Source organism: Pristis pectinata, chromosome 2 (assembly GCF_009764475.1).
Source record: "Pristis pectinata isolate sPriPec2 chromosome 2, sPriPec2.1.pri, whole genome shotgun sequence".
NCBI classification, from domain to species: domain Eukaryota; kingdom Metazoa; phylum Chordata; class Chondrichthyes; order Rhinopristiformes; family Pristidae; genus Pristis; species Pristis pectinata.
This window is the reverse complement of record NC_067406.1, coordinates 51,178,461-51,322,639: the sequence shown is the minus strand read 5'-3', so window position 1 is coordinate 51,322,639 and position 144,179 is coordinate 51,178,461. Positions and strand designations below refer to the sequence as shown.

The following is a 144,179-nucleotide window of genomic DNA, read 5'->3' as shown; positions in this document are numbered from 1 at the left end:
CTCCTAATTTTGTGCCATCTGCAAACTTACTGATCAAGCCTTATGCATTTGCATCCAAATCATTTATATAAATAACGAATAACAAGGGTCCCAACACTAACCCCTGCAGCACACCATGAGTCACCAACCTCTATTCCGAGAAACAACGTCCAACCTCCACCCTCTGCTTCCTACCTCCGAGCCAATTTTGAATCCACCTAACTAGCTCTCTGGATTCCATGGGACCTAACCTTCCAGACCAGCCTACCATGCGGAACCTTGTCGAATGCCTTGCTAAAGTCTAAATAGACAACATCCACTACCCTACCCTTATCTACCTTTCTAGTTAACTCTTCAAAAAACCCTAAAAGATTCATCAAGCACAACTTTCCATGCACAAACCCATGCTGACTCCTCCTAATCTATCCAAATGCTGGTAGATCCTCAGAATTCCAGTATCAGAGGACATCATTTTAAGGTCAGAGGAGGAAAGTTCAGGGGAGATGTCAGAGGTAGTTTTTTTTTTACACACAGGGAGAGGTGGGTGCCTGGAACGCACTGTTGGGGTTGGTGGTATAGGCTGATACAGTAGGGACATTTAAAAGACTCTTAGATAGGCACCTGGAAGCAAGTAAAATGGAAGGTTATGAGCTATGTAGGAAGGAATCTGTGCAGATTGATCAGGAAGTAGGTGTTTATATAGGTCGGTACAACATTGTGGGCCAAAGGGCCCATACTGTGCTTTACTGTTCTATGTCCTATGTTCTAATTCCCTCCAGTAACTTCCCCAATCCTGATGTCTGGCTGACAGGGCTGTAGTTCCCTGGCTTGTCCTAACTGCCCTTCTCAAACAACGTAACAACAAAAGCCACCTTCCAAGTCTTCAGGAACTTTGCCAGTGGCTAACGAGGAAGTAAGTATCTCCACAAGGGCCTCTGCAAGTCACTACCCACAGAGTCCAACTGTAGATTGGTGTTGATTAAGTTAAAAACCCTCACAGCAGCTCAGTGCTCTATTCTGACTCAAGATGCCCCAACCCTTCACTCTCTCCTTCCTGGCTCCTGTTTCTCGATCCAGTGCAGCTACCCCACAATGCATGATACCATGGGTCTTGTGTGCAATGGAATTTTGTGATACTGGCCCTTGCACTAAACATGCATTGAAAAAAAACACAACAAGGTGCTGGAGGAATTCAGCAGGCCAGGCAGCATCCGTGGAGAAAAGCAGGCGGTCAGCGTTCCGGGTCAGGACCCTTCTTCAGGACTGAAGATAGGAAAAGGAGAAGTTCAACATATAGGGAGGAAAGCAGTGCAGTGATCGGTGGACAAAAGAGGGGACAAGGTAGTGAAAGGTAGATGCAGGTAAGAGATAGTGATAGGCAGGTGTGCTCCCACCCTGGGGACCTTCCACTACCCCTGCCATAGGTGTAACACCTGCCCCTACACCACCTCCATCCAGGGACCCAAACAGTCCTTTCAGGTGAGACAAAGATTTACCTGCACCTCCCCTAATATCATCTACTGCATTCGGTGCTCCAAGTGTGGCATCCTCTACATTGGTGAGACCAAACACAGACGACATGACCGTTTCGCAGAACACCTGCGCTCCATCCGTAACCGCGATCTGTATCTCCCTGTTGCCAGTCACTTCAACCCCCCCTCCGACTCCATCACGGACATGTCAGTCCTCGGCCTCCTCCATTGCCAGGAGAAGTCCAAACGCAAACTGGAGGACCAGCACCTCATTTTCCGTATTGGGACCTTACAGCCTAAAGGGATGAACATCAAACTCTCCCACTTTAAGTAGAGTGACCGCACGCCCCACCCCACCCACCTTGCCTCTTCTTCCCTTTCCTAGCCTCGCTTTCTTTTTTCTCCTTGCCATTTTTTTCTCTCTCCTTTTCCTCTCCTCCCCTGCCGCCTGCCTCCGTACCTTTGACCCACCCCCTGGTAGATCTACTCTCCCCTCATCTCCCGCACCTGCCTATCATTACCTCTTACCTGCATCTACCTATCATCACCTTGTGCCCACCCCACCTCCCCTCTTTTGTCTACCTATCACTGCTCTTTCTCCCCCACCCCCCACCTTTATATTGGGCTTCTCCTTTTCCTATCTTCAGTCCTGAAGAAGGGTCCTGACCCGAAACATTGACCATCTGCTTTTCTCCACCGACACTGACTGGCCTACTAAGTTCCTCCAGCATCTTGTTATTTTTTCATCTAGATTCCAGCATCTGCAGTCCTTTATTTCTCGACTAAACATGCATTGGTCTGCCTCACATTTTCTACTTAACTTACTTTTCTTGACACAGAACAATTTCATTGCTATAAGTTTCAACCCAACATGAGAATTGTCTGGTACAATTTTACTGCATTTTAAATGCTGTTGCCAGTTGCATAGTGTGAGTGGAAAAAAAACTGCAGTTGTTGGACATCTGAAATAAAAACAGAAAATGCTGGAAACACTCAACAGAAGGGTTTCTCACCTGAAGCATTTACTCTGTTTCTCTTTCCACAGATGCTGCATAACTTGCTGAGTATTTCCAGCACTTTGCTTTTATTTGTAGTGCAAGTGGTTTTATAAAATGCCTCAAACACTCCTGTTGGAAATTTCCTTTTGATATACTTTGAAATTAATTTCTCAGACTTAGGGTTTCTTTTCCTGTATTCACGTGGGTCTATATTCCTTGGAATTTAGAAGAATGAGGAGTGACATCATTCAAACATATAAGATCCTAATGGGCTTGAGAGGGTAAATGTTGTGATGTTTTCACTTGCGGGAGAGTTACAAACAAGGGGACATCACTACAAAATAAGTGGCCGGATATATAAAGCTAAAATTTAAAGTGTTAAAATTTCTTCTCTCAACAGTTATAGTAAATTTCTGGAATTTTCTGCTCCCAAGGTTGGCAGAAGCCAGATCATTAAATATATTTAAGCTGAAGATAGATAAATATTTGAAAGATCGAAGAATTGAGGATTATAAGATATCTTTATTAGTCACATGTACATCGAGACACATAGTGAAATGCATCATTTGCGTAGAGTGTTCTGGGGGCAGACCACAAGTGTCATCATGCTTCCAGCGCCAACATAACATGTCCACAACTTCCTGTGTCTTTGGAATGCGAGAGGATACCAGAGGACCCAGAGGAAACCCAGGCAGACATGGGGAAAACGTACAAACTCCTTACAGACAGCGGCTGGAATTGAACCCGGGTTGCTGGTGCTGTAATATCATTGCACTAACCACTACACTACCATGCCACCTTCTACACTACTATGCCTGCCATGTGGAGAGCTGAGACAGAAGAGGAGTTGAGGCCCGCAGAGTTCAGCCATGATTATATTGAATGGTGGGGGCAGGCTTGTGGGGGTCCTGTGTTCTCATGTTCCTTTGCAGGCTTTTTTACGAAGGAACAAGTTGGCAGTTTTGAGCAGTTATTAAATTAATGAAACAGAGACACAAGAGGCTGCAGATGCTGTATTTGGAGCAAATTGCTGGAGGAACTCAGGGGATCAGGCAGCATCTGTGGAGGCAGAGGGATGGTTGACGTTTCAGGTCAAGCCCCTGCATCAGGAATGGATGAATGAAGCAGAATTCCAAGTAGGACAATAAGAGCTGTTTTGCATTTCTGATAGACTTTGCGGTGTGGCAGTAGGCGAGACATGCCTCAACACAGCCGACAGCTTCCAAGGTAACGGAGAGGAATTTTAACACGAATAAACAGATTGGGGGTTTAATTAGGAAGCATCCAGAGTGTGTCTGGTAGCCGAATCCAAGCCACCAGTATCCACAAGAGGGAACAAGAGGTTGGGGTGGCCAACCCACTCCAATGAGGTGGGTGGACAAAATTCAATATACCAATAAGACCAACAGATCCTATTTGACAGACCTGCAAGGTTTACGATGAGTGCCTATTCTCCCAGACCTCTGGAAGCCCGGAAGCTGCAGGAAGGCAAGGGAGAAGTGTTTTACTCTGCTGCAAGGATTGGAGGCAATGAATCAAGTCTGGAACCAACAAATTAACATCACGTTGTCCACCCGTGTTATTTTCTAGGATCCATTGCAGTGGTGCATCAAATCTAGTTGTTTCATTGAATTTATTCAGAGGACCACTTTGAAAAGAACAATTTAGTACCTTTCACAACCCAAGGGTCACCAGAAACATTTGGAGATGTACTTTTGAAGCGTTGGCACTGTCGCACTGCCAGAAATATGGCAGGTAATCAGTGCAAAGCAAGATCGCACAAACAGCAACATGGTAATAACCAGATGAAAAGCACGATGATGCTAGAGGAACTCAGCAGGCCAGACAGCATGATGTTGTCTGGCCTGCTGAGTTCCTCCAGCAGCATAATGCTTTTCATCTAGATTCCTGCATCTACAGTCCCTTGTTTCTCTGGTAATAACCCGATATTCTGTTTCTTTCAGTGATTGGGATTGACTGTTACGTACTGCCGAGATCATTTAGGATAGGTTCATTGCTCACCTTCAAGATACTGCATGAAATTGTTTGCATCCACCCGAGAGAACAATGTTGCCATAAAAACAGAAAATGCTGGAAATGCACAGCAAGTCAGACAGCATCTGCGGAGAGAGAGAAACAGAATTTAAGTTCAGGTCAATAATCTTTCACTGGAACTCTTGGAGTTGTGCACAAGTCTCTTACAATGTGAAGCTACAACTATATGACAGAGTCTAAAGTGCCACCACTGAGTCACAGCTGGCTCACAAAATTCCTGCGGCTTTAGCAATATCAAAAAGAAACTAATACACACAAGTAGCATTTACCTAGTCTCCGCCTTCACCACAGCAGCATACTAAAAATAAAACGAGAGGAAAAACAGAGTTCAAATTACAGAAAGCAGCTTGCATGTTACTTATACACCATGGACAACATTTAAGGATGGTATTGAACTAATCAAAATTTGCATTTTGTGGGTTGAAATATATCTATTTGCACAGATTCCATTGACTCCTTTCATTCAACTCATGGCTTTTAGTCTTAATGCATGGTAAACTACATTTTTTTCTCTATTGCCGATTAGCCTCAGTGGAGTTAGGCTTCATCACGTTACTGGCTGCTATCCAAGAAATTCAGCAAACACCACATCCTTAGATGGAAGTGTATTACATATATATAGATTAGTTAGGCAAAGTGAAGTGTTTAGTTATCCACTGGAAATAAATACTGTTCAATTTTCTCTTGAAGAAGTTTTAATTTTGCAAGGTATTCAAGCAATTGCCTATTGAAGTCATATTGCCTGATCCATGGCTAAAAAACAACTTTAATCAAAACGCTTAAAAGCATTAATAAAAATGATTTTCTATGTTCTTTTTATTTGCCCCTGAGAATAGAACAGAACATACCATTTATGGTCTCTCCTGTATTGCCTGCTTATCTTCTTACATCAGAAAGAAGTCAAGAATCATCTGGACCCATTCGCCACTGTGGCTTCCATGAGTAACGTGCCATCATTAGATAGGAAGAGACAAGACCAAGTTCTGAGGAAGGTTGAGGTTTCAAACACGAGTCATTTTATTTTTCTAAATTTAGTAAGAATTTACCCTATGTAAACTTACATTGTTATTGGAATGATTAAACTCACATTTGATAAACAAATCACAGGAATTACAAAGCAGCTTTCTGATCAATTGATCACTTTTTCACAGAATCACCCCATGATTACAGCACAAAAGGAGGGCATTTGGCATGTTGATTTTATGTAGGTTCTATTATGAGACCAATCCCTGCCCTCTCCCCATAGACCTGTAAATTCTTTCCTTCTAGGTATTTGTCCAGCTCTCTTTAGAACACAAATATTGTATCTGCCTCTATTACTATGCTAGGCAGTGCAATCTAGACACCAACCACTAACTGTGCAAAAAAAGTTTTCCTCATGCCCTATTTTGAATATGTGTTTGTTTAAATATTTAAACAGGATATTCCAAATTGTAATGAAAGGAATGTTTACAAACATCCTTCTGTTCCAAGAACTGTTAAATTACTAAAATATTTTATTTATTAAACATTTTTTTAATTAATTCTTTGAAGTTGCTGCTATTAGTAAGACTGATATATATTGTTCATCCCTAGTTGCTTTGAAATGTAAGCAATGGGCTCTTCCCAAATGGAGTTTATTAGGGTGTTCTGAAGTTTTCACACAGAGTTGTATGATTCAGTAGGTTCCTGCCTTCAGAATACTTCTCCAATCATCTGATACTACTCTCCAGCCTATGAGCAAATAAATTTATGTCAGCAGGATTCAATCTAGAAAATTCAGATACCAACCATTTAAGACTCTAGGGACTGGTGGAAGTGCTAATAGTGTCCTTTGCAAAGCAGACGCTTGATGATTTTTGGAGACACAAGAGACTGCAGTTGCTGGAATTTGGAGCAACAAACAAAATGTTGGGGGAACTCAGCAGGTCAGGCAGCATCTGTGGAGAGAAGTGGACATTGGATGTTTCAGATCGAAACCCTTCATCTGGGCTTGATATCTTTATTAGTCATATGCACATTGAAACACACAGTGAAATGCATCTTTTGCGTAGAGTGTTCTGGGGGCAGCCCACAAGTGTCGCCACGCTTCCGGCGCCAACATAGCATGTCCACAACTTCCTAACCCGTATGCCTTTGGAATATGGGAGGAAACCCACGTAGACACGGGGAGAATGTACAAACGCCTTACAGATGGTGGCCGGAATTGAACCCGGGTCGCTGGCACTGTAAACTAACCGCTACACTACCGTGCCTGCCCCAGTTTTGATAGGCCGAATGGCCTACTTCTGCTCCCTTGTCTTGTGATACACTCTCGTATCTACAAAAATGAAATTTTCTGAATTTAAATGCTGTGAAATAGAGCAGACACACGATTAAAAAATAGTTGAGTTAACTGCAGTTTGAATCACACTGTCAATACTAGAATAGCATTAATTATCATTTTTGAAAGAATTAAATGCTTTTTATTTTAAGCTTGTAACTTATAACAACTTCTAATGGTGTCAATACAATTAAATTATATCTGATTGCTTCTGAACATTGGTAACATTCATTGTATTTTTAATATTCTATAAGCTGAAGCTATGGCTTCAAAACTTGTCAAGGTCTATTCCCAGCAATCTTGTGGGTAGGACATCTGCAGCCTCCTTCTGCCCCTTGCTGCCCTTCCTGAGGTGGGAAGTTCCCATTGGTCAATCCTCACAAGTGCAGAAAGTGCTAAAGTTTTCTGCTGACCAGAAAATCCAGGTCAAATGTGCTTTATTTTTAACCAAAGCACAGAATTAATATATATATTTTTTTTAATTTGGCTTTGCATTAATCACATGTATTTACTGCAATTAATTAACAACTCTGGAAATAATATGTTGGCAATGATAGCAATTTTTTGTGGACTGTAGATTTTAACAATAGGTTTGCTAAAATACAAAATAACACACCACATTTAAATTTCTAACCGTTATGCATGGATCAATTTTCAGAATGATTTATACCCAAAAAATGATGTGAATTCTGGTTATAATAGCCTTATATATGCATAAATCAATGTGATTATATTATTCTGACTCTAACTGCAGCCTCTCCATATGCCAAGGGAATTGACTAATGAAGGTAGCTCAGGGCATTCACAAAACAACAGCACAAGATTGTTTTGTTTTGATTGCAGTATGCCATCATTAAATAATGTATGATAGTTAATCCAGAGTCACTGAGGTAAAAAAGCTGAACATTCGGAAACTCATTATCTCAAATGAGTGCACAAGGTGAATAGTGGTTAACCTGTACCTCATGCACAATCATGAGTCTCAAAACATAACAAGGTGTTTAGTTTATCAATATAGTGAGGGAAAATTGTTTCCTTATTATGTACTCAGCTTCCAATATGAATTTACATCAATAAATCAGAGTCACAGTCATAACGACAGAAACAGGCCCTTCAACCCACTGAGTCCACGTCAACCATCAAACATCCCCCCAAATTAATCTTACATTTTCTTTGTGTTTACTGAAAACAATCATCTCTAGTTTATCAGTTGAAGAGCAAGAAATTGTAGATGCTGGAAGTCTGAAATATCCCCAGAAATTTCTGGTTTTATTCCACTCTAATGAATTGTCTGTTTTAAACAACAAATAAGAGTGTAGATATAAAGCACTTGGACTTCAGAACACCCTAATAAACACCCTAAAACTTCAGAACACCCTAATAAACTTGGACTTATAAATACAAATTTCCTTGCATAATTCAGACCAACTGATGAGCATTCCATACAATACTGCAGTATAATAATACAAATTACACATCAGTCTTTGAAACATTGTTTCCAAAGTCTACTTTTATGGAGTCAGCACAGCTGTGACAGTGGGTTTCTGCATTTATTAGAGTCCTTTACATAAAGTAAAAGATGCACTTGTAGAAACTATAGATTATGATTCAGCTTCTTGCCGTAGTTTATGTTCAAGCCATAGAAGCACATACACAGAAAATCATTTCAGTTCCCTCAGTGGAAGATTTTACTTCACATTTGAGGTATTAAGTAATTAAAACTGAAGCATTCATTTCATAATTCATTCTCAGACATGGCTGGCATTTATTGTCCATGTCTGGTTGCCCTGCAATACAGCTGGATGACATGCGAGGCCACTTCAAAGGTGAAATGAATGTCAATCACATTATGTGGGACTGCAGTAAAATGTGTGCCAGACCAGAAGGGGATAGTAAATTTCCTTTCCCTTAAGTTGTTTGTGAATCAGCTGGTTCTTATGATAATTTGACTATTTGTTTTCCTGCTAACATTCTTTTAACTAAATTTAAATTCTCAAACTGCTATGGTGAGCATTAACAAAGAATTTCATAGGTTTGCAATTACAATTGTTCAAGCATTTATCTAATTCTCTTAAATGCATCCAATCTATTCTCTTCAGCTGGTCCTTTTGATAGCAAGCTCTGAAGGGTAAAATCATTTCTCCCAAATTCCCTATTATATTTTATGGTGCTGGGTATGGGCTTTTAGTAACCCTATCTACCTTATTATTGTTTCGCAACTGCCTGGTTGGGGAAGTGGCTTGAGTGGGGGTCGTGGAGGCTGCCAGATACAAATGTCAGGTGAACTGTGTCAAGTGGACTATGACCACTTACCTTTTCAAGCAGGTTTTTGAAGTGTCTCAAATGGGACTCCTGTGCCATTGAGGGAACCTGTTTATAATTATGAAGTGCATATAGATGAAGTATGAAAAAAGACCAATGACGACCAGGCCACACAGATTTATCTTTCATCTCCACAGGACCACCACTGAGCAACTGGCCAGCTAGGTGAGGAAAGTTGCACTTCTCCAATAGCAGTGGAGCTCCATCTAGTGCTTGCAGCTCATGGCAATGAACAAAGAAACAAGATTTGGATTTTCCAGTCCTGCTCCGGGAGGATGGTGTAACCGTTCCATCGCTCTCATACCTGTTTTCGGTGGAAGTCAAAGATTCCTCCCTCCACTTCTGCAATGTGCAATTATAATGAAATTTTATGCTATATTTCATGAAAATTCGTAGAGTGTGCTGACATAAATACAAAGTGGAAAAGTAAGGGATGCCAAAGACTAAACAATTGCTTACTGAGAGAAAAACATTAATGCAACCACAGAACTAGAGCCAAGAAAAGCATAACTGGGCAAATAAATATTATAGCTTGGTTATGGTTATTTGCCTGCTCTATGCTGATGCTCAGTGCTTTTGGTTTGTTCCACTGCCAAAATCATTCTTCATTTCTACTACCATGTATAAAATGATCTCATTCAACTTCACTTTGTCATCACTATTGCATAAAATGGAAGTTCATTTTACAAGTGGGTCTATGACTCACAGAAATCATCCCAGCGAGGCCTCATTTGTGTGTTCCAGTTGGAACACTGGCAGCTTATGTTGTAATAAAGCGATATCAACTTGAGGAAGCCCAAGCAACCTTTCATTAGAACTGGGGAAAATTAGAGCAAAACAAGTTTTAAAATGCAAAAAAGGGATGGGAGAAAAGAACAACAGTGGAGGTCTATGATAGGGTTGAGGCAGGGGAGACTCATTGTCGACAAGGATAATGGAGCTAGTGTAGGATTTGCCCATTCCTAGTTTGTTTTACTTTCTAGATTTGATTTAAGCTATCCCTAGAGACTTGCTTTGGACAACTCTAAACCACCATGGGTAATAAATTTTTGTGCTTATATTAGTTATAAGCACAACAGATTTATTAAATAAGTTTTTCTGTGCAAAGGAGCCATATTTGACAAAAGAGTAGCCACAGTCTGCTCCTCAAAACATTACCCTCTGTGAGACTGTGGCACAGATCTCTTTACAACCCTTCTCTTCCATCTGGTTACACTTGCCCTCTCTGACCCATATTTTATAAATGTTTTCTCTTTGACCTTATGTTCTGCCAATTTCCTGGGCCTGTGAGCAATGCACACAAAATGCTGGAGGAACTCAGCAGGTCAGGCAGCATCTTTGGAGGGAAATAAACAGTGGGTGCTTCAGGTTGAATGAAGGATCTCAACCCGAAATGCTGTTTGTTTATTTCCCTCCATAGGTGCTACCTGACCTGCTGAGTTTCTCCAGCATTTTGCGTGCGTTGCTCCAGATTCCAGCATCTGCGGAATCCCTTGTGCCACCACATCCCGATCCTTCTTTTACAGACTGAGCTATTCCCCATCATCCTCCTTTGCTTTCACACAAAAAAAGCCTGTTTTGAATGATACCTTTATACTAATCACCTTGAATCCTGTCACCAAAGTTACTTGCTTATGTAACATTGGCCATTTGGACATTTCATCCCTTCCCTTCTTTTCCCTCTTAATCAGTGTTCTGGTCTCATTTCCAGGACCATACTACTTTCACACTTTCTAGGCAGATTTAATACACCAAGTTATCTGCCTGCTTCAAACAGCACCATAGTCTAAATCAGTACCCTGAATTTCACATTCTGCAAGTTTTAAACGTTATTCTGTTTCAGCACATTCTTTGCTCTAAGCATTGTTTTTTTACAACTGACTATCATATTTTGCTTTTCAATTTACACCATTTTAGTGGCATTAATTCATTTGTATTTGTTTTATAATTTACTCAATAGCATCCCATTGCATTCATATAGCTGCCTTTCATATCCTCTGGACTTCCCAAAACACTTTGTAATCGAAATACTTCATAGCTCTCAAAGCACTTTTGAAATGCAGTCACCATTGTAATATAGAGTGTGGTAGCTAATTAGCACACAGCAAGCTCCCAGAAACACCAATTTGATAATGACCAACCGATCTTTTTGAGTCCTACCATATTAGCCAAGATAGGCTTGATCAACCAGTTAGTGTTTTCCTGGGATTTTCATACTTTCATTTTCCTTTATTCTAAGATTATATATGCCCAGGTTTTAAATTCTAACCCAAGTAAACTTGAGAGAGGCACACAGTTTCGATGTTTTAGAAAAGATAGAGAGGGGGGTAAAAGATTGGCGGTGGGGGGGTGGTGGGTGGGAGGAGTTGCACTACTAATCAGGGACAATATCACAGCTGCAATCAGAGGGGACAGACATAGAGGGCTCATCCACTGAGTCCATTTGGGTAGAACTCAAAAGTAAGAAAGGTGCAATCACTTTGATGGGATTATACCACAGACCACCCCCCCCACCCTCCCCAATAGCCACCAGGACATTGAGGAACAGATATGTAGGCAGATTCAGGAAAGGTGTGAAACTAATAGGGTTGTTGTCATGGGGGACTTCAACTTCCCTAATATAAACTGGGACCTCCTTAGTGTTAGAGGTTTAGACAGGACAGAATTTGTTAGGTGCATCCAGGAGGGTTTATTAAATCAATATGTCGATAGTCCAATGAGATGGGGGGCCGTACTGGACCTGCTGTTTGGTAATGAGCCTGGCCAGGTGACCAACCCTTCAGTGGGAGAACAGTTAGGGAACAGTGACCACAACTCCTTAAGCTTTAAGATAGCTGTAGATAAGGATAAGTATGAACCTTGTGGGAGAGTATTAAATTGGAGCAGGGCAAATTATGGGAGCATTAGGCAGGAATGAGGGAGAATTAATTGGAACAGCTGTTTTCAGGCAAGTGCACATCTGACGTGGAGGGTGTTTAAAGACCAACTGTACAGAGTACAGGACAGGTATGTTCCAGTAAGGACAAGGATGGTAAGGTAAGAGAACCTTGGATATCAAGAGAGGTGGTGAATTTAGTCAAGAAGAAAAAGGAAAAGTATGTAAAGCTTAGGAAGCGAGGATCAAACAGAGCACTTGAGGATTATAAAGAAGCCAGAAAGGAACTCAGGAAGGGAATTAGGAAAGCCAGGAGGGTCCATGAAAAGTCCTTGGCAATTAGGATTAAAGGGAATCCCAAGGCATTCTATACATACGTCAAGAGCAAGAGGATAACCAGGGAGAAGGTAGGACCACTCAAGGATAAAGGAGGCAATGTGTGCTTAGAAGCAGAGGAGGGAGGTGAGGTCCTTAATGAATACTTTGCATCAGTATTTACCAAGAAGGACATGGAGGATAGGGAGATCAGTGTGGAGTGTGCTAATATGCTAGGGCATTTTGAGATAAAGGAGGAGTTAGTGCTGGGTCTCTTAAAGAGCATTAAGATAGATAAGTCCCCAGGGCCTAATGGGATATACCCCAGGTTATTGAGAGGGGCAAGAGATGAGATTGCTGGGGCCTTGACCAATATCTTCATGTCCTCTCCAGCCACAGGTGAGGTTCCATTATTCAAGAAAGGAAACAGGGATAATCCTGGCAAATATAGTCTTACATCAGTGGTAGGAAATTTACTGGAGAGGATCCTTGAGGATAGGTGTCACGAACCAACAACAAAAGAAACACACTGAGCATGATTCAGTGTTAAAAACTATTTTATTAATTACTACTTATGATAATACGCAAAATAAAAGTAAAAATGTTAGTATGTTAGAATTCAAAAATGTTAAACCTCGAACGTTAACCCCAAAACTAAACTCGTCGTGTGTGTGTGTGACAAAGTCCCAAACTCCAAGTTCCGGAATGGTTCTTAAAGTTCAGTTCCGCAAGCCATAAGGTGAAACATGAGCAAGGGCTTCTTCAACAACCACTGTTGTCAGAAGATAAGACGTAGATGTAGAGAACCTAGAGAGAGTAAATACGAAATCCAAATGTTCCACGATGGAACCCAAACGACACTTCAGGGTTTACTCGGTAGTGACTTCCTCACCCGGAAAAGCATCCGAATCGTGGTCGTCCACACACAAATACCTGTTTCCCTCTACAGGTCAGCAACAAAGTGAACTTCACCGGATTACTTCCAACTTCCGTACATGGATTTCTGTGGCAAACACAGTTATTGTTTCTCATCCATCGATAGAGAAAACTAGCAGGCTGGTGTCTCTCTCCCTTCTCTCTCTCTCCTTCTTCTTCTTCTTCTTCTTCAACAACGTCATTACGTCCTTTATCTTCTATTGACGTAAGCACGCCCCCCACACACACACACACTCTCTATCTTAAAGGGACTTTCACTGAGTCCGTAACACCTCCCACCTAAAAAAAAATTTTCCCAAGAAAAATTTAACCGCGCATACAGTTAATGTTAATAATTATCATGCTACACCACTACAGACTATCAGATTAGTACAGATACATGTTTCCCATTTAACATCGAGAAAGACAATCAGCAATCACATTATCTTTGCCTTTAATGTGAGTTATCATGAGATCAAACCCTTGCAAAATTAAACTCCAGTTTAACAGCCTTCTGTTCTTGTTTTTGACTTGGCTCAGAAACACTAATGGGTTATGATCTGTATATACAGTCAATGGTTTCTGAGTGGTGCAAACATATACACTGAAATGTTGCAAGGCTAAAACAAGTGACAGTAATTCTTTCTCTGTGGTGGAATAATTCTTTTGATGCTCATTAAATTTCTTTGAAAAGTAAGCTACCGGATGGTCAATATCATCAAGGTCACCATTCTGCAACAACACAGCTCCTGCAGCTTCATCACTGGCATCTACTGCTAATGAAAATGGCTTTTCAAGGTCAGGTGTTTTGAGCACAGGATGGTAGCATAAAATGGCTTTCAGTTTCTCAAATGCTTCTTGACAAGAATCTGTCCAAACAAACTTTACTCCCTTCTTCAGAAGATTAGTTAGGGGAAGAGCAATATCAGCAAAATTTTAACAAAATTTTCGGTAATATCCAACCATTCCCAAAAATCTTCTAACAGTCCTCGTACCTGTGGGAATAGGGAACTCAGATATTGCTTGAACTTTTGCCTGAACAGGAGCTTGCTTGCCTTGACCTACAACATAACCAAGATACGTCACAGTGGCATGGCCAAATTCACTTTTAGCCAAGTTAACTGTAAGGTTAGCCTTGGAAAGTCTTTCAAACAACCTTTCTAACGCAGAGATGTGATCTTCCCAAGTATCATTCCCAGTCACTCAGTCGTCAATGTAGGCATCTGTATGTTTTAACCCATGAATCACTGAATTAATCATTCTTTGAAATGTTGCCAGAGCATTTTTCATTCCAAATGGCAAAACATTGTATTCATACAATCCAGAAGGGGTTACAAAGGCTGAAATCTCCCATCCTCTATCTGTTAATGGAACACACCAGTACCCTTTTAATAGGTCAATCTTTGTAAGAAATTTTGCCTTTCCCACTCTATCTATGCAATCATCCACCCTAGGAATCGGGTAAGCATCTGACTTTGTTACAGCATTCACTTTCCTGTAATCTGTGCAAAATCTAACAGTTCCATCAGGTTTAGGTACAATAACACAGGGCGAACTCCAATTTGAAGTAGAATGTCTAATAATATCATTTTCCAACATGTATTTGATTTCCTGATCAACAAGTTTACTTTTTTCCACATTCATTCGATAGGGGTGTTGTTTGATTGGTTTTGCATCCCCAACATCAACATCATGGGTAATTATCGATGTTCTGTTTGGAACATCTGGGAACAGGTTTTTAAATTTTAAAATTAATTCTCTCATCTGTTGTTTTTGTGAAACTTGTAAATGGTCCAACTTCGTTTCAAGGTTCTCCAGGATATTTTGGTTTTTTAGTTTCGATGGAACAATATTTGGTCTAAATTGGCCTTCCTCAACATCAACATCAGGCATTCTAGAAACAACCTTTACATCATCCACCAAGGCCACCATTGAATCCCTCTCATAATAAGGCTTTAGCATGTTTACATGACAGAGTTGTGTTTTCTTGCGTCTATCTGGTGTTTTGATTATATATGTTAGATCAGTCACTCGAGATTCAACAACATAGGGTCCAGAAAAACGAGATTGCAAGGGATTATTTTGGCTAGGGAAAAATACCAACACCTTTTGCCCCACTGCGAATGTCCTAGGCCGAGCACGTCTATCAAAATATGTCTTCATTCTTATCTGGCTAGTTTTCAAATTCTCTCTCGCTAGCTGGCAGACTCTCTCCAACCGAGTTTTAAATTTTTGGACATAGTCCAACAGACTCAAGTGCACTTCTTCATTAACCCATTGCTCTCTTAACAACTCCAAAGGTCCTCTCACCCTATGTCCAAATACAAGCTCAAACGGACTAAATCCTATTGACTCCTGGATTGATTCTCTAACGGCAAACAAAAGTAAATGAATACCTTCGTCCCAATCCTTTGTGTTTTCAAAGCAGTAAGTCTTCAGCATATTTTTGAGAGTAGAATGAAATCTCTCCAGAGCTCCTTGAGATTCTGGGTGATATGCAGATGATATAATCTGCTTTGCTTCCAGCTCATAGACTATTTGTTGAAAAAAAATTTGACATAAAATTACTACCTTGATCAGATTGGATTTCTTTTGGCAAACCAAACAAGGTAAAAAATTTTAAAAGAGCCTTTGACACCGTCTTGGCCTTAATATTTCTAAGGGGTATTGCCTCTGGAAATATAGAAGTGGCACACATGATGGTTAACAAATACTGATTTCCAGTCTTAGACTTTGGTAATGGGCCGACACAGTCCACAATCACCTTCGGAAAGGGCTCACCAAAAGCAGGAATTGGTTTCAACAGAGCCACAGGGGGTTTTTGATTTGGTTTACCTACCATCTGACATGTGTGGCAGGTTCAACAAAACATCACAACATCTTTTCTCAAACCAGGCCAATAGAATTGTTTCAAGATCTTCCCTACAGTTTGATTCACACCAAAATGACCACCCAAAGGCATACTATGGGCCAGGTTTAAAATCTTATCCCTATAAACTTTTGGAACAACAACCTGATGAATAACTTCCCATTCCTCAGTAACAGGAACATGAGGAGGTCTCCATTTCCTCATTAACATTCCATTTTTGATATAATATCCAATTGGCACTTTTTCCAATCTCCTCACATGAGAGTGCTTTTTCTTTCAATTCTGTCAACTCAGGGTCCTTTGTCTGTTCCACCATAAAATCCTTCCTCGACAAAGACAAATCTTTAAATTCAGGCTCACTATAAGGATGTTGATCCTCCACTGAAGACAGAAAAGTCTCAGATAAGGCATCATAATTTTCTTCCTGTTTAGGACTGTCACAAGGAACCACATCAGACTGCACCGGACTGTCTGTCTTGGCTAATTCTTTAGCTCTAGCTCGAGTCACCGCACATGATGGGTAAACATCTGGATCATTCTCAGACTCATCAATCCTTGGTTTGGTCGTTAACCGTACCACAGGAACAATTTCTCCATCTGCAAGGTCATTTCCCAATAACAAAGAAACTCCTTCCACTGGCAACCTAGGTCTTATCCCTATCTTGACTGGTCCTTCTACGAACTTTGACTTTAAAATCACCCTGTGTAAAGGGACAGACATGGTGTCATCTGTAACGCCTCGTATTAGATTTACCTCACCAGTGTCACTTCCTTCACCAAAATTTAAAACACTGTCCAGCAAGAGAGATTGACTAGCCTCAGTATCTCTAAGAATTTTCACTGGCACCTGGGGTGACTCATCATTCAGTGAAACAAAACCCTCTGATACATAAGAACGGAATTCCTTTCTCACCTCCTCCAACTTTTCCGCTTTTCCCTCTTGCAAGGACTGATCTTTAACAGCATCTCCTAAACCTTTTTGATTTTTAATTGCCTGAAAGCAAGCATTGGGCACAGCTTCCTTCCTTTTCTTCAAAAGGGCACAATTAGATATCACATGGCCAGGTTTCTTACAGTAATAACAAGTACGCTCAACCGGTTTCTCCAGCCCTGGCTTCTTTTCATCTTTTCCTTTTTGATTACCTCCCAATTTAATCTCCGGTTTACCTGGATTGTCCTTGTAACTCTTTTGAAAGGTTTTAGGTTGTCCCCATTTGGATTTATGGGTTAAAGCATAATCATCTGCCAACCTAGCAGTTTCTTGTAAAGTTTCCACTGCCTTTTCATTTAAATATGTTGTTAATTCAGCTGGAACACATCTTTTAAAGTCTTCCACTAGTATCAATTCTTTCAATTTATCAAAATCCCCATCTACATTTTTAGCCATGTACCATCGTTCAAAACGTATTCTCTTTCCATTGGCAAATTCCATATAAGTCTGATCTGCAGATTTCCTCAAGTCTCTAAATTTTTGTCTATAAGCTTCAGCTACCAATTCATAGGCCTTCAATATAGCTTGTTTTACCTTGGTATAATCAGCTGCATCCTCAGCAGACAAAGCAGAATAAGCTTTTTGAGCTTTACCTTTAATCACACTCTGTACCATAAGAGCCCATCCTTTCCTTGGCCAGTTTGAACTCACAGCAACCTTTTCAAAATGTTGGAAATACTGATCAACCTGATCTTCTTCAAAAGGAGGGACTAATCGAACCTCCCTGCTGGCTGAAAAACCATCATCAGAATCAGATTCCAAACTCTTATGCTTCATTTGTAACTCATGCTGCCTCTGTTTCTCCTTCTCCTCACTATCCAGCTCCATCCTCTTCAATTCCATCTGCTTCATTGCTAGATCAGCCTCTATCTTCATCTGAGTTATCTTTTGTTCGGCCTCTAATTTCTCTCGTTCGGCCTCTATCTTTAACTGGGTCTGTTCTCGTTCAGCCTCTATCTTTGCCAGCTGCACCTGTGCCTCAGAAATTGCTATTTCACTGCCAAGAAACTGTTTTAACACTTCCTTCTCAAACACCTTCTTTTCCACATAATGGCCAGCTATCAGTCTCTGAATATCTGCCTTTCTCATAGACTGCTTTACTTCTGTAAGGTTTAACCTTGTAGCAATCTTTATCAGATCATCCTTTTTCGCCACCTCCAATCCCTTTTGGGTTGGTGACTCCAAAAATGCCTTAATATCCATTGCTGCTGGTTTCCACACACACAAGCCAATTAAAAAGAATTTATCAGACCTCCCTCAAAAATCTTTGGATTGAATCCTGAACAAATCTCGTCAATCTGGGGAACGATCCCAGACGACACGCGTTAATCTTTGGATTGGATCCCGGACGAATCTCGTCAATCTTGGGAACTATCCTGGACGAGCCCCCAATTTTGTCACGAACCAGCAACAAAAGAAACACACTGAGTATGATTCAGTGTTAAAAAATATTTTATTAATTACTACTTATGATAATACGTAAAATAAAAGTAAAAATGTTAGTATGTTAGAATTCAAAAATGTTAAACCTCAAACGTTAACCCCAAAACTAAACTCGTCGTGCGTGTGTGTGACAAAGTCCCAAACTCCAAGTTCCGGAATGGTTCTTAAAGTTCAGTTCCGCAAGCCATAAGGTGAAACATGAGCAAGGGCTTCTTCAACAACCACTGTTGTCAGAAGATAAGACGTAGATGTAGAGAACCTAGAGAGAGTAAATACGAAATCCAAATGTTCCACGATGGAACCCAAATGACACTTCAGGGTTTACTCGGTAGTGACTTCCTCACCCTGAAAAGCATCCGAATCGTGGTCGTCCACACACAAATACCTGTTTCCCTCTACAGGTCAGCAACAAAGTGAACTCCACCGGATTACTTCCAACTTCCGTACATGGATTTCTGTGGCAAACACAGTTATTGTTTCTCATCCATCGATAGAGAAAACTAGGTCTTCTTCTTCTTCTTCAACGTCATTACGTCCTTTATCTTCTATTGACGTAAGCACGCCCCACACACACATACACACACACTCTCTATCTTAAAGGGACTTTCACCGAGTCCATAACATAGGATTTATGAGCATTTGGAAAACCATAGGCTAATTAGGGACAGTCAACATGGCTTTGTGTGGGGCAAGTCATACCTTACTAACTTGATTGAGTTTTTTTGATGAGGGTGCTTGATGAAGGTAGAGCTGTGGATGTTGTCTACATGGATTTTAGTCAGGTGTTTGGCAAGGTCCCTCATGGGAGGCTCCTCCAGAAGATTAAGATGCATGGGATCCACGGTGAATTGGCTGTTTAGATTCAGAAGTGGCTTGCCCATAGAAGACAGAGGGTAGTGGTTGATGGGACTTTCTCTAGCTGGACATCTGTGACTAGTGGTGTTCCTCAGGGATCCGTACTGGGACCTCTGCTGTTTGTGATGTATATAAATGATCTGGATGAAAATGCACTTGTATGGGTTAGTAAATCTGTAAAAGATATGGTGGTGTTGTGGATAGCATAGAAGACTTGGGGTCCAAATTCATAGCTCCCTGAAAGTGGCCAAACAGGTTAATAGGGTGGTAAAGGCAGCATATGGCATGCTTCCTTTCATTAGTTGAGGCACTGAGTTTAAAAGTCAGGAAGTTATGCTGCAGCTTTATAAAACTTTAGTTAGGCCACATCTGGAGTATTGCATTCAGTTCTGGTCACCCCATTACAGGAAGGATGTTGAGGCTTTGGAGAGGGTTCAGAAGAGGTTTACCAAGATGCTGCCTGGATTAGAGGGCACGTGCTATGAGGATAGATTGGACAAACTTGGGTTGTTTTCCCTGGAGCAGCGGAGGCCTAGGGGAGACCTGATGGAGGCTTATAAGATTATGAGAGGCATTGATAGAATAGACAGCCTGGTATTAGATATTGAACTTTTCCCCCAAGGCTGAAATGTCTAATACCAGAGGACATGCATTAAAGGTGAGAGAGGAAAAGTTCAAAGGAGATGTGCGTGGCAAGTTTTTTGTTTTACAGAGAGTGGTGGGTGCCTGGAATGCTCTGTCTGGGGTGGTGGTAGGGGCATTCAAGCAGCTCTTAGATAGGCACATGAATGTGAGGGAAATGGTAGGATATGGACTTTGTGTAGGCAGAAGGGATTAGTAATAAAATGCCCAACTAAATTAATGTAATTGGTTCAACACAACATTGTGGGCCAAAAGGCCTGTTCCTCTGCTGTACTGCTCTATGTTCTAAACTTCTGACTTTAAAACTTCTGAAAAAAACATGTAACATGCTCTCTCCACTTCCTACCCAGTGAAACAAGAGTATAAAACACATCTATTTGTAACATTGACATTGTCCCAGATGCACTTACATGAAACTGCACAGACTGGTTGCCAAATGCATGTACATTTCAGAAAGGGGGACAAAAAGGGTAAACGTGGAGATTCATACAAAAGTAAATTGAACAGAAAATGGGATATTATTTCAAGGCTGACAACCAACATCGACTGTTTATTTCCCTCCATAGATGCTGCCTGACCTGCTGAGTTCCTCCAGCACTTTTTGTGTATTGCAACAGAGAGTACTCCTGGGACCAATGAGTAAAAGGCAAGTTCAGAACTGGATACCTGAAGTACACCAGACAACAAAATACTATTGTAGTCCCTTTGACTGGTCCCAGCAAACACAACAAGAATCCCATTATTGCTGAAGGAGTGACCACCAACTGGAATAGTTTTCTGGAAAGGGGATTGCAGACAAAAAACACAGGAGTCATTCAAGTTGATCCAGATGGATCTACTGGTTTCTATGAAGGGGTTTATTGGATGATCTGAATGATGAACTTGCCTCTTACTCATTGGTCCCAGGAGTACTCTCTGTTGCAATACACAGAAAGTGCTGGAGGAACTCATCAGGCATGAGCTATGATAGGCCATTAGCAGTAATAGGAACAAATAAAAAAGAATATGGCCATTAATGACAAACAAGCACCTATATGGCTAAAAATATTTTGTAGCCTTTACAAAAACCAAATATTTTCATGTCTATTTTAGTCTTTGGAAAGGCTATTTAAGTAGTAAGTGACTGCCAAAATCCGGTTACTACCAAAATAAATAAGGAGACAGGAAAGGATGAAGTGATAGAGTGGCATAATTGTCTGTTTAATAGCTGGCAAAACGGATGCGCTACTGCAAGACGTAAAAGTAGAGGTGGCCTTGTTTATTGATCCAAGGCACCTTCCCTTTAAGACAACATTGCAGCTTGCCAGAAAGGTGGTAGCAGCAGAAGCCACAGCTGAAATTACCGGCAGTTCTAGCCTTAAAGTACACATCAGCTGTCTCTTTTCCTGCAGGAACTGGCCCACCTCAGTCATGGTCTCCCTGAATATTCAGAGCTTCTAAGGGAAAACCTTCTGACAAAACCCATCTGTAAGTGAGTGCAAGAGCACAAGTGATGGGTTGTGACACTGGTACATCCCAAAACATCTGGCATCTCTCTAATTTGCTCTTCTTCTAAGGAAGAAAAGTAAAGAAAATCTATTTTCCCACTATTGTCCACATCCATATAAAATTAGAAAACAAGTTTTTTAATAATATAAAAAATTCAAAGACTTAACTTCATGATTAACAGCAAAACACGGTGCTCATTTTATACAGCTGGGACAACAATGTTATTCCTGCAGGAAAATTTATGGGTGTCCAAATATTCTAGCTTCATTCACATACATATTTTTAGAAGCCAACTGCATTTCTTGAGCCACTTGGAAATGAGAATGCAATATTAAATTGTGTGTTAAATAGACATAAGCAATATGATACTAGAGAAAAGAAGGACTGCAGATACTGAAATCTAGATGAAAAACACTCTGATGCTGGAGGAACTCAGCAGGCCAGGCAGCATCGGTGGAGAAAAGCAGGCAGTCAATGTTTTGGGTCAGGACCCTTCTTCAGGACTGAAGATAGGAAAAGGGGAAGCCCAATATATAGGATGGAAAAAGCAGAGCAGTGATAGGTGGACAAAAGAGGGGAGGCGGGGTGGGCACAAGGTGGTGATAGGTAGATACAGGTAAGAGATAGTGATAGGCAGGTGCAGGGGAGGAGGGGAGAGCAGATCCAGTTGGGGGGGGGGGTGGGGGACAGGGGGTGTCTTGGTGGTCATTTCACAGGATAACTCGGATTTACAGTTCAAATTGGTAGTAGCCCACTGTTGTCTTGTGCAGCCAGACAGAGCTCTCTCGTTGCTCTCCTCTACTCAACTAGAGACAACATTTGGAAATTTTGATGCCTGCTTTTAACTGGCCTTGATTTTATCTCCATCTTCTTCACAAGTTCCAGCACTGTCCTTCCCAAACAAGAAAAATGTTACCCAATATTCCATAAGTTATTCCAAAACACTGCACAATCGTAAGTTAAAGCAGCAACATTATGAAAGGAAATATTTTAAGATTCAAGTTGAAGCAAATAGCACACTACATCGGCACTTCGATAAACCCCTTTTTGAAACTCATTTTTGACATTTATGCATTTCAACTGAAATGTTTTGAGCTCATTGGCATGCAAGGGCTCTGAACCTAATTGAGCTTTCTACTTGCCGTCACTTATCTCCAACTTGCCGTCACTTATCTCCAACAACTCTACATTCCATTAATAGATGATCAAACTGATATTATACAGACTAACTGGTACACTGGCTATTTGAGAAGTGTTAAAGGATCATAATTGCAAAGTGACTTGTGGCTAATTTTTCACAGTCGTGAACTCAAATTTTGACATGTCACACATTTGAGAGCTACATGTTTCTGAGATCTTGCCTTGTTAGACTTTTAGACGATGCTTTTCTCTGGTGACTGGACTTGAAGCTGTCAGAAGCAGGTAGAGTTTGTAGGAGGAGGCTATGTTCCTTTTTATATTTCACATTCATCTTCTTTCCAGTTCCCTGCTTCAGTTGAGAGTGTGAAGACAGCAAAAGCTTTCAGCCTTTGTGAAAAACACGACGATGCTGGAGGAACTCAGCAGGCCAGGCAGCATCCTTGGAGGAAAGCAGGAAGGCAACGTTTCAGGTCAGGACCCTTCTCCAGTCCTGAACCAAAACATTGACTGCCTGCTTTTCTCCACAGATGCTGCCTGGCCTGCTGGAGTTCTTCCAGCATCATAGTGTTTTTCATCACCTTCCAGCATCTGCAGTCCTTTATTTCTCTACCTTTCAGCCTTTGGTGTTGGAGCAACTTTTACATGTTTAATCAGTGGGTGTTTCACATTTTATTTAATTCACCAACTGGTTTAAAGTTGCCACATCTGTAATGCAGTATTCACTGTTGTCTTAAAAGCTTTTAACAAAAATATTAGGTCTTAGCAGTTTTAAACCAAATAGTGAACACCTCTGGTCTGTTGGACTTTACACTTTAGGACATATGCAAGCACTGCCCTCTGTGGCTGGATGCTACCCAATATTCCACAAGTTATTCCAAGACACAGCACAGTCGTAAATGGTAAAGCAGCAACATTATGAAAAGCAGTATTTTAAGATGCAAGTTGCAAAGCAAAACACACACTACATTGGAACTTCAATAAACCCCTTTTTGAAATCCATTTTTGACATTTATGTGTTTCTATTGAAATGTTTTGAAAGTCCCTATGAAATGCCAGTGTTCAAGTAAATACATGAATGGGTTAAGGAAGAACAGCTCATTTTCTAACGTTATTTCTGATGTGATTGTAGCATGTACTGTGTCTTAATATCTTTTAACAATGAAATCTATCACTTTAAAATGTTAAATTTCAAGAACTATGTTTTTCAGAAAGTTGACCTCCAGGGGGTTCTTTAAAAAGCAATTACCCTTAAAACCTCAGAATTTTCAAACTCCCCACCCAACTAGTCACTCACCCACTTGCAGGTCCATTCCAGGCCTCCTACTAACAGGCTTCTATAGACATGCTGCCATTCCACAAAGCCCACAGGCTGGAAGGTGTCCAAGCCCCCTTTCCTGTCTCCATTTTTAAGGAATGGAACTTCTAGTCTGGGACAGAAAAATCCTCTCAGAAAATTCATCAATCCTTGATACTGGCTTTAACTTCCTGACTGCAATCACTCATTTTCAAGTGCAGGAATGTTTCTCTATGTGCACCTTTTATTTTAAAGACCACTACTAAGTAGCAATCAGGATCAAAATTCTCAGCTATTTTCCCTTGTTCTAGGGAACTTGGGTCAATTGCAACATCCCTGTTTTCACCTAGTCAAATGCTAACATCAAGATATCTGACAGGAGCTAAAGCTGAAACCTTCCTGACGACTGAGCGACTGGAGACTCCACTTATCCTGCCAGGTAAAACTTCTTTAACTTAGCAGAAAATATTATGGAAACTCAGAAATACTAATGTTAGATAAAACCAACTAAATAAAACCAACACTTCTCAGCCCGAGACCCAATCAGCACACTGTTGCAGTCCATGTGACATTCTATTTATAAATGTAACAGTTAATATACTTTCATTTAGTTTGATTATTTAAAAGTGCTTACAGAATATATAACTGTGTAGAAATGCATTGAATTACTGTCAAATAATTGAAACAAAACACATTTTGAATGGATAGAGGAAGTTTTGTGGGTGTGATTGAGAGCTGTAAATGTGGCTCATGATGGCTGTTCTAATTCTTAACAGAAAGAAACTTTCTATTTAAAGAAAAGGTGAAAATTTTCAGTGCAAAACTTATCAATTATGAATTGAATGAAATCAGTATTCAAAAGGTTATGTTAGATGATAACCGATTCACTAACACTCAGACAAATAGATAGGCACTTCATTTATTTTCTGATATGTGCAGATCTGAAAAACAGGATTGCACTATTAAGAAAAGTTAATAATCCAAAAATCTGATATGTGCAAATAAGGCATTAAAGTTATTATGTGCATTACTCTCTTCAGGATGATTGATGGTTCACCCAACATTTTCTTCATTCACGCCAAAAATAAAGTAAGGGGCAACTTCTGCATTTCGATGGAGTCTAGGTAAGAAAAAGAACCACAATGTCAGTCTCCATATTTAACATTTGCTTTACTAATGCAATGAATTCCTTAAAATTAGCAACAAATCATATTACCAATATGACATACTATTTGCATCAGGAAAGCATATATTTATTGAGTCCTACTGAAAATGAAACCCTAAAAGTGCTTAAGTTAAGCTGGTTATATATTGCCTTTAAAAGAATACCTTGTGTATTTAGAAATGGTAACTGTAAGATTTAACAATGCAATAAGAAATAAGTGTAATACCTTTACTGTATGGATACCAAGTCCACTATCTTTGAGGAAGTAAATTTAAAATCACTGAAAAAGACTTTAAAAAGAACTGCACTGAAGCATTGCAGAGTTTTGCCAGAGGCCACAAGTCTGCTTTTGGCCCAACTAAGTGTTAAAATATGACCACTAGAGTTAGTACAGCTAACAAAATGAGCACAATTTAAATACCCTGACTGATTCAGTGCAATAAACTTCAATTGGAGTATGGCAAGAGTTTGTAGACTAGAACTTCAATGTCAAAGATTATGGAAAACACAGACACACCTATTTTTGGGCTCAGATCTCAGTTCATGTTTCCAATTCACAGATCTGTTGTATTGGTTTGATCAGTTACAGTTGAATCTGGCACAAAACTAACAGAAACTAGAAGAAACATTTGTGCCGCACAAGTCCCAGCCAATAACGATATCCAACAAGAGAAAATCCAGCTATCCCCCCCTGAAATTCAACGGCATTACCATCAAGTAGCCATATATACAATGTGGCTACAAGAGTAGGTCAGAGACTAGGAATCCAACAGCGAGTAACTCACCTCCTAACTCCTCAAAGCCTGTCCACCGTCTACAACAATCAAGTCAGGAGTGTGATGGAATACTCTTCACTTGCCTGGATGAGTGCAGCTTCAAAAACACACTCAAGAAGTTCAATATCACACCCGACGTAGCAGGCCACTTGACAGATACCCCATCCACAACCACTCACTTCACCATCGACACACAGTAGCAGCAGTTTGCACTGCAGAAACTCACCAAGACTCCTTAGACAGCACCTTCCAAACCCACAACCTATACTAGCTAGAAGGACAAGGGGAGCAAAAGTATGGGAACACCACCACCTGGAAGTTGCCCTCCAAGCCACACACCATCCTGACTTGGAAGTACATTGCCGTTCCTTCACTTTCGCTGGGACAAAATTCTGGAACTCCCTCCCCAATAGCATTGTGGGTAGACCCACACCACAAGGACTACAGTGATTCAGTAAGGCAGCTCATCACCACCTTCTCAAGGGCAATTAAAATGCTGGCCCAGCCTGCGAGGCCCACATCTTTTGAATTAATTTTTAAATCTGTATATTTCATCGAATAAAACTAATTCACATTATTTCAGCTGCTGTGCTTATAAAAGGCATGACGACAATCGAATTGAAAAAGAATGGCTCTACCCTCTAAATATACTTTTGGGAAGTTGCAGTAGATACTACTGCACTTGCACCCGAGGACTGAACTACTGATTGGGAAACACGAGTTTGAATCCTGCCACTGTAGCTGGGAAATTTAAATTAAGAAATTATGTACATTTGGAATGAAAAGTCAGTTTCAGTAATGGTGATCTTGAAAGAATCAGATCTTCATTAAAAACCCAATCAGACTCACGAATGACATTCAGGATGGGAAACCTGCCATTCTTACCTTATTCTGGCCTATATGTGACTCCACATCAACCAACATGGTTGACTCTTCTGAAAAGAACAAATAGCTACTTAGTTGAAGTGATAATTAGGGCAGGATAATCAATGTCTGCTCTACCAGCAAAGTCCCGTCTCCTGAACAAAACAGATCACTTTCTATGGTCCACTTAAAAAGTAGAAAAAAAAACTGGATTTTCATTTCTCACACATATGCTGCAACCACTCAATAAGATGTTTTAAAACAACCAAGCATTTGACCACTGTTGACTTGGGTAACAATAATAATCATAGAGAACTACAGAGGGAAAATCCATCAAGTTCCTAAATTAAATGTAATTCTTCATTAAATTGCTAAAACAAACTGCTAAAGAACAATTACTCCATATAGGCACAGAAATTCAAGTGCACTCTAATGGGTGCATTAAATGGCCAGATTAGAAGCTTGCCAACTAGAATTTCAGGCAGGGGCCTGACATTATAAATTTCAGTGCTAAAGAGGCTGCAGCACCTTCTTGGGGCCAAAAATGGGCCACCTGGGACCAAGGCCAGGTCTGGAGGAGATGAAGCATCAATGATCACAAACCCAATTCAGGCATAGGCAGATTAGGGGTAGTGGGAGACGAGTGAGTGAAAAGGGTCAGGGCTCAAGAGATCAGCAGTGGGTGGGGGGTAGGGGTAGGAGAAGATTGTCATCATGGTGCTAAGGATCCATCCAGCCCAATGCTGCAATATGAACAGCTGGTTCTCTTGGGAGTGCTGAATGATGGTCATTGTCAGGATAACTAGTCTAACTTCCCTTGCATTGATCTGAAAGGAGCATTTCACCAGATGCACATCTGTTGCTGAAATCATCTCAGACCTGCAAGTGTGACTCATGCCGTGAAGTTTCTGATTGAATTTCCCAACAGAATTGAAAGCACATGGGTATGTCAACACTGCATTTTGCTCTATGCTAAGTACACTCACAGCCACATAGCAGCGAAGCAAACAGCACTATATATTCTAATTCCTAGGCCATCCTGTTTTATGTGACAGTATCTATAAATTGTTTTAACATTCAGTGAACACCCAAACCTGACAAATAAGCAACTAAAAGCTAACTTGATGTGAAATCGCAATGGAATTTAAATGATAATACTTGAAGTATAAATCACTGGTTGGGAAATGGGAAAATGTCACAGTCATCTATAGAGAAAGTTGAAGAGATTGACCAGCAAGTACTGTGTAATAGTTAAATTTGGCACAAAAAATGCACATCTGTCCCTGAAATCAATTTTTTTTAAAAAACATTGTACTGATGAATACTTGACCTTCCATCAAAATGAAAGATCAGGTAATATAGCTGGAATCAGCTGAGTTAATAGATTAAACCGCTACAATTTACCTTTTGTTCAAAACCTCCATAGAAATACAAATAGAGATTTAACCTGCATCCTGACAGATAAGGCTATACTTTAGATGCTGGAAATCTAAAACAACTCTGGTGAAGGATCATCAACCTGAAATGCTGTGTCCCTGCTTGACTTGCTAAGTATTTGCAGCATTTTCTGTTTGATTCAGATTTCTATTTATTTTGCTTTTATACTTGGTGTGGTCAAATGAAATTTATCCTTTCATTTTAAAACAAGCATATCAACATTGGTAAATTGGTTTATTATAGTCACATGTACCGAGGTACAGTTGAAAAACTGCATTGTATACCATCCATACAAATCTTTTCATCACATCAGTGCATTGAGGTAGTACAAAGGAAAACAACAACAGAATGCAGTATAAGTGTTGCAATTAAAGAGAAAGTGCAGTGCAGGCAGACAATAAGGTGCAAGGCCATAACAAGGCAGACTGCGAAGTCAAGAGTCCACCTCATCATACTCAGGGGACTGTTCAATAGTCTTATAACAGTAAGATAGAAGCTGTCATTGAGCCTGGTGGTATGTGCTTTCAGGCTTTTGTACCTTCTGCCCAATGGGAGGGGGGAGAAGAGAAAATGTCCGGGGTGGGTGGGGTCTTTGATTATGCTGGCTGCTTTACCGAGGCAGTGAGAAGTGTGGACAGAGTCCATGGAGGGAGGCAGGTTTCCGTGATGTGCTGAGCTGTGTAAATAACTCCGTAGTTTCTTGTGGTAGAGCAGTTGTCATACCAAGCTGTGATGCATCCAGATAGGATGCTTTCTATAGTGCATCTATAAAAATTGGTGAGGGTCAAAGGGGACATGCCAAATTTCTTTAGCCTCCTGAGGAAGTAGAGGATCTGTTGCACTTTCTTGGCCGTGGCATCTACGTGGTTGGCCAGGACAGGCTTTTGGTGATGTGAACTTGAACATGTCTGGCAAAATTGTGTTTCAAAGAGTTTAATGACTGCTGTAACCAGTCTTACTTTAGAATCCAAAGTTCAGGATTCACCTTTATTATTGAAGAGAAAGCTCACAGCCTACAGGCAGAATACCTGCTGTTTTTCTTTTTCTTTTTACTAAGCACACAAGTAGAAACCAAAATCTGATATTCCCTGGTTAATAGAGGCAAAGCAGTTTAGGAAATAAAGTAGTATCTTTACTTGCCAATAACAATGACTGGATGACGCTAACACACAACTTCATAAATAAACTGGGTATTTGAAATGTTTACCCATATATTGCCTTAATTACCATAAATGTGACGTATCACTGCTGGTAATCCACACTTCTTGGTCAGACCGAAACCCATCAACATGCGCAAGAGTCCAAACCGAAACCATTAGCAATTTATTGCGTAACTACATAAACGTATAGCAGGAAATGCAAAACTTGGACTAATCATAACTTTGCCCAAAGTACACAAAAACTTTTTTTTCCAGTAAATTATATTTGAAATCGCAAAGCAGAAATTCACACAAATAGCCAAAGATTTCATAAGCTTCTTCAAATATACATGCTATTTTAAATCCTTCTTTGTAAAATGATTGAGTACAGGTCAGTTTTCTGAAGTTATAGCACAGGAAACATCACTCAATTCTTGCTAGATTTCTATCTGTAGCTAACAATTCTAATCCCAGCTCTCTGGCCCTTCTCCATATCTTTCTTCATATTTTCTTTCCAAGTACTTTTCTTTTCCAAATACTTTTAAATTATGTTATAGTCTCTACCGGAATAATGTTAAAGAACTCCATGTTTCAAGGAGAAATTTTTCTCTAACTGCCTTGTCTTCCAGCAACGATGTTTAGTCCTCTCCCCAAGTCACTGATTAATGTAAATTCACCATCATTTTATATTTAATTTTGCTTTAAACCAGGAAAACCCTTGCTCTCTTTTAAGAGTGAGAATTCAGGTAAAAGCAGTGATTAAGCTAAATGGAGGATTGTTTTAAATTTAATCCAACCTTCATAGGTTGGGGCATAGAATACAAAAGGTGGGACGTTATGTTGCAACTTTACAAAACACTGGTTAGACTGCGCTTAGAATATTGTGTACAGTCCTGGTCAGCACACTATAGGAAGAATGTGGTTGTGCTGGAGTGCAGAAAGATTCACCAGGATGTTGCCTGGATTGGAGGACTTTAGTCGTAGGGCGAGATTGGGTAGGCTGGGCTTGTTTTCCCTGCAGTGAAGAAAGCAGAGGGGTGATAGAGACACACAAAATTATAATACGTACAAATAGGTACAGAGTCAGAATCTTTTTCCTATGGTATGGATATAAAAAACAATAGGGTAGAGGATTAAGGTGAGAGGAAGGAGTTCTAAGTGTGATTGAGGGGAAAGTTTGGTTGATATCTGGAACGTGCTGTCAGAGAAGCTGGTGGAATCAAATACAATCACTTTGTTTAAGACACATATAGACAGGCACTTGACTAGGCAAGGCACAGAAGGGCACAGACATAATGCAGGCAACTGTGACTAACGTAGATGGGCAAAAATGTCAGTTGACATGGTGGGCTGAAGAACCCATTTCTGTCTTGTACGACTATATCCTTATGATGCCATAACCATCAAGAAACCAAAAGAATTCAATTAGCCAGCCATTTCACAACTCTTCCAATCTTACGACTTTCAATTGACTTCCATGAAGTTCCTGCCCAGCAATGCTAGAATACCACCAGCTTTCCTGCATCTCTGGATTAGTAAATTCTGGCTTTGGATCCTAATCTCTGGGGTATATTTCTGTTCCATTTTCTTTCACTCCCTCCTCCCAACCTACCCAACAAAATGTAGTATTCTATCCTCCTACAGCATTAAACACCATTTGTCATCTATCTCCCCAATCCACCATCCTGCCTACAGATTCATGTAATCTGATAAGTTTCCTAAATGCCTAGAAATTATATCACCACTGAAATCAAAATCAGTTATTTGTTCCTGTCTAACACATACATGAACAAGAGCCTAAGGCACACCTCTTCTCCAATCCTACCGACCTCAAGATATTTACCTGTCTCCACTGTGTCCTGAAGTCATCGATCCATCTATATAGTCACAGCATTAGTACCATCTGCTTTCATTTTCATAACTATTCTGACGTGATGCTTAGCAAGATTCAACTTAATACACACGACATTCATAGGATACTCACTTTTTAGATGCTGTCATTTTTTTCCCAAAAAAATGAAGCATGACCTTCACTTTCCAGATGCATGCCAGCTGTCCCAGATTAACTTATGCCCTTCCAAATGTTCACAAACGTCATCCGTACATTGAGTCTTCAGGCAAAGCTAATTGATTCGTTATTTTCCAATAGATACATGTCTCTTTTTTTTTGAAGAGGAGAGAACATTTTCCACCCTGCAGTGCTTTGGCTGAATTCCCATTGCTAAGGCTCGTTTTTAAATCATTAATGGCTCACTTATTTCTTCCCCAACCTATTTGGAGGTCCACACCATCAAGACTGACTTGACTTCATGCCCATTAACATTTTGATTACATCATTTTTGAATACTTACTTCAACTACCCTACATCCTGCTCAGATTCTCCGACAGTTCTGGTGTTTTATTAGAATGAGCATCATCTACATTGTATTCAACCATTCTTTTCTAGTCGATTCACTGCTTCATTCACCATTTTATCCCCTAACAATTAAGGAAGGTTTTACCCCCACACATTTACAGAACTCAAGGGAATGTTTTGCACAAAAATCTCAAATTTATGACAAAACTAAGTACATTGAAATTATATAAATTCTGCTATATGTATTTGATTCATATAAAGTTACATTAACTATTTCACTAAAGTAGCAGACAGAAGATATTTATACAAGCATTTTAACTATTTATTCAAGATAAAAAGGATGCATTTTCAAGATTGAAATGTAAAATAAGCCAGAAAGATGAAAAATGCTTAAAACCGCCTCATCTTAAAATTTGTGGGGTAAATACTGAGCAAGTGATTGGTACCAACGTCAGTGAATAAAAACAATATCAGAAAACTTAAGTAGCTGGACTGAATTTATCAAAGTTTTGTCACAAATGTAGATCTTTGCTACACATATGTTTAACTATGCTTTTTTGTTATCTTAATAGCTAACTTGTAAAACATGAACAAAAACAAAATTGATGTAACAATAATGCAATGCATTTCAATAATAAACTGCTCTGCATGTTTATTTCCTAAAATAAAGCCGTAAAGACATAATCTGACAGAACCTTTGACTCTTGTTTCAAGTCAAGCCTCCTTCTGCCCAATAAGCAGATGTACAATACTTATTGCTTCCTGTCCCTAATAGGCATTCATTATCACCAGCCTATAATTTTTAACAGCTGCTTGAAGCAGATATCCAATAAGCAAAGAATACTTCTTAGCTACTGCATTTAAATGAATTTCCATTCAAAATGATATTAGTTGGCAGAAACAGCTACTGAAAGGCAATTTGTAAGTTTTTTTTATATGGACAAGTCTAATGCCTTCTATCTTTAAACATTTCCGTCTGTACCAATCACTGAAATTCCTTTCCTACATTTTAGTAGCTGAAGCAGGATAGCTGATTTGGCCCTTGGGACATTTGCTGCATTACATTTCATCATACAACAGCCAATTCGTATACCAGCTTGCTATGGAAACACTTGGCAATGCGGCTTTTGTCCCCAGTCACCAGTTCTTTGTAAGAAAATCGATATCCAACAACAAAATTGTTATAAATCATGTCCATAATGAAAAATTCAACACCGACATATTTACGAACAAAATTGCCTAAAAATTCACCTGCTCCTTTTGTAGTGTTGTTGCATAGCACTCCAATAACCACTTCAGTTGTGAGTCCACCACAGCCAAGTCCAGTAGCACCCAAGATGCAAGGTGTCAGAACTTTGTTTACCAGCTTTCTTCACACCCTAATGAAAATGAGGAAAACCTGGAACCATGTCCGGATTGGTTGAAGGGGAGAAGGGAACTGATCAGAGCCTTGTAAGATGGGTGGCTGGAGTTGGAGCTGGTGAGGTTGCCCAGATTTCATCCCAACCCTAAACATGTTACTGTCTTGTAGTGAACTATTTTGATTATTTTGTATTCTATAACTTTATTACTCTTTAATGCATTATATATTGCAAGATGGAAAGGTAAGCAGCAGAAAGGTAGGTACATTTAGTAAAAAAAAAGTACCAGCTCTCCCAAACTTAGGCACATTTTGACATCAAGTGGACCAAATCAATTAAAGTATAATAGTTTGAAAATTTTGGAACTTATGACATTTTATTTATTTAATAAATAATTGCTTCTCCAAGATTCAAAGACTGAATTGATTTTCTTTGAAACTATAGGCTGCAATGATAAATGAAAACCTCATTATGTTGTAAATGTTTTGTGCCATTATGGTGGATAACCCTTGGACAGAAAGCATATTTAGGTAGAGTAACCACACTTAAGTAATGTTAAGCCCAGATAACTAGCAAGAAACCATGGTCCATAATTTTCTAAAACAAAATAAGATTCAAATAAGCCATGACACCTTAGTAGATGCACCTTACCTTAGAAATGCTCGTAGTCTTTCATCTCGTCTCCACTTTTTATAAAATGAATAGGACAGGTACATCAGGATTACTGCACCAATGCAACCAAACACAGCTCCAGTCAGCACATCGCTACTCAGAAAAGAAAACAAAATATCCATTGAAGAAATGAAGTGATGCTTAAACATTGCCAATACTATACAGAAATATCTGCATGACAAAATTCCCACTCAGACTTTGGACTTGCAAAGAAAACCTTTCAAAAATAAACTGTGTTAAATCAAATTATAATCAACATCTTCCTAAAAAGGTGCTTCAACTTTTTTGATGGTTGATTTTGTTTTAAAAGGAGTAGCAGAACATTTATTTAAAAATAGCTATTCAAATATTTGCCTGGTAGTTTACAATAACCTATTGCACCAAATAGAAGAGAGTATTTGAGATCTCTCCTACATCATGTCCATGAAGGGAATACATTTATGCATCCATATTTTGAATTTCAATTGCATATTGAAAATTTTCAATTGCAAAACTATCCATAAAATATTCTTTTATTAAAACATTTATCTTATCCAATTGACTGTTTAAAATGGAGCTTTATCAGGTTCCCGTACAGGAATATATCCTGAGTTTGCCCTAGAGCTGAGTCTTAAGCAATATACAATAATGCCATGGAGAAGCAGTCTGTTCCAACTTTTATCCAAGCATTTGCCTAGTCATTAAAAAAAACTTTTTTTTGAAAATTAATGCAGGATTGTATGGACAGACTCATTATTTCAGTCACTTCAAACTGCTCACCCTTTCTCCCAACTCCAGAATTCCCAATCCACATGGACCCCTCTCTCTAGTCTCTTACTTTCTTTTGATTACCATGATGGATAACTATCAACAGGACATTGACTGCCTTGATTTTTCCATTCTTCTCGCTCATTCTAACCTGCTCCCTCTGAACTTGCAGCACTCTGCTCACTAAGAATCAACGCTTAAGTCATTGGCAAACTTGCCAACAAAGGTTATGATGTTGCGGTGAGGCAAACCGACCTCCACCTCGCAGATCATCAGCTCTCAGACATCTTGTCATACCTCCATTACTCCACCAGTGAATATCAGGCCATCATCCCCCAGACAATCGCATCCTCATTTCTACAAGTGTTCTTCCTGCCACAGCATCCAGTGTGGTAGTCTGCCTGCCCCACTCAGTCTGCTTCTATCTCCTGCCAAGATTCACAAGTAGGACTGTCCAGGCAAAAGTATGATCAAGCCATCTGCAATAGTACCATATCTTGAGTACTGTGTACTCAGGGTACATATTTGATGTAGGATAAATAGTCATTGGAGAGAAAAGCCACACAGCTAATATCCAACAATAATCCTTCAAAAAAAAAGGTTTTCTGTCCTTGAGAACCAGCAGTCAAATGGTGGCATTAGAGAAGAATTTAAATAGTATGGATGTAATGAACCTGGAAAATTATTACATTAAATTGTTGGTATGGTATAAAGAGAATATGGCTTTAAACTCAAAGGGGAAATTTAGATTTGAGAGCAAGAAAGAATAATCTGGCCATACTCCTGGATAGAATTGTGAAAGAAAGAAACATTTAAAAAGAACAATTGGCTGCTGCAGGATGGGAGTCAATCTGGGATCTTTTTGGAAGTTTGAATCTGTATCATTTTAATTATTTTGAGATGGTCTTTAGAGGAACTCTGCTGAAAATTTCTGATGACACCAAGATAACAGTCAAGAGAATGATGGGTGAGGAACAAGAGAGGAGGACAGATGCATGGTAGTGGAGTTTGCAAATAAGTGACTGGTAGACATCAAACCAAGCACTGGGCTCAGCTAGGATTTGTAGTGTAATGTGCAACCAGGAACAGAGAATTAATGGATACGTTTGTAAATAAATCGCAATGATTTCCACTAGTAACCTTTGTGTCTCTTGAAAGCCCTAAATACATTTCATTGTAAATTCATAAAGTGGCTCCATTTTCATGTTGAATTTTATAAACAGTGCTTTAACAACTTAAGGCCTTTACTGATGGGTCAGTACTACAGCACTATTTTTGCCACTGTAATCAAACAATGTACAGATACATAGAAAGGGGATATCTGTCTTTCATGGCTGGTGTTAATCCCATGGGGGAGTTTCAGCTACAGGTTGTACACCCCTCCTAAGCAGGTAGTTCTACCCTGAAACAAATGTGTGAAGGTGATTACATTCAACAGCCAGTATCCTTGCACATGTTTAGTTCCAGCTACTGAAGACTAAGTTCATCACCACATTGTTTAAAGCACACAGCACTATTAATCTTAATGCCAACGGAATACTGTATAGCTCTACTCAGCTGACTCAAACACAAACTGTACAATCTAAAGATATCAACACACCCTCATTGTTGAACTTAATGCGTCACACTTAGTCTAAACTGAAGCAGATGTGGTTCCAAATGCACTTTATAAACAAATTTTCAATTTACAGGAAGCATACTCAAAATTTTAACGAAGAAGCACAACTCAACTTTGATGACTGGTTTTGCAATTTAACCACAAGAAAGAATTTCAGGGAAAAAAAATCAGTAAGATCATTCCATGTCATTCATATAATGACTTGCTGTTTACACGTGGCTATGCTGCCGAAAAATGACTCCTCTTGTATTTTGTTTGTGCCACCATAAAGAAGCTGAAAACAAATAATGAAACTTTAAAATTACATTTGTTAATGTGGATTAAATAAATGTGAAATAGATTTTTTATGCAAAAGGAATTCTGTTTTATGATTGCTAAAATTAGTCAAATCAATCCTGAAATACCTTTACCATACCACATTTTCCTGAAGAACAGAAATCATAGCAAGCATTTGTCAGATCTGCCTCTCCTTTTGTATGATAATCCATGATATAGTTATGTACAATTTTAAAATATTAGGAAATCATGAGAAGGGATATTGTAGGTTGTGTCAAACTATGTAGCTATAAAACATAAGATGCAGTGACTTTTAAGCTGATCTTTAAGACTGTTCTAAGAATCTGCATGACACACACCAAAAGCAACAGTTAATCTATTCAACCAAGATAAATATGTATAAATGAACATATGCACATCTTAAAATAAGCCTCAACCATCACTATCAGCAATATTTTACCCTTCATATTTATTTTGGTTTGAATCTATTATTCTAATCAGCCTCCAGGGAATCTTTGCAACTGATTTTTTTCAAATCTCAACACTTTCCTCAATGCTGATCTGCTCTTCACTTTCCTCCTCTTCAAATACTAACTTTAAACTTTTCATACGTGGAGGTATTCCGGCTGTCACTAAATACAATATACAAACTAAATATACAAAAGCATATTGACCCCTATCCAATACTAACAGACTATATACATTGTCCTAATTGGCTGTCATACAAGCTCAAATCAACTCATTTACTATGGTGTCACATTCTCTCAATTCAGAAAACAGGCTAATTATTCCATCATTCCTTTCAGTCATATTCTATTCTAATTAAGTAAATTCAGTTTGAACTGGGTTGGGTTGTTTATCCAATGACAATATTGCTTGAATATATTTAGTGTGTAATTCACTCATATCAATAAGCATCGCATGGTTGTGATGATAATGAATTGGAGGATTCCTACAGGTTGGAAGCTGAATAAGATGGCACTTGGAGAGTCCTAACTTGATTTAAGGAAACAGGATTCAATCGTATGGGTTGGAACAAAACAGTTTTCCATTTTTTGATGTTAATATGGATTGAGGTTTCAAAGGTAATGATTTGCTGTCCTCTACTGGTGAAAGTTAAAAGGAATTGTAGGTTGTCAGTGTTATTTAACAGCCAATTAAAAATAGCAGAGAAAACTAAAAAAATGAAGGTGGTTTTAAACTGTCTGAATATAAAAAGAGGCTATTGAGGTTAGATCGACTTCAGTGCAGTAGGACCTGAATGGCAGTGACTTTTCTCGTTATCTCATGCCCGAGCTTGGACCACAACTTGAAATAGTTCCTGCAGGCAGCAAATTATTTACTGCAATTTTTTTTGAGGGAGAAAGTTTCTGAACTGTTTCCTGAACTTTCTTCTGGATAGTTTTTAAGGTTAGATTTCACACCTGTAGAAAAAGGATTCTACAACCCTGCATTACATTATTACGACACATAACCTTACCCTTGGAGTTCTAATAATATTCTGCTGAATCTGCATTGTCTCTCCAAGGCCAATTATCCTTTGTTCAGAGCACTAACAGTATAAATACTCCAAATGTGATCTAACCAGGGATATTGTTCAGCTGTACTGCATCATTCCATCCTTAAAGCAAATGATATTTCTGCTTGAATACTTTTGCATCTGACTGCAATGTTTTAGTAAATTGACTACATAGACCCCTAAATTTTGAGCTTCATTGCTCTACTTCAGTTTAAGAAAAATGCTTAGATCCAGCCAATTTTTAGATTGAAGTAAATGCCTATCTTCATGGAAATTAATCTGTCACGGATATGCCCACTCACTTACTCCATCAATGCCTCCTCGTAATTTAAATGCTCATTATATACTAACAATGCCATCAATTTCTATGCCATGAGTAAACTTGAATATATGGCACTCTATTAACAACTCATTAATTAATATAGATAAGGCCACAGCCCACTTCACTGTGAAACACCACTTGTCACCTTCTGCTATTCAATTACACTTCTATTATCACTTCCCCCCACCCTCCACCTTACACCAGAACCAATCTCCTAACCAACTCATTGATTTTCCTTCACATCCATGAGTTTTCATTTTAGTTAATGGTTTCTATAATAGTACCTTATTAAATTCCTTCTGGAAATCTATTTATTTCACAGGACTTAAATATCTTCTATCCTTTATAAATCCACAGTAGTTCCATCCAGTCAGCACAATTTCTTTAAGTGCATAGTTACTCTGTCCTTAATTACACATTCCAATCACTTCCCCAGAATAGATGTCGGACTAAAGGAATTCAAGACTTCTATCTGTTTCATTCTTGCTTTTAAGCAGTGGCATTACATTTACAGTTTATTTTATATAATTAATAAATGTCTTTCTTTAGCCACCAGATTAATTTTAGCATTTATCCTGCTACCATAACATTACATAAAAATTGTTTTTTTAAGTATTTTGACAAAAAATTTGATGCATAGTTGGAAGTGGTCACTTATACATAATGGTACTTTGAAACCAATATGCAAGTTATACATACGAGCTGAGTAACTTGGCATGGTTCCAGTGGCCATCTGAATTGGACTGTGCTTTTGTTCTTGACGTGGATCGTGATGTTAAAGATTGAGTACTTGGTTCTATTCCTGAAATGCAAAAAAAATGCAATTTAACGAAAGGTACCAACGCCTTTTTGTAACTTTAAACCTAGAATCAAGGCACTCTTTTCCATGTTGGTTTGATATAGTTCCTAAAAGTCTGACAGAGTATCTTATTCTGTGTAAAATCTGGATTTTTTTTAATTTCAAAGTGAAGAATGGAATATAAAACTGATATGGAGTTGACAAGGAGATTTAAATGGTTCTCATCAACTTGTGAAGTTTTCATTTGCTTCTAAACTGTAATATTTCCTAAAAATTGTGACTGCTCACTATAAGATATTGAATGAAGGTGGCCCAGGAGAAAAAGTCCAAACAGGATTTTAGTGGTAGCCAAGTTAAGAGATGACATTAATTTTAACAAATCCCATTCCTGGGATTTGTTAAAGTGATGGCAGTTGTACGCTCAATGCGAACAGTCCCATTCGATGTTGGCTCATTTGGTCTATGAGTGGTTACAAACAGAATGCACAATGAACAGAGTAAAGCTAAGAATTTGATCAATGTTGGAGGGGGGAGAAGTGTTGCTACGCGTTTCTAATACATGCAGTAATTTGTGTAACCTTGAGATAATAATTAACTCAAATTTGACAAGAGCTGCAATGTTTAATACAAGTCTGTATGTAGAGCAAAAGAACTTGCAATAGAATAAAAAGTGGTTATAAATAAAACAAGTTAAGATACAGTAGAGTGGGTTGAGAATCGAGATTATAAATCATGAGCCACAAAACTTAATCAGACTGCAGCTGGAAGGCAGTTCTGGATATCTTGGGAAGCTTTGGTGTTGGGAGTTCTGCATTGACTTGCCAGAATGATACCTAGACTTCAAATGTTAAATTAAAGAGGGATCCTCTGGTACTTAGTTGGTTTAGAGATGAGATCAAGCAAAGTTTACAAAGTATTAATAGAAAACAAGATAAGTGGAAAAGAACCATTTCTGCCAGCAGAGGAGTCTAAACACACATTGGTGGAACTCTTCCTCAAACAGCTCATAATCTTAGGTCAATTTTATATTTTAAACTGATAAATTCTTGTTAACCAAATCTGTTCAGGGATGTAGGCTAAAATTATCATCTCATTGGGCCAACATATTTTAGGAGCTAAAAGCTGAGTCTTGGTCCTATACAGTAATAGAGTAACATAGCATGGAAACAGGCTTTTAAGCCCAAGTCGTCCATGCTGACCATGGTGCCTACCAAGCTAGTCCCATATCCCTCTAAACTCCTCCTATCCATGTACTTATCCAAATGTCTTTTAATGTTTTTATTGTACCTGCCTCAACCACTTCCTCTAGCAACTATCTTCCAATCTCTTCTATTGCTCCAGGCAGCAAGGATAAGAATACCTCCTATACAGACTCAGATAAATGTGCACAAATCACCACCAATGGCAGCTGGGTTACTTGTTACTGAATGGTTGCATGTATATTATCAGCTCACAATGGCCTAGGGACCACTAGGCATATTCCCACCTGATTATCAGATAAACCACACAAAAAAACAGGGTACACTGGGAAATGCTAAATATTGCCCCAGGGGAAATTAAAGGTTACAAGCAAAGAAACATGAGAAAGTACAGTTATAAATCAAAAAACTGCTTATGCTAATAAAAACAGAAGGTACTAGAAATAGTCAGCAAGTCAGGCTACATCTTTGGAGATGATTACATTAAAAAAAATCAGTTTACTTTTTTTTAAACCCCTAATTTTGTGGCAGATTCTGGCAAAGTTGATGTACTATAATCACAAAAGATCCTCGATTCAAATAAAACAACTAAAATATTTTAAGAGCAGTTAAATAGAGGTGACCCATTACTGCTATCATTAAATAAAGATGCCCACAGAAATCACTAGTACAAAATCACACCAGTAATATACAGCTCCCATGTTAACCAGCTTTTGGGTTTATTCCTTCTTTACATTTAATGAACAAATTATTCTAATACATTTTGACCTATTTATAGTGATAGCCAAACAAGATACAGCTATTACCAGGAAACATGACTACCAAACTACATGCAAAAGAAAAACACTGGATCTTGGAAATCTGAAACTAAAGCAGAAAAATCAGATACGGCAGCATCTGTTGAGAGATACACAGGAGATGATGTTTAACGTTCTAAATAAATTTTAACTGTTTTTCTTTCCACAAATACTGATTGTTTCCAGCATTTTATTGCAGAAAGCAGATCTTTCTAAATAGTTGTAAAAAGCTACAGTATGATACCTGTATCAATGCTGACATTTGAAGACTTGAGAACTGTTTCTCCATTAAAACAGGTCAAGCTGATGGTGTAAAGAGTTCCAGGTTTTCGATCTGTTAGCTTCAAACTTCCATTTCTGAAATTGAGGTTAAATAAATATACGGACATTCTACCAAACACCTGCAAAGTACTGCAAACATAGATTTTAATGTGAAACACAAACATCATGGTATGGTGTTCTGGTCATTCATCGTGCAGAAGGTGATAAATCAAGTTTTCTTAAATCTATGTATTATTGTTTTAAATTGTAGCAAATTACAAACTGGGGTCTCAGCATCAACAAGTTCCAACTAGAATTGACTGCAATTATGAAAATACACCAGACAATAAATTGATAATACAAATTTGTTGAAAGAGAGATATTGTTTCAGGAGAACCTGTTCTTATTCAGGATATTGCCATGAATTTTGTTGTGACTATTTGGTAAAGGTTTCAGTTCAATTTCCCATGCAAAAAAATGGTGGCACAACATTTGGCACAATTTATATCCAGGTATTGGTGCAATCTAGCCAGAATGAAATTAAATAGTGCATGGACAAAACTCAACAAAACTCAGTGCCCAGCATTTTCTGGTTACATTTTGTTGATGGAGCCCAGGTCAGAACCTCATGCCATCATTTCCAGCAACTTACTCAACGTTACAGGAATGTAACAGGCTGGAATCCACCACCTTTTGCCAAAAAATAAATGCTTATAACACTCACCTTAATTCTTTTGAATACATTAGCCACAAGAGCTATATATTCTCCTCAAAAAACAGATAGCATAGGTGAAGGTCATAATTCAACACAATCAAGGAATCTAAACTGATAGATAATGTTTTAACCTTTGGAACATGACCACTTTAAATCCTTTTCTGTCAATCTTTCCTAATGATTTACATTTTGCTTCCTTTTCCTAAACCCACATTTGTAACGTTGTGTGTTTTAAAATACTAATGTATCTCGGTTATTCTGCCTTTTTCAGTATTTTATTCTTTCTAGTTAAATGGAATGACATCATTTGACAGAGACAGCAAAGTCCAACAAGCTAGGAGAACACCTCAGAAAGAAGTCTGAAACTCTAAGCACCTGGGCTACTAGCACCAGTAGCTTATTCTTTTGGTTTAACTTACTTATAAATTATTTTGTTTTGACTAATTTACCTTACATACATTTCAACAAATTTGCTTCATTTATTTCTTAAAGGGGGCATAGCTTAGAATCTATTCTTCAAGAGGGTTCACATCAGATCCAGGATACACATTCGATTATTTCCTACTGATTCTGGGAGTCTACAGGCTGCTGCCAAGAAATCCACGCTCTAGTTTTTCCACTTACTTCAGCAAGCAGCAGAAAGGGTGACAGCACCATCTAGTGATCACCTAAAGGAAGCAACAGTATCCTTGGGGCTTTTGTAATGGACATTGCTCCTAATACCAACCCAACGCACATATTTGATTTTATTTACTTATTACAGAGTAATATAATAAATTTTCCAGTGAACTTAAAAGGGAGCATGAAATGCATAAGCATCCTGTAGACACCCAGGTGCTGGCTGCACATCCTACTCACATTCTTGACCTCGGTTTACACTTTGAACTAATGAGCGAGCCAGGTGCCAAGATACCAGGATTGATGAACAATTGGATGCTGGACGATCAGTGTTTTACTGTACTTTAAAGCCTTTTCTGAAAGGTGAAACTAAAAAGTAATTCATGCATGAACCAAAATATTGGAACAATGCTTAGTATATTTCAGGTATATATCAAAAAGTTAATAACTGGACTACATAGAACTTTTTGTGAAGCTGGAGTGTCTAAAAATGTACAATAATAGCTCAGAGAAGATGACATCAAAACTATGGGCCCCTATGATATGGAAGTAAACTGATTTTTGTTTAGAAAGAGGAAGAGAATGACATGGGAGCTTGTTTACATCTGCTGTTTGTTATTCTTCATTGTGATAGTGGTTTAAACATTGTTGAGACTCGCGTCCCAATGAGATCTCCCAGGCAACCTGCGAGTGCTGACTTCAGGAAGACTCTGATGGAGACATGCTTGCTCTCAGCCAGATTAGGTTTCCACATCAGTGGTAGACCCTGACACAATTGTTGTGGACCAATGATTAGATATGTACAATGCACCTTCTACCATTGGTCCCCATCATGGGACAACAGCCTAGAGGAAGAGAAAAGGGAAAGTAAATCTCTCAGTTTTTTGGGACTGAAGAACAAAAATATTACAGCCAACTGTTGGTCCTTGAACGCCTTCTCCCGGTTGCTTCTGCTCAAGTCCATACTGTCAGCTGATTGGCATGGGAGTCAGTACTTTACTACACTTCCCACTGGAACACTGAGCCAGCACTGGCAGTTCACAGGCCCCGAGCTATTTAAAATCAGTCTCCGAAGATAGAGGCTCTTTCTGCTACAACAGGCAATGGGAGAGTGGGGCCAAGTGGAGTAGTTGTCACTGAAAACCATATTCAGCCCCATAAACTCAAACAGAAGAATGAGGGGGGGGATTTTAAAGTATACAGGATTCTGAAGTGAATTGACAGAGTAAATACAGAGAGGAATTTTCCCCTTGAGGGGGTATCTGGATAGAGGGAACATTGATTCAGAATAATGGATCACCCATTTAAGGTAGATGAAAAGAAATTTCTTCTTTCAGTGGATCATGAATCTTTGTAATTCCCTCTAATATAAGAGAGCAGAAAGTACATTTCCTTCTCCACCATTTTTCATGAAGAAATTAATTTCTTTAAGTGGAAAACCTCTCATCTCTTTTCCAAATGGATAATTCTGTGCATGTGCATAGGCAGAAACAGGTTACTGAAGGGTTCAAGGAGATATAATTACTTCTATACCAACTAAATCCTGCTTTTTTAATTAAACACAAAACTTACTTCCTAAACTGTAAAAAAAAATTTAAGAATAATACTGTCTAAATCTACTTGAAATGCATTGAATTGTTATGAAAAGCATAAATGGAAACTAATGTGCAATTCCCAAAACAACATTTCACTTTTGTAAGTTCAAGGGCAAGCAAAGACGACAGACCCATGGGCATTTTATTTAGTGCACAACTCAAAAACAGAATCACCAACCTTGATGCACCTGTGTTTTCAGCTTCATTTGAACAAGTAGGGACGTGGTCGTTAAAAGAAAACCACAGAACAGTTTTAAAACAATCGCAAAGCTTATAACTTTCCCTCTCCTCCCCTTTCAGCATTCTGATGGGACCATTCCCTTCACAGCTCTTCCATCTCTACCTTCTCAAGGCACTTTCCCTTGCAACTGCAGGAGGTGCAACACTTGTCCTCTTACCTCTTCCCTTCCCACCGTCCTGGATCTCAAACAGTTCTTCCAGGTGAAATAGCAATTCATTTGCCTTTCTTCCAATCTCATTTACTGTACATTCAGTACTCAATGTGGTTTTCTCTGCATTGGAGAAACCCAGGGTAGACTGGGTGATTGTTATGTGCAGCATCTGCATTCATTGAGGGCAGCCATGAGCTTCCTGTTGCCTGCTACTTTATTTCTTCATCCCACTCTTACCCTGAACTATCCAACTTGTTTTCTCCCCCAGTTTTGACAAAGGGCCATTGACGTGAAACGTTAACTCTTTCTTCTTCCACAGATGCTGCCCGACTTACTGAGTGCTTCCACCATTTTCTATTTTTATTTCAGATTTCCAGCATCTGCAATTTTTCGATTTTTAAAGCAGAAGGATGGATTAACGCAGGTTGCACTCAGTGCATCTCTCTGCATGGAGAACATACTAGTTCTATGACAGACAGTGCTGGAAATTCAGAGCAGGTCAAGCAATCTCTGTTGCAAGAGAAAAAGAGTTAAGGTTCCAGGTCAATGACCTTTCTGCATAACTGTTGTATATTAGTGTCATTGATTTTGGTAATATTGCCCCCATTAAGATCTGAAGGGTAAAATATATGGCCAAATTCATCCTTCATGTTCAGTGCTCTATACTACAGTAGCATACTTTTTTTTTTAGTTAATTCATGATTTCTTTTGGTGGGGAGGGGGGGGGGGGTGCGTGGCAACGCAACTGGGCACCTATGAATAATAGAACCTAGTTTCAGCATTCCAAGAAAGGTGTGAGCCAATTTCTAGGCCATTCATTTTCCTCTCCATTAATAACCAATTCCTCACATAATGGTTATTACTATTCTGATGATTTTTCTGATGCATGTCATTGTAGAAAACTAGACCCAACTTCATTCTTTTTAGACAGGAAATATACTTGTATTATTGTACTTAATCTTAATAAATCCAGTTTTACCCATTTCAAAGTCACTTAGCCTTAAAACTACCACTATTGCCTTCTATACAATCTATGTGTGTGCTGTTCACTAATTTAAGAATGCTTTTCTGATCGATATTTTAATAAAAGTGAAATACTGAAGAAAAACTATAAACATTCATAAGAACCTGAGCAATAAAAAAAGAAATGCTGGAGATATTCAGGAAGCCCGCCAATATCTGTGGAGGGAGAAAGGAGATGGCCCTTTCAGCAGATCATTTTGTATAAAATCTTGATGATTCCTTTCCTCTCCCAAGCCCTGGAATATATCATCTTACCTTGGCAATAGGAATATTTCATCTTCCTTCCTTCCTTTTACAAAGATAAGGAGGACACATTCAAATATGGAAAAAAGGTGTGAATCCCACTCAATTTGGAGGGTAGTAGAGTTTTCCACTTCCAACTGGACATCAACACGTTGTTCCCTGATGCCTGTAACATACAACATTAATAACTGAACTTAGTTTGACATTTCCAATTGTCAAGTCTATAAAGCAGATATGGAGCTGATCAATTTTTTTTAAATGTTTCTTTTAAATGTGATAAATTTGCCAAATCCCCAGGGCCTGCAAGCACACAAACAGATTTAATGACCCAAGGCAAGAATTCTCTCACACTGAAAACCATTGTACACTATCACATCTTTCCGCTTAATACCACCATTTAATCTTGCTTCCATTGCATTAACTTCTCCTCCAATTGGTAATCACTTCACTTCAACCTCCTTTGCCTATGCTTTCAGGCTCAATGTCAGCAGCTGAGCTTAAAACTGATATGAACACCATTCTCCATTTACAAAGGTCCTGTGTTAATTCTCAAATTTTTCGTAATTCTGTTATCTCACAGTACGCCAACTTCCCATCACCACACATCAAAAGCCAAACACAGTAGATGCTGGGAATTGCTAATGACAACAAATTACTGGAAGTACTTAACAAATCAGGTAGCAATCTCAAGAGAGAAATAGAACTAACATTTTATTGCACTTGCTGCTTCCTGCTCCTGTGCCAAAGTACTTACTCCTCCTGTTGTAGATTTACACTCTAATCACTGGGGATAGAATTGAGGAAGTGCCACAGTGAGTATAGCATTAGACTCAGCACATTATGACCTTGGGATAATTTTTTTAAAATATTAATCATTGATTTCTCCAGAAACTTTCATCTAATTTATTTCTTTGTTCGAATCAAGGAAAAAATAGTAATTATTTCCTAAATATTGACACGAGGGAAAATGTTTGGAAAATAATAATTTTTCTGTGATCCTCATATTATAATCACAAGAACTTGACTGACATCTATGGATATTCACAATAATGTTGGGTCTCTGATTAATATCAGAAAGAAACGTCTACAAGGTTCACCAACTGCATAGAGAGAACAAGAGTGGATCACTGGCTTCAAAAGGTTCAATCCCTTTCAAAATAGAGCTTCAAATAGAATAAAATTGGAGGTCTATGGGGAGGCAGCAGGTGAGTGGGATTAATTACATCTCTTATGAATACCCAGTAAAGAGGTAATGTGCTAAAAACCTTCTTTCGTGCTGCATGATTCTATATAAAGCAAATTTAGAAAGAATGTGGAAAACAGTTGGCCCAAGAGGCAATTTCATAATGCTTCAAAAATTACCATAGTTTTTGCTTTGATTACAATACCTAAACTTGCATTTATATAGCATCTATAACCATTAAGCATCCCAAGCTGCCTCACAGGAGCAATTATCAGATAAAAATCAAATCGCTAGCCAGTAAATAAATAATCTGGTAGGTGACCAACTGTTTAGTCATAGCAGTAGGAGAACTAGATACGAATGATTATGTGGGCAGTTTATTAATAATCAAAAACTTGAGTTTTTCCAGATATAGGTATTTCTGATATGATTCTTGGAAACCTGTGCTCTCACCAGACCTCAAAAATATTATGAATAGAACTAGCATTCAGCATTCTCAAATACGATCTGACCAAGATTCAATGCAGGTTTAGCACAACATTCCTTTCTTTCCCCAATCTTTTTTCCTTCGAGAAATAAAGTCTACTGCTTGGTTTGCTTTTTTTTTAAAAAGAATAAATAGTCTCAGTAACCTGAGATGCAACATTTAGTGATCAGTGTATTTGTACTCAGATTCATTTATTCTTCCATCCACCTAAATTTGCAACTTTCATGTAATAAAACACCTTACAAAATATACAATTTCACATGCATTTCTATTGAACTTCATTAGCAACTTTCACAATAAGCAAAAAAATTAGCAAATGTCCTCCTGTACATTATTGGTGACTGTCCCACTCCCACCCCACATCCCCCAACTTGTATTTTCTGTAAATTCAGAATCAACCAGTCTTCTGACTAGAGGCAAGAATGCTACCAAATGAGTCACAGCTTCAAAGTGCAGATAAAATCTAGATCATTATGTTTTTACATCTAAAAGAAAATGCTGAAAATACTGAGCAGGCCAGGCTACATATGTGGGAAGAGAAACAGAGTTAACATTTCAGGTTGAAGACCCTTTGTCAGAACTGGGAAGGAAACAAAAGAAACATTAAGCTGCAGGGAGGATAGGGGAGGGGGAAATGTCTCTTAAAGGGTAAAAACCAGAGTGTGCGGATAAGCTGTAAACAAGGTTATCAGGTCAATGAGTGAATGGGAGCAGTTAGAGAGTAAAAACATAGACAAAAGAATGTAGGAGTTGTGAAATGCAGAGAAGGAAGACATACTTGGCATGTCAGGCTCAACACATCCTCCACTCCCGGGGGGGGGGGGGGGGGGTGGGAAAAGGGGGAAAAAGAACCAAGCTGAGTCAATGTCATATGTTGCAAACAGAAAAATCAAGTTATGTGAAGTTGTAGAATTCAATACCAAGTCCACAAGGCTGCAACATAGCGAGATGAGGTGCAGTTCTCAAGCTTAGGGTCACCCCTGAAGACCAAACAAGTTCTGCAAAGTGGTCACCCAATCTGCATTTGGTTTCTACAGTGAAGAGGAGACTATGTGAACACCGAACACAGTACACTAGATTGCAAGTGCAAGTGAATCGCTGCTTCACCTGGGAAGACTGTTTGGGATTCCTGGATGGTGGGAAGGTGAAAGGACAATTGTTGCATCACCTGCGTTGGAAGGGAAAATGCCAAAAGGAGATTGGTTGGTGGAAACAGAACAGTGAACCAGCGAGTCATGAAGGGAACAGTCCCTATGACATGCTGAAGGAGAAGGAGAGGGGAAGCTGTGTCTGGTGGTGGAATCTCTTTGAAGTGGTGGAAAAGGGAGGGCAGGCACGGTATTGTAGCGGTTAGCATAACGCTTTACAGCACCAGCGACCCAGGTTCAATTCCAGCCACTGTCTGTAAGGAGTTTGTACGTTCTCCCCACGTCTGCGTGGGTTTCCTCTGGGTGCTCTGGTTTCCTCCCACATTCCAAAGGTGTACAGGTTAGGAAGTTGTGGGCATTCTATGTTGGTGTCAGAAGTGTGGCGACACTTGTGGGCTGCCCCCAGAACACTTTACACAAAAGATGCATTTCACTGTGTGTTTTGATGTACACGTGACTAATAAAGATATCTTAAATTGCAGGGAGTTGTGGAGAATGTGGAGGTTGACAGGTTGGAAGGCGGCGAGGACCAGGGAACTATTCTTTTTTCTGTCCTGGAGGATAGGGGTTGAGAGCAGGGGCACAGGAAATGGATGAGATGCAATCAAGGACTCTAACAATGGTCGAGGGGAAGCCATGGTTCAGAAAGAAGGAAGACACTTCAGAGGCACCTGTATGGAAAGTCTCATCATTGGAACAAATATAAATGACTGAGGAACTGGGAGAATGGAATGAAGTCCTTACAAGAGGCAGGGTGGGACAGAGTATTTGAGATAACTGTGGGAAGTCAGTAGGATTGTTATATATGTGAGTAGCTAGCCTGTCTCCTGAGATGGAGAGAGTGAGAGAGATCCAGAAAGGGAAGGGGTCAGAGAAGGTGAGAGCAGGGTGAACATTGGCAGCAAAAGTAATGAAGTTATTGAGTTTTGCTCAATAACAGGAGACTGCACCTATGCAAACATCAAGGTCCTGGAAAAGTGTTGAGGGAATTGTCCCAGATAGGACTGAAACAAATATTCCACAAAAAGATAGGCATAGCTTGGGCATCAATTTTGTTTAGCACTGATCCATGAACCTTTCACTCAATGCTAAAATGACAGCACTTTCCTAGTTAGCAAGTTGCGTCTTTTCTTTCTTTTAAAGAGGATGCGGAAACAAGCTGAGCAAATGCAATTGGACTGTTTTCTGGAGTGAAGGATGTACACTGATAAGGCTAGTTCGACTGCACAACTTGCTTCCACACTGGATTTCACTACCCAGATACTTATGGTGTCAGTTTGAAAAGCAGCTTCTTATGGAGGTACTTAAATGAGTAGTTTGCCCTCAGCAATACCTAAAAAGGCAGTATCCTTTTGCATCATGAGGACACCCAAATCCAGCCTATCACCTCCTGAACCTTTCATCATTGCCAAATGGCTTGCCCATCAGTGAAGAAAGTTGAGTTGATCAGGGACAGCCAACTAGGATATGCAAAGGGTAGGTTACATCTAATGAAGTTACAATTTTTGGTAAAGTAACTAGAGATACAAGGATGTCCGCTAATATTACCTATATACAAACCAAGGAATTAGGACCAAAGTCAATGGGCATTAAGGGAAGAACTATCCGATTGCCAAAGTTATACCTTGCATGAATTTTATTTATTCCATCATTGCTGGCTGTGCCTTTAGCTTCCAAACTCCTAAGCGTTGGAATTCCCTCCCTAATAATTTTATTCTCTTTATTGCTTTATAATACACCTTAAAAAAAAATCACATTGACCAAGCTTTTGTTCAACCTTAGTTCTCCTCTTGCTGTTCCGTCACAAATTTTATTCTCATTCCTGTGATATGCCTTGGGAGTTTTTGCTATGTAAAAATTGTTGTAGATATTCCATTTCATTAACAGTAAACAAGTATTTTGAAGAGGATAACGGGGATAGGGGTACAAGCATATAAAATGGTTCCAGAAGAACAAGTTGATAAATAAATCTTGAGGTTGAAATGTCCATATGAAATACACTCATCATTTATTCTGCATCAGTGCCTTGTGGGGCTATCAAGTGGAATTTTTCTGAGAGTTGTAATATTTAATACAATGAACATAGTCAGTAGACCACCTTTAACATCACTATGATGCCATATAACACTGAAGTATAATTTAACACATTTTTCTGAAGAGGCACATTTGCAGTGTACGGTTAAACCTACACCAACAGCAAAACCTGAAATACCAGATATGAAGAATGTGCCCATATTGTTTGTTCGCAATTCTAATTGTAGGTTTCCTTGAGGCATCATTCTCTTCTCTTGCTGTACAGACAGCAAGAACAAAAGTGATTTTGTAATCAAGACCAAAAAAAAGCTAAAGGAATTCTCCAAGATGTTAAGCTCACAGCAGGGATAGAAATACCACACTGAAATAAACAGCATGGTCTCACTCACCCTTTAAGCACCCTGTCTGATATTTGGTGTCACTGAATTCACTGGAATATAGGGCAGGTTTGACAATGGGCAGACACTACAAGACTGCTAAAGATACATTTTCCACCCCAGGGACAAAACTATAACCAGTATTCATTCATAGCCAGTGTAAAGGCTGATAACATAATTTGATTCTGATGAATAAATAATTTGGCAGTGACATGAGGAGGGTAGGGGAGAGTGTTGCAGGAGATGTTGTGCCATCTCATGGCAGTATGATAGTTATACCCATCAACAATTCTGATTTAGGGTCTATTGCCATGATGTGTGATCACAGTGCTGCAGGCTCGTGAAGAGCTCAGGCACAAATCTCTTAAAATCACTCACAATAACCTACAGAATGTAACAAGGAATATGTTACTTAAAGAATGGCTATTGGGGTGCTAGTGAATCTGAAAGAAGTTTGAGCATGTTTTATAGACATTTATGATTTTGCTTGGAATGCAGATGTGTTTTTGAGAAACATTGAGAAATGAGGGATCCGTGGAAGAGCATGGCAAAATTGAAGGCATGGAATCCAGGGAGAGCGGAAATAGAACAGGCAAACAGAACAGATGAAGTATTGGTATATTATTGTCACTTGTACCGAGGTACAGTGAAAGACTTGTCTTACATACCGATCATGCAGATCAATTCATTACACAATGCAGTTACGTTGGGTTAGTACAGAATGCATTGAGGTAGTATAGAGTGCATTGATGTAGTACAGGTAAAAAAAAATAACAGTACAAAGTGCCACAGCTACAGAGAAAGTGCAATGCAATAAGGTGCAAAGTCACAACAAGGTAGATCGTGAAGGTCAGAGTCTATCTCATCATATAAGGGAACCGTGCAATAGTCTTATCACAGTGGGGTAGAAGCTGTCCTTAAGTCTGGTGGTACGTGCCCTCAGGCTCCTGTATCTTGTACCCAATGGAAGAGGAGAGAAGAGAGGATGTCCCAGGTGGGGGGGGGGGGGGGTCTTTGATTATGCTGGGTGCTACACCAAGACAGCGAGAGGTAAAGACAAGAGTCCAAGGAGGGGAGGTTGGTGTCCGTGATGCGCTGGGTTGTGTCCACAACTCTCTGCAGTTTCTTGCGGTCCTGGACAGAGCAGTTGCCGTACCAAGCCGTAATCCATCCAAATAGGAAGCTTTCTATGGTGCATTGGTAAAAGTTGGTGAGAGTCAAAGAGGAAAAACTGAATTTCTTTAGCCTCCTGAGGAAGTAGAGGCACTGGTGAGCTTTCTTGGCCATGGCATCTCTGTGATTTGACCAGGACAGGCTGTTGACGTTTGCTCCCAGGAACTTGAAGCTCTCAACCCTCTCGACCTCAGCACAGTTGATGTAGACAGTTGCATGTACACCACCCCCTTTCCTGAAGTCAATGACCAGTTCTTTTGTTTTGTTGACGTTGAGGGAAAGGTTGTTGTCATGACACCATTCCACTAAGCTCTCTATTTCCTTCCTGTACTCCGACTCATCGCTGTTTGAGATATGGCCTACCATGGTATCATCGGCATAGTTGTAGATGGAACAGAGTCTGGCCACGCAGTCATGAGCGCATAGGGAGTAGAGTAGAGGACTGAGGACGCAGCCTCGTGGAGCACCAGTGTTGAGAATAATCATGCCGTAGGTATTGCTGCCTATCCTCACTGATTGCGGTCTGTTTGTTAGAAAGTCAAGGATCCAGTTACAGAGGGAGGTGTTGAGTCCTAGGTCTCAGAGTATGGTGACAAGTTTGCTTGGGATTATTGTACTGAAGGCAGAGCTGTAGTCAAGCAGCAACAGTCTATCGTAAGTGTCTTTACTGTCCAGATGCTCCAGAGCTGAGTGTAGGACCAGGGAGATGGCGTCCGCTGTGGACCTGTTTCGGCGACAGGCAAATTGCAGTAGGTAGGGATTGTCTGGGAGGCTGGAGTTGATGCGTGCCATGACCAACCTTTCAAAGCACTTCATGATGGTGGATGTCAGAGCCACTGGTCGGTAGTCACTGAGGCATTTTACCTTGCTTTTCTTCGGTACCAGGATGATAGTGGTCTTCTTAAAACAGGTGGGAACCTGAGATTGAAGCAGGGAAAGGTTGAATATGTCTGCAAATACTTCTGCCAGCTGATCAGCACAAGATCTGAGCACATGGCCAGGGACAACATCTGGGCCAGATGCTTTCCTCGTGTTCACTCTCCGGAAGACCGATCTTACATCCTCAATAGTGATCACAGGTTCAGTTGCATTGGAGGCTATCAGGGTGGGTGGTGACAATCCACTTCCCCTGTTCAAAACGCGCATAGAATGCATTAAGCTCATCAGAAAAGGGTGTGCTGTTGTTAACTATGCAGCCCATCTTAGTCTTGTATCCTGTTATGGCATGTAAGCCCTGCCATAACTGACGGCAGGTCTTGGCATCCCTGATAGCTTTCCGAAGGTCACATCTCGATTTCTTGTACAGATCAGGATCCCCAGATTCGTGTGCAGCAGTCCTCGACTTCAGTAGGGAGTGGATCTCCCGGTTCATCCATGGTTTCCTGTTTGGGAACACCCGTATTGTCCTCTTTGGTACACAGTCCTCAACACACTTGCTGATAAAGTCTGTGATGGTAATGGCATACTCATCAAGGCTGGCAGCTGAGTCTTTCAACATGGACCAGTCCACTGTCTCAAAGCAGTCATGTAGGAGCTCATCTGCTTCCTCAGACCAGCACTGCATGACTTTCTGTACCAGATGCTCCCGTTTCAGTTTCTATTTGTATGCCCACATAAGGAGCACAGCCTGGTTGTCTGATTTCCCCAAAGTGAGGACAAGGGGTGACTCGGAAGGCATCTTTGATGGTTGTATAGCAGTGGTCAAGGGTGTTGGCACCCCTGATGGAGCAGGAGATGTGCTGGTAGTATTTTGGTAACACACTCAAGGTTGGCCTGATTGAAGTCACCTGCGATAACGAAGAGGGCCTCAGGGTATCCTGTCTCAAGTTTGTTGACCACAGAGTATAGCTTTAAGTGCAGGCTTCATGTCCATCTGTGGTGGGATTGTAGACTGCCATCAGGATAGCTGAAGTGAACTCCCTTGGCAGATAGAATGGTTGACACTTCACTGTTAGATATTCCAGGCTGGGTGAACAGGAGCTCGCCAGTACACAACATAGACTTTTGCTACTATGAAAATAAAAGGTCCAGGTAGACAGTGGTGCAAGATATAATATGGAAATGTAAAGAGACAAAACAAGTGCTAACAACGTACCACTGCAGTACTCCTGGACCAACGCAAGCTGAAAATGAAAAACTCCGAGAATGGAAAGTAGTATAGAGTTTGTTGTATTTGTAGAACAGTGTGCAGCCCAGCAAATGGAACAAATAACTAAACAAACAGAACCCGAGTATAGGCTATTGCAGACAATAGTTTTTACACTCAAAAAGCACCAGCTACTAGACTAATTTGCAGATACGTTTCAAGGTACTGTAAAACTAGAGGGAAAGTACCATCCAGCATTAAATGGGTGAAAGCAGCCAAATATATTCCAGTAGTTGTGAAAGAGAAACTGAACACAGAAATTAAAGGCTTCACACAAAAGTGTAACGTGTACAGTTCTTAGGATGCAAGGCAGCAGGAAAAGTCCTTGGGTGAAGTAACAGTGTATTTTTTTTTAATAACAATTTCTTGTAAATAATCTACTTTAACAGAAGGCTCAGTTTGCCTAAAAAGGTATCCCACAATCCACAAACATCCTCACAATGCCATACACAATCCAGTGGAAAGGTGCCAAAACATGCCAACCTATTTAAAAAAGGCAAAGGAATCATGCAGAGGTTAATGAACTGCTTAGCCACTGAACAAACTTGGCTTCGTCTTGAGTTCCAACCATTATTTCAACCAATTCAATTCACTCCACATTATATCAGCACCAGCTGAGAGCAGTGGACACAGAAAAGGCTATAGGAATCAGACAACATCCCAGTTGCAGTACTGAAGACTTGGTTCTAGTTCTGGAACTCATCTGTGCCTCTAGCTAAGTTGTCCTAGTAGTTACAACACTGGCATCTAAGTAATAACTGACACTTACAAACACATCTTCAGCTGCTTCTTCAATGGACTTCCTTCCATCATAAAACAGAAGCTTTAGATGCTTACTGATGATTGAACAATGTGAATTTCATTAGCAACTCCTCAGCTATTAAGCAATACACACTTGCATATAACAAAACCAAGCAACATTCAAGCACGGGGTGATAAGTGCCAAAAAACATACCACAAGAATACATGTCACCTGAGAAAGATTGTGGAAGACATCAAAGCCAAATGATGAGCTACCAGAAGATAACCCCAACCCCTGCTGCAGACCAAAGTGAATGGCAACCCGTGACAAACATATGGGAAAACTCACTAACCAACACATCTCATTAACTCTGCTGGAATAGATGTGACAGCCAAGAAGTTTACGTTAAGTTGCAGTTTAGATTTATCTATTTAGGTATATTTAGGATTTTGAAACAAGGAGAGAATGAACTCTGTTTTCAATATTGAAATCAGAACACTTAATATAAGAGATGTATGTGATATTGTGCCATCTCCAGGCAATATAATCAGACATTTCAGGGTCAGGGGATTTGTTTAAGATCAAGGGTAACCACATTTACTGGGTGTGTAGCTCATAAAAATCATTTAACAATAACTTACCTAGAACCCACCAAAAAAACAAGAAGGATTTATTTAAAGAAAGAACTGTTGAAGACAGCATTTGTTTGAATGGCACCGCCATAGAACCAGAAACGTTTTTGAATGATGCTGTTGAGGGAGAATGTGGATAAGAATAAGGAAGGGGTCCAAGGCACACCCTTAGGGAACTCCAGAACTAATGGTGTGAGAGAAGGTAGAGAAGTAATTACCAGGTTATTTTCTTGCTACAGTGGAATAGAATAGTACCTGGCAAGGGCAGTCCTATGCAGCTGGATGACTGGAGTGGATGTTGCTGTCAGCTATATCAAAAGAACGAGAAAAGATAGTGTCCAATATCATGGTAATATGGGATTTCATCTGTAAATTTGATAAGGGTTGTTGCAACACTTTGACAGGAGCAGAAACTGGAATCCTATTTCCATTTAATTTCACATCATCAGCAAACTTTGTAACATTGCTCCCCTCAGCCAAATCATTGATATAGGTTGAGAACAGTTGGAACCCAAGCATTGTGTGAGACACCAGTAGTCTCAGCCTGTCAGCTCAGGGAGGATGTATTCTTTCTTACTGTTTGTTTTTGTTCTGTTAACCAATTCTCAATCCATAAAACTACATTACCCCTAATTCCATCTGCTCTATCCTTATTCTCCAACCTCTTGTGAAGAACTTTAAAAGCCTTCTGAAAATCCAAATATCATATCCACCGGTTCCCCCCTTATCTATCCTATCAGATACGTCCCCAATGACATCCGATAAATGAGTCAAATATTATTTCCCTTTCACTAATCTATGCCGACTTTGCTCAATCATATTGTTTTTATCTAAGGCTCTAGATATCACATGCCTTATTACAGATTCTAAAATTTTCTCAACTACCATCAGGCTAACAGATCAATAGTTCTCTCTCCCTCCTTTCTTAAATTATTTGGTCGGATTTTCCCTTCAGCCTGCAAGAAACATTCTGGAATATATAGAATTTTGGAAGATGTTCTGGTTACTCCAACTCTCCGCTTTCTGTCCACTGACAAATTCTCAATTCCTATTGTAAACCTTCCACCTGCACCACCAACAAATTCCTTCAGTCTTTGGCTTGTTAATGATTTCTGATTGACACTTCATCAAAAGCCTTTGAAAATTCCAAAATGCAACAAATTGTGTTTAAGAAATAATTCATGTTCTTTAATGAATCTACATTCCCTGGAAAAAGGGGCATCATCTTTTACTTAAATTTTACAGTACTTTGCTTTTAAGATTAATTACCTTTAAGTTCCTCACTCTTACTTGATCGTCAATTCTCTACAATTTCCAACCAGTTCTTTGTGCCCTCTATTGGAAACGAAATTTTTATTTAGGATTCTATCCTTAATGGTCCCTTTATAATTTCTGCCTCTGCTTCAAAGAAAGCTCCATGATTTTCACTAAATTCTTTCTTATAATCACTTTTTTTTGTAAAGGATTCTTGTAAAGGATTTTTGTAAAGGATTCGTGTAATCTACTATTATTAAATGTAGAGGTGGTAAGGGGTAGCTTACCTCCTCTTACTTTAAATGTAGAGGAGGTAAGCTACCCTACCTCCTCTACATTTAATAATAGTAGACAGAAACCGGAGTATTAAGTTCCCAATATCAGTCACCCTACAGCTACCCTCATCAATGGCTACTGGATGAAATCCTTCTGTGCCTATTTAGATTATGATCTTATTTATATTGTTCTTAATACTTTGACAATTCAGCTATAGAACCTCTAATTTTAAGCTTTTTTCCTAATATGGTTTTAGTCATGAGTGTGAATACAACTCTAAGTATATATCCCTTTGTGTACCATTAAGGTAAGCCCTAGCTCTGGGGTGAAGAAAAATGATGGGCATGTCAGCAGCGAATCAATCCAGATTCATTACAAGTTACATAAACCATTCCAGGGGCAGGTGTGGTCGTCATCAATGCTGTGGAATCAGGGCACAGGCTGCCAACCAAATGCACTACCTGCACCCTCTTTCAATGGAAAAAAAATGTGCAAATTGACAAGGAAGTTTTAGCCATCTTTCTTGGGATCACTCAGTTTCAGAAATTTCAGGTTTCTGGATAACTCAGGTCACAGAACAAACAACTGATCCAAAGGCAACCATTTCAAATATGGCAGCAGCACAAATACTACATGGAAGAGTTTGCTGTAGTATCGGAATTAGTCTGTTTAATATTACACATTGAAATAGAATATTACTGCAGATGTATTGTCACAGCTGCCCCATGAGATGATAACTGACCAGAAACAAGAAGCTTTCATCTGAAAATCTTTAAAGATTTTCTGATCTCAGCTGATAAAATTGTCACCTGTGCTGATGTCCCTCTGCAGCAGTTATACAAGTTTACCATGTTGATGTGGAGCAAATTGGAGCTCGATGTGATTGACGAGATCACACCCTTCTAAAGACAATACAACTCTGGGTCAGAGCTGCTTGAAGTAGGGCAAGGGAGTAGTAGTTCGGAAGGCACTGCAGCCAGACATCCTGTGCTCAATGCATGGGCACCATAGATAGCCAGAGAGTATAGGTATTGGCCTGGGATGGATCAGGATGGAGGATCAGGTAAAGTCCTGCTCAGTGAGTCAGGCCACAGCTGCTCCAAGCCAATGGCCAGCTTGCCCCTTTCAAGTGGAATCAAACCATTTCTTTTTGCTGATAGACAACCAAGCAAAGTGGTTAAAAGGATTGCTGCTTGGATCACAAACCTCTGCAGAACAAACAGCAGATCAGTTTTTGCCACACATGTCCACCAAAATGAACAGATGACTTTGGATTACTGTTCATAGTCTAGATCAGTATAGTTTGTCATAACCCTGCACTTGAATAGAATTCAACACCTCTTAATGCCCCAATTATCCAGTACCAAATGGAGAGTCTGAAAATTGTGTTCACAGTGAAGGAGACAATGCCCTTGGGATCAAACACGTCAAAGTGGGTGCCTTGAGAGTAAGAAAAAGCATCTTTGCAGTTGATTGCAGAGATTAAAGAAATCTGCAGATCAATTAAACTTAAGGCTGTCCCGAGTATTTATTTGTAAATACTCGATTGGTGTATAATCAGGCGCATGTAAATAGTTCATTGATGGTGTTACATAATATATTTATAATTATTGTTACTACAGGCTGTTTTTATGTTTAGGTGCAAACAGTGTTGTGTATATTATCTATTTACCTTTAAGAACTACGTGCATTTATGTGGTGACTTTTGTTACACCGCAAGAAGTTGAGCGTTGCTTGCCATCAATAAAAGATGCAAGGTTAGATGATTCCACCATGTTACTTGCCTTACTTATAGCAGTATAGATGAAACCTCGGACGTTGCAGTAACTAATGCTGAATTACCAGATAAACTCTTCAACCCTGACCATGTTTGATTTTTATCCTAGTTGTTAACTCTACAGTTGTAATATCGTTATCTGAACCCTCCCTCCACAATATTTTAAACCCATTTACCTCCCGAGTTATCCAATTCGCATTTTTTCCCCGAGTTACGTAATCCATTGGAACACTCCAGCTCTTTCCTTTTCCAGTATCCTCATAATTCAGGCCTCGGGGGGGGGGGGGGGGGGGGGGTGGGGGGGAGATGGTGGGATTGGGCATCGGGAACTCGGAAAGTGGCTGGAGAATGTTACAATTTAAAGTGCCAATTTGTTTATGAAGTTAACATCTAGAAGCCTACAGGAGGTTCCACGCCGTTCTAAAATACTTTCTGAAGTTGCCTTCATATTGAAACACATGTAAAGTGAGCAAGTGAGGCGGGGATGAGGTGAGGAATTACAGTAGAAGGTAATTCCATCACGAAAATCAGTGCTCGGCCAATGACCAGGGGTGATGTTTCCCCTCCAGCTACTGCGTGTGACAAAATTGACTGGACAATGACCCCCATCATACAACTAAGTGTTATCCCCATCCTCCTGCAAATGAGTAGAGCTGGAAACTGTTTTAACTATTCAAAATCGTCCATTTACAGGAAGATCCGCCTACTGGACACTCATTCGCCCGCTGTGACGAATGGCATTGTAGTCAGTTGTTTAATTAGACACCGAGTGCATCAATCATCTCACACAAATGCAAACATCCCCTTTGTCTTCGCTGGACCCCAGCTCAGTTTCTTGTCGCTTTTAATCCAAGGAGAGTTCATGTTGAACGCTTACCTTCAGTGCGCACGATGGGTGCCAAGGACGCCAAGAGCAAGAAGCGAAGGCTCATCTTTCCCGGGACTCGGTGCAAAGTCTTATTGCTGCCGAGAGCTTGGCTGCCTTTCCATTGCGCGGCCTCGCTTGCTGGCCGTCCTCTGGGCAGAAAGCCAGCGACGTGCGCTGCTCATAGGGCATTACTACTGACAGCGTACGAGGCGGAGTTGGGGCCTTTACTGTATCACCTTAGCTTTCAGTGCACAAGGCAGTCTGTGTCGGGGGGGGGGAAACTCCCCACCCCCCACCAATGTTGCCGCATCAGGTGGCGAAAGGTGGGAAAAAAAACCTTGTTCATATTGAATCCAATAGCGAGATAATCAAAACGTGGCACTTAGTAATTGTGCAGTCCGGGACTGAGTGCTAGCTGGCTTTTTATTACGAAAAGTTCCCCAGATTGTTCTGTATTAGTAACTGAAATTGTTAAAATATATTTTACAATATATACAAAACAGAAAATACAATAATTTCTTCAGAATTTTTTAAGACAACCTATGCTCTTCTTGCAAAGTCTAGGCTAGAAATGGAAAATTGAATCTGTATGGTCATTGCAGGCCATCTGTAGTGCCAGTTTGTATAGAGAATATCATGGAATCATACAAATAGAAGTGGGCCCTTTTGGCCCACCTCATCCATGCTGCCTATCATGCCCATCTACATTTCCCTCCATTAGGCCCATATCCCTCCACATCTTTCCTACCAGAGTACCTGTCCAAATATCTTAAACATCTGCCTCTACCACCACCTCTGGCAGTTCATTCCAGATAACCACCATTCTGTGTGAAAAGGAAAGCTGTAAGGCAGCAGTGAAGGGAGTAATTTGTTCTGAAAATATACCTCATACTTTTGTCCAGAACTGTCACTGATATACACATATGCAATCTGGGTACATTTTAATTATTAGAGATTCTACTGAATGTAATTATCAATGTGGATCCTAGGCTCAAGTGTCAGGAATCTTCCTGCATGCAGAGAAGATGGAGATGGTTGAAAGTCAGACTGTTTTTCATCAGCAGCAGTACTCCTGTTTATGGACGATTATTATTCAGCTCTGGTGAAAATGAAGTAACCTGCTCCCTTGAGCTGAGCAGACCACATCTGTCACGTACTATTAATGATCATCCCAAATAAAATACGCATTTTCTGACCTTCAGCAGGATCCGGCTATCTCAGGACTAACCCCGCAATATCATAGCACTTTTCTAAACTGTTTGACACAGCTTGACTGCAAGCCAGACATTAATGATTCAGTTCACCACCATCTTGAATTAGCCAGCACATGTTTTGTTTGATTGAAGAAAGGGGTATTTTAAGATCAAGATGTCAAACCTGACACAAAACTCAAGGTCTACCTGACCCTCTTACATACTTCTGGACATCTGGACTACCTACAGCAGGCATCTCAGGGCACTGAAAAATAACCCAATATTGTCTCACAAAATTTTCCAAATTTACTGGAAGGATGAGAGAATCAATGCGAGTATCCTCTCCCAGAGGAACATCCCCAGCAATGGGTGCTGGTTACCTTCCATGGATACATTGGGCTGGCTATGCTATTCGCAATGCCTGACAATTCCAAGTGCTGTGGGAAGAGATTACAATTCTTCAGAGTCCGATATGATGAGCAAAGAAATTACATTAGACTACAATGACTGGGAGACAACCGTCCAAATGCCCACCTGAACAAATCCTCACTGACCTTTCATATACAGCAATATCACCTACAAATCCATTTGACTATTTTCCGTGAATCTCTATAAGCTGCTAATTTGATCCGTTGGCTGATAACATTGACATATGGTGTAGTTTCAGACTTCAATAAAACATACAATGTCCCTGAGCTTTCCCTTATCCATCTAACACAAATACCTGGTTTTACAGGGATCAAACCTAATCTCTTCATTATTTTAAATGGCCTTATTTAAATAAAGATACCTTTGCCCACAGCCCATCCTGGTAACAGTGGACCTTTTAAAATGATTTTGGTATCAAACAATCTAATTGTCATCCTCAATCATTTGAAGATCTTGATATCATCACATTACTGATTCAATAATGATGAAATAAATAAGAAAGGTCAACAATTCCTACTCTACTCACCGAGTTCCTCCAGCAGTTTGTTTTTGCTGTAAATGACAGTTATGCCTGTTAAGAAACAACTTGACTTGGAGAAGAATCAGGAGATGATGGCATTTTCAGGATCAAGTTCCATATGGCAGAAGTCACAAGGGAGAAATATAGCATCATAGGTCTAAGAAATCATTCTCATGTGATATTTGGTATCTTGGAGTTTATTTTGTTGCACTGGGAATCCAATTCTCATTGTTCAGTATTCTATTAAATCTCTGCATGAGAAGCCTTGTTTATGGCAATGGACACAGGGAGTCAACCAGCTGTCAAACAGATTGAATGAACAGAAGTAATTGCCAGCAGTTCTACATGGATTTGCTGGCCTTTATACAGAATATTCTTACATTTAAACCTCAGGATTCGCAACTAGGTAATAAATTAGTCCAACTGTGACATGAGGATTCTTTTGCAATGGGAAGATGAGAGTTTGCAATGGAGTGCTGGTATTTGACAATACTATATAGGAGCACTCTGAACCTGGATGTTGCTATAATTAGGAAAATACATACAGTCATGCAGGGCTTTGGTCTACATTTGTATGAATCATTAGAGGGAAGCCAAGTGGGTACAGCACTGGTATGGGAAGATAACGACCCAGGTCTGACAGCACAAGGAAGGAAGCTCCTTAGGGTATAGTTTTACAAGTTTTCATAAGATTTGTTATGCATCAGACTCTCACACATGCACACACAATTACAGGTTGAAACTGCGGTCCAACACGTTTTGGATCTGTAGTACAGATCTGTACTAATTAATTCTAATTAAGATCTAAAATTAACTAAGATCTATAGTAATATGTACCTAATTAGCCTATCAGTGCAACTTTTGTGAACTCAGGGCAACAGCTTTGACTTACCAAAACATCAGGTTACCAACGGTTCTCAGAAACTGAACCGTCACTAACGTGGAGTATCCTGTACTGAAAAACAGAACAATTTTCCTGGTCAGAGGAAGATGATCCCATGGGTGCCGGACTAGAAAGTTTCAACCTGTAGAATGTTTACAATTAAACAGCTATCAGTAAAACTTTAAAATTAGTTAATTCCACACATTCAATATTCAAGTCATTTGATCCTTACACTGGAGGCAGGAAAAGACATCAAATTAGGGCAACAATGAATTGCACTTTGTAAACCTCCTGCAGGCTTGTCCGTTGCATTATAAACACCATGTTAGAATAGACAATAAAACTGAGGGACCATCTGATACCAAACTAGACATGGAATTCAGAAAAAGCAAAGTCACTCTCAAAGTCCTCCTCACATGTGTCTGGATTCTGCTCCTAAACTGGGAGAGGTGTCCACAAATTGATCAATTAATTAGCTGACAATCATACTTACAAAATCATACCCAACAGATAATCTGCCAGACTTCTCCATCATAATCTTTAGTTATGACAGACCCAATAGACTGGCATCACAGTGATACTCAGGCAGGAAGGAACTGTGGTCCTCAACATTGACTACAGACCTCGAAGTCTCATGGCATCATATCAAACATGGGCAAAGAAACCTCCTCCTGATAACCACCAACCTTGATTCCTCACTGGATGGACCAGTGCTCCACCACATTAGACAACACTTGAAAGAAGGGCTGAAAGCAGCAAGGTCACAAAACGTACTCCATCCAAATAGGGTCTTAGTAGGAACACCAGTCACCAAGCTGGCCGACTCAAAAGGACACCTCAACTCTGCAGCAGGCAATGATTGAACCAACACAAGGGAACCTACTTGACTTCATCAGTCTGCTTGCGATGGAAGCATTTGTCCACGACAACATTGACAGAATTGACCACCACAGAATCCTTGTGCAAACAAAGTCCCATCTTCATATCAATGACACCATCTATCATGCTGTGTGGCACTACCAGATCTGGCAGCTCAAAGCTGGGCATCCATGAGATACTGTGGATCCTCAGCAGCAGCAATGTACTGCACCACAATCTACAACATCAAGTCAAGGGATCAACCCAGGTTCACTGAGGAGTGCAGAAGGGCATACCAGAAACCATAGCAGGCTTGCCTAAAAGTGAGGCACCAAACAGCATGGTAGCATAGCAGTTAGCATGACGCTATTACAGTGCCAGCGATCGGGGTTCAATCCCCGCCACTGTCTGTATGGAGTTTGTACATTCTCCCTCTGTCTGTGTGGGTTTCCTCCGGGTGCTCCAACTTCCTCCCACATTCCAAAGACATATGGGTTAGTAGGTTAACATGGTGTAATTGGGTGGCGCAGACTCATTGGGCCAGAAGGGCCTGTTACCATGCCATATAAATAAAGTTTTAAAGTTTTTTTTTGGAAACAGGCACTAGACAAAAGAATGCTATGCAACAAAACTGTATGTAATAAATCAGAGCCAAGAGATCCCACAGCCAAAGCATCAGAAGAAAGGTTTGCAGTACTGTTTCATTTAGTTGCAAATTGTGGTAGACAAACAGCAAACAAGAGCAGATTATTGCAAGAATACCCCCATCTTCAACAATGGAGAGGCTGAAGCATTTGCAATTATGTTCAGCCAGAACTGACGAGTGAGTAACCCATCTGTTTCCTCCAGAGATTCCCACCAGCGATCTTCAGCCTATTCAATCGCTCTACATGATACCAAGAAATGGCCGAGAGGATCAAACACAAAGGTTATGGGACCCAATACTATTCCAGTTGTAGTACTCATGACTCCAGAACTAGATGTGCCTCTAGCCAAGCTGTTCCAATGTAGTTACAATACTGGAATCTTTCAAACAATGTTGAAAATTGACTGTATATGTGATGTCACAAGAAACAGGATACACCCTGTCTGGATAATTACCACCCAATTAATTTACTCTCAAAGGATTGGAAGGTGTCGTCAATAGTATTATCAAGCAACAGTTACTCACCAATAACCTGCACACCAATGCCCATTTTAGGTTTACTAGAACCACCCAGCTCTGGATCTCATGCCTGATTGGGACAAAAGACTCGAATTCCAAATTTGGCAAGTGACATTGCAGTTGACATCAAGGTAGCAATTGACTAAGTGTGGCAACAAACAGCCCTGATAAAACTGAAATCCACACATGGGTATCAAGGGGAAAGTTCCATAATGGTCAGTCATATCCCACAAAGAGAAAGATGCATGTATTTGTTGGAAGCTCCCTACCCAAGTGCATCACTGTAGGAGTTCCTTAGGTCAATTTCCCAAACCCAACCACCGTAAATCAATGATCTTTCTTCTACCAGAAGATCAGAAGCAAGGATATTCCCTGAAGAATGCAAAATGTTCATTTCTATTTACAATTCCTCACCAAATGAAGTAGTTTATGCCTGCTAGTAACGGGATTAAGACAACATTCAGGCAGGCACTGATGAGTGGCAAGTGACAGTCACACCAAAAAGATGCCAAGGATTGACCATTGCTAATATGAAAGAGCCTGCCTGTCCTTGATAGTCAATGGAGACCCCCCCCCCCCCCCCCAATTAACATTCCAGAAGTCACCATTGATCAACAGGACAGTCACATAAATACTGAGGCAACAGAAGCAAGTCATTTAGGACAAAGCAGCCTGTTACAATAATACTCTATCCACCACGCTAAACGTCCATTAGTACACCAACAGCACAGTGGCTACACTGTGTACAATCCACAAATGCACTGCAGTTACTCACCTAGGCTACTCCAACAGCACTTCCAAAAGCTGCAACATCCATCATCAAGAAAGGCAAAAGTAGCTAATGCATCGGAACACCTCCACCTTCAGCACTCTCTCCAAGATGCACATAATCCTGACTTGGAAATACATTGTTGTACCATCATCCTCCCCCATGTCTAATCTTGGAATTTAATAACTGAGTAGGATTGTGGGAGTACCTTCACTAGAAAGATGGTAGCAGTTCAAGGAGGTAGCTCACCACACTTTAAGGACTGTTAAGGCTGGGCAGTAAATGCTGACTTTGCCAGTGACACCCAAAAAAATGAATAAAATAAAAGATACTTTTGTGCCTTTCAATCTGTGGCTATGCAAATAGGCAAACATTCTGTTTAAAAGTAGCTTTACTGATGCATTAGTTTTAAAATCTATTAAATTTCTTTGCTCTGGTCATGTTAAAAATCATTTAAAAATGCAAATTAATGACTGTTGGACTTTTCTCACTGACAAAGTTAGATTTATGCCAGTAATATCAGAGCAACCCTGGCTGAAACAGTCAAGTTAGCAAGGTGGTGGTCAGGAAATTTGAAACTGAGTTTTGCTCTATGCCACTCATATTTGTATCTTCCATAATGTTTCATGCTGGTTAATGATTCACTTCATCCTGATTAGGTTCCACCCACCAAAAAAAAATGCCAGGCTGCATGTCAAAGTTGCAAGAGCCTGCCAAATGCTATGGTTCAGGGGCTCTTCAAACTGCAATCATTTTACTTGGTGTTTCTGCAGGCTCTTTCACATAAACCAAAGTAACTGGCTGGAGTTCACCAAAAGCTATTCAAATCCTTTTCGATGGTTTTGAAGGTGGTAAGCTTTAATAAAATGACAAACCTATTAGCTGAATTAACAGTAAAACACCCATCATTCTTATGTACATTTTAACTGAAAAAGTATTCCCTTCAGCTGCATATATTTTTAATTCATGAAAGATTTGTGACTATGCAATGAATTTTCACAGCAATTTGAATTAAAACCTAACCAACTGCAAGTTAAAAGCATATTCTGATAGCAATTTCCTGAATGAGCCTGTAGTAGAAAATCCCAGACCATTACAACTCTATATTAATAAGAGTCTGCAACATTTAATACAACATGATCCAAATGAAGACTTTTGGAACATTACCTCTATTTTATCTTCAAACTATCATAAATAACAGCAACTTATAAAGAGCAAAGGATTAAATTATTTTTTAAAAAGTTATAGAAATAGAAACTCAATCTCCACCACCTGAAAGAAGGGACAGACACACACAGAGTTTAAGTTCTCCTCTAAGCCACTTACCTGACTTGGAAATAGATCAGTTTCTGGGTCAAAATCCTGAAATTCTAATAGCACCAAAGTAATTTCACCAAATGGACTGTAGTTGTTCAAATTAAATCACTCATTAATACCTTAAGAGCAATAACTGGGGTCACTACTACATCCCGACTGTACATGTATACACACTAAAATTAAAAAAGTATATTACACACACACAGCATATAGTAAAATAAAAACACTGTCAGCATCTTGTGGTGACACGATTCCAATGAAGAAATGCTGAACAAATGTAGTAACATACAGTGAAACCAATAGGTTACAGATCCCTAAGGAACTGAAATCAATACACAAATTTCCAAAATAGTTATTTTAAGGAATTGAGAATTCCCCAAGCAGCAGAGAATCAGTCTACCCCTGGGATAGAAATGAGCATCATTCAATCCTGGGAACAGATTGAATTCTTTGTTGCTATGGATGATGAGGAAGAGCTCTCATTCCAAGACATTGTATACTCAAGACTGTTGTCAAATTCCTCTGACCTTCACGTATTATGTTTCATGTTACAAAAGGAGTTAGTATATTTGAAGACTGATTGTGCCTTGTATTTTGTAAGGGACTGGGTCTGTTGTTTCAAAAGTTTCATATTTTACCATGTAAGTTGTTTCTATCAATAGGATCCATTATGGGGAATGTGTTTATTCCAGTTTTAATATACCTGCAATGTCACTCATGCCCCTGTAAGATTTCCTGCAATTCACTATTAAATAGGAAATCACCCAGACTTTACATTTGCCTATTCCTAACAGCATTACAAAATATCATACTCTAATTGTACTAACAATGTAGGCCATACTTGGCATGCAATTTCTATATCACACATCACTCACAGGTTTCCAAGTTCCAACTTGTACCATAATCCACTATAATTAAGGAGGTTGGAACAGACTGACTCAAAGCGAGAAAGAATTGTCCAGGAAACTGACAACTGAGACAATAAAACCACAGTGAGGCAAATCTATCACAAGGAAAAGCAAGGTAACAAAGCGAGCAATAGCTCAAAGATATTTTGTAAAGTTGGCTTAAGCCACTAACTTCAACATATGTTTGAGAGATATTAAAGCAAGTAATCAAAAGGCAAATGGAATGCTGCTCTTCATTGCAAGGGGGTGGGATTTAGAAGTACGAAAGTCTCACAATAACTGTACAAGCAATTGGTGAGGCAATATCTAGCGTACTGCAAATACTTTTGGCTTTTATTCAAAGAGGGTTATACCTGAAAATAAAAACAGTACAAATGCTAGAAATCTGAAATAAATACAGGAAATGCTGGAAACAGTCAGGTTAGGCCGCATCTGTGGACAAAGAAACAGAGTTAACATTTCAGGTCCAAGGATCCTTCATCAAAACTGGGAAAGAGAAAGTAAGTTACAGGCAAACTCTACATTACTGGGGGGGGGGGGGGTTTGCATTCCCAGAAAACTGTCTGTATTTTCTTTCCATAACACAAAGCCACATCATCTACACATGCATTAAGAAATGCGAGCTGAAAATAAAAATTCATGGGGATATCTATTATAGGGATCCCAGGTAATCTCAATGTTTACAGAGCCGTCCAGTTTATAGATTAATAAGGATTGTTAGAAAAACAACTGAAGCACACGCAATAGCTATGAAATGCAGGTCAGAAACCCAAATCCAGAAGTAGACTGTTGGGAATGCCCAGCACAATCAGATAGTTTTTCTTCTATCCACAGACACCAGGTTAACTATAGATGGATAACCACATATAACAAACAATATTTCAAGAATTTCTAAGATACTTCTGTCTAAATCAAAGCAAATGAGCAAAAGAATTCCCTTGGAAAATCATTACCCAACATTATCAACAGCACACATGGATTTCACAGAACTTGGTTTCTACCAAAAAGTGCAATAAAAATAAATTGGCTTATTCAATTGCAATTAAATCAATTATCCTGATATTATATTCAATATTGTATATATAAAGATTAAAACTCAAGAGTGCAATGTCAAGATCTGTTAGTATATATTCTGTTGAGTTAAGGATCCCAATGACCATAATGCACCTGCCAAGCATTGTACACAATTTTCATGGCTGTATATTAAATTATTTTAAGTACACACTTTCACTGCCAAATAATACATACCTCGATTCTTTTAAACTATAAAAAAATGAATGCTGTTCAAATCGTAACAGTTAAATCAAAATGGTGTCACATATGCCTAACTTTCATGTAATCAAAACAATGTCATTTTGGATGAAAGAACAAACAGATAGAATTAGTCAAACAGTAAAATCTGACTGCAAAAAGCACACAGCAAAAAGGTGAATAATTATGTTTTTTGCTGCAATGAACTGAGAGAATAATTTTAACAAGACTACTGGGAGCATTCTCTGCTATTTTAATAGTGGCTGAATTTAATAACAGGCTGAATTCAATGCATCATCTAAAAGACAACACTCCTGACAACATAGTATTCCTTTAGTACTGCAGTGAAGGATTAACCTAGATTATGTATTCAATTGCTCATTTGGAGATTAAACACATAACCACATCTTTATGGTTTCATCTTCCCTTACTGGGAATTTGAAGCTGCCCCATGTGGCAGATATCAAAAAAAAATTGCAGGAGCACCAACTCCTAAAATACTCCTGGCACAAAGTCAGACCAGTATCAGACTTGCTGCAAATCCAGTTTTTATTCCATTTAGTGAATAGATCCAGCAACTGTGATCATAACCTTTTGGTAAGATTTGTAAATAACTACTTTATCAAAATAATCTGTCAATTTTCAATAGTTTGCTTTGTACAGTCCACCCTGAATATCAAGGCTTTGTGTAGCACAGATAAAGCTCTTGATCTCAGAATTCTTCTTTCTACAAATTGAAGAAATATGATTTTTAAAAAAAAACTACAAATGGTTAGAAAAGCAATTAACTTTGAGAAAGAATTGGAACGATACAAGAGCACTCATTAGGTTTAGGCAACGAGTTTACTGCATCCACTTTTGACCAACATGCTAGATCACCCGTTTTTCTGTAGACAGTGGACTTGCAGAGTCCAGTTTTGGTAATGAATATGAGTCAGCAAGCAGGATACTGTGTTTTCAATTTGCTGTTTCTCAACAAATGGAACAACTTTAAGCCAAAAGCTCCATGGAACAATACACAATTTTAACTTCAATTCGGTTTATTAGATCTGTGAATTATCCCATGATCAATAACTTTTTTCACATTGTAGTAATGTATCCTCTGATCAGCAGTGATGAAGCAGATCAACGCTAAATCCAACTGAAATCCTCATTACTACAAAAGGCCATTACAAAGCATTAAGCAAAGTTCAAATTAGGCCAAGTCCAACAATGTCCATTCTTGAACAAAGAAGCCCCCTCAAATTTCTTCTGGTGGGGTATTGAACTGCTTTTAATGCAGTTTATTTTTGGCAGTTTACCACAATGATAATAATTATACCCAAATCATTTTTACGTCTCTCTTTAACCTCTCACACATCATCATCAGATGTATCACTGCTGCTCGTCTCTGTGTCATCATTAATAGTAGGCTTGTAAGTGCTCTTCCACGTGAAGTTACAAGTCAGACCATTTTTCAAAAGACCGTTTTTGCGAAGGCCGTTTTTCTGGAGCTGAAAAGAAGAATAAAATGGTATTTAAAACTAAAATGCAAACTGCAATAATTACTAAAGCAAACCCTGTCTATACTGAATCAGCCAATAATGCAGCAGTATAATCAATTAAATTTCAAATGTTGCAGACTGGGAGTTTAAATCCAGAAGAACCCAATTAATCATCTGATGAGTCAGGAGGTATACAGCAGGGAAACAGGCCCTTTGGCCCAACTCATCCATGCTGACCAAGGTGCCTTCCTGAGCTAGACCCATTTGCCTGCCTTTTGCCCATATTTCCGTCTTTTAAACATTGTAATTGTAGCCACCTCATGACGGTCCCTAACCAAAAACATTAATGTGTTTTACTCTCCCCAAAGATGCTGTCTGACCTGCTGAGTACATCCAGCATTTTCAGTTTTTATTCAGACTTCTAGCACCTGCATTTATTTTTATTTCCAACCGATAATTCATATAATTGACCCTTTGCTCCATTTATTAGAAGAGACATTCCATGCACGTGTGGCTAATTCCACAAACTATCCTCCATCTTCCTAGTGACAGTACTAAAATGCTTATAACAACTGTGAGAGCTGCAGTGAGGGTTCTAACCTCTTTGTAAATGTAAGATGATCAGACACTCATTAGGAAAATGAGGGAATAAAATGAAAACTGGTTCTATAGAGAGCTTACATTATTTGAAAAAAAAACTGCTTTGGGCTACCAAAAATTTAGAAAGAGAGATGGTAAGATATCTTTATTAGTCACATGTACACCGAAACACACAGTGAAATGCATCTTTTGCGTAGAGTGTTCTGGGGGCAGCCCGCAAGTGTCGCCACGCTTCCGGCGCCAACATAGCATGCCCAAGACTTCTTAACCCGTATGTCTTTGGAATGTGGGAGGAATCTGGAGCACCCGGAGGAAACCCACGCATACATAGGGAGAACGTACATACTCCTTACAGGCAGTGGCTGGAATTGAACCCAGAATGTTGGCACTGTAAGCGTTATGCTAACTGCTACACTACCGTGTAACTGCATTTGGCCAGAATGCATCTGCAGTATTTTGCTCCGGTATAAAGAAGTCATCTATTTAAACAAAGCAAAAGACTTCTGTTGCCCATCAAAATCCTGGATAGCAGATCATGTGAATTGGTCATAATATAGTTAAACTAACCTACTCCAAAACTAAATACCAACTCTACTAACTCTTGCCAAGCTGAGGACAAAAATCAAACTTTGCTACTAAAAAGATGGTTTGTGGATTCATGTTTCCTGGGTTCAGATTTAGATGGTGGTTGTTTAATGCAGAACCTCTATTGTGGGAAATGACTAACACTTTTTAAGGAATGGCAAATCCTTTGGGGATTGTTCTGAAAATCTTAGAGGCTTGAAGTATTGAGTCTTGGGTTGACTTAAAATAGGAATTTCAGAAAGCAGACAATTATTGCATTCTGAACCACATACCAAAATAGGCTAGGCCTTACAAAATCCCAGAACATAGTTTTCACTTCTCCAACACTCCAGCAGCATTGGAGCAAAAACTATTTTTCAGGATGCAAGAGCTACTGGCAAGGCTAGAATTTATTTGCCATTATTTATTGTGGTGGCAGGTTACTACTGAAGGTACTCCCACAATGCAGCTGCATAGGAGATTCAAGGAGCAGACCAGCAGCCATGATGGAATGCAAATACATTTCCAACTCAGCTCTACGCATGTAGCTGCCAGCTTCCCAGTTTGGTGGAAGAGACTACAGGTTTGAGAGGTCAGAATAGCCAAGACAAGTAACCACAGTGCATTTTGTAGATGCAGCATGGATGTGGTCGTGCCAATGGCGGTGGAGGGAATGAATCTTTAGGGTGATGGAGCTGCACTCATCCAGGCATGCAGAGAACATTTCATCATGCTCTTGCCTTAAGCCTTGCAGATGGTGAAAAGGCTTTCAGGTATCCTGAGACTTGTCGTTGCCATGCGCAACTAGTCTCTAACCTGCACTTGAGCCACTTTATTTGTGACCAGTCCAGTTGAGTTTCTGATCAATAGTAACCCTCAGGATGTTAATGGAAGGGGGACTTGGCATGCTATTGAAGGGGAGGCAATTAGATTCTGTCTTGTTCAAGATGGTCACTACCTGCCACTTTGCAATTCAGGCCAAAAGGTTGTCAGTCTTGTCACATAGGGCATGGACTGCTTCATTTTCTGAAGAGTTGCAAATGTAGTTAAACATTGCATAATGGGTGAATATCCCTCACTTCTGACCTGATAAAGGAAAGAAGATCACTGATGAAGCAGTCAAGAACAATTGGGTCACAGAAGCTTAGATGCAGTTGCTTAATCTTCTGCTGGCTCAGTTCAATCATAGCAGCCAAAGCATTCATTTAATAGATCCTACTCCATTTACTAACCAAAAGGGGTTGGTCCTAGGACACTGCCTAGACAAATCACCTGCAGCAATGTGCTGTGGCTCAAATGAATCATCTCCAGTAAACACAACCATCTTCCTTTGAGCTAGACACACCATTGCCCAGAGATTAATTGGGCTTCTTGATGCAACACTTGGTCAAATGCTGACTTAATGGCGTGGGCAGACACACTCATTCATGAAATACAACCTTTTGTTCCATGCTTCAACCAAGGCTGTGCTGAAATCTGGCAAAACCCAAACTGGGCATTTGCCATTTGACAGTGCTATCATCAACACCTTCATCTATTTGCTGATAATTGAGTGTAAACTGACAGAGCCATAGTTAAAATGGATTTGTCTTGACTTTTATAGCCAGGAAATAATCAGTCAAATTTCTACATTTTCATTGTCCTGAAGATGCTGGTATGACTGTATTGGAACAGCTTTGACCAGAGGTTAGTTCTGGACTACATGTTTTTCATTCTACAGCCAGCATAGGTGGTCCCATAGCCTTTGCTGCATCTTGATATCATGTGGAATGAATCAAACTAGCTGAAAACAGGCTTCTGTGATGGTGGAAATCATAGCAGAAACCCAAAATAGATGATCTACTCAGCACCTCTGGCTGAAAATGGTGACAAAACCTTCACCTTTGTCTCTAGCACCACATGCTGTGCTCTGCTAATGTTTGCAATGGGGATGTTCTTGGAGTCACCTCTTCCTATTAGCTTTTTAAATTTCGCCACCATTATTCACAACTAGAAAACTTGGAAAAAAATTGCATGACAAATACAGATTTATTAGGTATATTTATTTCAATTAATTAACTGTGCAGAGATTTTCATTAGACCTCAAAACACCAGAGGTTGAGCAGTTTCGTTAAAAATAAAATTGTTTGTCATATTTTCCATTCCTTAGGCAACAATGAAAAGTAACAGAAGAATTTCCAGGGCGATTTAGAGTTGCAATAAGAATGCTTCATCTGTGGCCACACGGACCTTTATATCAGTTAATAGAATAATTAGCATTACACCAGGGAGGGGGTTGGTGGTGGTGAAGGTTACTACAGGTGTTAATAGCCCATAAAGTGATGGGATGACAGAGTTGTGTTACGGACTCAGTGAAAGTCCCTTTAAGATAGAGAGTGTATGTGTATGTGTGTGTGGGGCGTGCTTACGTCAATAGAAGATAAAGGACGTAATGACGTTGTTGAAGAAGTTAGAAGGAGCGAGCGAGAGAGAGAGCGAGAGAGAGAGCGACACCAGCCTGCTAGTTTTCTCTATCGATGGATGAGAAACAATAACTGTGTCTGCCACTGAAATCCATGTATGGAAGTTGGAAGTAATCCGGTGGAATTCACTTTGTTGCTGACTTGTAGAAGGAAACAGGTATTTGTGTGTGTGGACGACCACAATTCGGATGCTTTTCGGGGTGAGGAAGTCACTACCGAGTAAACACTGAAGTGTCGCTGGGGTTCCATCATGGAACATTTGGATTTCGTATTTACTCTCTCTATGTTTCTCTACGTCTACGTCTTATCTTCAGACAACGGTGGTTATTGAAGAAGCCCTTGCTCATGTTTCACCTTATGGCTTGCGGAACTGAACTTTAAGAACCATTCCGGAACTTGGAGTTTGGGACTTTGTCACACACACACACGACGAGTTTAGTTTTGGGGTTAACGTTCGAGGTCTACCATTTTTGAATTCTAACATACTAACATTTTCACTTTTATTTTACGTATTATCATAAGTAGTGATTAATAAAATAGTTTTTAACACTGAATCATGCTCAGTGTGTTTCTTTTGTTGCTGGTTCGTGACAGTTGCAAGGACTAGATTGACATGTGAAAAACTAAAGTATCCAATTGTGATATCAAAATTTACAGCTGAAGCCTAGTTCTACTTGCAAAACTTGGAGTGGGGTTTGAATAATGCACTCCTGGGTGCAAGATATTATGGAAAACAAATCAAATCATACACATACAATGTGATTAATATCCAGAAAGTACATGATTAAAAGCGGAATGGCCAATTAGAAAATAGAGGGGAAATGGGAGAGGATAAAGGGGACTAGAGAATAGATCAAATTCTGCCTAGAACTGAACAGATGTTGTTACCTGTTCACTGATGGCCTGGAATTCCCTCATCTCATCCTCTGTTAATGGAGCACAAGTTTCATCATTTTCACTTTCTTCCTGCCAACCCATCTCTTTGAGCAGCCTAAAAGGAAACAAAGCATGTCGAATAATACATTTCTGAAAAGCTGAAGAACCCCAAGTATTAAATGGTTAATACATAAAGTAAACGAGGTATCACCGTTTATAGATAACAAAAGCTTAAATGTAAGCAAATAAAGTGGGTGTTAATCCCACAGAGAGAATCTGGGGAATAAATAATGGAAAACAAGGAGACAACAGATGCATTAAGTGTTTTTTTGAAAATCAGTCTTCACTATGGAGGAGACAAGTAACACCCCAGAAATGGCAGCAGCTCAGGAATTGGAAGGGAAGGAGGAACTCAGGAAATTACAATCATCAGGGAAGTTGTAGTGAGTAATTGATGGAGCTGCAGGCAGATAAGTCTCTGGGTCCTGACAGACTTGATCCAAAGCTCTTAAAAGAAATGGCTGGTGAGAAAGTCGATGCATTGGTTTCAAATTTTCCAAAATTCCTTATCTGGGGAAGACTTCATTAGCTTGGGAAGCAGTAAGTCCATTGCTCGCGATCTCTCTCTCCCTTTCATCAGAGGTAGAGGGAGATTGAGAGCAGTAAAGACAGACCAATTAGCTTAATGTCTATCATAGGGAAAATATTATCAGCCATTAATGTTACAGCAAGGAATTTTTTAAAAATTAGGGAAATCAGGGAAAGTCAACATGGTTTTGTGAAAGGGACATTATATTGATCAATTTGTTGGAGTTAGTTGAATTAATGTGCAGTAGAAAAAGAATCAGGATATAGCATACTTAGACTTACTTAATAAGTTTATTCAAAGGTTCTTATGGAAAATAAAAGGTATAGGAGGCAACATATTCTCGTGAAAAGAAGATTGAGTGGCAAGCTGGAAACAGAGGTCAGGCATAAATGGGTCTTTTCCTGGTCAACAGAATGTAACCAGTACTGTGTCATAGGGACCAGTGCTGCACCATCAACTTTCTAAAATTTATATAAATGACTCGGATGAACGCAACAAAGGGATGATTGCTAAATTTGCTGATGGCACAAATATAGACAGGAATATAGATTGCAAAGTAGACACCTGGAGGCTATAACGTATCCAAGATGAGTTAAGTATCTTGCAAAAATAAGGCAATTAGAATACGATATGGCAAAATGTGAAATTGTCCCTCTTGGCAGAAAAAATAAAAACCATATTGTCCAAATGGTGGGAGATTGTTGAGCTGCACAAAGAGGGGTGATTTGCAACTGGTTAGTATGCAGGTATCTGAAGTAATTAGGAAAGTTAACAATATAATTTATTGCTGAAAAATAGAATATATAGGTATGGAGTTTATGCTTTAATTATACAAAGCAACAGTACAACCACATCTGGAGTAAAGTGTAAAGTATTGGTCTCCTTATTTTAGGAAGGATGTGAGAGCATTGGAAGCAGTTCACACAAGATTTACAAGATAAATACCTGGAATGTACAGGTTGTCTTAGGAGGAAAGATTGGGTAGGCTAGACTTTTATCTGTAGGAGTTTGAAAGGGCGATAGATCTTGACAGATTGAATGTGGAGGATGTTTTTTCTTGTGGGATAATCTAAAACTAGGGATCTCTGATTAAAAACGAAGGGTTCACCCAATTAAGACCAAAATGAGGCAATTTTATTTTCCTCAAAGGGTGGTGAGTTTTTGAAGTTATCTTCCTCAAACAGCAGTGAAAGCACTCTGAATATTCTTAAGTCAGAAACCTATAAGCAAGGGTGTGAAAGGAATCTGTGGGTAGACAGGAATGCCGAGTCAAGGTTACAATCAGTTCAGTCATGATCTTATTAAATGGGAGAGCAGGCTTGAGGGATCGATTGACACTCTGCTTCAAATATGTATGTTCATATTCTTTGCTTGCAATTTGATGACTCATACAGGATTCTAGTTTGTCGTTCATCCACCTGTTGACATCAGTAGTTTTCAGTTATAGTATGACCAGATTAGTTAGAAGTGTAATTCAAGCTCAATTATCAAATTCAGTGTTCAACATTGTATTGGTCAATGGTAACATATGCAATTATTAAACACAATGAACTAGTATCTGGCAAGAGCAAGATAATGGGAAAACAACCCCACTATGGTAATGACTTTAAGAATTAAAGTCCTGAGATACAACATTTTTTTATAACAAATCATTACGTTCAGTAAGAGAAAGATAGAGTGGTGTGTGTGTATATACACAGAGTCATGAAAGTGATAGTGGGGGTGGGGAAAGGAGATGCATTCATAGATCATGGTTAAGCAGCATAAGCTGTACAACAGCAAATCAACTAGATGAAAATTACAGCAAGACAGTGCCAAGTAGACAGTCATATTCACGGCAGGTGGTACCATACTGCCCAGGTGCTGTAGGAAATTTACAACAGCATACAAATCTTTTGACTTTTACACACTATTAATGCATCCAAATCAATAGATGAACTAATGTTTAATGTTTATGATTTTGTACACATACCTGTGCTCAGCTTCCAGTGAACTTGATAAAATGTTAGATTGGGGGAATGCTGAAGAGCGAATAGTTGTCTGGGATAGAAGTCGATCATTTCCATTTTCCCTGGAATCACTATTTTTATCAAAATTTCTGTTCTTGTCTCTCTCTTGATGAGTATTCTTGTTGTGTTGCATGTTAAACATTTCATAATCCTGGGGACCAAGGCAGACAAACATCTTGTAGATCTCTTTTGTTTGCTACTTATTTCTTAAAAATCAAAGTGCATTTCTGAGCAATGTAAAAGTTCTAATTTTTAAAGTTCTACTTTAAAAGTATGAACAAGTTTTATTTCACATAAGCATTTTACTTTAAAATATTGCTGGAGACAAAGAATGACTAGCTAATTGATAGGCTATTAGCAACATCAGGTCCTTTGCGGGCAAATAATAATCAATATTAAAATGAAAACTAACACAGGGTGATGGAAAATACTCACTTGAAACAGATGGAGGAAAACAAAAAAAAATCTTAAATACATAATCCAATATTCACTTATATTGAATCTAAATATACACAGGAAGAATTGTAAAGGTCAAGAATTTCTTGGCTCTGCAGAAGAAACAGGCAGTTTTAGTCTTTGCTTGAACATTCATTAAAATTAAATCTTAAACAAGGATACATCACAATTTCTTATATCAAACTAATGAAATAGTATTACTCAAAAAAATCCTCTTCCTCTTACTAAGCCAATTCAGCATCCTTACCACACTTAGCTTCACAGATTAATCTTAATAATAAGCCTCGTTCTTATCATAACACTTTCAAAAGCCTTTGTACACAATGCAGTACAACTCCAATAATCTAGCACCTTTGGGACTTTGGTACTGCCGGACTGGCATATTTTCCAGATTATTGTACGTCATCTCGTTTAATACATCAACATATTGTTAATTCATTTTTTTCTTTAGAAGATGTTGTAGCATAAGCTTTCTAGTAAACAGGCAAGCTAAGAGGGAGCAGCGGAAACAGGGCCTTGGCAAGTTCCAAAGGCAGTGAGTGATCATGGGCCCATTGTTGTTATTTTTTTTAAAAAACAGAGAGCAGGAACAGGAATTCAGCAGCCCTTACGCTGAACATTCAGATTTCCAAAGAATGGGAAAAGTGATCATTGGAGCTTTACTGTACCTAAACTTAACATTTTCTGTTACCTCAAACTCATTACCTTTATTAAATTCACATTCCCTCTCCTCAGTAAATCAGTGACCAAAGCTCTTGCCATTTCTACTTTTACTCCTGAGTAATCCAAGTTACACTGGAAGTGATTTATCAGATTAATATAATCCAATATTTGATTTTCTGCTCTACAAGACTAGAAATGGCAAGTATAATAAAAATCTAATAATCCAGCATCTTTGGGACATATGGTAGTGCAGACTAGCAGTATTTTGAATGTTACTCTTAATACCCAAACACACATTTATTTCACTTTTTCCTTTTACACGTTATAGTATAGTACAACTTTCCAGCAAACCCAGTGAGTTTAATGGGAGTTGGAAGGATGAAGACCCCAGCTCCACCTGCACACCTACCCACATTCCTGAACTCTGGTGTTCCCAATCCTAAACACACCATTTTCACTCTGGACCCCCAGAATAAATTCTGGACTAATGTGAACCACATGCCAGACCATCAAGACTTCCAAACAATGGGATGCTGGATTACTGGAGTTTTAGTGCACTACGCTTCTCAATACTCCAGCAAGTTGTTCAGCAATTTATTGTGCCAGTTAAAATTTGAAATACATGATTAAGATGCGTCAAGAAAAATGTCACCAAAAGGATTATATAATTTGTGAATTAAATTGCCAGAGAAGGCCACAAAATAAAAAAAATCAGTTCAGCACATTAAAGGGTTCAAGGGATATTTAGATATCTGGATCAAGAAATGATGACAGGATAGAACATTGCTATTTAATGAAAAAATAGAAGTTTGTTAACTTAATACGGGTGACCCCTGCACTACGGCTGTTCAGGTAATGGAAATTCACAAATCACTACCCAAAATTTGAGATACGCAATAAAAGTCATTCTTATAGATGTTTAAAAACAAACAAATGAAAGTTATTCTTTTCAATTCACATTTCTTGATGCACGTGCAGATGACACAGTTTTGCATTATGGAAAAAACCTTTCTAGGAACGCAACCATTACCCCTCCCCCCACCACCTCGACCTGTAACGCAGGAGTCGCCTGTAGCCTTAGACTCATTTCTAAATAAAACTTTATCCTTGTGTATGCCTGTGTGTTCTGAAAGCCACAAGTTAGGAAATGGATCTCCGAAAATCAAATTCTTTACACAAGCACACAAGAAGCCAGTTTCAATTAATGCTGCAACTCATTTTCATTCTATCTTGTGAATCTAATTGTGAAATAGTTCAGAAAAGATTCATACTAGAAATGTACAAACCATTTTAAACACTAAATTTTGATTTAGTATCTCGTAATTATTTATCAAGCCAATGAAAGTTGCATTTATAGTAATAACAAACAGCCAATATCTGTGGTAAAACACAAGTAACAAAGCTAACATGAAACGCAAGGAAACGTGGCAAATTACAAATTAAATTGCATGCAGTGTTACCTTTTCTTTATCTATATCATCTCCATCATCATGATACCCTTCACCAGGCTTGTCCTGTTTAAAAGTCTTCAGGAATTCACTTTTCTTGTCAGATCTCATGCGTGTCAGTTTCAACATACGAGGCTGACTTGCTATATCAATTGGTGAAGAAGAATTTGAGCGACTACTCTGTTTAAAAGAAATTGAATCAACAAGTTAATTCAAAGATGAATACTAACATTTAACATGCATTGACAGACATGTACTTGATTGCAATGTTTTCCTCTGAGCTGGTCAACAGAAACATTCAAAAATGCTATCACATTGCTGCAAATACATTAAACATCAGCACTGAACGTGTCGTGTTTAATCAAAGTGAACATATAGTACTGAAGCAATTTGATGTACAAGTGGCAACTTCACCCATATTTTTAATAATACATAGCCATGCACTTAGAGAAAATTTAGCCTTGAAAACTAAACTAACAGCTAGAACCTGGATAGGACTTTGAACTTGTGAATTACTCCAGTGATAATGCACTGACAAGAAACACTTGCACACATGTTATACAAGTTCAGAGATGAACATGCAAGTGTAGTACCAGCCTGGAGTTTTAATAGGAGAACTGGGCTGAATTACATTATGTTAGGAAACCAAATTTTTCATTATATCATTTGACTTTATCAAAATTGAAAAAAACTTTTGCCATGTACAGACCTACGGAATTCTGAGGTTCTAATGTTTCTAGTCTATTCTGTATTAAGAATTGGCTTGGTGGAAGGAGTCAGAGGGTGGTAGTGGAGGGTTGTTATTCAGATTGGAGGACTGTGACCAATCGTGTGCCACAGGGATTGGTGCTGGGTCCACTTTTGTTTGTCATCTATGTTAACGATTCATATGACGAATGTTGTTAACATAGTGTCAGATGACAAAATTGGCAGTGAAGTGGATAGTGAAGGTTACAGGATCTCGATGAACTGGGGAGGTGTGCCAAGGAATTGCAGATGGAATTTAACTCTGACAAGTGTGAGGTGTTGCAGTTTGGTCAGTTAAACCAGGGCAGGACTTGCACAATAAGCAGTAGGACGCTGGAGTGTGTTGTAGAACAGAGAGACCGAGTACAGGTACATAGTTCCCCGAAAGTGGAGACACAGGGTGACAGGATGGTGAAGGCAGGGCATTGAGTACAAGAGTTAGGAAGTCATCCCTCAACTGTACAAGTTGGTAGTAAGACCACACTTTGAATACTGTGTGCTGTTCTGGTTGCCCAGCTACAGGAAGGATATCATTAAGCTGGAAAGAGCGCAGAAAAGATTCACAAGAATGCCATCAGGGCTGGAGGGCTTGAGTTACATGGAGAGGCTTGATAGGCTGGGAGTTTTTTCCCTGGAACGTACAAGGTTGAGGGATGACCCTGTGGATGTATACACAATCATGAGGGGAGGAGATAAGGTGGATGGGTCAGTCTTTCTTCCCCTCCTCCCCCCCCCCCCACCAACAAGGGTATTGAAATCTAAAACTAGAGTCACAGATCTGAGAGAGGAGAAACATTTAGAAGGAACCTGAGGGGCAACTTCGTCACACAGAATTTTGGGTATACAGAACGAGCTACCAGAGGAAACTGTAGGGGTGGGTACATTTACAAAACTTAAGACATTTGGACAGGTACATGGATAGAAAAAAACCATGAGGGATATGCGCCAAACACAGGCAAATGGAAGTAGCTCAGAAAGACACTTTGGTTGGTTTTGCCAAGTTGGACTGAAGGGCCTATTTCCATGCTGTATGACTCCATAACTCTAATTGCTTTCAAGTATCCACCCCCTGCGTTATGGGGGTTGCATTCATAGAACATGGTCTGCATCACAATTTCTATATTGTGGAGCCACATCATCTGCATTGTGTCGAGAAACAAGAGCTGAAAAAGAAAACGTGTTCATTTTTTATTCCACAAATTCTGCAAGTGAATTTTATTCTACATCTCAAAACTTTAGGTAGCAATTTGTGAATTCTAAAGGGCAAAGTTCTGAAACCCGAACGCCCATAACTCAGAGGTAGCCTGTATACAAGTTAATTAGAAATGAGATTGGCAGGGGGTGGGACACCGAGTAGTCATGAGATAAAGCAGTAGCCAACGAGAGCAACTTCAGTAATCAGGATTGCCAGAGGCACAGTAAAGCAGGGAAAGGAATACTCAGTTAAACTACATTTATCTCAGTGCACGAGGCTTAACAAGCAAGGCAGATGAACTCAGTGTGGATTAGCTTCAAGGACTGGGATGTTATAGCCATAACAGAAACATGGCTGAGAGAAATGGCAGGACTGGCAGCTCAGTGTTCTAGGATACAGATGCTACAAGCAAGGAAGGGGTGTTGCCTTTTTGATGAGGGAGGACGTAGCAGCAGTACTTAGAGATGACATTCTTGGGGGAAATCGTCCAGTGAGGCCATATGGGTAGAACTTAGAAACAAGAAAGGGAGGGTCTCAAGTGGGGCTGCATTATAGACCCCCCCACCCCCCCCCCAATAGTTTGTGGGAACTTGAGGAGCAGGTGTGCAGAGAAATTGCTCATAGTTGCAAGAGCAATAGGGTTGTATTAGTGGGAGATATTAATTTCCTGGCATTGATTGGACTATCCAGAGTGTTCAGGGCCTGGACAGGGTGGAATTTGTGAAATGTGTCCAGGAAAGTTTCTGGAGTCTGTGTGGGGCCCTACTCAGGCGGGTACAATACCAGACCTCCTCTCAAGGAGAGGGGCAAGGCAAGTAACTGATGTGGCAGTCAGGGAGCACTTTGGCTCTAGTGACCATAATTCTATTAGTTTTAAGATAGTGATGGAAAAGGATAGGACAGGTCCACAGGCTGGGGTCCTAAACTGGAGCAGGGCTAATTTTGGGAGAATTAGGCAGGAGCTAGCAGAGGTCAATTAGGTGAGCCTGCTTGAAGAGAAAGGAACGAATAGAAAGTGGGAGGCTTTTAAGATTGTGATATCAAGAGTCCAGGAGAAGCATGTTTCTGAAGGATAAACCTGGCAAGTTTAGGGAACCTTTGCTGACGAGAGATAGAGGCTCCAGTCAAGAAAAAGAAAGCATATATTGGATTTAGGAGGTCGGGGAGCAGTAAATCCCTTGATAACTAAAAGGTTAAGAATAACCTTGAGGGAAATCAGGAAGGCAAAGAGAGGGTACGAGGTGGATCTGGCAGGCAAGGTTAAGGAAAATCCCAAGCAGTTCTATAGCTACATAAAGAGTAAAAGGGTGGCTAGGGAGAGAGTAGGTCCCCTTAGATCAGCAGGGCCACCTACATCATAAGCCGCAGGAGATGGCTGGGATTTTTAAACAAATATTTCTCCTCGGTGTTCACCGAAGAGAAAAATCATGGTTGCTCAGTAGACAAGTGGAGACATTTTGAAGGACATTCGTATTACCAGGGAGGAGGTATTTAGAGCCTTACGGCATATTAAGGTGATTAAATCCCCAGGGCCTAACCAAGTGCATCCTTGGACTTTGTGGGAGGCTAGAGAAGGAACTGCAGAGACCCTTTTTGGAGATATTTACTTCATCGTTAGCCACTAGTGAAATTCCTGAAGGTGGCTCATGTTGTTCCGTTGTCTAAGAAAGGTAGCAAGGACAAGCCAAGGAACTACAAGCCAGTCAGCCTGACATCAGTGGTGGGGAAGTTACTGAAGACAGGATCTACCAACATTTGAATAAACAGAGTCTGATTAGGAGTCAGCATTGTTTTGTGCATGTAAAGTCGTGCTTGACAAACCTTTTAGAGATTTTCTTTTTGAAGAGGTAACCAAAAAGGTAGATGAGGATAGGGCAGTGGATGTCGTCTATTTGGACCTTAGCAAGGCCTTCGACAAGGTCCTGCATGGTAGGCTGGTTTGGAAGGTTAGGTCCCATGGAATCCCGGGAGAGCTAGTTAGGTGGATTCAAAATTGGCTCAGAGGTAGGAAGCAGAGGGTGGTGGTTGAAGGTTGTTTCTTGGAATGGAGACCAATGACTAGCAGTGTGCCACAGGGGTTGGTGTTGGGACCCTTGTTATTCATTACAAAACTTGTGGGCTGCCCCCAGAACACTTCACAAAAGATGCATTTCACTGTGTTTCGATGTACATGTGACTAATAAAGATCTTATTTATATAAACGATTTGGGTGCAAATGCACAAGGCTTGATCAGTAAGTTTGTGGATGACACAAAATTAGGTTGACACGAAATACGGAGTTATTGATAGTGAAGAAGGTTATCATAGATTACAGGGGTATCTTGATCAGAGAAGTGGACCAGAGTGGCAAATTTATTTCAATACAGATAAGTGAGAGGTGATGCATTCTGGAAAGTCAAACCAGCATAGGACTTGTACTATGAATGGTAGGGCACAAGGGAGCATAATGGAACAGAGGGACCTAGGAGTACAAGTGTATAGTTTGTTGAAAGCAGCATCATAGGTAGACAAGGTGGTGAAAAAGCATTTAGCATGCTGACCTTTATCAGTCAGGGCAGTGAGTATAGGAGTTGGGACATTATGTTGCAGTTGTACAAGTCACTGGTGAGACTGCACTTGGAGTACAATGTACAGTTTTGGTCACCCTGTTATAGGAAAGATGTGGTTAAACTGGAAAGAGTGCAGAAAAGATTTACAAGGATGTTGTCAGGACTCCAGGCTTGAGTAAAAAGGAGAGGTTGGCCAGGCTGAGTCTTTATTCCTTGGAGTGTAGGAGAATGTGGGGTGAACTTGAGGTTTATAAAATCACGAGAGGCACAGATAAGGTGGATGATAACAGTCTTTTCCCCAGGGTAGGGTACTCAAACTAGGGGGCATAGATTTAGGGTGAGGGGGGAAAGACTTAAAAGGGACCTGAAGGGCAACTCCCCCCCCCCCCCCCCCCCACAGAGGGTAGTGAGTATATAGAACAAACTGCCAGAAGAAGTGGTTGAGGCAGGTTCAATAGTATTATTTAAGAAGCACGGACAAGTACATGGAGGTGCAGGACCTAGAGGGATATGGGCCGAATGCAGGAAATTGGGACTAGCTGAGTGGGCACCATTTTTTTTTAAATACAAACATTTATGTATTATAATGACTCCTTTGTAACATACAAAAGAGAACCTCAGAAACCTCTTTTACAATTCCTCAAAGAAAATTCAATGTGCATCAACATTCCTTTAATTCTAATAAAATGTTATTTGTGAATTATTGAAGTGAGTGATAACAGAATGTTACAGTTATCATCCACGTCCCTCTGCTGAGCACAAGGAGTTACTGCAATGGTGAATATGACACAGGCTTATCCGTGAGTACTAACAGTCAGATTCTGTAGAGGCCCCACACAACAACACATGGTTCTCAATAAATCTCATTGTGGTACTACAAACTTATTGCCTATGCACTCATCCTGCTAGTGTCAAATCTACCTACACCAATGTGCTTTCATACACTTGAAGTAAAGGAGCAGCATTTGCACAGATTTTGCATGAATTAGATTCCCCTATTAAAAAAGTTTGATTTTGTGTGTTTTGGAAAATAAAAGTCCTCTGAAATATGTGAGTGGACTCACCATGTCCACTCTCCACCGGGTCTTTCAGTTTCACTCAGATGCTTGGCGATTAGCAGTTAATCATCTGCCTTTAGGACATGCACAAAGACACACACACACAGAAGTTCCTCACTTTGACCCAGTGTAGCCTGCCATTGGCTCAAATAGATCATCTTTTGCCAGAGTAGGGATTTGTAAATGACTAATTAATAGGTTTAGGGTGACATAAATACATTCATTCTTAAAAATCCATGCACAGTACATGAATAACTGGATGGCAGAACATAACCTTGCTGCAGTACATGAGAGTTTATATTATCAACATCGGTGACAACTGTAATAGCCAGTGAGCCTGGGAGCTTTTATTTCATGGGTTATCAAGACCATTGAGACAATTTGCCTTTTGCACATAGAAGCCTTGCTCTGGAAAAGGCACTGTAGTCAGGGGGCAGGCAACCAGCAAGCTCGCCAGTCATCGAAAGATAATTCAATAGTTTATTTTAGGCCATTTTTCTTCTTTTGCCTGACCCAATACCCATTGCTACTCAAAATAAACTAGATAATTTAAACTACATCTATTCAGCACAATGAAATCTCACTCTTAAAAATCCTTGAGCTTCCATGAATTACAATAGAAAATGGCACATTTTTCTCATTTGTAAATTTTAAACAAGGTTTAAAAAATGTATAAAGGCAGAATTGTTCATCACATAAAATTGTCCCTTCCAGACCTTCTCATCTGACACACTAATGTAATTAAATTTTCAAAGTCTACAGCTATTTTTCAATGTGCTTCATCTGAATTAGAATTGTGTCATCATGAGTAAATAGCAATGAAACGCTTCAGATCCACACAAGTGAAGAAAGTTCTCTGATCACAGAGAAGCTCGCATTGATGTTAGTATACCCTTGGGTCAAAAATGATCAAAACTGCAAAGATAAAGTTACATCAAGTAGAAACAGAGATATTGCTGTATTTACATTAGATTTAATGGGTTATTTTGCACCATTGCTGTGTACATCCTATACGGTCAGGAGTAAACCAAAAGCAATTTTGTCAGTCATCAAAACTGATCTTCAAGAATTTTAAAAACTAACTCGAGGCCGAAGTAAATTTATGGCTTGATAGCAAAATACCAAGGAGACTAGTAACTTGGAAAACTAAAAGCAAATGCTGGAAGTGCTCAGTACAGCAGGCAGTTGTGGAGAAAAAGAATTAACATTTCAGACTGATGACCTGAACAGTAAATTTTGCTTCTTTCTCCTTAGATGTTACATGACCTGCTGAGTATTTCCAGGATTTTCTACTATTGTAAATTTATGGTTTTTGTTAACTGCAAGATTTGCAAGTTGTGATCCAGTACCACATTAGAGCCAAATATTAAAATATTTTGTTAAAATCTCCTTTTACATGGAGCATTAAATGGAAACCATCTTAAACGATATGCACATTTTCAAATGTGTTTTATATATAGGTTTAAAAATTAATTGATGTGTAAAAAAAAAGATACCTCCTTTAAAGAGTTTGGTGATGAACTGAAGGTCTGAGGTACAGGTTTCAGGAGCGCATTGAAGCTGACAAATGGAGTTCCATGTTTATTCTCCTTTGCTGAGCCTTTCCATTGCGCTGGCTAAATAGAAAATCAATAAGTGGCAAACAATTTACAAACAGAACCATTAAGTGGAGATAGTGAATGGAAAGATGGGAAAGACAGCTAAAAAGATTAAAAGGAACAGACGAAGCAGAAGTACGTGCAAGCAGAGAGGAGATGTGGGGAGAAGGGGGAAAAAGGGTAGAAGAAAAGGACTGAAACAGAGTACAAGAGTGAAAGTAGTAATATGAAGAAAACTGGATTGTCAGCACAAAAGTTAAAGAAGATCAGGCAGCATAGCACAAGCTGTTTTATGGTCAGTTTTTTGGATCACCGGTTTAATTTTCAGTTTTGCCCTTACTGAAACTAACAACAAGCTAAAACACAAATTTATTTTTTCTCAAACCCAAATTGCTCAAAAATAATCAGCCTTCTTTAAATCTCCTAACTTTCTCCACTTTGACACAATTTAAGGGATGCAAGGTGAGAGAGATGTGCTCAATTTTTTGAAATGCTGGACGGGTTAAAAAGCATTTGGGATGATAGGCTTTAAAAAGGAAGGCATAAATCACAAAAATACTCTATTTTGCTAAACCAGTAAAAAGCACTAGTTGCACTGGAGTATTGCATCCAATTGTGGGCATCACTTCTAACAGGACATAAAAGCCTTTGGAAAAAATAAAGATGATTTACTAGAATGAAACTAGGAAACTTGACTGTTCTCCTTATGGTAGAGAAGAGAAAGAGAATCAATTGAGATGCTGGATGGTAAAGTAGATAAATGGTTATAAATGGTTGAAGAGTTGAACATGTCCTTTCTTTTTCTGATTCATTTCTAAATGAAAACATGACTTTGCCTTTTACTGAGAGATTCTGAGAAACCTTGCTCTGAAAAAAAATGTTCCCATTAGTTTTGATTACCTTCTTGATTTATCCAACCCCATTCCTACCACATTTTGGAAGTTCAATTGTAATAGGATATTTCACATCTGTTTTCACTTCAGCCTCCATTGCCCTCTAAATCTGATTCAGGTCATACCAAAATTGTTGATTGGCCTCAATAATATTTTCTTGAACATCATTTTTTCCTTAGTTCTTAGTCACTAAAATAACTTAAGGAAAACTCACGTTGCATTCTATTGTAAAGCTCAATACAATATTTATCTGAACCAGACTGCATATATACGTGACAGGAAAGAAGATACTAGAATAATGAACTCTGAAAATATGAATATATTGAAATAAATAAAGGGGGAAAATAGCAATAAGCTTTCATACCACAAAATTAAAGACATTTATTGTCGCTTTGTCTCAACTTACCTTTGATGGGGGGCCAGCAGCTTTGGGAACCAATCCCTTATATACACTGGGTCCTGTCCCATTCTTTACAGGCTGGGGATGAGAACCCCCTGTCAGAGGGTATCCCGGTAGTATTGGTTCTTCTTTAAGGACCTTTTTAATGACCAGCATTTTAGACGTTCTAGATTTTGGATTTGGAGGATTTTCTGCAAGAAAAACACATTTCAACTTTGAGGTGAGATTGTTATCAATGACTGTTTATGGAAACCCTACAACTTAAAACATATGCAGTTGAAAAGATTTCTTCTTAACCTGGTGCAGGCATTAATCCGTATTATCAAATAATGTACAGTATCTACGTTATCTGATAATACAGCACCAACAAAAGCAAAGGGAAGGAAACAAGATTGGTTCTGGATCAAGAATGACTAGACTAAAATAAAAGCAAATAAGAGACAATGAATGCTAGGTGCTGAGAGAGCATTGACAAAAACTGGTGTACAAGTCCAAAGGTACCCAAAGGTGGCAGCACTGATGGATAGGGTGGTGAAGGGAGCACACAGGATGCTTGCTTTCATTAGCTGGGAAATAGAATACAAGAGCAGGGAAACTTCGGTACAACTTTAAGAAACGTTGGTTCAACCACAACTAGAATATCGCCACACCACGAGGAAGTGATTGCACTGGAGGGGATGCAGAGGAAATTGACCAGATTGTTGACTGGGCACATTTCAGTTATGAAGAGAGGCTAGGTTTGTTTTCCTTGCAGCAAAGGAGGCTGAGATGGGACCAGATACAGCTATACAGGCAACCTCTTCAAAATAGCTGTTTGGGTTACAGAAATTCACCCTTACAGAATTCACAAATTACTAACCAAAATTTGAGATACAGATTATTTGCTCTTACAGAATTTGTGGGAAAAAAGTAGCATTTATTACTTCAAAATTCACATTTCTTGACACATGCAGATCAAGCAACTTTGTGTTATGGAAAAAAAAAAATCACAATACGGGCCACTTTATACACAACCATCCCCCGTAATATGGGGGTCACCTGTACAAAATTATGAGACACATAGCTAGGGTACATAGTAAGAAACTTTTCCCAATGTCTAAAGACCAGAAGGCAAAGTTTAAAAAGTGAGGAATAAGTTTAAAAGGGATCAGTGTAAAAATGTTTCCAACCAGAGGGTGGTTGAAATCTGGAATGCACTGCCTGAGACAGTGGTGGAGGCAGGTACTCTGATCATATTTAAGCAGCATCTGGACAAGCACTTGAATTGCCAAGTATGCTCATTTTAGTTCCATGTGGAAGAATAAGCATCAGGGAGGTTCAAAGAACAGAAAGGAGATGAACAACAAAGAAAGATTAAACTACAGTGAGAGGCAGTGGAACATTACTAAAGCATAAAAAGATGTTAAAAAGGTTTAAACAAAACAAAGGAATACACTGCACATAGTTTGCTCCTCTTTCACCATACTATTGGGTTGTGACACAGACTCCATTTACTCACTTTTAACCCCCAACATTATTTGGTACTGTTACCTCTATGTTGATCTCAGGGTTTGAAAATCAATTCATCCATCATCCCTAGATTTTTAAGGCAGTTCCAGATTTTCACTCCAATGTGATTTTTTTTTTCCCAAGTGTTTATAGTGGTTAAGTAGCAGGACTACTAATCTACTGCTTCTAACTCCCCAGTGACATGAATTAAAATCTCAGCTCTGTAGCTAGGTAATTTACATTCAATTAAGAAAACAAACTGAAAGTCAGTATTGAGATCATTAAACCACTGGAATATCATAAAAACCCATTTGGTTCACTCATGGCCTTTAGAAAAGGAAATCTGCAATCACTATCCACCCTAGCCTACATACGACTACAAAACCACAACTCTGGACTCTGAAATGGCTCAGCAATCACTCAGTGCAGAGGCAACTAGAGATTGGCAATAAATACTGGCCTTGCTAGATAATGCCCAGATCCAGAATGCACAATTTCAAAAAAATCTTCAGTGTTGGTGCAGGAGGGAGGGTTTTAGATTTCTGGATCATTAGGATCTCTTCTCGGGAAGGTGGGACCTGTACAGAGAGGACAGGTTACACCTAAACCAGAAGGGGGCCAATATCCTTGCGGCTAGGTTTGCTAGGGTGGTTCGGGAGGGTTTAAACCTTGTTTGTGAGGGGGAAGGGAACCGGAGGAGTAGGTCAGAGGAAGAAGGGGATGGGGAAAAGTTAGATCAAACAGGTAGAGAGGCTTTGGGGAAGGAGAAGCAGAATACAGGCTATAAAAGTAGTAAGGTAGATGGACTGAAGTGTTTACTTATATGCAAGAAGTGTTAGGAATAAGGGAGATGAACTGAGGGCTTGGATAAGTATGGGGGACTATGATACTGTGGCTATTACTGAGACGTGGCTGATGTCAGGGCAGGAGTGGATATTGAATATTCCTGGTTTTCGGTGTTTTAAGAGGGATAGGGAAGGGGGGAGAAGAGGAGGAGGGGTGGCGATACTGGTCAGGGACACTGTTATGGCTGTGGAAAGGATGGATGTTGTAGAAGGATCATCTCTAGAGTCTGTATGGGTGGAAGTAAGGAACAAGAAAGGAGCAGTTACTCTACTAGGAGTATTCTATAGGCCCCCCAGTAGCGGTAGAGATATAGAGGAGCAGATTGGCAGGCAGTGTTTGGAGAGAAGCAAAAATAACAGGGTTGTTATAATGGGAGACTTCAACTTCCCAAATATAGACTGGAACCTGCTTAGTGCCAAAGGTTTAGATGGGACGGAATTTGTTAAATGTGTCCAGGAGGGATTCCTGACGCAGTATGTCGACAGGCCGACGAGAGGGAATGCCATGCTAGATCTAGTTTTAGGAAATGAACCGGGACAGGTGAAGGATCTATTGGTAGGTGAGCATTTGGGGGACAGTGACCATTGCTCCATAACCTTTAGAATTGTCATGGACAGGGACAGGTGCAGAGAGGACAAGAAGATATTTAATTGGGGAAGGGCGAACTATGAGGCTATAAGGAGAGAACTTGGGAGTGTAAAGTGGAATGTCCTTTTTGAAGGGAAATGTACCGTGGAGATGTGGTCGATGTTCAGGGATCTTATGCAGGATGTTGGGGATAAATATGTCCCAGTGAGGCAGAGAAGGAATGGCAGGGTGAAGGAGCCGTGGGTGACGAGAGAGGTTGAACGACTAGTTAGGGAGAAGGTAGCATACATAAGGTATAAGCAGCAAAGTTCAGACAGGGCCCGTGAGGAATATAGAGTAGCAAGGAAGGAACTTAAGAAAGGGCTGAGGAAAGTGAGAAGGGGACATGAAAAGGCATTGGCTAGTAAGGTTAAGGAAAATCCCAAGGCCTTTTTCACCTACGTGAAGGGTAGGAGGATGGCTAGGGTAAAGGTAGATCCGACTAAAGACAAAGGTGGGAGAATTTGCCTGGAGGCGGCGGAAGTGGGATAAGTTCTGAATGAGTACTTCTCTTCAGTATTCACCAAGGAGAGGGGTCTTGATGACGTGGAAGGGAGTGCTGGTAAGGGTAATGTTCGAGGTTGTAGATATCAAGAGAGAGGATGTGTTGAAGTTGTTAAATAATATTAAGACGGATGAATCTCCGGGGCCTTACGGGATTTTCCCCAGGCTGCTTCAAGAGGCGAGGGAGGAGATTGCTGAACCGCTGGTAAGGATCTTTGAGTCCTCGTTGTCCACGGGGATGGTGCCGGAGGATTGGAGGGTGGCGAATGTTGTCCCCTTGTTCAAAAAAGGTAGTAGGGATAGTCCAGGGAATTACGGACCGGTGAGCCTTACGTCTGTGGTGGGTAAGCTGTTAGAAAGGATTCTAAGGGATAGGATCTATGAACACCTGGAGAATAATGGATTGATTAGGGACAGCCAGCATGGATTTGTGAAGGGAAGATCTTGCCTCACAAGCCTGACAGAGTTCTTTGAGGAGGTGACGAGGAAGATTGATGAGGGTAGTGCGGTGGATGTGGTCTATATGGACGTTCTCTTGTAAGTAGAGACTTAAAAGGAGGACAAATACAGTAAGGTGTTTGATAAGGTACCTCATGATAGGCTTCTTCAGAAGGTCAGAGGCCAAGGGATCCAAGGAAGCTTGGCTGTGTGGATTAGGAATTGGCTTGCCTGTAGAAAGTAGAGGGTTGTGGTGGAAGGAGTGCCCTCGGATTGGAGGGCAGTGACTAGTGGTGTCCCACAGGGATCGGTTCTGGGACCTCTACTTTTTGTGATATTTATAGATGACTTAGATGAGGGAGTGGAAGGCTGGGTTAGTAAGTTTGCGGACGACACTAAGATCGGCGGTGTTGTGGATAGTGTGGAGGGCTGTCGGAACTTACAGAGGGATATTGATAGGATGCAGAGCTGGGCTGACAAGTGGCAGATGGAGTTCAATCCGGAGAAGTGTGAGGTGGTACACTTTGGAAGAACAAACTCCAGGGCAGAGTACAGGGTAAATGGCAAGGTACTTGGCAGTGTAGAGGAGCAGAGGGATCTGGGGGTTCATATTCACAGTTCACTGAAAGTTGCCTCACAGGTAGATAGAGCAGTTAAGAAGGCCTATGGGATGTTAGCTTTCATAAATTGTGGGATTGAGTTTAAGAGCCGCGAAGTGATGATGCAGCTTTACAAAACTCTAGTTAGACCACACTTAGAGTACTGTGTTCAGTTTTGGTCGCCACATTATAGGAAGGATGTGGAGGCGTTAAAGAGGGTGCAGAGGAGATTTACCAGGATGCTGCCTGGATTAGAGCATATGGAATATGAGGAGAGGCTTAAGGTGCTAGGGCTTTATTCACTGGAAAGGAGGAGGATGAGAGGAGACATGATAGAGGTATATAAAATATTGAGAGGAATAGATAGAGTAGACAGCCAGTGCCTCCTTCCCAGGGCACCAATGCTCAAGACGAGAGAGCATAGCTTTAAGGTTATGGGTGGGAGGTTCAGGGGAGATGTCAGGGGGAGGTTTTTCCACTCAGAGTGGTTGGTGCATGGAATGCACTGCCTAGGGTGGTGGTGGAGGCAGATACATTGGACAGGTTGAAGAGTTTGTTGGATAGGCACATGGAAGAATGTGAGATAGAGGGATATGCGGGAGGAAAGGTTTAGCTAGTGTGAGGGTGGTTTGATGGACGGCACAACATGGTGGGCCGAAGGGCCTGTTTTGTGCTGTATGGTTCATAGGTCCAATTTTATTTTCCTCTTCCCCATCACAACCACCTCATTCTGCCCAATTCTCTTGCTTTGGATTCTCACTTAAGGAATGTTTTTTTATCAAATTAAAAATCTTTATTTTAAGAATGTGAAGAAACAAGAGCAGGAATGAGCCATACAGCCCGTCAAGTCTGCTTTGCCATTCATTGAGATCATGGCTAATCTACTACCTCAATTTTAAACTCTTCACTGAGATTTAACCCCTGATCTTCTTTAATTACTGCATACAATCTCATTTTATGATACCCAGTCTAATAATTTAACCCATTAAAACCCAGTATCATTCCAGCAATTGTGCAATAAGATACCTCCAGAGTCGAAAATCACACTCAATTTACAGCTCCCAAAAAATGAATTTTAGGACACTGGCACAACTCCCTAATTTCTGCGTTCCTTTCCCCATGAGAAAATGGCCAACATACCAATTAGAATTCTTAATTCTTTTTGTTTTAAATTTACTTGTACCCCAGGATTTAATGGAAGAACATAATAGAACCCGGAATAGACAATTTGGTCCCTCATTCTTGCTCCAACAGTCTATAAAAATCACAGGTGATTTTTCACAGCACTATAAGCGATATGCATACTTGAATATAAATCTTTGCTTCTTCACAACTCCAACTTTCTACTTAAGCAATTATTCCTATATTATTTTCTTAGATCTATAGTAGGTGGCTTTAACTCTGCCCAAATTGAGCTCCATTTGACAAGAGTTTTACCCACTTTTATTTAATCTCATTTCAGCAATTCCTGTTCCCATCTATAAAACTATACCTTTACATTTATTGTCATTGCAAATTTTGTAATATACCTTATTTCTTCTTGCATTTCTTTATTATAAATAGCAAAAAAACTCAGCAACCAATGCCAAACTCTTGGGATCATTTGACCCAATCAGAGAATGTCTGTTACTTCCCTCTCTCTCCCCAGCCACCTCAAGCCGCACCAGTTGTTATCTCTCAACCGATTATCCAGAGCTTGTACTTTATAGAATGCTTTACTATGGTAAAAAGCATTGTAAGTGCCTTACTGGAGTTTTATCAAACAAAATTTGGCACTGAGCCACAGATATTAGGACAAATGATGTTGGACAAAGAGGAGTAAGTAGTAAAGAGACAGATGTTTAGGAATAATCTCAGGGTTTAGGGCCTAAATAGCATCAGAAGATTACTTTCAAAGAAAATTCTTCCTTGCTTCAAAGGCTTCACAATTAGAAGTTTGGCAAACCCATAGCTCTGCAACTGGTAGCACCAACAAAACAAAAAACAAGTGTGATCTAAAATTATGGTTCTGCAACAAGCAAGTGAAAAAAAAATTTTTTAAAAAAACTGCAGATGCTGGGAATCTCAAATAAAAATAAGAAAATGCTTGAAAACTCTCAGGTCAGGCCACATCTGTGAAATGATAAAGGGTCTTCGACCTGAAATGTTAGCCATTTCTCTTCCCATAGATACAGCCTGATCTGCTGAGTATTTCCAGCATTTTGTTTTTAATTTTGTGGTTATTCAATGCTGAAAGATGAGAGGGCAACAGCAGGTACAACTCAAACTGGCACTTTATTTTATGCTTTCGTCTTGAAGTATAATGTCATGTAGACAAATAATAGAGGAAAGATCACAATTTTATTACAAGTAGTACCCCGATATCACATTAATAAAACTTCTGAAATCACTGAGACTGCTGCTAGCCTGACACAGGAGTACAGTAAAGCTTTGTTAATTGGACATTGTCAGTATTGTAGTAGTACTAGACTGGCAGATTTTCTGGATTATTAGATATTATTCAATATTAATAACCTAAAAGCCTTTAATTTTAATGTTATACAATTATATAATAAATTTTCTAGTGAACCTGGCGAGTCTCAAGGGAGCATGGGAACCAGCAAATCTTTGATGAGTATGGGCCCTGGTGAGACTCGGGGGGAGTGTGGGAAACATTACCTGGTGCCAAATGCAGACCTATTGAATGGTTGTACAGTGGATTATCAGAGTTTTACTGCACATATTTCCTCAGTTTTAAAAGATAACTATATTGCATAACTAGACGATTACATTAGATCTGTACAATTTTACTAGAAGGAATAAGAAATAGTAGTCATTGCTAAATAAATGAAGAAATATGGAAATCAACTTTTGCTTGGAAATTCATGTTACTTCAACCAAATATGCATATTTAGTCAACTAACTGCTTAGACTTGGACCTTAACATCTGTAAACTTAAGAAGAACAGCCAAAAACCAGCACTGAACTCCATCTTTGTTTTATGGGTTTCATAAAATAAAAGTATTAAAATTGAGAGTTTTGTTTTAAAAATAACACTACTGTTAACTATTCAGTTGAAAACAATTTTATATCCCTTTTTCTCATTTAAAAGACTCAATTTTTTTTCCTTGAGAAACTTCCCCAGGGACCAAACCCATTTCTTTCATCTACTGATTTTTGTCTGAGAGGTGTAGTCAAACCAAACAGCAATTCAAACTGTTATTGTTATATTGACATCCGCTCATTTCCTAAACTATTGTTTTTTGAATTCAGCAAAACATAGAAACTTCACTGAAATACTGCAGAGATTTTAAGTACCAAATTTCACAAACACCCATTCACAAATTCAATAGACTGAATATTTCAGATTTAAAATGCTAAGAAATAACATGAGTATTGAAAACTGTTGTTATACATCAACATTCGATTGTTTACTTATACAGCTAGAAAATATGATTTTAAAAACATTAGAAAATGGGATAATAGCAAATATATTAACGTTAAAATAAAAAACAAAAATTCAGAAACTTTATATCATTTCCTGGAAGCAGCTAATTAGAGAAGAGAGCCCTTAGTTTCTCGGTATATCATACAATAAAAAAGGCATTCCTGATCATCAGCTATTGTAATTTTATGTAATTGACTGGGAAAAAAAATTACATTTGTGTTCCATAAAGAACGCAGGATTAAATGAGATCTTGTTTTAACATGCCTCTATCAAAGTTGTCCAAACTACAGAGATGGAGTACATGTACCCCAGCTAATGTTATGGTCTTTAAAACTGAGAGCTATATACACATTTCACAGTAGACTGCTTGCTTTTGGTGCATCTTTTAGTACTATTGTCTTTGACTAACAAAACAAAATGTTAAATATTTCAAGTGCCTAACAGAAATAAAATGTGCAATTTCTTGATATGCAGTCCAAAATTTAAAAAACTTTGATATCTTTATTCTGTATTAATGTCAGCTCTTCATTTATACGTACAGTCTTTTTGCACTGCTCATATAATATTTGTTATTGTCGGCAATAAACCAGTAACTCACCCCACACTCCTGCAATAGATTTGTTCTTGCCAAGTTCTTTTTTAGACTCAGGATTGAGAGATGGCTGGAAAGAGGGAAAAAGGACAACTTTAATGAGAAACTAGCTTCACTTTTTTCTCCTTTACAACCTACATCATTAAAGAAAAATAAATCATGAAAAACATGGAGCACTCACTTAAAAGAACGCTAATCCTCAGCACACCAATGTAAATACTTTGGTTGTTATGACTCAGAGCATAATACAGTCCATAAAAATATCACAATGGAAGAAAAAAGCCAAATGGCCTCAAGTTGCTCCTGTATTGAACAAAATCGTGGCCGGCCCTCCACTTCAAAGTCTGTTTTTGTTCTGTCCACATATACATCAATTCCTCCAGTCACAAAAAGAAAACATTAATCTCAGCTTTAAATCTACTCAATGATTAAGCATCCTCAACTCTTTGGAATAAAGTATACCAAAGTTTCCCAATCCCCTGACAAAAAAATTAAATGACATTTGTTTGGTGCCCCACCGGAAGTGCGCAAGGCTAATTACACAATGAAGCTTGATTACAAGAACACAAAAAAAATAGAAACATGAATAGTTAGGAATAGGAATAATTTAAGTAGTCTGTTAAAGATAATGGTGGATCTTTCAGTTCAGCACCACTTTCATGCACTAATCCTATGTTCTTTTCTTTCAAGATTTTAAAAGCTCTCTTCCTGAATAAACTCAACAACTGAGCCTTCAGAGCTCTCCTGTATACAAAGGGTACAATGACATGTTACCTTCTGAGTGACAACATTTCTCCTCATCCGTCCTAAATGATAGGCCCCTTATTTTGAGACCATGATTCCTGATTCTAGACACCACAGTCACAGGACACACAATTCCTGCATCTACCTGGTCAAACCCTGGAAGACATTTTACATTTCAATGAGGTCACTTCTCATTCTTCTGAGAAGTCTACTTAAATCACTCCACATAGGACAAACCAGCCAGTTATCAATCTTGTGAACCTTTGTTGGCACTACTCCTAAACAAATATTCCTCCTTGGGTAGGTAGACCAAACCTGCATTCAATATTCCAGGTGCAGCCTTGTCAGAAGCCTTTATAAATGAAGCAAAACATATTTACTCTTGTACTCAAACTCTCTTGCAATAAACACCAACATGCCACTTGCCTTCCACAAAGTCCAGCTTTAAAAAGCAAAAGCCTCTTCTTTGTAAATGTAAATATAGGGAGAAACTAGAATTTGAAACTCAGTTGGAACCAAACAATCCAGCTTAGGAACCGCTCAGCCTTCTTACTTCATGCATTTCCTGTAGGGACACCATGCACCATTGCTGAGGCAGAAAAGGAAACTAGTTCCTATGCAACCATCAATTCTGTGCATGGCAAATATCACCAAGGTAATTCACCTTTTCATTTTTTTCTAAAATAAATCAGTGGTACATCACACTGCAGAGTGAATGCAGGACTAGACCTGACAGCGTAGTTGGTAAATCAGCCTCAGGAAAATAAATCTTTGGTTTGCTAACTATTATTGCCACAAAGCTATCAACAATTAACTTACACCACCAGTTCTTCTTAAGCTATAGCAAATTTATGAAGACTTCTAAATTTTCTAACTGAGGTTGGAGAGTTTCCACAGGCACTGCCTTGGTTTTCAGGAGTCTTATTACAGAAAATTACTTGTTGACATACAAGAGTCATTGAAGAGAATCTCCCTTCCTTATGAATTCAGTGTATCAGTGAAAGGATGATATTTTGAATGACCATATTGAATTGATCTTCATAAATAAGAACAGAATACTGGAAACACTTAATAGGCCAAGCAGCATAAATGGAGATAAGGAGAGAAACATTTTTTTCTCTCCAAAAATGCTGCCTGGCCTAGTGGGTACTGCCAGCAATTTGTGTTTCAATTTCAGATTTCAGGTATTTGCAGGTTTTTTTTGCTTTTCATTTCCAATAGTTTCTTGGTTTTGTTAATATCAAACCCAGTAGAAATGACTAAAATAATCTTCCAATCTCCAAAGCACGTTTGTTAAAATAATCAATACCACGTGCTTCAGGAATTCACTTTATCCAAACATTATGATTTGACTATCTCCTGGTTTAAATTTAGTCTCCTTCAAAAGCCTGCTACAAATATAGCATTCACAGCTTGAAGCAAATATCAAAACAATGCAGTCACCACATTAATAATTCAAAAATTGGATTCCTAGTACAACTAATGTGAAGGGGAATGTATAAACTCAAACCTGATGATTTTTACTAATCAGGCATAATGGGTTCATTTAACTTCTAATCGGATATCCTGTTTTCTAGTGACATTTTCAAGTTTTCAGCAGAAAAGCTTGTCACAAACACGTTTAGACGAATTTCCAACATTACCATATCCTTAAATTTCAATATATTAGCAGATCTTCTGTGGCATCTCTCAGTGACTGAGAGCACATACGAAAACATGACAGCAGAAAATAGGATCCCTGGTCGACATCTGGAGGTACTATCATACATGAATTACTGCTGTGCTTATAACAACTCACAAAATGCTGATTTATAACAATGTACATTCATGCGGAATATAACAAGACATTACTTCACTGTAAATCAGAGACTATTTGCATCCTAAGTTTTTACTTCTGCTTTAATGCTTGAATTGCACAATGGTCTACAATTTTGTAAAAAAACAATTATATATCCTCATTCTCAGCTTCAAAAATATTTTAATATTAAGAAAAATATAATCAGCTGGAAGCACATATCTAGGCCAAAAATTTTGTTTTGAGATCTATGCCAGTTCTCCAACAGGTGAAGCAGAGAAAGGACAGAATTAGATTGGGGGTTATTATGTTCTCACTTGAATGTGGACACAGAATTTCTCAGTTGGCAAATATACTCTAGACTCAGAGTTTATTCTTTGTATTTCCTTCACTTAAATTTTGAAAAACCAGTAAACAGAAGTTAGAGCTAGAGGAACTTGAGATGCAGACAGATAGCAAGTTTCCAGGCCTTGGTCAATATTGTGCAGCAAAACAACTGTCTGGCTGAATAAACACTCCAGATGCATCATTGAAGACCAAGTAACCTGAAGGTCATAATTTTGGATTTTTAATCTACATCTCAAATGTAGAAACATTTAAGATAAATGAAGAATCCTGCCTCAGATAGAATACAACATGAATGTATCTTTTCATTACCCAAGTTATTGTAAGTAATCCACTCCAAGGCCAGCAAACTGAGATTTTCCTTTTAAGAGCATCTAAATTAGTATAATTGTGCTTGTGAAACATGAAGTGCACAGCTTGACGTTATGCTTCGCAGCTTGCAACCTTAAACTGGACATCAAACAAAAGGGTACAAATGACAGATGTTCCCTTTGTGTTGTGCTGATTTTGTAAAATGCATGGAGAGCTTAAACATTTAAGTACATGACACATTTAATGGATTAAAAAAAATTCTCAAAGTCCTCCAGACAAGCAAGCATTCAAATCTAGAAGAGCAGATAAAGGTGTATTAGTATTAGGACCAAAAACTTAGTGTTGAAAATTTAAAGATTTGTTTTAAATAAAAATTGAGAGAATTGAAGATCTTGTGATCCAGAGAAAAGACAAACAGATAAAAGTATTGAGTCAAGAAAGTATGGGATGCAAAAGAAGAACAAAAGTTCAAGGAAGCTGGAAGTTTCCAATAAGAGAATGGACATTGATTAGGGACCAGTGCAGGTCAGTGTGCACAGGAGTAATGTGTGAGCAGGATTTGGAGCAGTTATGGAAAGCAGAACTATTGTACATATTTACTATGGAATGTGGGCAAAACAAAGTAAAACTTGGAGAGCATTTAAAATCACCAAACCTGAAGGCACTAAAAGCATTGATAATTTTTTTTTAAAAAACAAGGAAAGAATGGAAGTTGGTAATCTGGATTGTAATCTCACCTCAGAGTCAAATAGAATGTAGAGATTGCAAGGGGATAATGGGCAGGAACATCACTTGAGGTTCCTTGGCAACAACTCTCAGACATAGGCCCCAAGGCAAGGGCAGCAGGTGCAGGCAACAAACAATCTCCCAATGCCCTGTGTGAGTCACACACCATCTTGACTTGGACATAATCATCATTCCTTCAAGGTAGTTGGATCAATGTCCTGGTACTTGCTATGTAACTGCACTGCAAGTGCATCACAAGGACTGCAGTGGTTCTTGGGAACAGCACACCACTCTCCTAAAAAGATGCCTTGCCACTAAAACCAATATGCAGCGAATTAAAGGAGCTTCTTTTACCAACATAAAACAAAATTTGCCCCTGAAACATAGTTAGCTTTTTGCTCGAATATATCTTTGCTGCCTCTACATCCAGTCGGGTTAACTTAGTGTGAATATCATCATGTACTTAGCTATCTTATCCCCAGTTCACTCCAAATTTCCTTTCTTAAAATGGCTCAAAAATTGTATAATCAGTCACTCTTTCAATACTTCAACATTGTGTTTCTCTATATGTAAGAGGTCAGTTATAGTTGAAAGTGATTTGATAGAAACAAATCAGAAAACTTTAAGGTCAATCGCAATATTAATGATTCCAGTGTGCACACTTCTAGTAGGTCATGGTTATTCAAAATGTATTTCTTATTTGATATTTCTACTGTTGATGTGATAGATTGGGACAAGGGATGGGTAAAAGCAATGCATCAACAGGATTTCTTTAAGGCATTAAACTGAAAAGAGTGTTTGTAGGCATTTGCGCTTCATTCATTTGAGACAATTGATCTTGCTGTAAATCCTTAAGTAACAGAACCTCACTGAGAATGAAAATTAATGAAACTACTTTGAATGATGTTCGGATGTTACAAGATTATTTATATCTGAAATCATAATGACATTTTACTCAAATAGAAGTTGCAGTATTCTTTAAACTTAACTCTTACAGATAGGATTACACTATTTGTCTTTTAACTTCCCCCCTCAAAAGCAGTCTGATTCTCATTACTGGCCTACTAAGAATAAGGGCAATATTCTAACTTTATGCATGTCACAGAGAGGTCTACTATTCAAGGTACTTATCAGTTATGCTTCCAATCATACTGGTCAGGAAAGAGTGGGCCATGAGCATCCAAGTTTCAAATATAGCCATGAATGTGAAATGATCACACCGACAAGCACAAAAGAAAGTGCTCCTTATACCAGCTTGCCCATAAACTGACAGAGGGGTAAACAATGGAGGACCAAAAATAGTTAATTTTTGAAAAAAGGTAAGCAAAATATAACAACTTAAATTTAAATTATAGAATTTATTGCAACTTGTGTTCATGTTTCTGGAATGGTTTCCAAATTCTTACACAACATTTTAACTGAGATGGTGATGACCTAATGCACCACTACTGACATCAATGTGTATGATTATTTGATAAATTTACAAAATAACTGAGAATTAAAGATATTAACATGAAGTCTTAAGATATTTCTTAAAAATGAACCTACAAAATCCTCAGCCTCAAATTGTTTAGTCTTCTCCTTTTCTTCCCTCTTTCCATTTTCATCTTCCATTAAGTTATTCTCGTGCAATGGTGGGGCTTTTCCTCCATGAAAAGTACCACTTCGAGCACGGGAATTTCCTCCATGGTAGCCACTTCGTGGATTTACTGTGTCTGTGCCCCGTGCTTGTGACCGCCAACCATTCTTCTCTTTTCTTCCAAAGTTTCCTACAAATCAAACACAATTTATTCCCAATCTGCAAACAATAAACTAAGCCATTCACATGAGGTGAATGATTCTGTAAAGAAAAATCCTACAATATATTGTTCAAAATAATTGCAAAAGATTGCCCTTCAGAAGGGGAGGATTCACACTTTTAAGATCAATTAAATCAGTTTGAAGAGGTATGCAGTGCATAGCCAAGACAATAGAATCCAGTGGGATGATTACAAGTCTCAAGTCAATTGAAAGGAGTGGATTGACTGTGCAGTATAGTACAACTCAACCAAAGCATTCTAAAAACTATAACTGTCTCAGCTGTTGATTCAGATTCAGGACGTTGGGATAAGAAATGTGGCCAGATTATAGTAATTTCAATGTCTTTGCACTGAACTGCTGCCACAAACAACAAATTTCATGACATACTAGTCAGTGATAATAAAGCCGTTTCTGATTTGCTAAGCAAGCCAGAAAGCAAGGTATACTTTTTTGGTTTTTAATTGCTACTTTGATTGTATTCCCTTTTAGGCATGTAATAGGAAAAGTCAGATTTGTCCCCGGATAAAGAAATTGATCAATTAACATTTGTAATGCTTCAAATGTCATTATGCATCACACTATCAACTTCATTTATGAAAAGAAATTAACGTGCAAAATGAAAAGAGTTTAAGAATAGATGAAGGAAGCTGGCAGTGATTTTCCAAAAGACATTTTGTAAAGTTGTCAAAGAAGAGCTTGTTATGCAGGATTAGAATTCATAAGGTCTGGGGCACTGTATTTGCACGGATGGATTGAAGATTGGTTAACAGAAAATAACACATAGGAATAAACAGGTAGCTTTAGTGTTGGCAAGTTCAAATTATGGAGGACTTGCATGGATCAGCTCCTAGCACTCAGTTACTTACTATCTCTACTAATGAGTTCCAATGAAAAGACCATACCAAACATGGTGATAAGTAGGAAAGCAAGATGCAAGGATAAGGCAAATAGACTGCAAAGGAATAAATGTAAATTAACCGAGTAGGCAAGGCAGAAGATTGACTATTCTGTGGGAAATGTGAAATTATCCACTCCAGTTGTAGAAAAGCAAATTTAAATAAGGTAGAAGTCCAATCATTTAAAACAACAGGCTTCCTGGAGAATTTGTACATGAATCGCAGAAAATTAAAGTGCAGGTACAGTGAGCAACAGGAAATCAGTTGTTCATATTAGTCTTTACAACAATAGAAAGGCCATATTTAAAGAATAAAGAAGTCACGATGAGAGCACACCTGCAGTAAAGCGAGTTATCTCGTCCCAAGTGATTGTGCTAACAAGTGCATTGTATAGATCACCAATTGAGGGAACAGATAATCAGGAGAAAATTTGCAAAATATTGAAAAGCCATTTTGTAATGCAAGAGAGAATATAAACTGTCCAAATATATTCTGAGATAGCAAGAACATAGGAAGAGGGGGTGAAGCTTACTGAAGCGTGTTCAGGAGAACTTTCTGATGTGCATGTTTCTGAATTTGGTTCTAGCAAATAAGCCCAATTAAGTGGGGCAATTGTCAGTGGAGAAATATTTGGAAAACAGTGATCACAATAGGATAGCAATGGAAAAAGATATAGACCACACCAATGTAAAAGCAGTCAGTTATGGAACAGCCAGTTTCCCAATGGGATGAGATCAAATCTGTCCCTTATTAACTGGAATCAAAGCTTAGCAAGTTAAACCTGTAACTGAACAGTTAGAGGCCTTTAAAGTGAAAGATATTCTGTTTACAGTTTAGCTACATTCACACAAAAGAGACAGATAGTGAAATTAAAAGGGAAATATACTTCATGGAGGAAGGTATAGATGAAGAACTAACTCAAAACTTTACATTAATCTTCAAAGATGCTGCTGTTGCAATCTCAGCAAGAGAAGATTCTGATTCAGCCAAAAATTGAAAGAAGGAACAAAGCTAGTTCCAATTGAAGTGGATAAATCACTTGGTCCAGATGGGATGCACCCAATAATGAGAGAAATAAGGAAGGAAATTGAAGCAGCCATGGCCATAAGTTTCCAAACATTCAGGGTGATGCCAGAGGACTAGAAAACAGCAAATTTTACACCCTTGCTCATCCCAAGGATGTACGATTCAACAAGTAACTACAAAACAGGGCACAGTTTCAGTGATGGGAAAAGTTCTACAAACAAATCAGGGACAGAGTAAGCAGTTACGAGGAGAAGTGAGTGATTAGAGAAAGTCAGCATGGATTCGTTAACTGTAAATCAAATTTAACTCACTTTTTGTTTTAAATTGAAGAGAGACAGTTGAAGGAAGTGCGGTTGAAGTGGTATATATGGACTTCCAAAATGTATTTGTTGAAATTCCACGAAAGGAATGTCACCAAGATGGAAGGCCACAGAATAGTAAAAGCTGAAGCAGCTTTGGTCAAAAATTGCCCAAGTGACAAGGAAAAAAGTAGAAAGAAAGGTGCTTTCGTTTTTGGACTGGAGGAAAATGTGGAGTTCTTTGGGGGTCAGTACCAAGGCTACCATTTTTATGTTGATTTGGACATTCTGACACACAGGCACAATCGGCAGATGGCACAAAATTTGGGCTGTGAGGGGTATAGTAATAGACAAGTTAACTTTCACGCTGAGAAAAAGGAAATCTTAGATTATTTACCTCTTCTCATTCTTATCAGCATAAACTAAAGGATACATTTCTAATAGGGGAACAAGAGATCTGTAGGTGTGTGACAAGTTTATTGAAGCAGGTGGAAAGGTTGAGAAAATGGTTAAAGTTGCAGAGAGGATTCTGGGCTTAATAAGTTGTACAAGGGCAAGGAAGTCATAATAAACCGTAATACAACACTACTTCAGCCACATTTGGAGTATTGCATATAGTTGTCACCACCGTTCTTTAGGAAAGACGAGGGTTTAGAAGATAACTAAATGATTGCAGGGATTAGGCATGTTGGTCGTGTGGCTAGACTGAAGTTGGGGTTCTCTTCAGGATAGAGGTAGTTGCAAAGAGATCTGACAGGGGTATTTAAAACCAAAAAGAGCTGAGACAGAAAACATACATAACTATATCCCATTGGTAGATGGGTCAACAACTAGGATACATAGAACACAGAACAGTACAGCACAGGAACAGGCCTTTTGGCCCACAATATCTGCACTGAACAAGATGCCAAATTAAACCAATTCTCTTCTGCCTGTATGTGATCCATAGCTCTCCATTGCCTGCATATTCATGTGTCTATCTAATAGCCCCTTAAATGCCACCATCATATCTGCTTCCACCACTCCCCCGGCAGTCCACTCCAGGCACCTACAAGTCTATGTAAAAGAAAAATTGCCGCGCACATCTCCTTTAAAAACTTTCCCCGTCACCTTAAATGCATGCCTTCTAGTACTTGACATTTCTACCATGGTAAAAAGATTCTGATTGTCTACCCTATCTATGCCTCTCATTATCTTATAAATTTCTATCAGGTCTCCCCTCAGCCTCCGACACTCCAGAGAAATCCAAGTTTGCCCGACCTCTCCTTTTGCTCATACCCTCTAATCCAGGCAGCATCCTAGTAAACCTCTTCTGTACCCTTTCCAAAGCCTCCACATCCTTCCTCTAAGGGGGAAGACCAGAATTGCGCACAATACTCTAAATATGGCCTAACCAAAGTTTCATATAGCTGCAACACAACTTCCTGACTCTTCCACTTAATGAAGACAAGCATGCCATCACCTTCTTTACCACCCTATCCACTTGTGTGGCCACTTTCAGTGAATTATGGACTCTGACCCCAAGATCCCCCGTACATCAATGCTGCTAAGAGTCCAGCTATTCCCTTACATTAAACCTCCAAAAGTGAAACACCTCACTTGCTCAGATTAGACTCCATCTACCATTTCTCCACCCATATCTGTAACTGATCTATACTCTGCTGTATCCTTTGACAGCCCTCTACACGGTCCACAACTCCACTAATCTGCATGTCATCTGCAAACTTACAAACCCATTCCTCTACATTTTAATCCATTTATATATAATCACAGAGGCCCCAGCACCAATCCCTGCGGAACACCACTGGTCACAGACCTCCAGGCAGAATAACACCCTTCCATCACTACCTTGGAAAAGCCAATTCCAAATGCTGACTACCAAGTCACTATGGATCCCACGCATCTTAACCTTCTGGATCAGCTTACTATGAGGGACCTTATCAAATGCCTTAAAATCCATCTAAACAACATCCACTGCCCTACCATCAAACACCTTTGTCACCTCCTCAAAAAAACTCAGATGAAGTTTGTAAGACATGATCTGCCCTGCACAAAGCCATGCCAACTGTTCCCAATTAGGCCACGTTTTTCCAAGTGCACTCAAAATCTAGAATGATAATTGACAAAGAACCAAGTGACAATTCTTTCTTTAATTTACACACCGAGTGCTTTGGGCCTAGATTCAATTAGAGCACAGAAAAAGGAGCTGGATAATGAAAGGATTTGTAGGGCTTGGCAAAGAGGGCTGGGGAAGCGAGATTACCTGGATTGCTCTTACAGAGAGCCAAAACAGACAACAGGCCAAATGGACTCCTTCCATGTTGTAACCAATCTGTGCTACTTTACCCAAGGAAGGATATACTTCCCATTGAGGAATTGCAATTATGATTCACCAGATTCCAGGAATGAGATGGATCAGAGAGCAGTTCCCCCGAGAAAAGGATTTGGTAAAGTGAGCCTCTTGTTCTCTAGAATTTAGCAAAAGGAAAGTTGATTCACCAAAACAAAATTCTGAAGGCTCAACAAGGTAACCAGCTCATCTAGATCTAGGGAGTCACAGTCTCAAGAGAAATGTCATCCACATAGCATTGCGATGAGAAGATTCTTTTGTCAGAATTATTAACCTTTGGAATTTTCTCCTGCAGAGAGCAGTCTTTGAGTGCAATTAAGAAATGAATTGAACTTTGCTCACTTAGAGCACCAAGGAATTTGGAGACAGGGTAGTAAAGGAGAATCAAGGTAGAAGGTTGGCCTTAATTTTATTGAATAGCTTGAGGGGCCACATGGCCTACTCCTTCCCTTATTCCTTCTAGTCTAAACCTAGACTTCTGGCTTCAAGGGAAACAAACTACATAAGGCTAAAGGGAACAATTAAATTAATTCCACCTAATTAGTTATATCCAATTTCAATACAGGATACAAAAAGAATACATCAAAATAATGTACATCCTTTGAGTTGTGCAGATTTTGCAATGGATCACTGTCCAAAATGAACCCAACTAAATGTTTATGAACAACATTGGTGAATACCAAGACAAGATTTAACTAATAAATAGAACATGTACAGAATGTTTAAACACAAGTTAAACCAATGTAATCTTCACAGAAAATTTGATACCAAATAAGGCAAGAGATCAGAAAGATAAAAATCATATCCTGAAGTTTTATGTTTAGGCAAGCCTGGCTATATTTAATGACACTCCTGAACAAGTTGCATCTCTGTACAACCCTTCGGTGTATGGAAAAACTGAATTACATCATAGGAAACAAATTACAACCCGAACTGAATGTTCAAAATGAGTTTCAGAGTAAAGGTATCAACTCCAATGTCTATAAAACCATAACACTACTTCATAATACTATTTTCACCTCTAAACACATTTTAATTCTCCAACCACACTTATTAGCTGATAAATTAACACACCTCCACCAGAACGTGCCCCAGCAGACTCCAAGCTATCTGAAGAATTGTGTCGCCTGCGATTCACATCATAACGATTATCCGGTCGGACAAATGTTTCAGGATTCTTTTCAACGTTGAGTGACTGCTGTGTATATATAAAATGTAGAAGAGAGTGAAAAAAGGCACTGAAATCAGACATCAACAACTTCAGACTTTTTAAAAAAAGTACAAAATTAATTGGTTTAAAGTGAAATTTCTTATGATTTGGACAAATACATTAGTCAATGCGTGGACAACAAGAATCAAAACAGTCACAACAAGAGGACTAGACAAATAATTTGCTCTTACAATCATCAGTTGATGGTAGAACCAGAACATCCAAAAGGTTTCTCAATTAATTGGTTTATCTGGATGATGCAATATTCCCTCTCCATTAGAGTGAGCCAACATCACAAATACAGAAATCCTGAAGTGGGAATCCATAATACACTACAGCACAGGAGGAACCATTCAGCCCATTGTGCTGGACCTCAGAGCATTCTCACTGCCCACTAACCTTCCTTGTAAACCATTCTCCACATCTGACCCCCTCCCCCAACAAGATTCTACCAGCTATCTACACTGGAGGAAATTTGCAGTGACCAATCAACCTACACATCTCTGGGATATGGAGAAAATTGGAGCACATGAAGGAAACCCATAGAGTCAAAGGGAGAACATGTACATTCCAAATTGACAGCACCAGAGGTCAGGATTAAACCAGAGTCATCGGCACTGTGAGACCCACCCCCCAAGTCATCTCTTTTCACTGGTACATCGGCAACTGCATTGTTGCTGCTTGCTGCACTCACACAACTTTTAGCAGGAGTGAAAAGATCTTATCTTCACCCAAAAGATACTCTGCCTTTGGCTTGTATATCACAGCTACTTTGCCAAATGCAATAGATTCAGAGGACAGCTATTCAAAAATGGTCACCCATTAGAATGATATGAACCATCAGCAAAATTGGATTCCACCACTATAATCCCTTAGTCTGGCACATCCCTCAGTTTCCTGTGAGCATTAAGCAACAGAACCAATTATTGTCCAACCAAGAGAATGAGAAAACATGGCAGGAGCAGTATCATGCACCAAGCTGGTGAAACAACAACATAATTTACTCAACAGCTGACAAGGCCAAGTGATTCTGCATCCAATCAGATCAAAGCTCTGAAGTCGTGCATATCCGAATGTTGATAATGGCAAACCATTAAATAACAAGTGGGAGGAAATCCATCTCCAGTCACAGAGGGAACATGAAAACTCCACAGCACCCGAGATCAGCCTTAAACCCAGGTCCCTAGAGTAGTGAGGCAGCAGCATGAATTGCTGCACCATTGCGCAAAGGCATTCCTCCCAGCAGCTGAAGAGGTGCTCCCCATATCACAATACAGATTCTGTCCAATGGGAGGCACAGTGAACAGGATATTCACAGTATGACAATTCCAAGGAAAACTTTTGAGCAGCAACTACTAAACATGGTGTTTTTCACCCTCACCAAGGCCTTTGACTCCAGTCAAGAGGAACATTGGAGTACCCTCAAGTTCAGCTGTCCACAGAAGTGTGTCCACAATGGTATACTAGCCACATTACCACTACAGAACCAATCTCAATAAGACCAATGTCAAACAAGGCTGCATCATTGACCAAACACTATTCTCAATCTTTCTTGCAAAAATGTTGCATCACACCTCCAACAAACTTCCCACAAGTGGAGCAAATCTTCACAACGAAGGGGAAACCGTTCAACCTACAGTGACTACACTCCAAAACCACGGTCACCCAAACCTCAGTAGTTGAGCTAGGTGGCACTTGCGTTTATACATTCTCCAAGACATTGTCTATATTCATTGAAGCATACGAAAGGATGAGTGACACGTGCAACATCTGAAAGACAAAGGTCCTCTACCACTCTGTCTCTCCTGCACCGCAGTCTTCTGACAATAAAAGGTTCATGGCAAGACTGAAAGAAAATATATACTACTTCCCATATCCAAGGAGCTACCTCTCAGCGAAAGGCAGACATCGATAATGAAAAGTACCAGCACAGAAACTGATTGAGGAAAAAAAATCTGAACATCAAGACCTCAGACCAGGCACAAAACTCATGTGTTCCAGCCAGCAGTAACCTCTGCTATACTATGAGGTCCTGCGACCTGGATAACCTACAGCAGGCACCTCAAGGCACTGAAAAAATACCGCCAATAATATCTACACAAATCCTCCAAATTCACAGAAAAGATATCAACATCAGAATCCTCTCCCACAATACCAGCCACAGCACTGAGACCCTTTCAACACTCAGTCAGCAGCATTAAGCAGGCCACAATGTTCACATGCCAAACTCCAGGTTCGGAAAACAGATAATCCATTCCAAGCTCTGTCGTAGAAAATTAGCAGGTAGACAGAAAAAAAAAGATTCAAGAACGCGCTCAAAGCTTCTTTGAGGAAGTTGATCATCCTCACTGGAAATCTCTGGCCCCTGGCTGCTCATAGTAGAAAAGCAGCATTCACTCACCAACTTTTATCGATGTACCATAGAAAGCATCCTATCTGGATACATCATGGCTTGGTATGGTAACTGCTCTGCCCAGAACCACAAGAAACTGCAGAGAGAGTTGTGGACACAGCCGAGCGCATCACAGAAACCAGTCTCCCCTCCATGGACTCTTGTCTTTATCTCTCATTGCCTTGGTGAAGCAGCCAGCATAATCAAGGATCCTACCCACCCGGGTCATTCACTCTTCTCCCTTCTCCCATCAGGCAGAAGATACTGGAGCCTGAGGGCACATACCACCAGGCTCAAGGACAGCTTCTATCCCACTGTGATAAGCCTACTGAATGGTTCCTTTATACAATGAGATGGACTCTTGACCTCTCAATCTACCTTGTTATGGCCTTGCACTTTATTGTCTACCTGCAATGCACTTCCCGGTAGCTGTGACACTTTACTCTGTATTCTGTTATTGTTTTTATCCTGTACTACCTCAATGCACTGTGTGATGAATTGATCTGTATGAACGGTATGCAAGACAAGTTTTTCATTGTACCTTGGTACAAGTGGCAATAATAAACCCATACCAATTGGTATTGAGAATAGACGTCATGTATCAAGAGCAGAGAGAAGCCCTGCATTATTGAGGGAAGGAGCACACAACCTCAACCTACTCACTAAACTGCCCCATTAACCATCCTAACCTATCTGTGGAAGGATTTGCAGTTCCCATTGATTTTGTGGGTTTTGAGGAAGCCCGAGTAGAAACAAGTTATTTGTGATGCAGAGGGAATGCCTAAAAAAAATTCACCCTGACAACATCCTATCTGTAGTGCTGAAGACTTATGCTCCCAAACTAGCTGTGCCCCTATTCAAGCTATTCCTGTGCTTGTCCTGTCCAGTACAGCTGCGAGACTGGCAACCCCAAGTAATTTTTCAGGCCCACAAAACATGAAGCTTGTCAATGATACTAAATTTGGCAGCACAAGGTGATAGTAAAGGGAGAAAGTCAGAGGCTACAGTAAAATATCAATGACTGGTTAAATGGATACAAAGTGACAAATGGAATTCAATCAAGGGAAATCATGAGGTAATACAAATACAGATAACAAACATAGCAAGTAAATACAAGATAAAAGGATACTCAGAAGTGCAGAGGAGCCAAGAGAGCTTGGATTCAAAATCTAGAAAGCCCCTGAACATAGTAGGATGAGTAGAGAGGATAGACAATTAATGGGATACTTTCCTTGATTAGCTGGGGTAAAGAACACAAGCAGGGTGATCATGGTGAAGTGGCATAAAATGTTAGTTAGACCATACCTCAAGACTGTTCACAAGTTCTGGCCATGCATAGAGAGGATATTTACAAGGATGCTGCCAATGCAGGAGAATTTCTTCTGAACACAGGAAATTTAATGGAGCAGGGCAAATTGAGAGGCAGAGATAGGATAACAAGGGCCCATTTCCCTTCAGGGGCAAAAATTGAGGTTTTAAAGTTAATTCACAGAAGAGGGAATTACAAGGGAATTGAGGAACACAAATTACAATAAATGTGGGAATCTGGAACTCTATCTTTCTCTAGGATTAGATGGTGGCAGCTCATTTGGAAAGCACTTAAATGAGTAATTGAAAAGTCACAATTCTAAAGTTTGCGGACAAAGGTAGGCAGTAGGACGAGTCTAATTAGTTAATTTTTGGCTCGCAAGGGAACACTAGGCCAAATTGGTCTCCTTCTGCACCACAGTTACTGCTATCCTAGACACATCCCATCTACAAAATGCAGAACAAATATCTGCCCAATTACCTTGCCACCAACTGACCTCCATGACCAAAGTGATGGAAATGTCATTGGTATCAAAAAGCCCAGTCACCATTAACCTAGTTATCAATGCTCAGCTTGTATGCTGCCAGGATCAACTGGCCTTGCCCCAACCATTGGTTTAAAATAAAAAGCAGAATTCCAGAAGTGATATGAAAATTTTGGCCTTTTGCATCAAGGTAACATTTGCTTCATTATGAAGTCAGTAAAATTGACAATGAGAACTGTGGAGAAAACTCCCCACAGGCTAACATTATGAGCACAAAAGATGACAAATATCAACACTGGAAACCAATCAACTCGATCCAGGTATATTACTGCAGCGGTTTCTCAGGGCAGTGGACCATGCCTAACCACCTCCAGGAGCCTCATTACTGACATTCCATGAGGTTCAGGAGTGGGGATATTTGCTAATGATTAATTGGATGCAAGTCCATTCACTATTCCTCAGATAATGAAGTAGCCCAGGTTTATAAGTGGCAAGAGCTACAGAACATTCAGGCTTGAGCTAACGAGCAACTTAGAAGTGTCAGATAATAACCATCTCCATCAAGCAGAAGTCACTTACCCCTGACAGTTAAATCATATTATTACAACCAAATTCACCATCAACATTATAGGGGTCACCATCTACCAGAAATTTCAGTCATAAATATAGTGATTAAAAGAGCAAGTAAGAGGCCGGATACTAAGAGGAGTGAGTCCAAGTCTCTTTCATCTACAAAGGAAAAATTGGAAGTATGATAAAATGTCTCCATTTGCCTGGGTTAATGCATCTCCACCTCAAACAGCACAATACCATGCAGGACTAAGCATCCTGCATGTCTAACACTCCAGCCACTTTACACTTTCACTCCCTCAACTATCCATGCATCATGACTGCACACAGTGTTAACACACACTTGACGACTTCTCAAGACCCATCTGACAGCACCTCCTAAACATGCAATGTCTAGGAATGGAGAAGGACAAGAGCAGCCAGTGCAAGGGATGTTTACAATCTCAAAATTTTCCAAGTTACATATCATCCTTACTTAGAAAGCCATTGCTTTTATTTTATTATCAGTGAGTCAATACCCTGGAACTTCCTATCAAACAACACTAACTTCACCACACTGGATTCACTAGTTTAAAGCAGCAGCTCACCAAGATCGTGCAATTAGGGATGGGCAATAAACATCGATCTTGTCAATGGCAGCTTTACACTATCAAGTATTGCTTCAAACTATTTCCTGCAACTTTTGCTTTAGTTTTGGAAGAGAATCCATACCCATATTTCTGAAAGGAGTTTTGAAGGAAGCACTTTAGCCACTAGTTCTGGAAGAACATAGAACATGTTCTTTGCTGGCTTGTTCCACCCAAACAAACCCAAAAAACAATACATGCCAAAATTTGGGGGGGGGAAAAAAAAAATCACACAATTTGTTGTTATTTATTATTTTCACTTTGGTCATCAGTTGTTTGCAAATTTGTTTGCAGACTGGAAAAAACACCAAGATAACTGTGGATTCACCAAATGGGCCATTGTTGGGGGAAAAAATAGCTGCAACCTTAATGGTGCTTTTTGCTGAACACAGCTGTCTTATGGGAGAAATATATTCAGCAGCTTTTTGATTCTTTTAAACTGTACAACAGTTCTGGTGAAGTCCAGGAGACGCAAAAATCAAGAAGCAAAAAAAAGACTTGAAGCATTAACTGTTTCTCCCTCCACATGATGAATATTTCCAGCAATAGACAATCTGCTGGTTCTCCCTCCACATGATGAATATTTCCAGCAATAGACAATCTGCTGGAAGAACTCAGCAGATCAGGCAGCATCATTGGAGAGAGGGAAGGTCAATATCTCAGGTCAAGACCTGGCATCAGGACAGAGACTAAAAGGAAAATAGCCAGTATAAAGAGGTGAGAGGGAGGGGTGAGACAGGGGCTAGCAGGTGATAGGTAGACCCAGGCATGGAGGGAGATGATGGGCAGATGGAGCCAGGTGGGAGAGGGGGAGGCTGGAGTTGGGAGACAGAGGCTGATTGGTGGTAGGTAGAGAGAAAAAAAAGAGCAGATGGATCCAGTTGAAGAGAGGGAGGGTGGGTGCAAGTAAAGAGAGGCTGGAAGGTGATAAGTGGAGATATTAGATGCAGAAATCCGATTAACAAGTACAGTGCTGTGGAAGAATAAAATAGCCTTGTGGTACCATGCATAAATAAAGCCTTGGAAAGAGACTCAGAGTTATCATCTTTATTATAGATTACATAAAATTTCTGCAACAGTGAGCAGCACAGAGTGTGAGTGATCTGAATTTGGAGAATTCAATGCTCACACTGTCAAGTTGTGGATTACCCAGGCAGAGTACAAGCTGCTGTTCCTCTAGTTTGCATTTGGCCTCACCTTGGCAGTGGAGATGGCAGAGGACAGACAGGTCAGTGTGGAAGTGGGAAGGGGTGCTGAAATGGTATACAGCTGAAAGCTCAAGATGGCCACTGCAGGCACGGCACAGGAGTTCCACAAAACAGTCGGCTGGAAGGTGATAAGTGGATAACAGTCGACTAGTCTGACCTTTGTCTCACCGATGTAGAAGAGGCCACATAAAGAGCGTCCAATGCAGTGAATGAGGTCGGAGAAGATGCATGCAAATCTTTGCCTCACCTGCAAGGGCTGTTTAGGTCCCTGGACTGTGGTGAGGGAGGAGATATAGGGACAAGTGTTGCACCTCCTACGATTGCAGGGGAGTGGCCCCTGTGGAAAGCAGAAAGCAGTGGGGACAGAAGATACGACTGGCAGTGGGATCCTGTTGCAACTGGCAGAAATAAAAGATGTCCCTGATGTGGAGGCTGGTAGGGTAAAGGGGAGGACCAAGGGAACTCCATCTCTGCTCTGTCTGGGGTGAGAGCAGAGGTCCGGGAAATGGAAGAAACATGAGTGAGAGCGCCATCAACCACAGAGGAGAAACAATATTTCCTTAAAAAGGAGGACGTTTCTCATGTCCTGGAACAGAAGCCTCACCTTAAGAATAAATGCAATAGAGACAGAAACAGAGGAAGGGATGGCATCCTTACAAGATACCAGGTGAGAGAAGGTGTAGTCAAGATAGCTGTGGGAGTAGTAAATGTCAGTAGATAGTTTGTCTCCTGAGATGGAGACAGATCCAGAAAAGGCAGAGAAGTCAGAAATAGTCCAAGTGAATTTGAGGCCAGGGTGGAAGTTCACAGCAAAGGTGATAAAATTGATGAGTTCTGCACAAGTGCAGGAGGCAGCATCAATGCAGTTGTTAATGTAGCAGAAAGAGTTCGGGAGTGATGCCAAAATTTGGAACAAGGACTGCTCCACATAGCCAACAAAAAGACAGGTGCGGCTTGGACCCATGCAAGTACCCATGGCTACACCTTTGATTTGTAGAAAGCAAGAGTCAAAAGAAAAAGTTGTTCAGATTAAGAACAAGTTCTGCCAGGCAGATGAAAATGTTAGAGGAGGGGAGCTGGTTAGATCTTTGTTCCAGAAAGCAGCAACAGGCTCCAAGAGGGTTGGAGGTAAACAAAGACTGGACATCTATGGTGAAGACGAGGTGGTGGGATCCAGGGAATTAGATGTTGTTAAAATGGTGGCAGGGGGGTGCATGTGAGGTGTCCCAGATGTAGGTGGGGAGGGACAGGACAGGATCGAGGTTTGAGACAAGTTCAGAAACAAAAAGGGCCTATCAGCACTGTACCATTTGTGGATCTTGGGTGACAGATAGGGTTGGGGCACCATCATACTGGAGGCCATGGAGGGGAGATCTCCTGATGTGATGAGATCTGTGATGGTCTGGGAGTCAGTGGCCTATTGTTTGTGATTGGGGTCATGGTCCGGGGGTAGGTAAAAGGAAGTAGTGGAGAGCTGCCATCTAGCCTCTGCAAGACAGAGGTCAGTCTGCCAGGCCACAACAGCATCTGCAGTCTCTTGTGCCTCCAATATTTCCAGCACATTCTTTTTTCATTCAGGAATCAGGAGGATTTCAACATCAAAACTGTATGGCAATACATTCCTGATGAAAGATCAGGAGGAAATGTATAGGTTATTTCTAAAGTGTAAATTTTTTTCTTTAAGTGATTGGTATTTTACTAATCTAGAGCAATGCTAAACTGCAGATACGGGATATGTGGAACAGTTTTTGTTGTAATTAAAGTGGATATTCACCTGGCCAAGATGGGATATAGCTGGAGAGAAAGAGTGGAAATTACAGATATATCATCTACAATCTTTCAAATACCAATAGATTCAGGGACTGTGCTCAAGAACTAGAGAATCAAAGACAATTCATTATATTCAAAAAAGGTTTTAATGATAGCTGCAGTAACTACAGGCTAGTGAGTTTAATCTCAGTAGTGTGGAAACTTAAACTATAACCAGAGAAAGAAAAAGCAGTCACTTTGACTTGTGGATTAATTGAGGAAGCTAGCATTGATTTGCTAAAAGCAAAAATCACTTCCCCAACTTGATGAAGAGCTATACAAGATAGCAGAGGATCATTGAGGGAAGTGCAGTTGATGTGTTAATGACAAAATACCAAACAGGTTTGTGACCAAAAGTGAAGCACATGGACAGTAGCCACAGACAGAAAATTGGCTAAGTGACAGTAGTGAATAATTGTTTCTCAGAGTGCAGGGAAGTGAACAGTGGAGGTTCCCAGAGGTCAGTACTAGGATCCCTACTTTTCTTAATATGTATTATTGACTTCAAAGTAAAGGGTACAATTTCCAAATTTGCAGGGGACACAAAAATTGGAAGCATCATGAAACTGAGGGGAATTGTAATTGGTTTTAAGACATCCATAAACTGGTGAAAAAGGAGTCCATGTGACAGATAAAACTTCAATGCACAGAAATGTCAACTGTTACACTGATCGGAAGAACAGAGGTATTATCAGCTCAAGAGCAGATTTTGAAAAAGAGCACAGAAAATGAGAGATCTCTATGTATTTATACGAATCCTTGAAAATGGTTGAAAAAGCAGTTTAAAAAAAGTGCATCAGCTTAGAAACAGAAGAGTACAAGAACAAGGAAATCATAATGAATCTTTACATAATACTATGTTGGACATAAATAGAACATTGTGCCCAATTCTGGATTCAGACTTTAGGAAAGATGCAATGGCCAAGTCAAGGTACAAAAGATATTTATTACAGGAACTCCAAGGATGAAGGACTTTTAGTTAGGTGCTTCGACTGGTGAAGCAGAGCTTGTTCTCTTTGAAACAGAAGGTTGAGAAGGGACCTGATATAGATTTGTTTAAAATCATGAAGAGTCCAGAAAAAAAAGGAAGGAAAATGGCAGAAGGGTCAAGAACATGAAGATGTAGAATGAAGGTGATTGGCAGAAAAACCAAAAGTACAATGAAAAATAACTTTTACAGCGCGTGGTTGGAATCTAATGTACGACTTGGAAGGATATTGGAAGCATTCAGTGTTCTAACAAAAATGGAAAAGTGGAGCAATGGGGAGAAGTTCTAACTGGATGGTCTTGCAAAATATGGCATCCTTCCTTGCTGTAACCTTTGTGATTGTGGATTAAGCCAGTAGATAGTTCATTGAATGAACTTTTGTGCTGCATCAATCGTTGTATTATGCCTGGCACCCCCGCTTCAGAAGATCTAGACTCCATTATAGATATTTCTCTGTAATTTTCCAAGATCTTAATCATGTTACTCACAGGATGAAGAGCAGGAAACACAGCAAATATCAGAAATGGTAGTATCCTGAGAAGTGCAGAGGAACAGTGGAGCCTTAGAAGATATGTCTACAGATCATCCAAGATCATAAGACAATAGGGTGGCATAATAGATACTTGCCTTTACCATTGTACCATTTACCATGGTAAACTTTACCATAGTACCTGTACCATTATACAAAATACAGGCATGGAGAGATTACACTAGAAGTGCAGCAAAATACCTTATCATGCTAGTTAGGACACAGCTTGGAGCATGTTGAGGTTAACAAGGATGTTGCCCGGGTAACAGTTTCTCTCGCCACACTTTTTTTAAAAAGACATTCATTTGCAGGAATGTGGAAATTACTAGCAATGCCAGCACTTACTGTCCATCCTTAATTGCTCCTAGACAGAGGAGGCAGTCATTAAACATATTGGTGGGTTTTGAGTCATATAGGTCAGACTGGATAAAGCCGATAGATTTCATTCTATGAAGAACATTAGTGAACCACAAGTTCTCCACACCACCCCCCCCCCACCCCACAATAATCTGATTGTTTCATCATATTACAGCACAGGAGACCACCATTTGGCCCATGGAGTTTGACATTCCCAGCAAAGCAATCCCATTTTCTCCCTCTCTTCACCCACCCCTATTTCCCTGTAAATATTTATTCACTTGATATCAACTCTCCACCCCAGCTCCTATTCTACAGCAACCTACCTACATTAGCTGATTAACCAACCAGCATATCTTTGAGGTGTGGAAGGAGACCAAAGCACTGGAGGAAACACATGTAGTCAAAGGGAGAGTAAGCAAACTCCACACACACACACACCGGTCAGAATTGAACACAGGTCATTGGAGATGGGAGGCTGTGGCACTAACTACCATGCCACAACATCACCCCTGCATGGTTTCATGGTTACCATTACTGAAACGAGCAATTTTCTTTTATTTAATTACTTTAAAATTTCCCATCTGTATTGGTGGGATTCAAATTCTTGTATCAATGTCCCATGATTCTGGTTGCTGGTCCAGCAACCTATGAAAATAAGAAGCTGCCTGACCTGCTGAGTATTTCCAATATTTTCTGTTTTTATTTTGGATAGACTTAGGTTACCTGTTTTGATGCACAGAAAACTTCAGGGAGATATGATCATGGTGTGTAAAATTTAAGAGGCTGAGGAGGACCAGTTTTGTTTAGCAGGAAGGATAATAACACAGGCTCATACATTAACAGTAATTGATAGAAGAATTAAAAGGAGAGATAGAAAATGTTCTCCCCTGGATGGTGATGGGAGTCTAGGACATACTGCCTTAAGGACTGATACAGACAAATCTTATGTACATTTAACTCAAGGCATCAGACAGGACCTATGTACATTGGATGGGGTGCTTAGCTCTTCTTTGACTAGCACACAATGAACCAATTGACCTCCTATTGAGTGGTAAATTTCTACAATTCTGATCATGATTTTAACACAGGGGTGAATGGAAGCCAAATGCAAGAGATTATGGATAGCAGTATTTTGGATGAGCTGAAGTTTACAAAGAGTGGTAATCAGCCAGGAAAGCACAGGGAAATCTAGTCATAAAAAGGTAATTAAAAACAATTAAGGTCCCAGCAACATGAAAAACATTGCTGCATTAACAGCCTCTTCCACTCAAACTGTCATGTTGTGAAAACATAGCAGACTTGATTGTTTGCTTAGGTACAAGGAAGATCACAGATATCAAACCATGAATTTCTGATAACATTTGTACATTTTCTAAAAGCATTGATCTTGATTGGAAAGTCAATTGGATCTCTGCTGCCTCTCCCTTTACCTAGTTATTTCCACTCTAAGTACCAGCAACTTTATAGTACAAGTTCTAAGTGACCATCCTTAATAAATACTTGATATGAACTGTGAATAAAATTATCTAGTTTTTTTTGACCACCAGTGAGAAAGAATCACAATGATGCACAATCTTCATCCATCAAACATCAACTTTGTTATTAAATCAGGACCAAAACCTCAGCTGATCATACACACCTTGTTTTAAATGTGCTGAATCCAAATAATTTCTTTGGCCATGATCAGATACTGTAAGCCATGTGGACAACTCGGCAGAAGGTCACCCTAAGCATTTAATCTTCGCTTGATTCTGCAAGTGCTAGAGATCCCTTCCTAAACCTTTCCACATATCTAGCTCTTGATCCTCCATTAAGCAGCTTCTCAATGCTAACTTTCGATCCAACTTTTGGTCACTTGATACCAAACTTCCTTTCCTAACATTCTTTGAAAAAAAATTTCGCAAATTTTACTAAGTGAATATACTTTTGAAATATGTCACCTTATATTTTGACTCAAATAAGTCATACCAGAATTGACAAACAGAAGAACTCTTTCAACTTGAACATTACTCACTTCATCTAGTCTTAGATCCATCCACTGGGCCAGATCTTGCCACCTACCCAGAAATAAAACCCTCCCAAACAGACATACTCACTTGGTCCACATGTGGAGGGCCAATCTACTGACCCTCTGCTTTCCTTAGTGTAGTGGTGTAACCTGAGCAGAAAGTCCAAACAGTGTCTCTAACAACCAGAAAAGCTCCACCATTTTTGACTGTAAAAGCTGCACATGATTTTTACTAGTTTTTGAAATGTCTGTGTTAGAGATATCAAAAACTATTAAAATACAAGTTTTAATAAGTTATTAAAACTAAAGCATACAAATAAAACCAACTTAATGCAAACTAGTTTTTAGAAAAAGTAACCCCCTTCCCCTTTTGCCTCTTAATACTTTTCTCGACCACTCCCAGTGGAAAGTATGATGTCTCGGAACCTGTAACAGGTCGATCCTGGCACAGGATATGACAACCGATTCCCCACTGTCATGCTGAGGAATGTCTCAGCAAGACATGGTGCTGGATTCTATGAAGAATCCAATGGTGGCCTGAAAGGCAAAGAGGGCAGGTTTATTTTTTTGACCTTTAAAATGCTCAACAACAACAGTCATTTGGAATCATTAGCATCTAACAGATCTAGCCTAAAGCAGATTTATTTCCACCAATAGAGAGCTTTCCGAGCAAATGTCTGCAAGCTCAAGAGACAACTTCTCCTTCTGTCTGGGCACAGTGCAGCTTTCTGGACTCAATGAATTCTGAAACTTCAGAGAACTTACTCTCAATTTCTACCCAACCTACTACACATCATTCACATACAATACTGGTTTAGTTTTCCCTCTCTATTCACAAGGCCTGATCTGCTTAGCATTCCCTACGGCTCATCATTTTACAACTTGTTTGTGTTTCTTCTCTCCAAATGCCCTCATCTCATATTTTAAATTTTTTTGTTCATGTTATTTCTTTCTAATTGATCTCATTACACCATTAGCCAGATAGCTTCATCAACAGCTTATCCCCATGGCAACCTTGACCTCACCCTATCAGTTATTCACTTTGTCCTATCCACTCTTCCCCCACCTCCTCTACAACTTAAGGCCAACCTGTTTCTCTTTCCCAGTTTGGATGAATCTTGTTCAACCTGAAACACTAACTTTCTCTTTCCACAGATACTGCCTGAGCAGCTGAGTGTATTCTGCATTTTCTGTTTTTAAGAATTTTTACACGTTTAAAAGGTACATGTGGATCCCCAAAGCAGCAAATGTTGGAAAAAGTAATCCAAGTCAGTGATGAGATCACGCAACGTGTGCAAAGAATAGTTATAACAGAAATTTGAACAAAATTGTGCTATCAGGACATGTACTGGTCTCCCATCCAAGAATTCACTTAAATGTCAACAACAGGGGTGCCATTGCAGTGGCAAATCTGGATAATATTTTAGAACTAGGAGGTCTTTGTGATAGAACAGTGCATTTTGTAGACTGCAACCACTGTGTGCAGGTGGCAGAAGGAATTAGTATATGGTGGTTGATGGATACCACAATCTGCTTTGTCCTGTCCTGAATGGCATCAAGCTTGGTGAGAGTTGTCTAGATGAACTCCGTTAAGTGGAGAGCAGTCCATACTCTTGGAACTTGCACCTCGTAGATGGTGGAATGCCTTTGCAATGTCAGGCAGAAAGTCACTCATCAGGTGATACTGGCTTCTAGCCATAGTATTTATCCAATTAATTTTCCACTCAATGGTGAGCCCTAGGATATTGATGGTAGAAGACATAGCAACAGTAATGCCAATGAACATCAAGGATAGGTATTTAGACCGAATTTGATAGCGACAGTCATTGCAAGGCACTTCTGTGCTGCAAATGTTTCCTACCACTCATCAGTCTATACCAGAAAGTTAGAGGTCTTTCTGCAATCAGGCATTAACTACTTTGTTTTGTTGAGAAATTGCAAAAGGAATTGAGCATTGTGCAATCAGTGAACATCTGACTTTGAATCTCTTTCCACAGTTGAAGCAGCTGAAAATGGCCGACACTTCCCTGAGGAATTCCTGCAGTGTATCCTGACGCCAACAACCACATCTATATCTCCTGGTGTCATAGGAGGCCATTCAGACCATCAAATCTGTGCCACTTCACAAATAATCTCATGCCCCCATAACCTATTCTCTCCACATTTTCATCAACTACCCCAGATTCTATCATTCACCCACACACAAGGGGTAGTTTACAAGGGCAATTTACACAGGCCAATTAGCCTACCAATCTGCCTGACCTTGCAGTGTAGTTGGTGGGGAGGAACCCAAGGAGTCACAAGAGGAATGTGCAAACTCCATAAGCAGCAGATGTCAAGATTGAACCTGGCTTTCCCAGTGCTGCTTTGGGTACAGTACAACTCTCACCATTGGAGTGATTTCCCCTTAATGCTGCCCTGATGTTAAGAGCAGTCACTCCCACCTCAGCTCTGCATTTTAGCTCTTTGGTCCACGATTGTCAGGAACTTTGATCCAAGATTGTTCTCTTTGGAATAGAGGAGACCTGATACAAGTTGTCTAAAATCAGGAACTGTATAGACAGATATATAAATGTAAGTCTATGTCAAGAGCAACATGTCTAAAGGATGTAATATGAAAGTAACTGGCAGAAGTAACAAAACAAGTCAAGGTGCTAGCATGTAAAATTCAATGAGATGAGGAAACCAAATCAACTGCTACATGAGAAAGGAAATTTGACAACAGACCTCAGTGGAAATCTTCAAATACAAGACTATTATAGATTACAGGGGGACCTTGATCAGTTAGGGAAGTGGGCAAATGGATTTCAATACAGATAAGTGTGAAGTGATGCATTTTGGAAAGTCAAACCATGGAGAGGAGGTGTCTGGAGGGATATGGGCCAAATGCAGGAAATTTTGGACTAGCTAGACGGACAACACTGTCAGCATGGACTTGTTGGGTTGAAGGGCCTGTATCTGTGCTGTATTGCTCTATGACTCCAAGAACAAAATACACAGTAAACACATCCCTGTAAAAGGGGCAAATCAAATTATAGAATTCACTGGATAGAGAGAAGTGAAACCAAATTAAAAAAACAAAAAAAAAATTGGAAGGACTGAAAATGTATGAAAATAAAGTTTGAACACAGAACATATAACACTACAGCACAGTACAGGCCCTTCGGCCCACAATGTTGTGCCCACATTTTATCCTGCTCTAAGATCTATCTAACCCTTCTCTCCCACATAGCCCCCCTGTTTTTCTATCATTCATGTGTCTATCTGACAGTCTCTTAAATGTCCCGAATGTATCTGCCCCCACAACCTCTGCAGGCAGTGCCTTCCACGCACCCACCACTCTGTGTAAAAAAAAACTTACCCCTGACATCACAAGATCACAAGACAAGGGAGCAGAAGCAGGCCATTCGGCCCATCGAGTCTGCTCCAAGGAAAAGGGAAAAAGAAATGGGGTGGGAAAAAGAAACTATTCTAATCCCATTTTCCAGCCTTATCCCCATATCCCTTGATACCCTGACTATTTAGATATCTGTCTATCTCCTCCTTGAACACCCCCACTGATCTGGCCTCCACTGCCGTGCGTGGCAAGGAGTTCCACAATTTCACCACCCTCTGGGTAAAGAAATTTCTCCTTATCTCCGTCTTGAAACTGCACCCTCTAATTCTACGATTGTGCCCTCTGGTCCTGGACTCGCCCACCAAGGGAAACATCCCCCTTATACCTTCCTCCAATCACCTTAAAATTATGTCCCCTCGTGCTGGCCATTGTCCCACTGTGGAAAAAGTCTCTGACTGTTCACTCAATCTATGCCTCTTATCTTGTACATCTCTATCAATTCACCTCTCACCCTCCCTCTCTCCAAAGAGAAAAGCCAGAGCTCACTCAACCTAACCCCATAAGACATGCTCTCCAACCCAGGCAACATCCTGGTAAATCTCCTCTGCACCCTCTCTAAAGCTTCCACATCCTTCCAATAATGAGATGACCAGAACTGAACACAATACTTTCTTGTACATTGCAGTTTATCAGAATTTCTCTTGTGATTTGGCACTCAGTCCAGTAGCTGTCAACTTTCTGTCATTTCAACATCCTTAAGGTCCCTTGCGGCAATGAGAATGATGCCAGTGCTTGGATCGAGGGTGCTGCCATGAGGTCTTGTATCATCTCTCGACAGTGCAGTGTGTGTGAGTGACGAGGAGTCCCTGTTCTATACAGTTCATCAGGAGCAGGATTCCATTGAAGACAGAAGAGACTGCAGATGCTGGAACCTGTGGCAAGAAACAAAATGCTGGAGGAACTCAGCGGGTCAGACAGCATCTGTGGAGGCAAAGGAACAGTTGATATCTCAAGTCGAGACCTTCATCTGGACTGAAGGGCCTTGAACCAAAATGTCAACTGTCCCTTTGCCTCCACAGATGCTGCCTGAGCTGCGAGGGTTCTGCTGAAGTTGCCTTTGCCTCTCTTTACGTGCCAATTGCACATTCCCAACTTCCATAGGTTTCTGCCCTTTCTAATTCTCACATCAAAATCACCAAAGAGAAACAATTTGTTTCCCATTTGAATTCAGGCCAGGATTTCTTGAGAGATGCAGAAGAGATGCTCTCTGGCCCCATCTCCAACACCCAGAGCATAGACACCAGTGCCAGGAGTGTGCTGGTTCCATTTTACAGTCACCCACAGGGTCATGAGACATTCATTTCTTCCAAAACTGCTGTTGGTAAAGTGACAACCAGCTCAATTTCCACAGCTAATCCAACCCCATGAAGACGAGGTTCTCCCTCCAGGTGACCCTTCCAGAATGTGTCCATGCCACCTGGTTCCTTCAGCTGACCTTCTCCTGAGCCCCTCACTCAGGACAGCAACATCAACGTCCAACCTTCTGTGTTGGTGGCTAAAACAACATTGGGACACCCAGACCTGTCAGTGTTGGGGATGCCCATGGGGGTTCTCACGTTCCAGCTGCTGAACTTCACTTCATGACTTCTTTATCAACGGCAGTGGGGAATGGTCTCAGTTGTTCCAGCAAAGCAATTGGAAAAGCTGTGGGTATCACCACCAGTGACACTGCCTGTCCTGTCAGCACTGTCCCCGGGGCATCAACAACCCTGGGTGTGCGAGTATCAGCCCAGTGACACGGTCTGTGGGGTTAGCACCACCTCTGCAGCACTGGCCGCCCGGACTCCTCCCGCTCCGCCGCTGCACCGCACCGGGAGCCGTGCAGTTTTGCTGATATAATGAACAGTGCAGACTTTTTAAAATCAAGAGTGAGACTATTCAGGAATAATTTTGGAGAGCACAGACAAGCCATATCTTTTTTCAAACAAAATATAGATATACTTGGAGACGAGTTGAAGATCTAGGTTTTGTAGCACCCAACAGCTGACAGCACTGCAATCCATCCCCAAGGAAGAATGTTCCGTGGATAACAGGTTTCAGGAAGTGATGACCCTGCAGATCAAAGTGCAGGCATAGAGGGTGTGGGTGACTGTAAGACAGACAAACAAAAGAAGCAGACAGCTATTTCAGGACACCCCTGAATTTATCTTACTCTCTGAACAGTATTCACTCCTGTACTGATTGGAGAGAGGATCCTCCTGGCAAGTGCAGCCAGAGCCAAAACTTTAGCATCATGGATGGTTCAACTATATGGGACAAGATCCAGAGAACAATGGTTATTAAGGATTCCATTGCTGGAGTTGCAGAAGTGATTTCAGGATGATGTGTTGCTGTCCCCACCAGCATCTCCTGTGACAGGTTAAAGATATTACCAAGTAGGTTGCAGAAAATTCTGGGGTGGGGGTTTAGAAACCAGAGTTTGTGGTTGGTTCCTTTCTGTACCAAACACATGGGTAGAAAAATAAATGAGCTCCTGCAGGCATGTTTTAAGGAGCCAGAAAAGAGTTTAAGCAGGACTTCAAGAGATAGTAATCTTAGGATTACTCCCTATGCCTGCAAGTATAGAAATTGGAGGACAGCACAGATAAATATGTAGCTAGATAGATTGCGCAGGAGGAAGGCCTTTAGGATCCCAGAGCACTGGGGTGTGTTCTGGGAGGGGTGGGACCTAAACAGGCATTAAAAAAAAAGCACACCACAAATCTGGGATCAAATTCCTAGCAGAAAGGTTTGTTGGCTTGGTGTTGGGGGGGGGGTGGGAAGAGGGAGGGTGGTTGGTGGGTGAAGTTAAACTGATTTAGCAGAGGTTGGGCACAGAAAAGGTACAACTGAAAAGGATAAAGAATATAAGCATGTTAAACAAGAAAGTAGGTGGGCTCTAGGTGCAATTAAATCACATGGGATTTCTATGTTATAGCAATAACTTGATTAAAGGCTAGAATAGGTTCTAAATATTCTTGGATACAAAGTGTTCAGGAAAGGTAGAAATGGGGAAAAAAGTCAGGGGCAGTGGCTGTATTGATTAAGGAGAATATTGCATTGCTAGAAAGAGAACATCCTGGAACAATCAAGTACAGAATCTTTCTGTTTAGAATTAAGAAACAATAAAATAGACTACTGGGACCATTCTGTTGGCCTCCAATATTGGCAAGGATATTGAGGAGCAAATTGAGGATTTAATTGAGCAAATTGGGTATATTGATGTAGAGTGCTTCATTTGGCATCAGGGTCAGCAGAGACATTGTGGGGTGAAGGGCCTGTTCCTGCACTGTACTGTTCTACGTTCAGATTTGATGGGAAATTACAAAATTAGAGTTGTAACAACAGGTGACTTCAATTAACAGAATACAAACTGGGGTAGCAATAAACACAGGGAACAAAGAAGGGGAGAGGTGTCTTCATGAGAACTTTCTTCATTCATACGTTTCTGGATCAATATTGCTAGACTTGGTTCTGGGAAGTGAGCATAGGTAGGGGAAAATCTTATGACTTGCAATAGCTGGAGAAAAGGTTTTCAACCTCTCCAAGATAAATATAGTTAATTGGAGAAGGGATGAGAACACATCTGACTTGGGTAAACTGGAATCAAAGCTGGAAGGCAAAACTTAGTTAAACAATGGGAGGCCTTCAAATGTGGAGATGTTTCAGCCACTCTAGGTACATGAAGAGCAAGAAAACTAAAAGTAATTCTTTTTCTGCTCTATTTTACTGTCCAACAGGTGCCAGGCTATAAGACAAAGCAAGTGCCTAGCTGATTGCAGAAAATTAATTTAAAAAAAAGAAAATCAGAAACAAAAGAGCATCGGATAAGAGAGGCAGCAAACACAAGTGATTTAAAAAGAAAACATCCTACAAATAAGCATGTGAACATAAAACAATTGTAAGAGAAGGAGCTGATTAGTGACCAAAAAAAGACATCACTCATCAAGACAGAAGTACTAAAATGAGCACTTTATAGTTATCTTCCTTCATGTAGATGATGCTGTTGGTGTCTCAGCAAAAGAACTGACATTTGTATGGGCTAAAAATTGATAGAGATACCAAAAGATCTAGCTGTACAAAGTGGATAAATCACCTGATCCAGACTGGATACATCCTCAGTTACTTATATAAGGGAGGAAATCACAGAGGCTCGGGACATAATCTACCAAACATCTATAAATTCAGGGGTAGTGGCCAAGGACTGGAAAATGGCAAATGTTACACCCTGGTTTACAAAAGAGAGGAAGTGTTACAACTGTGGCACGGTAGCATAGCTGTTAGCGCGATGTTATTACAGCGCCAGCGATCGGGGTTCGATTCCCGTCACTGTCTGCAAGGAGTTTGTACATTCTCCCATGTCTGCGTGGGTTTCCTCCGGGTGCTCCAGTTTCCTCCCACGTAGCAAAAAGACATATGGGTAGGTTAATTTGGGTTTAAAATGGGCAGCGCAGACTCATTGGGCCGGAAGGCCTATTACCACACTGTAAATAAAATTTTAAAGTTGTCAGGTTAAAATTGGTATAGAAAATTCTAGAAACAATAAATCATGGAGAGAATCAGTGATTTGAGTAAGTCTGGATTAATATAGAAAACTAAAATAGATTTGTTAAAAGGCAAATTACACCCAACTAACTTGAAAGTTTCTTCTTGATTAAGTAGGAGGGTTGATGAGGAAAATATAGTTGATGCAGTACATACAGACCTCCAAAAGACATTTGATGTCACATAATAGGCATGTCATCAAGTTTGAAGACCGTATAATAAATGGGGTTGTATCATGGACAGAAAATTGACAACAGAAAATAGCAATACAAATTTTTTTTTGGATTAATAGAAAGTATAGAGTTCCCCACGGGTTGATACTATAAGCCCTGCTTTTCTTCCCAACTCTTAAATGATATGGATTTTGGTTTACATATTTTTGATTGCAAAAGGGCACAATTTTCAAATCCAAGAGATTAACAAAACTGTAGGTGTAGTGAACTGTGAGCAGGGTAGTAATAGACTTCAAGGTGATGCAGGCAGAAATGGTAGAGGTGACCAGGTGAAATTAAATGCTGAGAAATGCAAAGTTTTATATTTTATTAGGAACAGTGGGAAGAACAAAATTCTAGAAAAATAGATTCAAAAACTGAGATCTCAGGATACAAGTGCATAGCTTGACAGACTTAGTTGATTAAAAAAAAATTATATGGGATGCTGGGCTTTATCAATAGAAACAGTACAGAGCAAGGAAGTCACTTGGAACCCTTTTAAAACATTGGTGTGGACACAAGTGGAATATTCTGGCCATTTCTAGCACCACACTTTAGAAAAAAAAACATCGAAGCTTTAGAGGAGGTTCAGTAGATATTTACCAAAATGAATCCATGGTTTAGGGACTTTATGTGGATAGACAGGAGAAGTGGATTTGTTCTTATAACAGAGGAGGTTGCAAAGATCTGTTAAGCTATTTAAAACCATGAAAAGTCAAAGCAATTGCAGGTAGAAACTGTTCACGCTGGGGATTGGTCATGAATTAGGGGACAGAAGGTCAAATGCAAAAGAACCAAAAGTGAAGTGAGGATTAAAAAAAAGCCACAGCAAATGACTACATCTGATTGCACTGGCTGGAGTGGTAATAGATAGATTCAATTGTAGAGTTCAAAAAGGAGCTGAGTAACTACATGAAAGAAAAATAATTTGCAGGGGGAAGAACCAATTGACCTACTCTTGCATATAGCCAGTACAGATTTAATAGGACAAATGGCCTTTATCTGTGATGTTACTATTCTTCAATTTCATGGATTTTGTAAACCAAGTCTTGGAGTACAAAGATAAACCCCTCAGTAGTTAGCTTGCTAAAGGGATTCTCAAACTATTTACCAAAGTGGACCAAGCATTTCTTAATGTGTTATGCAAGTTGCACCTAGACAAGAACTTCCCATGGATTCATTTAGAAAAGGGTTCTGGATGGACATGAACGTAGAGCCAAATGCAGCCCAGGCCATGACTTGAAAAACACCTTACCATGTGCAGCCTTTGATACCCTATTTATGGAAAGAGCACTAAAACTAAGATACTGTTATGAAGAGCCCACAAGGAGGAAGAGGAATAGAGTTACACCAATAGAATCACAGCAGAGCATTTGTCACCCCATTGCAACTTAGAATCTACCCAAGACTGAGTTATGCAAGTGAAAACCTCAACTGTTTGAAGCTGAAGCAATATTATTTTGCAAGGTCCAGTAATGTAAATACGTGGCTCAACTGCAATTCTGGAGGTACCAATAGGTGGAGCATGCGCAAATCACATTTCACCAACAGATGCAAGGCACTAAGCAGCCTTACGAGTCATCTTTAGTAAACCTTAAATACAGACTTTACAGCAGGTTGTATTCCTAGAAAACAGTCAGTATCGCAGTTTTCTGTAACGCAAAGCAGCATCATCTACAACATGCGTCAAGAAATGCATTTTGGAAAAAAAGTATTACAGTTTTTCCCCACATAAATCTCCAAGAGTGAATTTTTATTCCGTATCTCAGATTTTTTGGTAGTTATTTGTAAATTTCACAAGGGCAAATTTCCATTACCTAAACTGCCATAATGAGAGGGTCACCTGTACAAGTTTTCTGCAGGAATTTTCTGTTCATTCATGCACCACAGCACTGGTCCCCACCTCACTCCATCTCTTAACACATTACTTCTGGCACAACTAGACAAAGATGGGCTCATCAAACCCTATCAATCTTGCAGGCATCATAAGATCACAGATTGCTAGGGCAAACAAACATGACTCACTGAGCCTTGGAATTCTCAGCTAAGACAAGCAAGCAGCACAAGCTCTCTTTCCACTGGCCTCCTGACTTAAAATTACCTCCATTCAATTTAGTTTAACTGCAATAATGCCAGAAATAACTATAGAGACTATTGACTACAGAATTACTTTCATGGAAGCTGCAAAGGCCAAGAATCAAGGGTTTGAACAGAATCAATAGGGAAAATTATTTTCTCTTGTTTGGTAGTTATTAACAAGTAGTCACCAGTAAAATTATCAACTAGAGATCAGGGAGATAGATTGGATAATATTTCTTTATGCAGAGACCAAGTAATGTGTAAAAGCAAAAACTAATGAAGCTTTAAAAGTAAAACTTGATATGCATTGTGATTCATCTGCAGGATCAGGACATCACTAGTAAAGACAAACATGTATTGCCTGGCTCTAACTGCCTGTCACATGGCAGTGGTGGTGAACCTTTTTTTAAATAGTTGTTGCAATCCCAACATAGTAATTTTCGACATTCCTCAATGGCTTGCTCAACCATTTCAGAGAAAAGTTAAAAGACAACAACATTGCTCCAGGTCTAAAGTCAGGGAAAGGCCAAACTTAATATATATAATAAGAATGGCAGATTTCCCTGTTTAACTAGAGGAGTTACTTTTTGTTTTGATGATCAGATAGTTTCATAGCCACCATCATAGAGTCTAACAATCCATATTCAATTTTAAATTCACTTCTTACTATGTTGGAAATTGAAGCAAATGAAGGGACAGGGCTATGAGTGTAGGGAAAAAGGAGTAACTTCGCTTTGTTTGGCAAAGAACCAGTACAAGTTAAGTAGACCAAATCAATTCCATTTTTGATCAAGAAATATTATAGTTCTGTTTGTCTAGTGCAAACTAAAGTGATTTATGTTAAGCTGCATTTAGTTAAAAATCTAGTAAAGATCTGCATGATTAAGATGTACCATAACATCCTGCTGCTTAAGTGGATGCCTGATAAATCTGACTATGGGGCACAACGGGCCAATCAAATCCATTAATGACAATCCAGGTTGAATCCCAAATAGAAATGCAAATTTTATTATTGTAAATTAAAAGTGGAAGATTCTCCTTGTGCATATGCAAAACAAAGTACATTATGTCCACCAAAAGCAATTAGAAGACAAGAAAGGTCCAGAAGTATTCAAACATTTTAAAACTTCAAAAATTAACAACTGTATTGCAATACCTTGGTTGATGAAGGTGGAGTTGGAAAATTAAGCCAGGCTGGAGCAAAGTCATGCTGCGCCATTTAGGTCCTATGTCTCAGAATTTTAAAATAAGGTATCAACACCTCATGGCAAATCCCTGAAAAGGTGAAAGTTAAGGATATTACCTCAATATCTGCTTGTTGCTTCCTTTAACCAAGTTATTAAAGAATAAAACAGGAGCCTTTATTTTACCCAATTCATTTTACTATGAGAAGTTTTCATTATTTTTTTTTAATCACTGATAAATAGCTACAAAACAAATGCAGTGCTCTAAAAGCAATTGAGCATCCATCAACATACCTTTCTCCAAAAAGGGAGGAATCCCACAATGTGAACTTCCCAGCAACAGCACCACAAGACTCTGCTTCTTTTCATTGCAGCACAACATAAGGGTCATTCAAAGGTTCATTTTTTCCAGTTTTATGCACAACAGCATTTATTGCTGTCTGAATCTGGTAAAAAGTCTGAAAACTATAGGAATATATTTAAAATTAAATTCAGACATTTCCATAGAATTTTAAAGCATTTCCCTTTTTAAATTAAAACCTTTATGGAAAAAGTGCTTGATAATTGGAGGTTTTGTTCTGTAAAGGACTTTATTACAGGAAAAATACTGATTTTCTGTACTATAAGACAGACAGCAAATCGTTGCCAATGATATCCAGACTGCATAATTTGCAGTGTAGATGGTGGAACATCTCCAAATATCACACCATCAACAGTGCCCTGGCACCTCTGAAACTTGTTACATTCTCTCCTCTTTTACTAAATACTTCAGAAAGATTACACAAATATTACATTTCCTTATATCCACTGAATTTAATTTGAAAAAGGTTAAATATCAGACACACTTCACAACCCCAGAAACATTACCATGTTCATTTTAAACTGATGTGTACCAAGCAATACAAATATTGATAATTATACTCATTTCTCCTCGAGAAATACATTAAATCATACTAAGAAGGTATTGATAATGGACAGTTAAATTATTTCCAGACAATATGTGGCTGAAAGTTACATATTTGTAGCTAAGCACATAAAACTATTGCTATAGTCCAATCACTGAAGGTATTTATCTAGTTAAAGCATGCAACACCAAAATATATTAATTAACAAACTTAAAATTATACTTAAATCGAAATGTAAACAGTCAAGTACCAAAAAAGTATTAACATTTAAAAATATACCAACCAATAAAAGGGAACAGGTTAAAAGCTTCCCTGAAAGTGAAATCAACATAATTTAAGGTAGCATCAAATCTTAAACTATGACCAAATCTAGGAGCACTGTTGTACTGTCAGTCACATGTGGCAAAGAAAAATGTAGATGTCTGGGTTTAACTAACAATTTTCTTTTATTCATAAAGAATAGCTTAAGATACTAATTTTGAATTGATGTCATTCATTTTACCAGAATTTAATAACTAGCTAATTTATCTTCACCAGAAGGACTGCAGCAGTTCAAGGTGGCAGATTATCACCACCCAAGGACAATGATGGATGGGCAATAAATGCTGGCCATGCCAGTGATGCCCAGGCCCTCAAAGGATGAATTTTAAAAAAATGCAATTTTTGCACAATTTCTCATCATATCAGATATTCACATTTCTAATACAAATACCTCCATGACAAAAATTAAAAATCAGTATTGGAATATATACATTATCCTAAAAATCAGAAACCAAAAGTCAGGTGTTGAAATTAACTGAATTTAAATGCACTTCACTGTTTCCTTTCCTACCAAATATAAGTACTAATACAGATCATTCCTTAGTAGTGATAGTCTACAACTGTCTGACTAATAAGAGTTAACCAATGACATTAGTCAACACTAAAAAAAGTTTTATGATCCTTTCCTCACTAGCATCACCTGACACTAAACTTCTGCTTAGAAAACTGGACCTAAATTACAAATCATTTTTCTGTCCTTGCAGAGCTTATGAATTGCTTGTGCTCATCAGTGATAAATAAGAGGATTTGCCCACTCTCAGCACATCAAGGCACTCAAATATTAAACGCTTGCCAGATAAAACTCCCTGTATGCCTTTTCAATAAAGTCTCTTAATTGTAAATACTAAGAGGACATTGTTAAGTGTACTTTTTTTTCCACAAGGAGGAGATACTGAGGGCTCAGACCAAAAAAAATGCTCCCAATTAGAAAAAAAGGGAACTCCTAAATCTCAAAAAAAAAGACCTCCCTCGTGTCTAGATAGGATACGGCAATGAAAGGAAAGCTTATGACAGATACCAAGAGGTTAACACTATATTAAAAAAAACTTAGAAGTATAAGAGGTCCTGGGGTTAAATTTAAAAGAAATTAAGTCAGGGATGCAGTACAAAAAAAGTTCAAGGAAGCAAAAATCAAGGAAAATTCCAAGGTGTTTTATCAATATGCATAAAGAATGAGATTAGCAAAGAGCAGGGAATCAGAGATCAAAACTGTAACCCAAGTGTGGAGGTGAAAGACAAATATTTCAATGAATACCTTGTGTTCACTCAACAAGATGATGTGAAAGACAGTAATATTATTGAGGAAGCACGTTAAGTTCAAAATATGATAAATGCATCCTTACAATCTTGAATAAATCACCAGGCCCAGATAAAATGTACCAAAGAGAAATGAGGGATGAAATAGCAGAAGCTCTGACCAATCACTTTCCAATCCACTTTGACAACAGGGATGGTGCTGGAGGACTAGAGGACGCTGCTTAAAATGAAAGATGTCAACCATGTAACTACAGGCCAGTTATGCCAACATTTGTATGAGAAAAAGAATTTGAAAAAATTTCAAAAGGATGGAGTTATTCAGTACTTAGAGAAGCATAGGCTGATCAAGGACAGTTAGCTTGGATTAGTTAAGGGAAGGTCACAGCAGTAACCATGAATGAATTTTTGGAGAGATAACAGGGCAACGCTGATGAAGAAGACTTCTTATATCGTGTACTCAGCTTTAGCAATTTCTTTTCAAAGTCCAGCCTGGCAGATTAACCAGAAAAGTAAAAACGCATAGAATCCAACAAGCACTGCTATAGATTTCAAATTTGACTCAAAATGTGGAAAAAGCAAAGTGACATAGGACTCCAACGAGCTCAGTACTATATTTTTCCACAGTACACATCAATGATTTGGACTGGAATGTAGGATCCTTGATTAATAAGTCAGAGCTGTGTAGAGTCCTAGTTCAGAGAGGATGTACTAGAGGAATCAACTCAGGCTAAAAAAATGAATGAGTAGAGATTTACCAGGCTGGGGTTGTTTTCCTTAGCCATTGAAGAAAGATTTATTTAAATGTGAAATTAGATAAGTTAACTGATAGAAGGATTAAAGTTGGAGGAAAAAATAATCACCCAAAACAGTGGTAGGTGCTAGAACTTGTCTGAAGGTGTGGTGGAAGCAGAAACCCTCACCATATTTAAAAGGAACCTAAAAGAGCACTTGAAAATAAATAACCTGCAAAGGTTAAAATCAAGGAATTGTGAAGCAAAATTAACCTTTTTACGTCTGGTATTAAAGTGATAGGCTTAAAGATCACTTCTATAATAATAACTTTCCATTACATACAAGTGAATTTCCTATCTTGTCCTTCAACATCTAGTAGAAACTAAATTCAGATTACTCAGTCCCATTCAAGAAGGTTCCATCTATACAGCTAACTCAGAATACTTCCCCATCCAGGAAATACTAAACTTGAACCCAGGTTCCATACACGAGTGATCAGTATATTAGTGTACTGAGCCATATCAGCCCTCTTAAAACTGTAGGTAATTCATAATCTTGGTCAAAAAGATTAAAAACAAGTCAAATGCTAATCACCTGCCAGATTTGAATTTACAGAAGTTCAGAAATTCTAATGCTCGGGAATGTTAAAATCCAACTACCCCATTAAAATCTTTCCAATTAAAGGCTAATCGTTGGACAAATAAAATTTAGCATTTTTGCCAACCCACATAAAAAGAATTCATTATGCAGATTAGAATTATCACGAGTGACATTTTGAAAATTGATCCGGACCACAAAACTCCAACGCAGATACATGTTGATACATTGATTGTTTAATTTCAGAATATTTTTTCATATTTGGCCAACTAAGCAATTCAGTAATATTTATACAACAATATGGAAGACTTTATTCATAACATTCAGTAGTTAAAACGTGATATATAAAGCGCAATACTTACTGCTGCAGATATCCCGCGGCATAACAGTGAAGACGAGTTACCTGAACCAATAATATAGTCTAATTAACAGAGAATTCGAAGATTTTCAGCTTGAACACATGGAAGTTCTGACAAGTACTCGGCAGCAGCGAGTTAAGTGTTAACAACAGCAGCAAAGGTGTTTTTTTTTCCGCGAATTCTTGTTCCCAAAGAGCGATAATTAGGCCTCGGAAGTGTTTCACGTTTTGTAAATATTTGGAAAGCGGAATGAATGAAAGGATTCGGGTAATCTGCTCATCTGAGGGGCGGGGGGGGGGAATCAGCTGTAAAAGCGGAGGAGAAGGATTCGGCGCCGGCAGACACAGACGCGGCGAGAGTCGAGCGCGGCTCCTCCTGGGTTTTAAATTAAATCCTCAAACTCTTGCAGCGCCTTCACAGCCCGTAAAGTTGGACGACCTCGGGCATCCTCTGATGACGTGCCGACCCAGTCGCTCTGCTGACGTCACCGCCGATAACGGAACGCCGGAGTGACAGGGCGGAAAGCTCCATCTGGCGAGAAGAGTTGGGGAAGGGTTGAGCTGAGGGGGAGGGTGTGGAAGGACCAGGTCCCGGGCTCGCCGGCTGCTGCGTCACCTCGTCTCCGTCCCTCTCTCCCTTTAACTGCTGGAGCCTGAGAGCTGAGGGGATCGCCCCGGCTCCACAGGTTGACCTTTCCGTGAGTGACGTCGGGCCAGGGGTCACCCAATTGGATGGAGAGGGAGGCGGGGTCCTCGGGACGGGGCTCCCAGCTCTCGCGAGAGGCGGCTGGTGGGGCGCGATCTTGTGGCCGGCCGGCTGGTGGCGGCCGGGGATGGGGACGGGGGGAGCGCTTCAACCAGGGGGGCGAAACACTGTGAATTAGTGGGGGTGGGGGCAACAAGGGGGCGGGGGGAGTGGGTGACACAGCCAGCAGGGAGATGCTGCTGCAACCAGGGGGCGAAACACTGTGAATTAGTGGGGGTGGGGGCAACAAGGGGGCGGGGGGAGTGGGTGACACAGCCAGTAGGGGCTTGGTGGAAAGGTGCCCTAATAGGGGGCAGGGAGTCAGTTATTCAGCCAACAAGGGGAGACATGTTCATCCCTCCCTTCCACACCCACCCATCCCTCATCCTCCTGGGAACTGACTGTACAACATTGACCGCTGACAACAAAGATTCTCAGCAAGATCCTGGAGAAATGTGGAGCAACAAGAGGGCAGGGGGAGTGAGTGACACTGCTGGTGGGGGCTTGGTGGAAAGGTGTTCTAATAGGGGGCAGGGAGACAGTTATTCAGCCAACAAGGGGAGACGTGTTCATCCCTTCCTTCCACACCCACCCATCCATCCCTCACCCTCCCGGGAACTGACTGTACAACATTGACCTCTGACAGCAAAGGTTCTCAGCAAGACCCTGGAGAAATGTGGAGCAACAAAACAAAAAGCTGGAGGAACTCAGCGGGTCAGGCAGCTTCCGTGGAGGGGAATGGACAGTGGATGTTTCGTGTGGAGACCCTTTACCTGGAAAATGTGGATCGCTTCCGGTGTTCCAGGAGCCACCACTCATATTGATGGTGGCGTTCATCATGGCCTTCATGCGCTGGCACAGCCTTTGGACAACTGAGGAGTTTGAAGATCAAGGGGTCAAACCTGGCACAAACCTCATGGTTTGCCAAGCAGAAGTGACTTATGAAAGGATATTCTTGCCATTGAGGGAATGCAGTAATCGTATGGGGGGAAATAGATGACTACGCCTGGTTTCACTCGAGTTTAGAAGAATGAAAGATGATCTCATTGAAAAGTACAAAGATCTGATAGGATTTAACAAGCTGGATACAGGGAGAATATTTTCCCTGGCAGGAGTGTCGAGATCTCGAAGTCACTTTCATGGAATCATGGTTAAGGCTGAAATGAAGAGAAATCTCTCTCAAAGGGTGGTGAACCTGTGGAATTCTCCTGCACAATGGCTGTGGAGGCCACGTCCATGAATGTATTTAATAAGGAGATAATTTTTTAGACACAAAAGACATTAAAGGGTATGGGGAGAGAACAGGAATATGATATTATGATTGTGGTTCCTCTCATTGAATGGTAGAGCCTCGACAAGCTTCTGTTCTACTTTTCTATCATCACTACCAGCTCGTGTGCTTCTCAGACTTGGACTGTCTGCAGCAGGCACCTCGAGGCAATGCAAAGATGCTGATAATGCTGTAACTACAATATTCTCTAAATCCACTGAGAGAATGTGAACCAACATCAATGCCATGTGTCCAGCCAACTTTCCAGCACTACCTTTGTCATTCTCTGTTGGCAGATCATATTTCTCATGTGCCCAATACCAGACACCTTGAAGCAGACACAGTATTCCAAACACCGTCAAGGAGGAGATTACCAGCCAAACAGAATAATTCAAGGATGTTTTGAAAGTCTTCTTGAAAAAACTTTCATAACCCCCATTAACTCCTGAGAATCACTGGCCATGACCGCTGAAAGTTGAGGAAGAGCATTTGGGGTGGCACTGAGAACCTCAAGACCATGCAGTGGAAGCACATATAAACTCAATGCAAATGGTGAAAGAAAGGCACCACCTTGCAAACCACCCAGTCGCCATCACATCAGACATTTCCTGCCCCATCTTTGGAAGAGTCTTTGGTTCCCACATTGACCTCATTAGTTGCCTCACAATCCACAGAACAAGGGTGGAAGCAAGTTATCCCTGAACCTATCAGACTGCCTGAGAAGAAAAAGAGTGGGTGTGGGCCACGTGCAGAGACAATGACATATCCAATAATGGCAGAGAATTTTGGTAGCCTATGAAATAGGCAACAAAGTCAGTGATCCATTAAAGGGGGGCAGAGAGTCTCAGTGATCTATCAGACAAGAGACCGGAATCAATGTAATACCTGAGAGTGAACCGAGTCAGTAACCCTCCAGCAGAGAGTGGAGATTCAATGGCTGAATCAACAGTAGGATATAGTAATCACTAAAATTGCAGAAAGCAATGATCTATCCAAAGGGATAGGTGATGATGGTAGCATATAATGATGGAATGAGTCAGTGACCCATCCAATGGAACAGCAGACTAGCAATGTCCCATCCATTAGTAAGGATAGGATCAGTGGGGCAAAGCCTGTGACCCACGTAATCCAATTTTGGCTGTCACTGACATGCCGAAAGTACAGTAAGGTGAATATCAAATCCAGCAAATTAAAGAAGTCCAGTGACTTGCACAAACTGGTGGTCAATTTACTATCCATGGTGGGATAAGATGTATCTAATTCGGAAGAAAACAGCAACAAACTACAGGATATTGTTAACAAGCTTGCCAAAAGGGTGTGTAAATGGTAAGCATGTTTTAATACAGGTAAACATGATGTGTAAAAGTCCACCCATTCCTTGCAAAATAAGATGCTGTAAGAATCTATTAGTCACATGTACATCGAAACACACAGTGAAATGCATCTTTTGCATAGAGTGTTCTGGGGGCAGCCCGCAAGTGTCGCCACACTTCTGGCGCCAACGTAGCATGCCCACAACTTCCTAACCTTTATGTCTTTGGAACGTGGGAGGAAGCCGGAGCACCCGGAGGAAACCCCCGCAGACACGGGGAGAACGTACAAACTCCTTACAGACAGTGACCAGAATTGAGCCCGGGTTGCTGGTGCTGTAATAGCGTTATGCTAACTGCTACACTACTGTGCCTAATAGAGAAGAAAAGAGATAAAGGTCTAGATCTACAAATTTGTAAAATGTTGATGAATGTTCTCTGTCACTTTTATTAACTGTGACAAAATGGTTACAGGACAGAAGGATCATTCGGTCCTTTATGCCTCTCTTGCCTCTATGCAAGAATGACCCAGTTGGACCCACTATCCTGCCCTCGGACCATTGTCTGGTAAATGCTTTCCTTTTAGATACTTATGATGCATTGCTTTGAATCTGCATCCACTACCATCCCTGGGTGTGTGTTTTAGACCATGACCAGTCACTGGATAAAAAAAATTTTCCTCATCATTTTGATTCTTTTGCCAATCACTTCCATAGTGTATTCCCTAATTCTTGATCCCTCTGCCAATAGAAAGAGTATCTATCTTCTCTGTGTATACTCTTCATAGTTTAAATTATCTCCATCAGATATTCTCACAAACTCCACTGTTCCAAACAGAACAATCCCAATTTCTCCATTCTCTCCACATAGCTTAGGTCCCTCATCTATTTTGTTAAATTTCTTCTGCACGGTCTCCAAAGTCTTCATGTCTTTCTAAAGGGTAGCTCACAGAACTGGACATTATGCTTAGGTTTAGCCAGATTTGTACTCTCATCCTCTATTTATAAAGTTCAGGATCCCCTTTGTTTTTAATCACTTTCTCATCCTGCTATGCCACTTTCAATGAACTATTTGTCACATTCCCCTTCATCGCTCTTTATTTGTACTCCTTTTAGAATTGTGCCCTCTATACTACCTCTTATTTTTTGACCAAAATGTAACACTTCACGGGTGGCATCTGAGCTAGACAATTACAAAGATTCACAACCCTTCAAGAGAATAAATTCCTCCTCAACTCCATCTTAAATAAGCAACCTGTCATCAGAAACTGTGACCCAACAGGTCTTATCTTCTCAGCATCCAGCCAGACAATCCCCTCAGAATCTTATATTTTTCAGTAAGGTCACCTCTCGTTCCTTAAGATTCCATTAGCCTTCCTAGTTACTTGCTGTACCTGCATGCTATCTTTTCGTGTTTCACGTACTAGGACCCCTAGATTCCTTTGTACCACACATAGAGAACCATAGAACACTACAGCACGGAAAACAGGCCATTCGGCCCTTCTAGTCTGTGCCGAAACATTATTCCACTGGTCCCATTTTCCTGCACCCTGTCCATAACCCTCCAGTCCTCTCTCGTCCATGTATCTATCCAATTTATTCTTAAAACTCAAGAGTGAGCCCGCATTTACTACATAAGATGGCAGCCCATTCCATACTCCCACCACTCTTTGAGTGAAGAAGTTCCCCCTAATGTTCTCCCTAAACCTTTCCCCTTTCACCCTAAAGCCATGTCCTCTCGTACTTATCTCTCCTAATCAAGGTGGAAAGAGCTTTAATACTTTTTCACTCTGCTTTTTCACTCTGCTTTAATAATTTACCTTTTCATTCTTTTTTAGTGGATAACATCACATTTCCAATGATATACTCCATCTGCCAAACGCTTGCCCTGTCACTTTGAAGACTCATCATGTACTACTCAAAACATGCTGATCCACCTATCTTTACATATCAGCAAATTTGGCTACACTACACCTAGTTCCTTGATCCAAATCATTAATATAAATTGTAAATAGTTTAGGCCCCAGCACTGTGGCACCCTACTAATTATTGATTGCCTATTCAAAAATTACTCAATAATTTCTACTTTGTAGCAGCTGCTACTGCGATGTGAAAACAAGACACTAGTCGATGGGTTTCAGAACAAGAACTGGTTTATTTTCCTGCCTTGCGCAGGCCTTTTAAGAGAGACTGTTCCCACCCACCGAAAACGGAATGACATATACGCTACGTCATCAAACCTTTCCCACGCGCGGGTTCTCCCTGTCGCTCGGGGAAGATGAAGGCCCAACGCCATCTTGGGCCTTGCTGCTTCGATGACGCGCGACCCGACCGCCGAGCCGGTTCGCTTGCTCGGACAGTGAGTCGCTACACAATTCCCCCCCCCCCCCCCCCAGAACCGGCAATACGGTCCCCAAGGTCCGCGGGCTGTGTTAGCCGTTGCTTAGGAGGTCGGCCTCTACGTCGCAGTGCTGGAACATCGACCAGTTGTTGTAGATCTAAATGGGCTGGTTTGAGGCGGTCCGTCATGAAGACCTCTTCCTTGCCCCCAGTGTCCAAAATAAAGGTGAACCCATTATTCCTGATGACCCGGAACGGCCCCTTGTTTGGTCATTGCAACAGTGCCCGAGGTGTGCCCCTGCGAACGAAAACGAACTTACAGTCTCGTAGTTCCTTGGGCTCACAGGATGGGGCTTGACCATGCCGCGAAGTGGGAATCGGTGCCAAGTTGCCGAGCCTCTTGCGCAGTCTTTGCAGGACTGCCGTGGGTTGTTCCTCTTGGCCCCGAAGGGCGGGTATGAAATCCCCTGGGACAACCAGGGGCGCCACATACACGAGTTCAGCTGATGAAGCGTGAAGATCTTCCTTGGGGGCAGTGTGTATGCCGAGCAGGAAGCAGGGCAGTTCATCGACCCAGTTAGGACCCTTCAGGTGGGCCATCAAAGCTGATTTTAGATGGTGGTGGAAACGTTCCACTAACCCGTTTGATTGAGGGTGGTAGGCTGTGGTGATGTGCAGCTGCGTCCCCAGCACGTTCGCTAATGCAGACCAGAGGCTGGAGGTAAACTGGGTGCCCCTGTCTGAAGTGATGTGGGCCAGAACACCAATACATGAGATCCAAGTTGTGAGCAGCGCCCGGGCGCAGGAATCAGTCGTAATGTCAGATAGAGGGGTTGCCTCTGGCCACCTCATGAACCGGTCCATGATGGTAAGGAGGTACCGGGCTTCTCTTGAAACTGGCAGAGGACCAACGAGGTCGACGTGGATGTGGTCGAACCTTCTACGGGTAGGCTCGAACTGCTGTGGCGGGACCTTGGTGTGTCGTTGGATTTTTGATGTCTGGCAGTGCGGACAAGTTCTGGTCCACTCACTGACCTGTTTGCACAGGCCATGCCAGACGAACTTGCTGGCGACCAGTCGGACAGTTGATCTGATGAACGGGTGCGCCAACCCATGTATCGAGTCGAAAACACATTTCTGCCAGGCTGCAGGAACTATAGGGCGGGGTTGACCTGTTGTGATGTCGCAAAGGAGGGTCTGCTGACCTGGACCGACTAAGAAATCTTGGAGCTGCAGGCCCGAGACTGCGGTTCTGTAGATGGGCAGCTCGTCGTCGGCTTGCTGTGTGTCAGCCAGGGCCGTGTAGTCGACACCCAGGGACTGGCTGTGGATGGTCGGTCTGGAAAGTGCGTCAGCAACGACATTGTCCTTTCCGGAGACATGTTGGATATCCGTTGTGAATTCGAAAATGTAGGACAAATGTCTCTGCTGACGAGCTGACCAGGGATCAGAGACTTTGGAGAAGGCGAAGGACAAAGGTTTATGGTCAGTGAAAGCGGTGAAAGGCCTGCCTTCTAAAAAGTACAGGAAATGCCGGACCGCCAGGTACAGCGCTAGAAGTTCCCGATCAAAAGCGCTGTATTTCATTTCGGGTGGTCTAAGGTGCCTGCTGAAAAATGCCAAGTGTTGCCAACAGCCTTTGATTAGTTGTTCCAGTACTCCACCAACCCCGGTGTTGGATGCATCCACCGTGAGGGCAGTTGGGACGTCTGTCCTAGGGTGTACAAGCATCGTGGCGTCTGCCAGGGCGTCCTTGGCCTTAACGAAGGCAGCTGCAGCCTCGTCGTTCCAGGCGATGTCCTTGCCCTTACC

The 144,179-nt window shown here is 40.0% G+C and overlaps 2 protein-coding genes across 5 annotated transcripts; both read right to left on the bottom strand.

Annotated features, from left to right (window-relative positions):
- Positions 1 to 24,869: 24,869 nt before the first annotated feature.
- On the bottom strand, positions 24,870 to 60,100 carry LOC127567376 (uncharacterized). Its single transcript, XM_052010224.1, has 6 exons — positions 59,956 to 60,100; positions 45,862 to 46,015; positions 41,247 to 41,359; positions 38,907 to 39,009; positions 33,705 to 33,818; positions 24,870 to 25,075 (listed from the first exon to the last, which is right to left on the bottom strand). The coding sequence occupies exons 1-6, from the start codon at positions 60,008 to 60,010 to the stop codon at positions 25,009 to 25,011; spliced, it is 606 nt and encodes a 201-aa protein (XP_051866184.1). The 5' UTR covers positions 60,011 to 60,100; the 3' UTR covers positions 24,870 to 25,008.
- A 9,340-nt stretch (positions 60,101 to 69,440) lies between these two features.
- Positions 69,441 to 137,493, bottom strand: LOC127567425 (vasculin-like). 4 transcript variants are annotated; one of them, XM_052010313.1, is made up of 13 exons: positions 136,708 to 137,493; positions 132,828 to 132,998; positions 132,506 to 132,624; positions 108,719 to 108,842; positions 102,822 to 103,042; positions 97,358 to 97,421; positions 88,837 to 89,021; positions 87,436 to 87,555; positions 80,403 to 80,570; positions 77,787 to 77,974; positions 75,238 to 75,340; positions 72,846 to 72,973; positions 69,441 to 70,732 (listed from the first exon to the last, which is right to left on the bottom strand). In XM_052010313.1, the coding sequence occupies exons 3-13, from the start codon at positions 132,566 to 132,568 to the stop codon at positions 70,696 to 70,698; spliced, it is 1,401 nt and encodes a 466-aa protein (XP_051866273.1). In that variant the 5' UTR covers positions 132,569 to 132,624; positions 132,828 to 132,998; positions 136,708 to 137,493; the 3' UTR covers positions 69,441 to 70,695. The 4 variants fall into 4 exon arrangements, with proteins under 4 accessions (XP_051866273.1, XP_051866274.1, XP_051866275.1 ...); XM_052010314.1 differs by having other exon boundaries at positions 136,749 to 137,493; XM_052010315.1 differs by lacking the exon at positions 72,846 to 72,973 and having other exon boundaries at positions 69,457 to 70,732; positions 136,708 to 137,489.
- Between the last annotated feature and the right edge of the window lie 6,686 nt (positions 137,494 to 144,179).

Coding starts and splice junctions, on each gene's coding strand:
- LOC127567376 (XM_052010224.1), bottom strand. CDS start 60,010: ATGAGCCTTCGCTTCTTGCTCTTGGCGTCCTTGGCACCCATCGTGCGC. Junction 41,360..45,861: donor GAAATATTCCTATTGCCAAG/GTAAGATGATAT, acceptor CCTCAATTTCAG/AAATGGAAGTTTGAAGCTAA. Junction 25,076..33,704: donor AGACTACGAGCATTTCTAAG/GTAAGGTGCATC, acceptor TTTCTTACCTAG/ACTCCATCGAAATGCAGAAG.
- LOC127567425 (XM_052010313.1), bottom strand. CDS start 132,568: ATGGCGCAGCATGACTTTGCTCCAGCCTGGCTTAATTTTCCAACTCCA. Junction 103,043..108,718: donor TGGGGCACGTTCTGGTGGAG/GTGTGTTAATTT, acceptor TTTGATTTGTAG/GAAACTTTGGAAGAAAAGAG. Junction 87,556..88,836: donor CTGCTGGCCCCCCATCAAAG/GTAAGTTGAGAC, acceptor TTTTCTATTTAG/CCAGCGCAATGGAAAGGCTC.